Raw genomic sequence first — 137,703 nt, forward strand, 5'->3', positions numbered from 1 at the left:
CTCTTATCTGGAAGGGGACCGAAGACATAATGATAATAACAGATGCAGAACTGTATTTATTGGTGTGGGAAGATGTCCAAAACATTGCTGACTGGAAAAGCCAGGATCTAGCATATGATGTAAAATTATATCTACACGTACAAATTCATACATAATTCCAAGGGCATTCAGCAAAATGCAAATGGTGACTGTCTTTAGAGAGTGGGGTTTCAAGCGATTTCTACTATCATATTTGTGCTTTTCTGCACTGTTTGGATTCTTATAATGAGTATGTATCATATTTATGCTCAGAAGAAAGAAATTAAGCAGGAAAGCATTTTAAAAAAGCATAATAATCATAAGTAGTGGTAATTAGCAATAGGTTTAAGAAGCTGGAAAATATTTTTTTCTCAACAGAATATAACAATTTGACAGAATATTAACTTTTTTTTTAAAGGCACCACAATTTGGTGGTCTTGTGTTTCATCAGTCAGTTGTCCTACCATTTGAACAATATATGTAAATTCATGCTCTCAACAGAATCCACCTAAATATTCAGATAAAAAAATGAGATCTAAAGATGTGATCTGGGAGGGTATAGCTCAGCAGTAGAACACATGCTTAGCTTGCACGAGGTCCTGGGTTCAATCCCCAGTACCTCCATTTAAAAAAATTATACAGATATGATCTAGGCAAAACATCTGAAACTTTAGTTGAAAGAATTCCAAATGGTTAGCTGTTTTCTGCCATTTGCAAACAGTATATAAATGATGAAGTTTTCAGTTGTCATGCAGACACTGTTAGAATTATTGAGATGTGCCTAGAGAGAAGGGGAGGAGGCAAAGACATTTGGTTTTACACCTGCTTTTTAGGGGACATTTGTATGCAAGAGAAATAACAGTGTCGGTAACATCTCAAATACAGAGGACATCAAAATGTACAGGACACTATCAGATGTGTGCTTCAGACATAGGGACCAATAGCACTCCTTTGTTAGAAGATCATGCAGTGTTCAAATACTAGTTTGGTATTCATGAGGTAAGATTTTTAAATGGTCATTACCTTTCATTAGGTGTTTTCAGAAATTTGGTCTGTGAGCTTAGTGTTAATAAAGTGTTATAAAGCTTAGTGGACAACTGGAGTAAAAAATTTTGAACTGAGCAGGCACACAGGCCTCTCCTCCCTGCAGACTTATGATGATCTGCAGTGAATGAGTGTTGGCATTTGGAAACTAAACCACACTAACACATACAGAATATTAGTATTCTGTAAACAATCACGAGTGCAGTCAGCATGTGCTGAAAGTCTGCAGCGTGGGTTCCCAGCCTCCTGTGAAAGTAGTGCAGCTGTTACACGGATGGGTGAGAATCCGCGGTAACGTCAAGGGACAAAAAGTGTTCCCTTTGATTAGTTCTAGTGGATGTCATCTTCAAAATGTGCCTAATTTGGTAATTCCAGAGCATTTCTGAGGGCAGAAGGAAAATATGGATAATGCGATGTAAATAAAAACATTATTATTTTCCTCTCTTTTCGACAAAAACCACTTGAGAAGCAAAAGGACAGCAGGAAGGTGAAAAATAGTGAAGCCACCTCTGGCATCTGTAGAAAATTGCATGTGGGCTGAGAGCTCTGGGCTCGCGGACTGAGAGTGGGTCCCAAACAACCTGGCTTCCCTCTAATAACTGTGGTAGTTATTCTTGGAATAATAATAATAATAATTCTCACATTCTTGGAATGTTTAATGTGTTCCAGATCTTTTGCTAGCTGCTTCACATGCATGAGATCCTTTAACCTTCCCCACCACCCTGCAGAGAAAGAACTGTTATCACTGTCATTTTGCAGGTATGAAAATTGAAGCTTGGAAAAGTTAGATAACTTCTCAAGGTCACACAGTGAAGAATGAGCTGGTATCTGGACTCAGAGAGTCTGATGGCTCCCCAGGGCCTGCTGGGTGAGGAGGGCCTTTGTGGATGGAACCCGCCAGGGCCCTGGTCCTCAATATCCCAAACCAGCTTTCTTTTCAGGAAATTGGGAATCTCTTTATCTTATGCTTTGAAAATACTTTCTGTCAAGCCAAGGTCAGACCATTTTTATCCTGTTGTCTTTGAAATGCCCTCTCTCCACCTGCCTCCCACCGCCACCCCACCCCCACCCCAACTCCCTGATAGCTCTTAAAGCTGATCTACAGAAGTAGATACACATGTACTTGGAGAGCAAGAGGGAAAGGATGGGCCTGAAAGTGCTCAGAACTACAGTTTGAGTGTTGAACCCTCTGGCAGTACTCTACTTCCTCTGCCTGGTGACTTGAATATGGCCAGCAGACATGAATGTTCCTAGGGATTTGAATCACTATCAGAGCTCAGTGTCTCCTTGGTTCAGGTTGTTTTTAAAAATGAGACCAAGCTTCAAGGTGGGGAATGAGTGGTCATCCATTTTCACACTCAGGGCAGCCTTTGTTTTCTCTGCTAACCTAGAGGAAGGTTGCTGGGAGTGTGTGCTTCCAATTTTCCTTCCTGGAGGGAAAATAGGGTGATTTCATCTAGACCTGTTTACTCTCAACTCTTTCTCTTTTTTAATAAAGGATTTGATTATTTACTTTCATCCATTGAAAGGCGAAATCTCCTTGAAACACGATGTTGATCACTTTGATCACTTTGGGTTATATATCTAGACCAGGACATTCTATTATTCATTACTGGTAACAATAAGAACCATCAGAAATACTAGACTTTCTTTGTAGAGAAAATTTCAGATGTCCCCAAGACATCTTCAAAGCGGTGACAATCCTCTTAATGAATTAAAAATCAAAATCCATGCTAGATCACTGAGATTTTTGATAAGAAATTAAAAAATTCTGCTACTGACTATGGTATAATCATTTTCAAATATAACAGATTTTATAATATAGTGTTGAGTAATGGAACTCTTAAAGCTTTCACTTAGGACTATCAGACCTAACATATGCTGAAAAACCTATAGTTTGAATGGGTATGTACAATTGTGATTTGTTATTAAAATGGAAAAAATGACTAAAACATCTTTGCCCAATTGAAGAGGTCTTCCTTCCTTTATCTTATTCAGCTTCTATAATGAAACATGTATTACCAGTTTAGTTTTTGTATCTTGTTCAGATTCTTACTCAAAATAGTAGCCAAGTCATGTATTATCAGGGCTTCTCACGATTTAATTAGCTTAAAAAATCTAACCATTTTAATAAGTACAGATGGATTCTAAGGCTGAGCATCACCAATGTGTCTCCATGAAAGACTCCTGGGAGATAATGAGGAAGGGGAGATTTCTATTAGGATTGAATTAGTGAGCTGGATCTATATCTCTATTGCTGTTTCAAAGCTGCCTGGCTCTTTATGCTTATTGGAAGTCACTCAATTAAACAACAGATTTTTACGGAGTATAAAATACTTTGGGCAGGGTGACACATGAGGATTATCTGCAATACACAGAGAAGGAGAACACATACTCTAATTTTAAGAATTTAAATCAGGATATTAGAAGTACATATGTAAAAATATTATTAAAAATATAAGGTAAGTGTGAAATGTCAGTATGCACATTAAGTGCTGAAGAATTGCAAAGAGTTTGCTTCTGGTTAATCTGGAGAGGCTTCATGGGGGAGGTGGGATCCAATCTGCACTTGAAGGGATGCCTTGATGGACACTATTGTTGCCTAAGCAGCATCCATTCACCCTTCTGCATATTTTTCTGAAAACCTCTCCCATGGAGGACAATACCTTAGGGAAAGCCGACTCCATTTTAAGATCCAAAGGAGAATCCTGATTAGTCTAAGGCTAAACTCATGGTAATCCTGGGCCCTCTTCCTTCCCCTCCCCCACAATTTTTTCAGGGAAATAGACTTACGCCAATCAGTGAATGGCTTTTCTCTAGCAATTGATACTGGTCTAGGGACACAACTTAAATGGGTCCAATCAGTTTAAAATAAAGAAATTTTTTGTTTCATAATGGAGAATAAGATTTCTTTTCTTTCCCATTGTGCAGGAAAAAGATGTTGGTTGCCCTGGTTGTTTCTGGTAGTCATTTCGAGATCATGAGAGGCCCTGGCATGAAGACACGCCTGGCACATGAAGGAAGGCTGAGGCTGGAGAGTAGGGGAGATTCAGAGCTGGAGCCCTGTTTGTACCATGCCTAGAGCTGGATCTGTCTCTAGAGCTCCTGTTACGTGAGAAAATTTGTTCAATGTTTAAGCCTGTGAGAGTCAGGTTTTCTGTACCTCCCAGGCAAAATCATGCAAACCGCTATTAATAGTAGGGTTGGTTATTTTCCTACCATTTATTTCCCTCTTTTCCTGGCAAAGGGAGAAAAGGCTATGGCTCTATTTCATTTTGTTTTTGTATTATTGATTTGGGAGTTTTGTTTGTTTTTGTTTAGGAGTTGGGGGAGGCAGGAATCCCTCCTCTACCATTTTCCCCTGTGCTTCAGTGAGACAATCTATTGGCTCCAAGTGGGTCTGGATGCCATGTTTGATTCAGACATGGACAAAGGAGATGTGAGGAAGAGTCGGGGGGCCTCTGAAAAGAAGCTTCTCTTTCCCAGGGGGAAGACTAGATGGCTCTTTCTCTACTTGCCTGCATGGTAGGTGAGCAGAGGGAGGCTGTGTTGGTTTCCTAGGGCGGCTATAACAAGTCACCACAAACTAGGTGGCTCAAAACAACAGAAACTGATTCTCTTGTAGTTCTGGAGGCTAGATGTCCACAATGAAGGTGTTCACAGGGCCCTGCCCCTTCTGAAGGCTCTAGGGAAGAATCCTTCCTGCATGTTCCTAGCTTCCAGTGGTTGCCAGCAATCCTTGGCAGTCCTTGGCTTGTGGCTACATCACTCAAATTTCTGCCATCATCTTCATACGGCCTTCTCCCTCTGTGTCTCTGTGTCCAAATTTCTTTCCTTTTATAAGGACACCAGCGGGGAGGATATAGCTCAGTGGTAGAGTGCATGCTTAGCATGCATGAGGTCCTGGGTTCAATCCCCAGTACCTTCATTTAAGAAAATTAAAAAAAAAAAAAAAAGACACCAGTCATAGGATAAGGGCCCATTCTAAACCTAGTGTGACCTCAGCTTAACTTGGTTATGTCTGCAGGGACCCTATTTCCAAATAAGGCCACATTCACAAGTTTCAGGTAGACATGGGTTTTGGAGAAACACTATTCAACCCACTATAGGGCCTAGAGCTTTTGTGGCCAGTTTTGCCATCCGGAAGGAAGCCAGCTGGAGAATGAAGTCAACACACAGAGCCATAGAGAGTCAAGGTAATCTCAAAGCAAATGACATCATTAACCTCTGGATAAAACTCTGCCTCAAGTTTATTTTACTTTGGATGTTTCATGTACTTGAGCCAGGAGGCTTCTCTTTTAAGACCCTTTGTGTTGAATTTTCTTTTTGCTCGATTCAAAAAGAATTCTGAGAAATTGATATGAATTGTGGAGAGAAGGGAAAAGGTCATGCTACCTAATAGGGAAGGGCAGGAGAGAAAAACCATGAGGATGAAATAAAAGGAGTGTTGGAATAAAGGTTTGGCTGGAGGAAAATATTTATTAGAGGAGCAGAGGGGCATCAAGTTGTACAGATGGGTTAGTGTAAGTTTTTGGAGGTCTGGAAATGTCAAGCTCGATAATTTGAACTTTCTTCTGTAGGCAGATGGTGTATAAGATGGTTTCTGAACATGGATGTTGAATCAATTAACATGATTTTTTAGGTTAATTAACAGGGAAGTGCAAATTATATTGGAAGGGGACAGAAATCAGATCAGAATTTACTGCTGTGATGGTTCCCAGTTCAATTAGAGCACAGCCATAGCTGCTAATTTCTGGACTGGGATTCATTCCATGCCTACCCTGAACTCACTGCATCCCACTTACCTAACCTGGCCCTCTTCCTGCTTCTAGAACAGACCAGACTCATTTTGCTTTAAGGCTTTGGCATCAGTTCTTTGCTCTGCTCCCAGTGCTGTTTCTTCCTGATCTTTGCATGGCTGGCTCTGCCTTGTCCTCCCAGTCTCAACTCAACTGTTGACTCTTTGAGAAGACTTCCCTGAGCAGTTAACCTAGAAGAGCCTCCTGGCTTTCTCTCTCAGACTTGCTTATTTTGATTTTCAGGAAACTTAGCACCATCTGCTCTTTTTCTCATGTATTTATTTATTAATTTTTATAGCCCCTCTTTTCCCTCCCCAACTACGAAGTCATCTTCATAAGAGTAAGGAGCTTGGTGGATTTTCATTGCTGTATCCCCAGTACCCTGCAGGAGCTCAGTATATACGTGTGGTATAAATGACTAATAAATACATTTGGCTATGATGCTTTAAATTTGCTGAAACATTGAATCAATAGTTGAAATTACTTTTAGATGAGCAAAATTAAATAATTTAGCTAATCAGGAGAGAAAATAGTCCCCAAATTAATTCTGCTCAAAAGCAGGCAAGAGTGAAAGAGTTCAAATATGTAGGTTATTTTTTCCCAATGTTCCAAAAAGATGAGGACAATTTTCAGAACAACTCTCTTGTCTCTTAAGGCTGTTTGCACTAGAAATGCCTTGGGCATAAAGAAAGCTCTGGGGATCTTTGAGGGAATATACTTAAGCTTTTCTGTTTCCATTTTCCCTAGTGGCCGTTTCATTTCAAGGCCAGTGTTTCATAACTAGCTCTAGGTTTCTAGAGCAATTGACGTCTCTCAAATGATTCAGAATGAGACGATTTCATCATAACTAGATAGAGCCCCCTGATTTGTTCTCTGCTAAGTAGAAACCTCTGTATTCTTTGCCTCCACCAAAGTGCCTTTGACCTTAGCATGCTGCTCTTCCACTATTAATAATGATCTTCTTTTTGTTGAAATATGCCACAGTGCATTTACCAGCTCATTATGAGAAATCTTTGCCGCAGAGAATGAAGACCAAACAAGCCTCAGCAAAGTAATGAAGGAGCACGTTCTGTGATGCAGAGAGCTTTCCACGCCAGCCTTTCGCCATTACTCTCCTGGGGTGCTATTATTTATAATACACTCCTGTGACTTTTTCTGGGATTACAATGAATGAGCTTGTGTACATTACCGATCTGCTTCTTTTGACTGTATTAACTGGTAAATTATTTGAAGTGGCCTATTGAGGCCAAAAAAGATCAGTGTTGGCTTGACGGAAGTGGCAAGTCTGGGTGTATTAGCCACTAGATTCAAATTACAAATATAGTAACAGCTCAAAAGAGACACACATCTTAATTTACCGTCAATCAAGGTTGGGAATGAAACTCTAAGGGCCTGGTAAATATATTATATTTACTAAAATGTTTGTAGTGAGTACTGTTTGACACTACTGGGGCCTGGGGCCTTGGTTGGGATTGGGAAAATTTGGTCACCTAGAAATTTTTGTATTCCTCCCTTTTCCCCTCCTCCTCCTTCTATTTCCCTCCTCCTACTTCTCTTTCTTAATAATTGTATTACTTATTAAAGTATTGAATCAGGAATGTCTTTTGAACAAGCACCCCTTTAAAGAAGGCCTCTTTTTTAAAGTAAAAACCTCAAGGAAATAAATGGAGTTATCAAATAGTATTTTTTATAACTATTTGCATAATTTAAAATATTCGACCAGCACGATGCATTTCTAAAGTAGGTAATCTTTTTTTTCTTTTTCCTGTATAGTTCTCCCATAAATAATTCGTGAAAGTTGCAGTGAACCATTTGTTAATTAACTGAGATGCATACTAGGAAGGTTAATGTACCACGAACTAAATATGTATAAGTTTATTAGAAGTTGTGCCTGAATTTTAAATTATCTTAAAATGTGTGCATTTAATTGATTGGTCACATGGGGAAGCTATTCCTTTATTTCAGTGATGGTGCCTCTTCTAAAACATTTTTGGACTGTCTCTTTGGAATGAAGGATTTTACAGTACATGCTAAGTGATCTTGTTAATTTCTTCCTCTACTTGTTTATTCTTTGCCTCCCTTGTCTACTCTTCACTGTCCCTTGCTTGGAAAGTAAGGTAGAAGAGCAGGAAGCCTGCTTTATTCAACTCTGTAGCCCTGGTGCCTACAAAACATCCCCGTACATAGTAGGTGCTCAGTAAACATTAACTGAATGGATGAGTGGTCCAGATACTAGTTATTCTTTGAGATTTCATTGAAATTGATTGAGACCCCTCTTCTGCATCTTGAGGAGATTCCCAGGGTCCTCCTCAGATTGCTAGGAATTTCTGGGGACTCACATTCTAAGGGACACTCTGGCTTCAAATTTCTGCCTGACTCAGTCTCACCCACACTTCTGTCTGGTAGCTGGTGACTTCACTCTGCTGTGCACCAACCCAGATGAGGGATACCTTGACCCCTTTTCTTGGCTTCCCTCTCAAGCTACTCACTTGTTTTGTGTGTGCAAAGCTTTTCCAAAGGTTTGCAGCAACACAGGGGATTTACATCACAGAGAAACAGAAAACCTAACGATGGATACTAGACATCAGTATCCTTTGTAAAACTCTTTGCCCTCATCACCCTTGGGACTTTTTTCTCTTGGTACCTTTCTCCTGAGGCTCCCAAGCCCTGGTCAACTCTCTTCCCCACTAGCGCCCACCCCTTTCCTCTCCTCTCTTCTCTGCTTTCCTCCAAGCCTTGCTTATTTCTTGTGCAGAGAATTTATCATTTACACTATTTCCTCACATTATTCCAACCCTTATCCCAGCCTCTCCCCAAAAAGCTTGTGATATTCTTTTCCAAGATGGTTCTGTCTCGTAGTGTAACTCTGGTCCCAGCTGTCACAATTATTTTTTATGTTATCACACTTTGGAGAATTATCTCATTTAATTGCCACAATAACTGCCCTGTGGCATATATCCTATTATTAGCTCCATTACAGTCAAAGAAAATTAGAATGGTTAGAAGTTGTAAGTAATTTACTGAGGACAGACATCACAAGACAGTGTTAAGTCTTGAACCAAAATCCCAGGCTTGTAAGATGAATAATGTATGTCGTATACACATATACATGTATTAAATGTCTATGTATACATAATGGGTATATATGTGTAAGTACACATATTAAATGAACTGTCAAAACATATACATAATTTGTCTCACAATATAACTTCAGTTTGTCACAATAGTTATTTCTTTCATCCTTAGAAGAGTCAAGTTAAAACAGCCCCTTCAGGTATTTTTAAGGAACCTGGGAGAATCTAATGGCTTCTACAGTTATTATCCTGGTGCCATAATTGAGAGGACCAGATGGCCCTGAAGAGTATAGACTCTGGAATTAAATACATGTGGGCTCAAATCTATCTGTGGCCCTGGCACTACTTAGGTATGTGAACTTAGGCAAACTTAACCCTTCTGAGCCTCATTTTCTGCCTTTGCAAAACAAGAGGAATAGCAGAACCCATCCCACACTGTTGTGGAGAGGATTAAATAAGACTGCATGTGAGATGCTGTGTTCAGTAACCTTGGTGACACGGCACCTCAGACACGTCACGGACAACCTCAGCTAGAGGCTCTGTGAATAAAGTAAAATATCTTGATCAGTATCAACAATAAGAGATCTTTAAGAGAAGTAAATCAAAATCAAAATGAGAAATGTTTAATTTGTAGACTGGAGGAAAAAAATGAGTGGACCTCTCCCCAACCCATCAACTCCTCATATGGGCTGCAGCTTTCTTAGCAGTAACATCCCATCTTGTGACTCTGAGACCCAGACCAAGTGACACCTGGGAATAAAAATCTCCATGAAAAGCAAGTCTGTTTTCATACTTAGGGACTGAGGTCACCAGGATATGGAAAAAACTATTGGCTATTTTAGTAGCAAATCCTAACTTATTTATATTTTCACAGGCAAGTTTCAATAATACTGCAGGATTCACAGCATTTATGTAGGGATGGCTGAGACATTCATAGAGAGTTAATCCTTCTTGCATTAAAAACTCTTCATAAATATTTTCATCATAAGATTATTATACATTTTACTTCTCAGTATCATAGCAAATACTAGAAACAACTATTTAAAATTTTTTATTCCCTATACAACCTAAGAATTACTTGGGAAATGATCTGATAGAAGAGAAGTGAGATTTGAGAGTGAGAAAATTATTTAACAACTTCAGATGTATCCAGAACAACTGGGTTTAAGCCCAGGTACCCAGCTAATTTTTATGTTAACAGGTAAGAAGGTAGATGAGCCCTAGATTATCACCAAACCTATAGTGAATCATGGAGAAGGTGACAATGAGCTGTAAAGAGAAGGAAAACCAAAGAGACAGGAGACTCCACCTTGACCATTGTTGAGTGATCACATTATTAGTTTAGTTTAGTAAATGGGAAAGCGTACGGTAAAAAGTGCTTTGTAAATCAGAAGGGTTTAGTTGGTACTGTTGCTATTCTTTGTGTTATAGTACCTTATTGGTTCTCTATTTTGGCGAGCAGATTAAAAATAAGCAGGCTTGAAGTTTAGTGGGTGTAAGCTGGGAGAAAACTGAGCAGGAATTTTTTAAACCTATGAAGGTTGTCGAAACAATTTATGAGTTAATGGCACCCTTAGAAACAGATTCCTTGATGGTCTGCAAAGTTTGAGACTTTCTGGGATGGCTTCGTGGCAGGCCTTGCTGACGGAGGAAAGCCAACTTTCAGGGTGTGACGACCTCCGTATGTTTAAAATCATCAGACTCACTCAGAATCGAGAGTCATGATGCCTCAAATGCTAAAACAGTAAAGTGGAGCCTCACTTAATCTGTTTTATAGAAAAAGAGTTTATTTTGAAAGAATTTTTAAAAACGTGAATCACCAGACTAAGAATGATGCTCAGGAGACCCTCCGAGGCTGTCGGCTGTGCCCTGTGAGCAGGTGAGATGCTGAAAGCCTGCAGGTATTGGAAAGCCCTGCCCCTCCTACTCAGAGGAACGGATCCACTGTGCTCATGGCCCCATGAACGAATGTAAGACTGTATCATGCACCATCCCTCAGGATGGTACCTTTCCTTCCAAAACTTTTATTGTTTTATTAAGTCAACAAATATTTATTTACTAATGATCATACGCAACACTGAGTTAGGAACTGGAAGAAATGTAAATGAACAGGTTACAAAACCCTTTCTTCAAGAACTTGGTGTCTAATCCAGGGTTCTTGACCTCACACTATGGATATTTCTTTGTGGCGGGGGGAGGTGTGGTTGGGGTGGGAGAGTGGTTGTTCTGTGGACTGCAGGATGTTTAGCATCCCTGGCCTCCTCCCACTATAGATGCCTACACTTCCCTCCCCCCCCCCATTCCAATTGTCACAATCCAAAACAACTGGTATTTTTCCATTGCCCAGGGACAATGTCATTCTGGGGACAAAATCACCTCTGTTTGAGAAGCACTGGTCTAGTACAGATGATGAAACATGTATATAAATAACACAAAGACAGCAAATGACTGACAAGTAATACAGATAAGCTCTCTGAATGTGTACAGTAAGTAAAGACTTCTTTTAGTTGAAGGCTTCCTGGAGGAAGACGCACTTACAAGGAAGTCTTGAAGGATTCCTAGAATTTAGAAATACAATGAAGAGGGCAGTCCAGGCTGAGGGAACAGCAGATATCAAGGAATGGAGGCACAGAGGGAAGAGTCAGCTTTGTAGGGAACCATGTCAGATGGGATATCGGGGCAGTTCTGGAAGGTCACTGACCTCTGATTAAGAAGGGTTTACTCTGTGTTTCAGTTCTGATGGGGACGTTCTTCTAGGGATAAACTATGTGTCAGATGTATTGGAGTTGGGAATAGGACATTGAAAGCTGGACAGTAGGTTTGGCCTGGGTAGTGGGTTATTAAGAGAGTCTAGGAAACAGAGAATGGCAGGGTTAGGAGAACATGAAACTTACAAAAATTTAAAAGGTAAATTTAAGGTTTAGGATTGAAAAAAAAAAAAGAGGGATCAAATATGACTACGTGTTTGGAGCTTGGTGGTATCATGTACAGAAATGGAAAGTGTTGGAGAAAAACAGAGTTAAGATTAGAGGAAGATAGATTAATTTGGGCCACGCTCCATTTGCAATGTCAGTGGGATAGCCCTGTAAATAGACGTAGGAGAGAGGTGGGAATCCACTTCTGGGCTTGGGAGGGAGGTCAGAGCTGGCAGAGGATTTTGGAATCATATGCTTTTGTGGATCGTCCTCCTCTGTCTCCTGCTACTTCTTCTTTCCCCTCTGCATCTGTTGTTGACACATGATGCTTCTCTATACATTAGTTCTTTGAATAACAATGATGATAGTAATAATAGTAGTAACAACAGCTGTCATGCATTAAGTGACTGTTCTGTTTCAGGCAAGGAGCAATTGTCTCCTGATGGTCTCTTTCTTTCCCTCCACCCACATGTTCCATTAGCTGATCTCTATCCCACCAGCTTCCATATTCCTTAGAAAATGCCTTGTTTGTGTTGTTTGTGTTTAAGCCTTATAATCCATGCAAGGGCAAAATTACTATTCCCATTTTCAGATCAGAAAGTAGAGACCCAAAGATACTAAATTGGTTTCTCTGGCCCCAGCTGGTGACATAGACAGTATTCACACAGTAATCATACTTGAGACTACTCTTTCCACTACAACAGGCAAAACAAGTTACCTCCAAATTAGAGGCCAAATCCGGCCCCCAACTCATTTCTTCTATAGCCTGTGAGCTAAGAATGGTTTCTGCATTTTGTTGTTGCTGTTGTTTTGTTTTTTCTTTAATGGAGGTACCAGGGATTGAACCCAGGACCCCGTGCAGGCTAAGCATACACTCTACTGCTGAGCTAAACCCTCCCCCAGTTTTTACATTTTTATATGGTTGGGAGAAGATCAAAAAAGAATATTTTATGACTTAGGAAAATTATAAGGAATTCAAATTTCAGTGTCTACGGATAAAGTTTTCCTGTGACTCAGTTGTGCTCATTTGTTGATGCGCCATTAATGGCTATTTCTGCCCTAGAGTGGCGGGCACACGACTAGATGCAACAGAGACCATACAGCCCACAACGCCAAAAATACTCCACTATTTGGTCCTCTACGGAGAAGGTCTGCTGTCCCCTGCACTGCAGCGTACTGCTCTGGACTCGACATCTAATCTGTGGATTCAATACCACCTCTGTGGACAAGCTCTCATGCTGGGATGAAAAAGAAGGAAAGGAGTAACAGCATCCCTCCCTGCTCCAACTTACAACTTCCTGTTACATAACTATCCAGTCCTGTGAATAAAGTCCCAACAACCCTGTGCAGGGAGGAAACTCATCACCCCTGTCAAAAGTGACAGAATATGAAACGCCATAGATAGTAAATGAAATCAGCCACGTTAAACGTGAAACAGTTTCATCAGTGTGTCTGTATTTCTCCTGAGGTAGTAAAAAAAATATATGAGAAATATTTTTAAGATGCAAAATAAAGCCCTATTAAATCTATGATTATTGAGAATACTGATAAGAGAAAATAAATCTCATTTCCACGAAGTTGGAGAGGGTAACAAGTTCTCCGTGGGTCCCACACAGTACTTGTTACATTGTAGGTCTGCAGTAGAAACAATAAATATCTGTTGAAGAATGAATAAATGAATGGGTGGATGGATGAATAAATGCAAAAAGGAGGGGCTAAAGCAATACAAAAATCAGCATAAGAGAGGAGAATATTTCGAAGGGGAAGCTTTCTAACTGGGATCTTCCTTTTTTAAGGGATGAGGGAGGCTGGCGCCCTGGAGATAAGATGACGGGACAGCTGGGTGGGGAGGAGGCAGGACAAGCAGGAGGCGATAATGAGCTCAATATTCCAAGATGAACATTAATATTTTAGAGCTTCTGAAGCTTGCCTCCCAGATGCTCAGCCTGCCTCTGAACTCAGCTTCTAATTTTTCCATTTTTTTTTATCTTCCTCCACTGAAGACAATTTGTTCACAATTTTCCGCAAATGAGATGACAGCTATGGGGGGCATATTCCAAAGACATCCTTGAAAAACTGCCTCCTCTCAAGTGGTAGGTTTATTCTTAAGACAGTTTAGGGCCAGGTCCATCATCTTTGCTTCAGAGCCACACCATAAATACCAGTTAAAACTCTGGTGGTTTCATTATTGCCCTTCGCTGTCGTTTTAATAACTGCCATTTTCTAACACATTTATGTATTGTTCATTTCTTTTCCTAAAGAGAGAGAGAGAGAGAGAAAATTTCTCCCTGATCTTTGGAACCCCAGTCCTTTCTGTTCATTTGCTTGGACCAATTTCAGTCATATGTGCTTTTTGTATCAATAACTGTTAATAGGGAAATGTCAGATGCTGACTAATCTAAGCTCCTGACCACCACTGGAATCACCATCAGTGAATTACCATGACTGACAGAGGCCAGTAAGGACCATTTGTAACCTTAAATGTTCTGGCTTTGGTTTCAAACAAGATATGGGCTGGAATTCTAGGTCTGCTTCTTGCTAGCTTGTTGGCCATGGACAAGTCAACCAACTGAGCCTCTGGTAAACCATCTATACAGTGAAGAGAATAGTATCTACCTCATGGTATGAGCGGAGGAATACGCTTTTCCTTAGACTCAGGGTGAAAACCCTGTAGCTTCAATTCAGATTCCTCCTCCAGCAATTACCACTGGGATTACCATTTCTGATCTTCAATTTCCCCATCTAAAAATAGGAGGTAAAAATAGTGCCTGTCTCACTGTCTGGTTTTGAGGATTCAATGAAATAAAATGTTTGAGGCTCTTGGCACAGAGCCTGGCAGGTGTGTTATCTTTATTAACAGTCACACCTACAGGTTCTAGATGTTATTTCTACTTTATCTGCCTAGAAATGCGATGCCACTTCCTGTAAGATTCCGTTGTTATCTGATGCTTGGATTCCTGGCAGGGGCCCCCCTGCACCAGGTTGGCTGAATCGCTTCTGAATGGTTCACACCCTCTTTTACATTGTACATCTGACTGTTCAGCTACCCGTGAGGGGTGGGCTGGACTGGTCCCTTCTCTCTCCCATCACTGACCCATCCCATCGAGATTTATACCTTTTCCCCAGTGACACAGGATATGGAAATTCCTGCTTGCTCTGTGGCAGAGTGAACTCATATTTTGCTAATTATCTTGGTAACAAAGAAATGATGAATGACACACATGAGCAACTGCCTGGACCACCAGGGGCTGATATCTTATGCTGGCATCAAATAAAAAAAAAAGTCTTCTACAGTTTTGATTGCTAAGATGCCAACTACCCAGAACTGAACATTTCTGTTTGACACTTGTTTTAAGCTAGAACTGTTTTATTAATATCCCAACCAATACCACTACCGTATTTCTTAGCATCCCATTTCTTCCAGAGATAGTGCTGTTAGGTGTCACACATCCTCAGATGTTTTTAAATTCCCACAGGTTTTACTCCTCCTTAAAGAGGATCCTTCCTCTTCTGGTGTGTCATTGTTATCCACAAATATTAAACAAATCCTATTTTATTTCTTCCATTTGCTTTCTTTGATAACATGAACTTTTTTTTTCCCCCAAGCTACCCAGTTCTATTCTGAAAGGTATAATGAACTCTATGAGTTTTCAAAATGTTCATATTTTAATTTCTGATCCTCTCCTTCTCCTTGGGCCTCAGTGTGGAAGCCTGGAAGGTACATACAATGTGTGTAACCTAGCAGGACCCTGAGGGCCTTTCTGGAGCAGACCCTTCCTCCAGGGTCTCTGCTGCAGCTCCTCTCTAAGGTACCCAGATAATAGTATCTCATGCATATTTCCTGAGTTTTTTCAGATGCTAAAAACCACCACCCAACGGAAGAATTTAACTACTTGATGATTGTGGCGCCCAGACCTTCTGGCGCCTAGGGGTTGGTAGGGTTGACCGCCCTGTTCCCTCAGCATCAACTAATCAGAGAACTGTGCATGAGCTGATCAGTACCCTGCGACTCCCCTCCCTCACCTGGCCTTTAAATATGCTTTGCTGAAACCCTTCGGGGGAGTTACGGGTTTTCTGGGGCTGAGCCACCCCATTCTCCTTGATTGGCACTGCAATAAACCTTGCTCTGCTCCAAACTCTGACATTTCAGTTTGGCCTCACAGTGGGTTGGGCACACAAACTTGCCTTTGGTTACACGTGCAGCACTTTAAAAATCGGGACTACACTTGTAGTGATGAGTGGCTCATGACAATCGCTCTTGGCTGTTCGAAAGATTCCAAGAGGAAGCTGATGGCTAGGCTGTCACCAAAGTCCAGGAGACCTCAAGGCTACAGTGGCAGTTTCATTCTGGCATGTGGATAAGGAGTAAAGGTTGCCAACAGATGGTAACTAGAGTTAGCAGATTATTTTCATTTTCAAAACGGCAGACACAGCACCAGGCCCCTATTGGCAATGTATTACATTACAGTGGGAGAAACTGGAACCCGGTGGTGGCAGGCTTTGGCAACTTAGGGAGAGGAGCAGTGTGCTCTCCACTAAGGGAACATTTGGGAGGGCGGCCTTCTCCTCCCTGGGCCATGAGCACAGATGTGCACTGCTGGCTGAGACCCATGTCTGGGAGGGAAATGGTCCTGCAAAGGCCAGGCTCTGCCTTCAGCCACAGACTGTAGCCAGAAATGGCGCCAGACAAATGTTGAGGGAAAAAAGTCCCCTCCATCCCCAGAAAGATGTCTTAAAGGATCAAAGGACACCTCCTACTTGTGTATATGAAGGAGAAAAAACAAAATCTAGGTGACGGATGCTGCCAAAGTAAGAGAGAGCCAGAGGGAAAACGGGGATTTTATTCACTTGAACACATTGGTGTTACTGTCATCATCTTACACTGTCTTGTGTGCAGCTACCCTCAGGAAGGGCGATGGCAGCCTGGAGTCCAGCATGATTGAGGAGAATCACAGCTGTGCACTTTGATACAGAAAAGAACAAGGGAATTGAGCACGATTAGGGTATTGTATGTGCTTGTGCTCGTGCATGCGCACATGTGGGCGGCTCGCTGCTCAAAAGGGGACAGTGGAGAGGATGCAGCCCAGGTGGGAGGAAAGCAGCATGGCCCCTGTACTTGGCTTTCTTTTTGGCTGTAATGTTAGAACGCTTCTTTCTCCTTGCAGATAGCAATCTATAAAACATTCCAGCCCCCAAGGATCTTTGCTTCAAGGGTCTTGCTGTTTATCTTGCTCACTCCTGACTGTACACAGATTCTTCTGCTCCTGTGTGCACCAAGGCTGAGCTTCTGTGGCTCCTGCCCTCCGGCTGCTGCAGAAGTTATAAGCCCTCGGGAGGGAGTGAAAAGATGAAAGGATGTGCCTGTGAAGTTGTGAGAATCTGGGGCTTATGGGAACCAAGCTTGATTTCCATTGGAGCTTTGCTGGGATCATTTCCCACTGACATATTCAGATGCTGGCGGAGGCTTCCTCTGTTACTCATTCACAGTGTAGCTATTTCAGAAAGTTAATTAACCTATGAAAGTTCCCTCCTTTGGAACTCGAGATAGACTTCAAATTTGCTTTTTAAAAATGGCCTGCATCCTGGGAAATGGGGAAGACAAATCCTCATCCCTCTTTATTTTGGCTCATTTTTTTCCTTCAACTCACTTGATAATTAGTAATGTACCTCTCCACATTTAGATTTATCAATATGTATTTTTCAATTGCCTATTTTGTGCAAATTGCTGCGTTAGGCACTTTGAAGAACACGAAGAAGTGGAAAACCCAGTCTTTGACCTCAAGGAATTTGCAGTCTTAGTGGGATTATGAAAACTGAAATGGAAATTGGCACATTTTAGATTCGGTGAAGTCCCAAATGACTGGGATAAGCAGTAAAGGCTCTAAGAATTTCTGAAGCATGTATTTCCCTTTTTGTCACCTTGGTGTTTGGAGTTAGACAGTTTGGATCAGAACCCTGCATTCATCAACACTGTGCTGTGTGACCCTGGACGAGTCACTTGCCCTTTTAAAGCCTCAGTTTCTTCTCTTGCAGAAAGGCGGGAAATAATTTAAACCTCTCAGGACTGGAGGGGATTAAGCAATTTCATGTATAAGGAGGATTTAGCACTGTGACATAATGGTGCCAAATAAAATCTGTTCTAACTGTTAAACCTTGGCAATTTTATTTGCTCCTCAGTGCTCTGATCTGCCAGTGGCTGAAAGCTCACAGATGCAGGCCAAGTGGCCAGTGCACATTTGTTTTTCAGGCTTTTTAACGCTACCTGGTGCGAAGGATCCAAGACAATATTTAAACTCTGAGCATCACTCACTCCCCAACCCCTCCAAGCTTTAGTCCCTAAAATAAATGTGGGGTTAATGATCAGACAGACGGTTGACCCAAGGCTTCACCTAATGAAGTGCCCCAAACCCTGGGCAGCTGCTGGGAAGGACAGAGTCATGGGGGAGGGGTTGCATTCAAAATCTCAAAAGGAGTGGGGAGGGAATAGCTCAAGGGTAGACCACATGCTTAGTAGGCACGAGGTCCTGGGTTCAACCGCCCAGTACCTCCATTATAAAAAAAAGAAAAATCTAGAAAGGATATTCCATGAAACCAGCACCAATCCTGGCTGACAAGGAGGGAGTGATTCAAGAGAAGGAATATACAGGGATTCTTCTACCTTATTTATAAACGGTTGCCATGTTATGTTGCTTTTCCTTAATTGAGTAGGAAGCCTGTGGCCACAACTTGAGTTAGTGCTGAGGCCTCAGGAGTAAGGCCTGTGAGGACAGAGATTGCAAATGCTGGTCATATACAGAGGCCAAACTTTCCATTTCTGTGTTTTAAAACTTCCCTAAAACACACCACCAGCGTCTTGCTCAGAGCTGGGCTGAGTCAGTAACAGGCTCCGTGGGAAGTTTTTATTTTGCTTTTCACAAGTTTTCTCGCGATGGGGTCGGAGAGTAGATCTTCCTCTCTCCAGTTACCTCAGGACACTCGGCAGCAGCAGGTGGGGAGCGGGACAGCCTTGGAAAGGCGATCTTGTCTGAACTTTCCATGCTGCTCCCTTGAACGCTACTGTGGAAAGGGCGCCCAGTTGGAGCTCTAACAAGCCTGCAGTTAGTTTCCAAAATGCACCCGCTTATGAAATTGTTTCCAGGACGCAGGGTTTCGCCCAGCTCTTCCCAGACTGAGCAGCAAAGCCAGGCGGTGGGACAACAGTGCTCCCACCCTGATTCTGGGGACTTTCATTCTCCCCTGGGGCCCATGACCGTGTTTACTGGAACCTGTGCTAATTTTCAGCACTGCTTCATGAGTATTAGTGAATACTGTAAGGCCTCTCATCTGGAGGCCAGAAGGGCATTTCGTATTTTTGTAGGACACTAGAATACGCCAGCCAACCCAAAATATGCCTCTAGGCGTAAGGATTGTTTTGAGAAACACCAGACTAAGAGAAGCTCTGAAAACAGAATAAAAGTTACCCTTCTGTAAAGCAAATTCACATTTATAAAGAAAATCTCTGTTTGTAAGGGGGTCTCCCTTTCTGGACCAGGAAGAGGATGACAAAGTCAAAAGAGGCTTATCCCTGGAGAAGGCACAGGCTGAAATCTGCATGATGGATTTGACCCTGGTCACTGTGTTTACGTTCCTGGTCACCTTTCCACACCTAAACTCCCCCCAACAGTCCTTTCTTTGATTTAGCTGAAGATGTATTTCAGCCTAAATTCTAAGCCACCTCCTTGACTCACTCATTTCCCTGGCTGTCCCCAGGTACGTGAGATAGATATGTGAATAAACAGCTATTTTTCTCTTGGTAATCTACCTTTTGTTCCAGAGCCCCCAGCCAAGAACCTAGAAAGGTAGAGGAAAAATTAGTTTTTCCTACCCTATGGAATCAAAGTCCTGAGGCACCTTTCACTGAGATGTTTAACATAATTTCCAAACAAGCTTCTACCCAGAGATAAGAGGATCCAAGGATAAGAAATGAAACCCACACCAGACATAGAGGGTGTGTGTACGTATGTGTGTACTCAGAATTATACTAACCTCTTACAAACAGAACAATTATATTACATTGTATGGGAGGGGTGGTTAAAGGTATTAAATTGTTTAACGACAATATTTAAATCATACCACAACTTTTATAACCTTGATTTGGTGCCTTTTTTTTTTTAAATGTAGTATGCTTGTGGCTTCCAAATTTGAGAGCGACGTATGTTTCAATGGCCTGGATATGCACCCAAAAATTGCAGTAAGCTTTAATTATGCTGACTATAAACCCAAAATACATGGTACCCAGTATGACAAGTACGAGGATATTTATGGCAACAAGAGGCCAAATTGATCAAAATTAGAACTATTTTGGAAAATCTGGAAGGAATGTTGTCATAAGTGTGGATCTTTGGAAATTTCTTCTGGAAAGTGCAGCTCACTCTATGACACCCAGTGAGATAAGTCATCTTTTTTCTCAGTATTGATGGACCATTTTAATCTCTTAAAAATTATGTAATTTTACATTTATCTATTCCTTGAGTTACATCTGACACAATGGGTGCAAAAGCAACTTGTACATTGTCTGGTCCTATTAAATGCTAATTACTATTAGCACCAGACTACACCGAATGACACAGCTACGGTATACAGTGTTTGCACAGCCCAAATCTCACAGACTAGATCTTGAGGTGACCGGCAATCTGTGAAGTGCTGATTTTCTTACATAAACCTAACCAAAACATTAATGTAGAGGGCCATTTAAGAACAGCTCCCCAAGATGAGGGCTGGAGTGTTTGCCCCTTAAGGGCACAGAGCTGAGCGTTTGGCTCCGAGAGGTGTTTCGGAAATATTTGAATTGGCCTGAGTTCCCATGTGCAAGGCAGAACTGGGGGCCCTCGATGTGGACTGTTTGTTGTGGTTGCAGTTGCCAACACTGCTTCTCAAAGTTTCAGAGACGTGTCCGCTGAAGGCGATGCTATTCTCATCTTCTGTGTGTGCTGAAGAAAAAGGGCACCCCCGGCAGTGAACGAGCTTAAAAGCAAGTACATGTGTTTGCGTCAAGGGGAGAATGAAAGCGGGGTGCCGAGGGGATGACACCCCCACTGTGACGGACAGCTCTTGGGTACCTTCCAGATAAAGTGCCCCTTAAAATAACAGATCAACCTGAACCATTAGCTCTGCTGAGATGCCTTTCCCCAAAGGAGCAACTTCTCATTGTTAGGGGAAAATGCAATTTTAAAAAGATGCTGAATCCGGTTGGTGCCCCAGTCAGTCCCTAACTGTGACCTATGGTGAGCAGACCTCTGTGGGTCTCCTGAGGTGGTCAGTGAGCTGAAAACAACCTTTCAGAAGATCAGATACCTACTGGTGAACTGTAGGTTTACATATTCTGGGAAAAGATAGATTGTGCCTGTGGCTAATAATAATTACATAACTGAAGAACCCAAAGGAAAAGAAAAGGGAGTTGGTCAATTTATCCCATTATAGACCTAGTGCCTCCTAGTTCGTGTCATTGGATTTCTCCTCTCCTCCACTCTGTCCTGCTCTCCACAGGGTTATTTACCAAAGAGTGAGTCGTGACATGCATGGGGGCCACTTTAACCTTAGAGAGAGAAAAATCTAATCACCCCTCTGAGACAGAAATCACGATCGTGAAAATGAGAGGGAGAAACCCCCCTCTCTGAGAGGCTTCCCGGCAGAGGCAAAGAGCTGCAGTTTTGAGACGATTTCAGCGTCATGTTCCTCCTCCTCTCTCTCACCCTCTCTAACGTTCAAATTTCTAGAGCAACATTTTCTTAACAGTGGTCAAAGAGGACTAATAATCAGGGTAGCAATAAAGAAGAAACAGATAACAGCGACTTGGAGCTAAAAGAAGTGGTAGGACTTAAAAAAAAAATTTAAAGCTGCTGAACAACTCCAGCTCTGCCTCCAATGAGATGTTATCTTGTAGCAGGATTTAAAAAAAATTTTTTTGCATGATTTACAGTTACTAATTATGTACCTTGAGAATTAGACACTAGGACATGTATCTAGTCTCTATTACCATCCTAGAGAGAAACAGAACACCGAATGCAAGTACTGAGTGTATCATTTAGAGTGCTATCTCAGCTGTTCAGAGGAAAGCATAATTTCTAGGGCTGAGGAAGAGGCAACTAAAATCACAGTTTACGTGGGACCCTTTGATCACTGTCTAGGTTAAAGTGAGTCCTCTCCTAGTTTCGTCCTTGCTATTTCTCTTTCTCTGCCAGGCTGGTGGCTTAATGATGGTGTGTGTGTATTCACCCATTGGCATGTTTGTGTCTGTGGCGTGTCTGTCTCATCATTGCCTCCTCGGGGTCACCATCTACAGCCGTACAGATTGTGGACTGTGCAGCATCACTGGTTAGGGCAGCGATGCTGAGAGTGAAAATCAGAACCACTGCTAAGTCTACTACAGACACCTAACATCGAAGGAAAAAGGAGCAACCCCTGTGAGAAGGGGAAGTAGGTTAAGCAGGGACAAAATCCTTAGGTAAGTAGAAAGGGATGAGGTAGAGGGAGTGAGAAATCTTTTTATCTTTAGTGGTAGGTGTGATCTTAAAGAATCAAAGGTAGATGTCTGGGGGCTTAGGTAGGCATGGTTGTTTTTTTAGCCCTGGGTGCTGGCCCAGGAATTTCCATAGTTCCCAAGGTAGCCCTGGAATCAGAACACTGAGGTCTGAGCCCTGGAGGTGGCCCTCCCTCTCCTGGGTCATCCTAGATCCACCTTCCTCCTTGGCTGTGAACTCTCAGTTGTGGCAATGCCACCCCCACCCCTCTGAGAGTGTGAGTTTGGCCAGGGGAAACAAACACACACATCCTTGGCATTAACTTTGCATTTCTGCACTTAAAGTTTCCCCAAACTTTTAATACGCTTATACTATACATTCTACTAGAATTTTTAGGCGAGGAGAGAAAATTCTGATTTGATCCTATTTTAATGGTTCCGGGGATTGTGCCCAGGCACTGGTATTTTGAAAAAAATTCTCGGGGGAGGGTATAACTCAGTGGTAGAGAGAATGCTTAATATGCACAAGGTCCTGGGTTCAATCCCCAATACCTCCACTAAAATAAAACAAATAAGATATCCTAATTACCACCTCCCCCCCAAAAAGAAACAAAAAGCTCTCACTCCATCCTAACATTTATCTCAGGTTGAGAAAGGCTGGATGGAGCCTGGATGAACTGGATTGGAATCCAGATGGCCCTGCTGGGGCTCTTTACTTTCTAGGTGTCCATCTGTGTTGCCAATACACCCCCTACACACACCTCCTTATTCATCCCAGATCTTCACAAAACTCCATCAGGCATCTTTCCACAGGGTCGCTCTTGAGGCTGGAGAGCTCTCTTGGCAACCAGAAAAGTATGCAGCGGGGAAGGCAGCTGATTTAGCCGTGCCGACTACCTCCATGTGACTTGGTGCCCCTTCCCTTGGAGCACACAAGCCTGTCTGCTCCTTCCACGGGGCTCCATCTTAGTTGGTGCCTTCAAGTGAATCCCTGACTTTCAGGACTTTGGAGGATTCAAATGTCTAGATCACAATCTGTACAGCAGCATCACCTCTCTGTGGAATGCTGGATTCGTGCTCAGCATCAAAGCCACAGAGGAACGGCTGGCATCTTGTTGCTCAACCTGGACTCAGAGACAATTAGCAGAGAGTGGAATTGCGCTGATGAGAGGAGCAATCGTACAAGATAGACTCAGTGTTAAAGGTTGGGAGTAGGTGGCTGTTTGTCTTCTGACCAGAATCCTGGTGGTTTAATGACCGAGAAGTATGCACTGAGTTATATATTGAGACTTGTGATTACGTGAGAGATCCTCCAACAGATTAGAACATCTGTGATCAGTCCTGGAAGGTTCCAGAGGCCTCTGCTTCACCCCAGCCCCACAGACGGCCATCTTCAGCCCTCTGTGTCTCTGCTGTGCTTGTGTGCTGTGTCAGAGATAATGACATCAGACAGGCCTGCGGAGACTTCTTCTCCCTCCTCACAAATTTTTAATAAAACTCTTTGAACAACAGAGCTGGGCATCTCTGGAGCCTGAAATTAAAGCAATAAGCTGGAAGATTACTCACTTGTCAGTCTGCACCCAACTGCCTCACCAATACAACATTCCAGGGGAGTTTTTCTAAATCTGCCGACAACGTGAGGCTCTCCATCTGGAGGCTTTTTTCCTTATTTTCATAGGAAGAAAATCCAGCACCGAGGAAGAGAAAAAGAGACACTTCAGTCTCCACCAATGATGACACATGTATCAAGCCCAGACTCGGGTGTTCACAAAAAGTAATTTGGGGAGACCATCGCTCCTGAATAAATAAGTGTCCCCAGGTTAGATTTCCCAAGACAAAAATGTCATCACGGTTGTTGGTTGGGTGACCACTGCTCATCCATCTGCCTTGCAGGAGGCATGGCTGCTGCAGGTTCCCCGACTCTCTGGGCTCCCACGTTCACACTGATCGTGAGGCCCACTGTCTCCCTGGCACTGGGGAACAAACACACGGCCGCAGGGAGCTCACACACCAGGGGGCAAGGCCGACAACAGACATCCACATAAGTCCTCTAATGTTATGTCAGGTAGTGCTAAAAGCCACAAGAAAAAAACAAAATACACATCATGGGGCAGTCCGTTACGGAGGACTGGGGATATATTAGAGATAGGGCATTTTCAAAAGGCCTCTGAGATCTAGGTTGTAAATTAAGTGTCTATGTAGGTTGGCCCCTTTTCCAAAACAAAATCTTGGCATTCATTCTGCAAGTAAAATTATCTGGTTTTCTAAAATAGAGACTGATTTAGCCCTGGCTGAAAATGAAGAATTTAATAGCCCCTCCCATCGCCCCCCAACCAACCTTGACTTCCCTACCCTCCTTGTCCCCGTTTCCCCCCTAGCCCCCTTCCACTTTTGTCCTTCTCTTATCTTTTCTACCTACTCACTGCCAGGAGAAAAACAAATGCAAAACATTCCTATCCCTTTATACACTGGGGGATATTTCTAAAGTCCCAAGCTCTCTTAAGACCAATAGGAAAGCTTGCAGCAGCTAACCTCTGCTGTCCTGCCCCTTCTTGCCGGGTCCCCCATAGTGTAGATCTGACAGTGGGTATTTGCAGGCTCTGGCCCAGGCCTCCTATAATGTACATATAAACATGGGTCTCCTGCTAAAAACACCTAAAGAAAATGGAACACCACCAATCTAAGTTCTGTACTAATATCACCTTATTTTCCACATTAAGGCATGGACTCTAAATGAGGTACCGATGGTGCTGTATGGTTTAGTGTCCTGGCAGGAATCACAGTTCCATGCAAGGGGTTTAAGTGAAGAGAATGTAACAGTTGGGTGATTGTGAGTGGTGGGGTGGGAGAAGGAAACAAACAGTGGATGGGGAAGCGGCCAGACATTAGAGAACAGAAAGCCATTAGCACTTCCAGGGCTGAAGGGCCAGGGGAAGGAGAATTTGCTCCCAGAGCCATTGAGGACATGAGTCCTGGAGGCAGTGACCTGAGGGGTGCTGCCTGTTGGAGGGGAGGCGAGGAGCCAGGGCAGAGCAGAGAGGAAACACCCAAGCAGGCAGTCTCTCCTCCCACACTCTGGCCTCAACCCACCAGAAGTCATCTGTCCAGGAGCCTAGAGAGTTTGGCCCTAAGGTAAGAAGCAAGGACAGAGAAAGGAGTCAGAGGAGAGCAAATGCAGAATGTGGAGCCCCCCTGCTCACTGCTTATGAGATGCCCTGTCTATATGTGTGTCCACAGTGGTAACTACAACCATTGAGCTTTTTTTCTTCCTTCAGTTTTAACAGCCAAATATTGAGCAACGTCACATTTCGTAAATGGTCTCCCTGATCAAAGTGTGAAGGTGACCTCATTCAGTTCCAGGTTTTCATTTAATCTGTTTTCCGTGATTGGTCTGTGAAGAACTTAATCTGGCCGTGTGTGTCCTGGCTGTGGTCTCTCCCCTTCCCAGGCCCTTCTTTTGTACTTGAAGATAAAAAGGTCATTTCAAAAGAATTTAATGATTTCCTTTCTAAGTAAACTCCTAAGAATTTCCCCTTCTATTCCATTTGTATGAAGGGACTGCCTCTAATTTTCTTATTCCTTCTTATTATTTTTTTTTTCATAAAGAAATGTAGAACTTGAAAGTCATCCTAAGGTCATTTTCCTGTAGTAGAAGCCAGGAAGATGAAAGCTCAGTGACTGGGGGGTGGGGGAGCGCTTGTCACAGCCTGGTTCCTGCTGAAGCCTTTCCAATGACTGCATTTTCTGGCTCTGGCTACAATTATTTCATGAGTTATATTATGGGCCATAGTAGTTCCTTTCTGAGCTGAAATAGTTTCCTTGGCCTTGGCTGAGAGTGTTCTTTTTTTTTTCTTATGAAAAAGACAACCCTTGAGAACTCTGCCAAAGACACACATTCACACAAACCTACCTACTAAGTCTGCGTTTAAAAAATGTAATGGTTCAGCTCATGTATATTTGAGAAAAATGGTTGTTGTCTCCATCTTTGCCCATTTTGAAGAAACAGATCTGCCTGTTGCTTCCCTGGAAGAGCCCTTTCCTTTGCTGCATACCATGTATGAACAGAGAGAAACCACCTTTAAACTGATATTGATCCACGGGCTTTACCAACCCAAAGCCCTACAAAGGGCATGTCAGATCATCTTAAAGCTGAATAGCATTACTGATTAGACCTGGGATTTATGTTTCTGTGCCTTGGATAGCGCCTGACGAACACCTCCAGCTCATGGTCTTTGTAGCTCAAGACTAGTTAAGGCGTGCGCGAAAGAAATCTCATTGGTATCAAGTGATGTTTCATTGAGACCCTTGAGGCTTTACTGTGGCATGGGAGTCATGTCACCTCTATCTGTAGCTCTGGAAAGTTCAGGTGTTCAACCTTGAAGAGAGGATCTCCACCCACAAAAATCTCTCCTCAGCCTGTTTCATGTTAAATGCAATCAGTCACCTTTCTCCTCACCCCTGCTAAATTAAGTAAGTTAGCTGGGGGCAGGTAAGAATCCAGTGGAGACATTGTCATATAAGTGCTGCTGAACTGTGGCGTAAGAAGCTATAATGGAGCCATCAACACAGTGGCCAAAAGCAGAGGGAAGAAAGCCCACCCCAAGTACAGCCGCTGAAGTCCCTGCATTCCTGCGTGCTGTTTTATTAACTGTCTGTTTCCAGGTCTGATGTCTGGAACACGAAATGTGCTTGTCTTGCCCAGTCTGGCTTTTTTTGTGCAAATCTAGAACCTCAGATGTGGTCCTAAGGTCAGAGGAACAGTCCTTCTCTGTAACTTGGTGGGTGGGTGGTTTGTCTATCTAGGTTGGTGGCAGGAAATGCTCTCTTTCTTGGATATAAACAGAGGAAGTTCTTGCCAGTTCCCGACCCAGAGGGAAAAGAAAAGAGCATCCCAGCCTGGCATCTTCTGGGGTATGGAGCCCCTCCTGCCATGACTCTGGCTCCTGGTAATACAGAATTTTCAAACTTCAAGAGGCTGAAATTGGGAGAGCCTCCTGAGTTGCTAAGCTGATGAGCAGACACCTGGCAAGCATCGGGATCTCTGTGTTGTTGTCTCTTCGATGATAAACAGAGTCACTAATTGTTAGAGCACTATTTCGAAATTGTTGACATTTAACCTGGAAGTCAGATCCCATCCTTTCCCTGCTACAGTCCTCCCCCCCGCCCCTCCACCGCTTTCCCACTGAAATTAGAATAATAAAAAATCTCAACTTCTTCCTGGCTTTTTCCTGATCCCTCCCTACTGGCCAGTCTCATTCTCTTCTCTTTCCCTCTGTTTTGCAAGGCTCCAGCCATGCACTGGCTTTGTCTCGTCCTTCAAGCATCCTTAACTGTTTTTTTTCATCAGGACCTTTGTACTTCCAGGCCTGTCTTACCTCAAAATGTCCTCTTCTTAGAGGTCTTTTTCTCCTCAGACCATGTTCCCTAAAATTGTGCCTGTGTTGCAAGGACTCTTTTACTCACCATATCACCCTGTTTATTTGCTTCGTACTAATGATGACAATCATGGGTTTTTTTTTTTTGTTTTTTGTTTTGGTCTGTTTCCACCATTAAAAACTCCAAAGGGTAGTACTATTGTCTTGGTCACTGTCATGTCTCCATCAGCAAGAACAGACAATAACATGTAGCAGAACTCAAAATTGTTAAATGAAGTAAATGAATCCTGTTGGTTAATATTAATTTCCAGTATAAATCATTTGTGAAGATGAGAATGATAGGTTCACAGTCCACATTCTCTTAGAGCCTCAGACTACTGAAATGCAAAGAATCACAGCAGTATCGGTCTTTGCTATAAGGCGTCTCCCCTGACATGAGTGGGGGTGCCAGGTGGGCTGGAGTGAACTTGCAGCTTTAGTTTATGAATTAGTGAAATTAACTGACCACCAAAAGAAGAACTCTGGAGAAGTACTCACTCTCCTCTTTTTTCCCCCACTTTGGGTGCAAAGATGGGCAGTGGTAATAGTTCTGACAAAGAATTTTTAATCTGTTTTATTGAAAACGAAGTAATGCTTTTTAAACTTCTGGCATTCCTCTTCTGCCAACTGGATATCATTTCTTCCTTTTGTAATAGAGTCTATAGACATTTCAATTGGTATAAGATCTTATATATTAAATTTTTATGCTTTTCTTTTTCCACACCTCCTGATGCTTTCCTGTAGTTGCTACAGGGTCCACATTCATACAAAGATAATTAGGATTACTGTATTCAAAAATCAGAAGGGAAAGATCTAGTTAACTGCAGATTTCTTTGTTTCTACCCTTCAAACATCCTAAACTGGTTCTTGTGTCAGGACCCAGTTACTAATGGAGTTTTACTTTGAATCAAAAGCAAAGGATCTGAGGGGGATCAGCATCCCACTTAGGGGTTTATGCAACAACAAAATTTGAAAAGAAAAACAGAGTCCGGGTCTAAAGGTGGAGGAGACAACAGATCTTGCCCAATTCAGCCCTTCCTGGGGCACAGAGATGTAGCCCAGATGTGACCTGGAAGGGCCAGACCTGGGGAGTCCAGGGGAGAGGAGAGAGTACAGAGGTGGCAGAGGACAGCCAGTGGCCAGAGAGCCGCGTGGAAGCTAAGCTACAGGTGGGGGTGGCCACCTCTCTTTATTCAGGGAAAGGGCCGATGAGGAGGGTCTCCCTTGTGTAAGGAGGGCAGCTTTCTTCCCCAAGCTGTCTGGAGCTTGGCCCTCAGCAACAAGGCACCCATCTGTACCCTGAGACGTAGCATCTAACTATCCCACCTGAAAGCCACTCTGGGAACACAGGGTGAGGTCCTTGGTGCCCTAGGAGAGGCAGGGTCAGGTGGACCTGACGCAGACCCGACCAGGTGGGGCTGGGGAGAGGGGAGATTCACTCTGTGCACACACATCTCACTAGGCAGGAGACGGTAACTACCAGAGTTAGGGCCCGTGCCTTATGTCACAAGAAGCCCAACCAACATGTCACTTCTAATTTAGAGAACTCCTGAATGTACTTCCTGGGGATTCTGGCCTTGACAAAATAAAATATGGAAAGCAGTTTTTATGATCTCGAGTTCCAGAAGGTAAATAAGCCTGCATCATTGTTGGCCAGCTACTGATGTCATCACTGTCCAAGGGTGAGGAGTGGGACCAGTCCACATCTGACCCTCAAGGGAATAAATACTTTATTCTGCTTAAGAGTCTGTACCCTCCTTAGTCTCTGTAGACTCATAACCCACCTGCCACTTCCCTACTAGGGAAGCCAGCAGGGCACTGAGAAGGGGCAGCAATGAGCATGATAAAGACGTCTTGAAACTTCACCCTGTTGTCTTACTCATCATCCCCACTCAAAAAGGAACTCGCCAGCCCTAATAACCCTCTTGTTGGGAAGCTGCCACAGTGGTTTTCCTTTTTTTCCTCCCTCATGGGGAAAGAGGAAGAGGCTTTTAGTATTTCACCCTAACACTTTTGCAAGTTATTAGGGACATTAATTGTCTAACCACTGGCTGCCTCGTCCTTATAACTCCAGCAAGGGTCATGGTCCTCGGGCTCTTGGGAGACACCCTGAGATGCTGAATGCCCAGTCCTTGGGACTGCGGGGTCTCCAGCAGGCGGGGCTGGAAAGAATAGTGAGTGACCGGGGGACCCACCCTCTGCAGTCTCTGCTCGCTGTTGAGTCTGTTATAAAAAGCCAGCCCGGAGGACACCTGCTTGCCCCTTGGTGGTGGGCACAGCTGCTGTGACAGTGACACACGGTGTGGGGGTGGGGTAGGGAGTAGCACACACATCAGTCCCTCTGCTGTCCTCTTTCTCCTGCCTTTCCCACCCTCCAGAGAATGTCTCTTTTTCCATTTTTTTTTTTCTATTTTATTTCAGGGAAACTTGGGGTTGCGGCAGTTTATTTTGTCCCGCGCTTCCTTGATCTAATGTTCATGGTCTGCAAATACTGCGATGTGCAAGGGGGTCTGGAGCCTGGTTTCCAGATTTTGGAACTAGAGAATCTGCAGTGATCAGTGGTCAGTCTGTCTTCCATTCCAACTTCCCCAGAAAGGGTTAACCTTAAGGCGGGTGTCAGCACAGGCTGGTCTCCCTCTCCTGGCTGATAGGCTGCAGGGCTTACCATATTAGGAGTGTGTGAAGTGAAGATTCAGCTCCCAGCTTACACAGCAGAGCTCTGCTGTCAGTCTGAAACCCGCACTATATTTAGTAACAGGCCCTGGGGAACAGCAGCTCTGAGTGGGAGTGGGTTGCTGGAATGCACTTGCGTAGTGAATCTCTACTCCAGTCCCCAAGGAGGCTTGAAGCTGAAGCCCTAGAAGAGAGCTTGGCTCTTCCTCCCTCCACCTCCTCCAGCTTCATCTTCAGGGCATCTTTTTGAGGTCAGGGAAGAAGTCAGTCCCTTCATCTCTATTGCTTGTTTTTTAACATGGAGGTAAGGGATCATGATTGCTGAATAAACGGTCACCGCAAACGTTGTAAACAGTGAATTCTCTCCATCCAGCTCTCCCTTCTTCTCTCATATCAAGTTAACTAATCACTAATATGAGTGGAATCATGTTACTGCCTTATGATTTCTCTACTTAGGAAATAAAAGGAACTGCCTCCCTTTGGTTTTGCAGGAAATGTATCTTTGGTACTAAAAGGATTTTATTTCACATTATAGAAGCCCCTGGGTCTAAAACTATGTCTTCCTTTATAAAATATAATCATATATATAGAACATAATTATTACATATGAATTGATTTCTTGTAAGTCCATATAAATTTACATAATATAGTAACATTCTCCGAGACTAAAAATAAATGAAAGATAGTCTTATAAGTTGTTAACTCATTTGATGATATGGAAGTAAGTGCCTTGTTTAGTTGACTTATGGTAGCTCCGTTTTAAGGGTCAGTTATCCAGGAACCATCAGTTCCAGGGGCAGGTCTTGTTCTCTGCTAAATTTGCCATTTCAATTGACCGAGACTTTAGACAGATTTGGCCAAGGTCATTTCTGACTGTGAGGCTTGGGAAACATTATAATATGGGATTCTCCTTATTGCCACATATTTACATCTGCTACAACCCCTCTAATTTCCTCAGATTATCTGGTGGTTGGGTGGAGAGTTCTAGATACAATATTGCATAGGCTTGAAGTTTCTGGTTGGGAAATTCATTTGGATATAAAGCCAAAGCCATAGCACGTGTAACCACCATCCACTACAGCTGGAATGCTTTTGCTTCAGAGCTCCAGCTAGGATGAAATAATTGGGCTATTCAGATGGTTCTGGTTGAAACTAACACGTTGTAGTATAATCTAATATGCATGATTTGGTGAGAACTGCCAGCAATCTGGTAAACTGAAGACCTTTGGATACTGCAAAAGGATACTGGGGATCCTTTCAGGAAAAGAAGTTAACTGGGTCAGCAGCACATGCTTTTGTGTGCAGTCACAGGACTGATCATTACTGTTCAGCTAAAGTGCGCACAGCAAATGTAAAATGTAAAACTTCTCCAGAGACGGAGAAAAGGGTTAACCATGCCACTTCAGTGCAAACCCAGAAGGTGCTGGCAAAGCTGGGGTGGGGCAGGTCCTGAGGATAGAGGCAGGGTAAACAGAGGAGGGAAGGAAGGTTAAGACTTGTGTACTGATAGTGAGAGACAGAAGCCCAGGCAGAAGCAGGAGTCAGGATGAGACGCACCAGAGATGACGGTGCCCGTAGAGGCACATGGTGGGGGACATGGTAACAGGAACCTCAGGGAGGCAGTGCTTTGAGGTCGGCTAATTGGGTGCCAGGGTCCTGCCTCTAGAGGACCAGTCAGGCAGACACATCAGCAAGAATCTAGCTTCCAGATAATTACAGTTCATGATAATGATTACGATAACTAATGTTTATTACCCATTATGTGCCAAGCATGGAAAACATTGAGCTAAGCACATTATATGCATTGTCTTGTGTCATTTTTACAGTAACCCTATGAAGTTGATTCTCTTATTTTCATCATTAAACACATGGGGAAACGGAGGCACAGAGGTACTTGGTTAAGAAACTGGAGCAGAGATTCAAATCCTGATCTGACTAGAACCCCCAAACTTAACTACTTCACCATACTAATCCCCTAAAGGCTAGAGATCTTGAAACAAGTTTAGGGCTTGATCTTAAGACAAAAAAAAAAAAAAAAAAAGGAAGCTGTTTCTGGAACTGCTATTTTTAGCTCTACAAGTTGGATCAGATGCTGTTATATATTACAGTTCTTATCATTTGTAAGGCATCGGGCTAAGTGCTGGGCCGACAGAGATAAATTTGACACAGTCCCTCAAGGAATATTGTGATAGACAAATGCGTAAATCACAGCACAACAGGGTAAGTGCTTATAGAGCCAGATATTAAGTACTAGGTGGGGAGTTAAGGATGAAAGGAGCCAGAGAAAGCTTGAAGAGGTGATATTTAAGGAGCCTTGAGGGGAGAGTTACAGCTCCCCATTGACAGGCAATGAAGGCTGTTCTAGGTGGGGAGAGGGAACTGCTTGTCTCATCTGGGACCGATAAGCGGCCCTGTGTAGATGGAGGGATAGGATATGAACCTAGGAAAGTAGGCTGAAGGCATATAATAAAAAGCCTTACATCCCAGAGTAAGGAGGTTAAGGTCCATTGAATTTTGAACTAGAGCTCCAAAGATCTCCTTGTACTAAGGTCAGGACTGAGTCTGCGGGCTAGTGCTAGAAACCTGAGCTTGGGGTAAAGGAGAAATCCTGAATTAAGCAACCAGCATAGCCTGATTAGATCCAGATAAACAGGATCTAAGCCAAAAAATCTGCCCTGCAGGGTCATAACTGTCTTTTGGAATAAATAGATGAGCCATCTTCCTTTGCCCTACAACACCCTTAGCACATTAGTCTGAGCTTCTAATGAAAACTTGTTCTAGGACTCAAAGATTTTCAATTTCCTTTTAACCTGCAAGAAGCTGATTAAATTAAGCACTATTGACATCCAGGCTCTTAAAATAGAAACTCATTTAAAGGGATCAGCAGTCAGAATAACACATACAGTGTCACCCTCTGGTTCCCTTTCTGCCACCCTCCTTTGGTTCAAGAGAGGGGATATTTTTCATGGATGAAGCTCTGTCAACTTGTAGGTTTCCCTGGTGAACCCAACTCTCCACCTTCTTAGTAGGTACTTGAAGAAAAATCACAGAACCAGACTGACTCCTTCAAGTTTAGGATAAAAACCTCAAATGGGCACCTGCCAATGACCAGGAATCCTACTGTGCTTCTGCAGAAAGTGCACTTTCGTCTTCTTCCAGAGAGTTGTTTCCTACCTTCTCCTCTCTCCAACTTCCCACACCTGCCTTCTTCTCAACTAACGCCCTCATCTTATTAAGAATGGAAAACCTGACCTTCCTGCCAGCCTTCTCTACAAACCTGCTCACACCCGTGCCCATCAGAGGTCAGCTCCTGCACTTGTGTGCCCTGGTCTCCATCCCCTTATCTGTTTATGGACCTCCCCCTTCCTTGCTCCCCTCTTCTCCATCATCGATTTCTTAGTCTCTATTTGCTCAGTCCGTAGTGTACAAATGTGCTTTAGTATCTCCCACTTAAAAAAAAATTTTACATTTCCCAATCTCACATCCCCCTCCAAACAGTGTATCATTTCTGAGTGGAGTTTTACAGTAAGATTTCTGGCACAAGTTATCTAAATCTGGAATCTCTACTTCCTTACCTCCTTCTTCCCCTTCAAGTCTTCCCAACCTGGCTTCTTCCCGCATTATTCTACTGACGCTGCTCTCGCATCTGTTGTGCACTGATACAGCTCAAAGGGTTTGGAGAAAAACACACAACCATGCTGACTGACGTGACTTTAAGCTTGTTATTACTACTAACAGGTCCTTAATGCTACCCAGAGGTTCCACTACATTTCTCTAGTTTATCTACACTCCCAGTCTCCGGAGTATTTTATACTTTTTCTTCTCAGACCTCCAATATGTTCCCATTCATACTCTGGTAGATGACCTTGCTTCCTACTTTACTTTCTTGCTTTACGGAAAACTAAAAAAGTTGGAAGAGAACTTTCACAGTGGACACACCTGAATCGACCCAGTACTTGTCCCTGTGTCCAAACTTCTGTCGTGTTAACTAAGGTGTCCATGGTCCTCACCAAGGCCCACTCCACCATTTGTGCCCTAGATCCCATCTTCTCTTACCCACTCATTCAATGTCCTGGTAATTCTGCCCTGTCCTCTTGATTCATCAATGTTTTTCTCTACTAGGTTATTCCCAGCACCCTACAAATGTGTTCCTTCTGTGAAAAACAACAGCAACGTGGTAAGAACAAAAACTTCTCTGGGCCCCAGTACTCCTCCAGCTACCACTCCCATTTCTTTGAACCAGGTTCATTTTGCCCAAAGCACAGCAAGCCAAAAAGGCTGAGATGCAGAGGTGTGCAGCACAGAGAGGGTTTATTCACAAGGCAGCCAAGCAAGGAGACAGGAGAAAATCTTGGATCAGCCTCCCCAGAAGAGGTGAGAGGCTCGGGGTATTTATGAGATAAGGAATGAAGCAGCAGGGCAGTCTGAGGCATGGGGACTGATTGGAAGACGGTGCAGTAATCGTGGTTCTGCACAGGCACAACGAAGCTCCAGGCCTCTGCACGTTCAAACATGGAGACACTCAGCACCATCTGAAGGTGAATTTCTCAGCCCTGTGATGTCAAAGGGTCACTGAGCAGACTCTCACGCATGCCTATTTGGAGGGTGAGTGGTCCTGCCTAGTCTTCACCAGCTCTGCTGAACTACACATAGCTGACTCCAAGTTCTTGGGAAAACAACTCATGCAAACATCTTATTAAGCTACATGCTACTTGGAGGACATGCAAATCTTTAGTAGCAATCAATAATTAAAACAGCCTTGATGAGTGAAGGCAGGTTACAGGTAAAATGGATTTGACTGATGATTACCCACAGTTTCATTTGTGTAGCCAACTGTTTTGAAAGAGCAGGCTACACTTGATATCTCTAGATTCACTCCTCATTTTCTCCTGAATCGACCCCAGTCAGGCTTTTCCCGCCAATATCCCTCGATCCACTCCAAGAAAACACCTCTTAACGAGATCAACCAATAGCTTCTATGTTATCAAATCCAAAGGTTGATGCTCTTGTTTGATGGATCAACAGTGTTTGACTGCCCTTCTCCTGGGAACACTCAGTTCACTTGGCAACCCGGACTTCACACTTGCCTAGTTTTCCACCGACCTCTCTGCACTCTCCTGTCAGCCTCCTTTTCTGGTTCTTCTTTGTTGCCTTAGATGGTGGAAAGGGTCAGGGTTCAGTGTGTAAACCTAGTCTCTTTACTTTCTACACTTGGTCTCTTGGTGGTTTCATCCAGTCTCGAGGTTTTAAATTCCATATGTGTGCTCTGATGACTTCCTATTTCGTATCTTACCCTGGTTCTCTTCCCTGAACTCCAGATCCATTTAAGTGTCCAAATGCCTATTCAGCTTCTCCATGGGGATAATTAACTTTGAAGTGCTTGTTAAAAAGCCCAAAACTGAATTCTTCATTTTCTCTCCCTAAACCCTGCTTCTTCTGCAGGCTTCCTCATCTCAGTAATGACAACTCCATTCTTTAAGTTTCTCAGACCAAAGTCACTCTTGACTTCCTTTTCTTCCTCACATCCCACATCCAGTTCATCAGCAAAACCTGTTGGCTCTACCTTCAAAATATTTCTGAAGTGTAACCACTTCTTACCACCACCTCCACTGTTCATAATCCAGGCCAGCCATCATCACTTATTGCAATAATTACATTATTTCAAGAGCTTCCTAACTGGTTTCTACTCTTTTTAATTTATTTTTTGGCCTCTGCTTCTGTTCTTGCTTCCATATAGTCTGTTGTTAACATAGCAGCCAGAATGATCCATTTCAAACTCCAGTCAGGTCCTATAAATCATCTAATTAAAAACTTGCAATGGGGTTGTTGGTGGGGGGGAGTTGTTCAGTGGTAGATCACATACTTAGCATGCAGGAGGTCCTGGGTTCAACCCCCAACATCTCCCATTTAATTTAAAAAAAAAAGAAGAAAAGAGAAATAGAAAAAAGCTCTTTATGCTTAAAAAACAAACAAACAAAAAAAACACTTCCAACATCTTTCAGAATAAAAGTCAAAGTTCACACTGTGTCGACAGGACCATCCCTGTTCTGACCCCATTCCTTCTCCACTCTCTCCTGATATCCTTCTTGCTTCCTCCTCTTTGACCAGCTGGCCTCCTTGGCTCTTTTTTCACATGCCAGGCACAATCTTGCCTCACGGCCTTTTCAACCATCTTTCCCTCGGCTTGGAAAACTTCTCCCCAGACATCTGCATGCCTCATCCCTCACCCAGGGGTCTTACAGAAATGTTGCTTTGCTCTTTATGCCTTCCCTCACCAGCCTGTCTAGAATTGCCTACCCTGCCACCCCCACAACTTCCGGTCTCCATTCTCAGCTTTATCTTTGGCTTTCACACTCACTACTATTTTACATACTGTATGTTTTATTTATTTATCTTATGATCTGTCTTTCCCACTATAAGGTAAACTCCAAAGGGCAGGGATCTTTAAAATGTTTCACTCACCACTGTACCTTCAGTATCTAGAAGAGTGCCTGGCACCAAACAGGTCTTTGCTCAACTGTTAACAGGATGAGTAAGATAACGACAGAGAAGATCTAACACCTTTTAGTCACGTGGGGGCAGACATGAATATACAGAGAACTGGATTTAATCAGGGCCCGGTTTCTCCCAGCAACCACTTCATTATCCCAGCTTCCCACAATTATCCATATAACTTTGGAAGAATTAACAATTTCTGTCAATTTTTCTAACAAATATGGAATCATAAAGTGCTAACCCTCCATTGAGACTAAAGGTACTTAAAACAATGCCTAAGTGAGGAGGGTACAGCTCAGTGGTAGAGCGCATGCTTAGCATGCACAAGGTCCTGAGTTCAATCCCTAGTATCTCCATTAAAATAAATAAGTAAACCTAATTACCTCCCCCCAAAACAAAAAAGATAAATACAGAGAATATTTTTTTAAAAAAGCAGTGCCTAGAACAGACAGTACTCAATAAATGTTATCAGTCGTTACTCTTCACACTAATTACTGTTACTATGGAAACTCTCTCCCTCTGCCTCCATGATACCACACACGTTTATGGTTTCCTCTTACCTCGCTGGCTCTCCCTCCTCTACCTAACTGCTGAACATCAGAGTGAGCCCCAGAGCTCAGTGCTAGGCCTTCTTCCCTCTGCTGCACTTTGTTTCTAAATAATGTTATCCTTATCCAGTCCCTCAATCTGTAATACCACCGATGTTGATTACTTTCAAATTTGCATCTCCCCCCCCTTTATGCTGATAACTTTCAAATTTGTATCTCTAGCCCAGACCTCTCTCCTCTCACTTTGGATTATATTTCCCACTGCTTTTGTGGTCTTACCGCTTGGGTGTCACACAAGCATGTATTTAAATTAGCATATCTGTGGTGGTTTTGAAAAATGGCCATGCATTTTTGGCAGTCCTTCTTTCCCTCTCATTTGAGTGTGAGCCAGACTTAGTGACTAGCTTCTAACGAACAGAATATGGTGGAAGTGATGGTGTGTGACTTATGAGACCACATAAAAAGGCATCTAGCTTCCTCTCTCTTGTGGAGTCTTCACTTTGGGACACCAGCTGCATGTTCTTAAGACACTCAAGAGGCCCTATGGAGAAGTCCATGTGGTGAGAAACAGGCCTCTTGCTTACAGCCAGTGAGGAAATAAAGATAAAAACCCGCCCCAGTCAAGTCAGATGACTACAGTCCTGGGTGACGTCTGGATGGTAACCTCATGGAAAGCCCAAACTGGAACCACCCAGCTAAGCTGTTTCAGAATAACTGCCTTACAGAATACGTATAGAATACATTCAGGATATGTACTTGCTGTTTTAGGTTGCTGTTTTATGGTAATTTGCTATGTGTTAAAATCTCCAGCTATGATTTGTGGATTTGTCTCTTTCTCCTTTAAGTTTTGTCAGTTTTTTGCTTCATGTACTTTGAAGTCTTCATCTCTTTCTTCCTAACAGTTTCTAAAGCATGCCACAGTGTATCCTGCCTCTGGGCTTTTGCACGTGCCAGCCCCAGATCACAGTGCTCCACTCTGGCTCTTCACAAGCTGGCTTTTTCTTCTCCATCAAGGTCAGTGTAATGGTCAGCTTCCCAGAGATGCCTTCCCCAGTCATTTGTATCTAAAATCGACACCTTCCCCACCATAATTATTCTGTATCCCATTATTCTCCCTATATTCTTCATGACAATGATCACTATCTGTAAGTGTGTCATTGGATCAATTACTTGCTTCTCTTATCTTGACTCCCTCACTAGAATGTAAGCTTCATAAAAGCAGGGAACCAGGCGGGTGGGTATAGCTCAGTGGTAGAGTGTGTGCCTACCATGCATGAGGTCCTGGGTTCAATCCCCAGTACCTCCATTTAAAAATAAATTAAAGTAGGGAACCAGTTGATCGTACCTCCCTATCTCCAGAGTCTGGTAAAGTCCCTACCACATAACAGAAGCTTCAAATATCTTTTTGGGTGAGAGACTGATACAAAGTACATGAGATGGAGTTCTCTCTTCTTGGACCAAGTCATCCTAGGATTTCCATAGCTGTTTGTGGCAAACAGCAAAGAACAGAACTGAGTCCTACAAGCTGGTTTGACTCTACCTGGATGACTTAGCATTGGAGTCTTTGATCTCTGACAGTTTATACAGCATTTAAAGAAATTCTGTGGAATTCTAAGTTATGTGTGTCTGTGTGTCTTAAAATAGATAACATCTCCACTCAACTATAGAACAAGCCCCAGCAGGGGCACTGGCAAAACTGTAACTTCAACTCAGTGTGATAAGACAGGAATGAGTCCCCATTTAGAGGGAAACCCACTAATTTTGTATAACCAGTTCTTATTGAGCAACCTCTAAGATCTTGCTTAGGAAACCAGATTTCAAACATATAGTCTTGTTTCCTAGTTCCTCACACATGTACATCTAGGTTGCTTATATGTATGCAGGTAGGGGATGCTAGGTACACTACAGATTGCCAAAATGCACCTATTTGATTTTCTAATGCATCAAAGTGGCAGCACGACCCAAGATCTTGGGACTTATTCAGTAAGAAAAACTGAGACTAGCCTTTGGTAATTCTTTGGCTTAGACACAGATCAGTGATGCCTAGGGAAAGGAGTCTTATTTTTCCCCTAAAATATTAATCAATTGTCCTCCATTAAAATATATTGATCTAATGAAAAAAATAGAAATTGATCCTAATCTGAACTTTTCTGTGCATAAATCTTTTGACAAGCATGAAAATTAAAAAATCAATTTATATCTAAGTAAAAAGAATGATAACAAATGAACATTAAGGAAAATGGAAAAACAGAATCCTACTGACCAAGTTTTATTTGGGGCTATTTCTTTGTTGTCTTTGGTTTAACAAAGTTTTAAAGCTCTTCTGTTTACAGGGAAAAGAAGAAGTTTTCACCTTCCTGTCTGTATTATACAAAAGGATGTTCTAAATCCTCTGCTCCTCCCCAGGACACAACCCCACCCCAGTCTCCAGGGAAAGGCCCTTTGTCTTAGATTCCAGGCCTTCCCTTCTGCAGTTTCCCTCTGACTTTACCTTGAGACGACTGCTTCCTCTCCCCCAGGCCCTGTGTCCTGCTGCTTCCTTCCTCTCCCTTCCCTGATCCTCCTTCTCACTGAGACCTGCCCTGGAATAAATATAAGCATCCTGAAGTATTACTGATTGTTGTTTTCAGATATTTAGCATTTGATCAGAGAATAAGTCCCCTTTGTGGTTAAAGTCATCAAAATACAATTCAATGTGTGACACTGTATCCATCAGCCCTCTCATGGGGTCAGTGCTTCTCTGGATAGGAGAGTCTCCCAGAATGCATGGACGGTAGGAACTATATCAGCTTTGGAGCAAGCAGGCTTGGGTTGATCCTTCATTCTGCCAGCTAAGTGGTCCTCTGTAGCTCGCTGAACTTCGCTGAACCTCAGCATTCATCCATTGTAAAATAAAAATTGAAGTGTCTATTTCCCAGGGTTGCTGAGAGGATTAGGTCAGATAATATATGGAGAACTTCTAACACAGACCCTGACACACGGTTGGTATTTATAAGAGGAATGTCTTTCTCCCCAACTCTTCCTTATATGAACCAGCAGACACACATTCAGGGCATTTCTTAGGATCCCTGCCAAGCCTTCCATAATTACTCCGAGCTCACTTTAATTGAGAAGCTCAATTAAAACTAGAGTGGCTTCTGCAGTAGGCAAGGGCCTGGGTGAACTGCTGGAGCTGTGGTTGCTGAAGGATTTATTTTGAGAGGCAATGGTGATCCTATCAGCAACTATCAGCACTTGAGAATAAAAAACAGAGCAGGGGAAGGTCCCACCGGGTGCCTCTGACACAGTACTGAGTATCTAGATGGGATCACAGAGCCTGCCTTCTATCAACAACACTCACTGCAAATCTTCTGGGTGCTAGGCACTAGGCAAAAAAGGAGAATAAAACATACTCTTCATGAAGGCAACAATCACAGCACTGTGGAATGTACTGTAACTGAGGGACAAACTCTGGAAGACACAGAGAAGTATTCTAGAATTGAATATTCCAGATAACTGAAACACCCTATATTATAATATGATTTAGTTATCTACTGCAGTGTAACAAACCACCTCAAATGTAGTGATGGAAAACACGATCATGTTACTACGCTCATTGACTCTATGGGTCAGGAATTCAGAGAGGGCACAGCAGGATGGTTTGTCTCTGCCTCCTGACGTCTGGGGCCTCGGCTGGGATGGCTGGAATGACCTAGACAGCTGGGGCCATCGTTATCTGGAAGCTTCTTCATTAATATGTTCGGCACCTGAGCTGAGCTCAGCTGGGACCACAGCACCTACATGTGGCCTTTCCAGGTGACTTGAGCCTGTTATAATGTGAGTTTCAAGAGGGAACAAACTGAGAGTTAACATTCCAAAAGAGCCAGGCAGAGTCATGTGGTTTTTATGACCTACGTGAACAGATAACAGGGTGCGGCCCATTAAGAAGAAGACAAACTGTTCAGTGTGGCTGGCCTTCCATTTATGGCTGGTGATGTACCAGAACAAGAGTCCAGGAAATGTGGCGAGGCCAGATCAAGAGTAACTTCATGTGCCTTACCGGGGAGTGTGTACACTATCTTGTAGGTAATACAGAATTACCATTGGAGAATTTTGAATTTGAGAGTATTTTAGAAATATTAAGATGGCAGCATGAAGGAAGGTGATTTGAAGGAAGTGGGACTGCATAAAGAAAAATCATTTAAGATACCATAGCAATAGTTCAAGAAAGGAGGAAGACCTTAACTAAGGCATTGGCAGTGAGACTTGATGGATAGGGACAGCTTCAAGAATTATGAGGAGGTAGAATCAAAAGAGTGTAATGACTTGTAAAATAGGTGATAGAGAGTGGAAGGAACTTGGATGGTCTCCCAGGTTTCTGTTTTAGATGTTAGGTGGATAGTAATGCTATTTCAAGAAAAAGTGAGTATATCAGAAGTAGAACAGTTTTGTAGAAAAGATGAGTTTGGTTTTGGATGCTTTGAGTTTGATGCATTTAATGGGCCACCCAATAGAAGATGTCCAATAGACAGCTGGATTTATAAATCAGGAAATACTTGGCCTAGAAAAAGAGAATTAAGAGTCATCAGCCTATTGGTGGTGGTTGACAAACTGAGATTCAATCAAATTGTCTAGGAAGAATAGAAAACAGGGAATAGATGGATTCTTCAAGATCTCCAACATTTTCTCAAAGGACAAAGACAGAGATAGTTTCAGGAGACACTAAGAAGAGCTTCAAGCAATGGGACAAGAATGGGAAGAAACTGATGTCATGGAAGCCAAAAGACAAATATAAGAAAGAAAACAGAGCTAGCAGCATCAATGCTACAGAAAATCCAAGTACAATAAAGACTAATAAGCATCCTTTGCAGGTGACAAGGCCACACCCACAGCTGAAGGAGTGAGCCCCCAGGGAAGGAAATGGATAAAGTCACAGCAGGGACCCTGGCCTTAAAGAGACCTGTGATCAGCGCAAATTACCAGGACAGAGATTCAGGACCAAGAAAGATGCTCAATGACACAAGTTGGTGGCAAAGATGAAGAGGGTCTCAGAGGCCAGGTGAGAGCACATATTTCAAACATATGCTCAAGGTTGGGGATTAGTGAAGAGCAAAGGTGAACTGAGGTCCAGCCTCAGAATGGCTTAAATATTTTCTGTCCTGGGAACTAGAACAGACCCAAACCTACAGACAAGAGGCAAATGACAAGCTTTTGGGGAGCCATCTTCTCTACTTAAATTACTTCTTTGCATCCAGATTAGTCGGTGCAATTTGGGTTCAAAGTACCATAAACCCAAGTCAAACTAGCAAAAGTAAAAGGGGGAAAAATATTAGAAGAATTTTGGTGTCTCTCTCACAAATCAAAGGTTGAATAACTGAATCACAGGAAACACTAGTGTGCAGTAGACAGAACATCAGGGAATCTGAAACTGGCGAGTCAAACTCCGCTCTGATCCTTTCCCCATCACTGCTTGGAGTTGACTTCATTCTCTGGATGTAGAACACATTCTCACCAACTGCAATGAAGTTTGATATCTTGTGGTTCTCACTACCGGAGGGGGACAGTTCTAAAAGCATTCCAAGGACTGACTCTGATTGAGTCTGGTGCCCACCTGCAGATGAATCAAGAGGAACTAAGAATCTCATTTCTGGAATGGAGAAAGGCAGGGGAAGGACCTTCCAGGAGATGGGGGAGGGGCTGGGTGGACAAGCCAATTGATCCTCAGTCTACATATTCAACTTCAAAGATCATTTATTATTCTCAGAAGTCCTGGGCTTCCCTCTGCTCTACAGGCTTATTAATAGGGTGACCAGATGTTCTAGTTTGTCTGGACAGTCCCCCACCCCCCTTTTTTTAACACCTGCTATCTTGATGCAATTATTAACAGTACCCTTTTCACTTTCACAAATCTCCTGATTTGGAAGCTAGGTTAGGCGGCTGTCTTATAAATTGGTGCTATGATTCTGACCTGCCCAAAGTATAGGAGGAAAGAGTCTTTAAAGGGTGGTTAAAATTACAGATTATGACCTCTTTTAGGGTAGAGACTATTTACGAGGCACCTCAGTACCCAAGACATAGCTGACACTCAGTAAGTGTTGAATCAAGGAACAAATGTTATAAAAACCTTTCTTCCCTCAAAGGATTTGTAAAGTCTCATTTGACACATTTTCCCAGCCCTCTGTAATATTATGTATAACAGCTAATAGTATTCTAGACTCTCAGAACCAAAAGGAAATATGCAGACTATGTAGTCCAAACCCCTTCCAATTAGATGATAAACTCTGTGAGCACAGCCCTTGTATCTGTCTTGTTTAGTGGAGGCTAAATGCCCAGAAGCTGGCAGGTAGCAGGCATTTGATAAACACTTGATTCTGTGGTTACAATCCTTGCTTTCCTTCAACCACACTTCCATCATGCGTACATCTGATGGTGCTGGAGCACCACCGATACCTGGAGGCTCCTCGTGCTTCATTAAACAGCCCGCTAGTCTCCCAGCAGCTTCTGCATTGGAAAACCCCCTTTTCAACAGTGAGCTGGAATCTGACTTCCTGAGTTTTCAGCTGTGTCCCTGGATCTCTGTTCCCAAGACTAACTCCACTTCTATAACACAATCTTGAGTCTGTCTCCTCCAGATTAAATAACTACAGTTCTCTTTTCACACCTAATCTGGTTTCCAGATCCTTTGCCATCCTGATCTCTCTTTTAGACACATTCAGCTTGTCCAAAATTCTCTGAGGCAGAGTTCAAGGATGTGTTTGGACCATGATTTAAAAAAAAAAAAGTGATAATCTTACTTTCCCTCCTTCTAGAAAATTATGTTTCTATTAACATCAAGCTAAGATTGTTCAGACTTTTTTTGGCCATGACACATTACTGACTCACGTGTAGTTTCTCATTATTTTTAATTAGCTGCAGCTTCATTTGAAGTCTGAATGGAAAGAGAAGCAGCAGGTGTTTTTTTTCTTTTTTTTTTTTTTATACATGTTTCTGCATTTCGGCTAAGTCAGGTCTCTTCTCTCATTTATTAAGCAATCAGATTATTGACTTGTTTTACAGTCTTGCACATATTCCAGTTAAATGTCACAGTGTTGGAAGCAACATGACTCACAAGAGTCTAGTGTTTTGGGGTGATAACTTCGATATCCAGGATTTTGGCGCTCCCATCTTGTCCCTGTCCTCATATTCAATGAATGGAGAACACTTGAGAGGACGTGGCCGTCACTAGATCTGAGCCTGGATCCCATAAAGGACAGTCTCACAGATTTAGTAGCCTGGTAGGCAACTAAGAAGTTACAAGAACACACATCCCACCAGAAAGAAAGAGTTTTGAGAAAACGGAGACTTCCACAGTGAATGAGCTGCCTTCTAATCTATTTCCTGGTTGCTGGTAGGTATAGACAGACAGGATAACCATCTGTCCAGGATGTTTTACTGGGAATTTTTGCATCGGGTGGGACTTCAGACCAGATTCTCTCTCAAGATATTTCCAGCTCACAGATTCCATGCACAGTACACATGTACTATTAATAGCTGTGGTAGATTTTTTTCTCATCCCATGGCTTTAGGACATTACATTTTCACTCACTAAAGATAGATTTTTAAAAAATATATGGACTAGTTATAATACAATCATCTATACTATAGTGTTTGGGGGATATATTTCTAGAAAATTTAAACCACTCTGTGTTTCAGATGTGCTTCATTTAAAGTGGGCTCAAATTTTATCTGAATAAGCAAAAGGGAAGGCTCTTTGTTGCTGGATACACATTGCTGTCATTAGTGTCCACACAATGAGTTAATGGGGGTGTTTATTTGCTGCTAAGCGTACAAACCATCACGCTTCTCATGGAACTTCCTCATCTCTGTCTACGCTCATCCATCAGTCTATCTATCCATCCATCCTGGTAAATGTAAATTATGACACTGTTCTGTACTTAACAGAATAGTGTAACCTTCTCAAATAGCTAACTAACAACTAGCCTAGATAACTGTAGCCCCAAACTGAGATCCATATTGTGAAGCCTAAGAAACTGCTCTGACGCTAGAAGGAAAAAGGAAATTACAGTGTCAAAGCCCCACTAAGGGAAGTGCCAGCTTCTAGCCTGTTATTTATTACGTGTTCTAGTGCAAAACTTAGAACTTTTCTGCATGAGGTTATGTTTGATTAAATCTAACTTTTGAGTCCCCTAGATTATGAGGGTGGTCCAGCTGTCTTTGAGATACTTGAATGGATTCCTATGTTATCCCTTAGAGAAAGGTATTCCAGAAATTTCAGACAGGTGATAAATGAAGCAAGAGTACTATCTGAACGAAGAGAAAGCAGAAATGGCTCTTTCCAAATCTCACTGGGAGACATAGAATAAAAGCATTTTGATTTATATATTTTTTCTTTTTTTTAATTAGGTATATACCTTTCCTGTCCAAAGAAAGCTAAACTTGAAAGAGGATGGACCATTTTGTTTAATTTTGAATTAAATAATCCTCCATGCTGTAATTTTTTTTTCTAACTGTAGAGTTCCATTTTACACAAACAATCGGAAGCATCTCTAATCCAGCTTTGAAATCTAGCTTGTGCTGTTTTCTACTTTTTCCAGTGCGTCTTACTAGCTCACTCCAGTCTGACACTGAGACATGGAGTCAGTCCAGTGGAACCATTTTTTTTACAGGAACCTCGAGGACCCTCAGAGAGCTCCTCACTGTGAGGTGTGAGGGAGATGAATCTTAGAACTCTTGTACTTCTCTGTGGGAAAGTTTTACCTATGTTATGATGATCAAGGGTTTAGTAACATTTCATCTTTCTTAGGAAGTATTTCCTTTTTATGATCAGCCATGAAAATTTAAGGATTCATTCTAAAATAACCTGGAGTTTCCTCTCTATCTGTTAACGTTTTGCTGAGGGCACAGATAATTAGTAACCTACAGTTCTCAGGAGAGGGATATCTTCCTTACTAGTGGCCAAAATAATTTCATGGTATAGTAGCAGGTTAAACAACCTTCTTGGTGGTAGTCTGTATTCTAATTGTACTTCTCAGGTTTGTAGGTTCTGGTTGGAATTAAAGGACAAGGAATACAATGCATTTAATACATTAGCAGCCAGGCAAACCAGCAGCCACAAGTGACACTGATTTCTTTCTGTGTCCTAACACCCAATAGTACATTAGTACAACATAATTACAGTGCTCCATCTGTATGCTCTCTGTCTCCAGGGCTCATTTCTAGCACTTCTCATAGTCCATGGTCACCAAATAAAGGTGTTGAGCAGTGTCTCCTCTGGGCTTGGATGCAGTATTTTGTAAACTGATTTTCATCCACATGGGCATTAGGGCTAAAGCAGCGATATATGGGGGACTTGAAATTCCACCTGAGTATCTAAATTGAGCATGACAAATGAGGATTAATGTGTCTATGGTCTTTGCTCTGGAAAGTCTAGGGGACACTAGTAGACAGCAGGGGTGATTTAATCTTGGCAGTGACTTCTGTTCAGAGCATGGCTAATTTGGAAATAATAGGCTAGAGGAGTTCAACCTCACATGGTTTCTTAAAGGAAGTCTACTTTTTTGAACAGAAAAATAGTCTGTGGATATATACCTCCAAGAGGTAGGTGCCGTGAATGGTTAACTTACTGCAAAAGGTGACTTTTATACCTAGCTGTGAATCAGCCAAGTGGCACAAAGCAGACAGTCTTGGCCTTTTTGTTGTCTAGTTCTTCTCTAGCTAGAAGTTCTGTAGTTTTGTAATGAGACATCCCTCTTCTGCCAATGAATTTGCTTTTGCACAGCCTAACTTAGCCCCTGCATTTCATCTAGATTGTCTCTCTGCTCTCATGAGACTAGGGTACTCAAGACTGCCCAAATGTAGTCCCCTATCCTCCCTTATCCACCCTATCTCCCAACACCTTCCATCCCTTTGTCCCCGCCCCCACTCTGGTACCATGTGGATGTTGGCCAACCTCAGAGATTTGGTTCCCAGAGGATATGTTTACTCTTCCAGTGGGACGGGGACAACATTATAACAGGGCTCCATGAGTTTTTGATCATGCATGAGTCCAAGCAAATATTTTTGAGGACTCATCTCTAATATATGTGTAGTTATAAACTATGTAAACTACTACAGTAGCACTTTTTATACATATGCAAATTAAAATGATTACATGAAAATACATATAATGAAAAGATCTGTTATTTTCTTCTGTACCCCAACAGAGCATCTTGCAAATTCCCTGGAGAGTGTGCACCTCTCTTCAGAGATCACTACACTATAACTCTGGTGTAACTGTGTCCTTAAACTTGACTGTGTACTCTATGAGGGTATATGGCACATGGTTAATTCAGTTTTCTTATCCATCGAAGTTAGCATAGCATCTTGGACATAAAAATGACTTTAGTGATGGTGATTTTGAATGGATGAATGAATTTCCACCTCTTTATCTTTTCCCTCATTCTTGCTCCTCGCAGAAATGTTTTCCCTTCCCTTCCTTTTCACCTGACTGGTCTGCCTGTCATTCAAGGCTAATAAGTCTTTTATCCCTGTGAATTCTTTCCTGTCACTCTATAATCGTGATAGCTTTCTTCTCACCTACAGAAATGACTGGCCTTGCTGCTCACTTGGCATGTCTCATTCAGTGTCTGATGACATATCTCGGATGACACATTTTCATGCACGTATGTTCCCAGATAGAGGCAAAGAAGTAAAGAAGCGTTTGCAATCTAACACAATAACTCACTTGGGCTGTATTTACAAAAAAGGCATTCTATAAATATTCACTGAATAGATGACAAAGTTATCAATTCACACAGCTACACTTTTGACTCAAAATTGTCCTAAGTGTGTCTGACATTTTGTTTTCTCGTAGACATTTTAAAACCGCTATTCTTCCTCCAGAGCTCCCTGACTGGCTCGTAGTCTCACAGGGATCCAATCTGCAAAACCAAGGTCATACATTTAGGGGAAAATTGGAAAACACAACACGTCTCTTAAGCATGAGTGTAAGTAAGAGTTCTGTAGTTCTGGTTCTGTTGCCCTAGGAGCAGCGGGCATGAGGCTCCCTGAGACACAACTGTGCATGTTTCAGACCATCATGACAGGTCAATTCAACACTCTGGAGCCTAACCAAGGAGTCAGTGTACCTGGTTTATTTTAAAACAACTGCTCCTGCATTTCAACATTGTTATGTTCTGTTTAAGATCTAAAATTTTAAGTTCTGAGAACTCCTTCCATTCAGAAGATTCTGATGTATTCTTTGGGCAGTTCCTTGGAACTGAGCCCCCAACCCATGTGATCTATAGATGAGGAATTTCGAGCTGTAAATGTTGGCAGCTAAACCAAAAGAGGCAGAGTTCACGTAAACAAGGCTTCAGCAAAATCTTCAACAAAAACGATCACTGTCTGATTACATGGGCATAGTAATGAGTCCTGGGCTTAACTCAGACACGCTTTCTGCAACCCTATTTCATGCCCATATAGAGCATTTCCCAGGTTAACAAGAATGTTTCTAGTTGCCTATAGCCCAGAAATTATTGCAATTTTATTTTCATGTTTTAAAACTGCATGATGCCTCTCTATCAAAAACCTGGTAGCATTTTTTTTTATTCTATATGGATAGTGCTTAATAAATGCTTATTGGATGACTCAGAAAATAAATGTGTTTATTGGTGAGGGGGTGAGATTCATGTTCTACTAAATCTCCCAATTTCCCCTCAGAATGTATCTTGGCAGAGATTATTAATACATTTCATCTGTTTCAAAAGGCATTGGAAGATTGATTCTTTTATTTTACCCTCACAATAACCCTGAAAGATAAGGTGGGGCAAGTCTTATCCATCAGTAAATAGATGACAAAACTGGGCCCGGATGGGCTTGCAGTTTTCAGTCTTTACCTTGGAGACTCTTTCTATAAAGCTATGTATGTGTGTGGAGGGGAGTAAAAGAGGAGAAAATTAAAAAATAGGTATGGTGTGCTGATGACTTTAAGAAGTTCATGTATGGTGAAAGCAAGATTTCTCAACTTCAGCACTACTGACATTTTGGGCTAGATAACTCTTTGTTAGAGGAGTCTGCCCTCAGCACTGTAGGATGTTTAGTATCATCCCCGGTCTCTACCCACAACATGCCAAGAACATCTCCCTTCCCTCTAGTCATGACATTCAAAAATGTCTCCAGATATAGCCAAATGTCCCCTGAGGAGTAGAATTGCCCCCGTCCTCCACTGAGAACTTCTGAGCTAAAGAGCAATGGCTTAGAATTGTCTAGTCAACAGAAGAGAAGCCAGAGTTGTCAGAACACATAATTTGGTCACAAATTTTGTTCATCAATATTTACTGAGCTCGTATTGTGTGCATAAGTTATCACCAGGCACTAAAGGAGATGCACAGATAATCAGGACATAACCCAGCTCACAAGACATTCACAGTCTGGTTACACAAGAAGAGGTCACATAGACAACTGTGACATGGTTTGTGGACCATATCCTATTTACAAGACACTGGATTGGTTATGTTCCATGTTGGGGTGAGACCCAAGGGGAGATAAAGGCCCACCGGAAAAAAAAATAAGGCCATTTCCTGGGCATAAAGGGTTTTCAAGGTAGTTGGAGAATAAGGGGAAAAAAAGAGGAGAGAACAAGGAAAAAAAGGCGGGGGGGGAGGGGCTAACATTAGTACACAGCTAAATGCGACTACTGAAAAAAAGGTATAATAAAATCTTTAACATGATTCAGAAAACCAGTTCAAGAGGAATTGTCTTCAAAAGCAGGGCTGGAGAGAGAGAGTTATTGCCTCTGGGATTACAAGTAGGCTGTAGGCAAGAAATTCTACACCAGAGGAGAGAAGACATGGGTCATTCAGATTCAAAACGCTGGATTTTCTCGGATTCACTATTTCAACAACCTTTTATTCTATTTCATTTGCATTTGTGATGACCCTAAAGCTGTCTGTTGTTCAGCATTGTAATTTCTCTTCTCTGCTGCCCAGGACATTTATTATTACTTTTTTAATCTTTCACTTCATTTCTCTTCCTTATTACAAAAGCATATAGAAAAGTTAGAAATTATTATCAAATGAAAATAATAAAATACACACAATCCTACCATCTAGAAACAAGCCCTCTTTAGGGTTTACCCTCATCATTAAACTGCTTTATAACCTGTTATTTTTCACTATCTAGTATATTATGATCATTTTTTCCTTCCAATAAATTCATATTTGCAGCATCTTTTTAATGATGACTTGGTATTTGTATTATATAGGTGAATCATAATTTTTAACAAATCTTCTGTTACTGGTCTTTTATGTTGCATTAAACTTCTCTCATCACAGGCAGGGCTGGGATGATTGGGGTGTGTGTGTGTGTGTGTGTGTGTGTGTGTGTGTGTGTGTGTGTGTGTGTGTGTGTGTGTCTACAGTTCCTTAATTACTTCCTTAGAATGATTTCTCAGTAGTTTCCCATATTTTCACCCTGAAGGACTCCTTTTATTATTGTCCCCTGGTGGGTCCCATGTATGAAAAGATAGAAATCTACCAAACTACATTTGGTATGGAAAAAAAATTTTTTTTTAACTAATCAAAGACTTAGATAAACTGCTAATCAAAACATTGGATCAACGTGTGATTTAAATATTTACTACATTAAGATGATACAATTCCAGCCTAAAGCGAAGACCCTTGATGTGCCAACTGGCCTTTGCAGTCTTATCTTGGGGAGCAATATTCTTTCTGTGAGCTTTTCTGAAATCTCAGAATTTGAGACCAATCTTTTTGCAGCTGCCTGGTGTTGGCTGGGGTTGAAGGGGATAAATCATAGAGTCAGTGAGTTGCTTCAGGCTAACAAAATAGGAATACAGGCATGATTGTTTAAGTACATCAAATGTTTACTCTGTTTTGGGTGGCCCGATGGTAAATTCCACATAATTGCTTTTTACTTGGCAATACCTTGTTCTGGGAACAAACTGCTAGAGAACAAGGTTTTAATCTGATATAGTTTTAAAAAAAAAAATGGCCAAAACAGACCATTTCTGAAGGTCTGTAACCAAAAGTAGCCAAAAGTGGGGAGTCTGGAAGTCACCCCCAAGACATGTGTTGATTGATACAGTCAGGCTCTGTCGCTTGCCAGCGGGTGACAGCTGCAGGGCTAACCCATGGAGAAGCTAAGAGCCTCGCTTTTTTCCAAAACAGAATTCACTTTGGCCATTGCTGCTTGTCAGTTACATAGCTTTCTTTAATGGCGGAATGTCCAGAATAGCTCTTTGGACCCAAACAGCAAGGAAAGAACTTCAACACTTACTTGGATGTTCTAAATTTAGTTCATTTTCAGAGCTGTCTGATGCCAGCGGGTTAAATGGTTTGGCTCCCAGACTGAGGTTTGGGTTACAGAATTCGTAGGCGAGCTCTTCCTTGCAGTATTGTGAATTCAGATTAGGCTTCGCAGAGACTGTGCATATGCATGGTAGTGGTGGTGGAAGGGTTCCCAGGACTGTTCCAGTAAAAATTTCAAGCCAGAATTTTCAGTGTGGGTCTTCTCCATGGTGGTGAGTCAGGCTGTGCTGTGGCAAAGAGAGCCAGGGTGGAGAGGTCTGAACTGGAGTTGTGATTAGACTCTTGCCACTACATCTGTTGACACAGAGTGTCTCCCCTGCTAGGGGCATCTTACATCTAGGATGTAGATGTTAATTTGTGAAAATTTGGGGAAACATTTGGAATTGCATTGTAATCTTGCTGTTTCTTAGAGAGTAAAATTCAGTTTAGAGTGGGCTGATTCCTGTTGAAAAAAATCTCAATCCTTGAGGCACCCACAGAACGTCACGTGGGCAGCAGTCACCATAGAGCAGGCTGACTGCGTGGGCTCCGTGGAGGGCACTAGAGAAACTTCCTGGTCGAGGATTGGTTAAGGACAGTAGCAAGGGTGAGAGAGTCAGGTTGGAGAGGGCTTAGGTACCAGCATTCAGATGTCTGCCTGTACTCCTTGGGGTCCCTCCAAGCAATAGCTGCCTAATGCAACAAGCTCGGCACCCTCTTCTACCTTCCCAGGGCCTCTGCCTTTGTCTCAATGCCATACTGAGTATCTATAACTGTTTGTTTAGGAAAAAGAATTTCACTGCAAAAAAACGAAGTAATGAAAGAACAAGTACAGAAATAAACAACAAAGCTTTCAAAACCACTGACACGAAACAGCTTGTGAGTACCTGGAAAGCGTAAAAATTCACACTTAAGTTCAAAGGCTATTAGTTCAAGGGCGAAAGTTGGACCCAGGACCCTCCATCATCCCTCCCCTTCCCCTCCTCCAAATCCTCTTCTTCATCCTTCTCCCTCCCTCATTTCTCCTCTGCCTTCTCCATCTTCATGTTCTATATATTTCTATTTGTTGGGTAAAGGTAGAAACAATGAGCTAAATTTGTATGATATTTATGTAAGATTTGGTCAAATTTGGTCACTGTCCCATCTTAATCCCAGTTCATCTTAGTTTTAGCTGGAGTTTGAATAGAAGGATATTTTGAACTCAAGAGTTTTCATACCAGCTTTCCTATCAACTCATTTTAAGTAAACTGGCTGATTTGAGGATCTCCTTATAATAAAACTTGACTGTAACTTGTGCACATACACCCACTCACACTGGCTTCCCTAATTTTATAGGCATTGGCAGGTTGTTAACTCAGAGTCATTACTGGCTCCCTATTGTGATTTCATCTCAAGGCTATTACCTAGAGATTTTTACAAATTAATCAGAAATATGCTCTTGTTAAAGATGACTGGTCAAGGAAAAATGACAAGATGGTGAGGGGCTGCTTGAGGATACTGAATACTTGGCGATCCTGAGGCAAGCAGGGCCCCTGATAAACAGCTCCTGTGCCATTTCTGGCCTGATCTGTAAGGCATGGGAAAAAGCCATGTCTCATCAAATGCCCTGGCTTAGCTCACATTGTCTGAAGCTGTGATTCTCAAGCAGAGCAGGGCTTTTCCAGCAGAGCCTCGATGACAGTGTCAATAGGCAGCCCTGCCTTCCTCTGAACTGTTTGTTCTGGTCCACATGGGCCTCCCTGACATGATCCCCTTTCCTCTCCCTCTCCTCCCCTTTCCACTGCTGGAAAATCTCATTCTCTAGTTTTTGTTTGGTTCCTCTCTCATTCCCAGTTCCTGTACTTCCTTCTGCCAACAACTACTGTTATAAACTGCATTGTGTTCCACCCTCCCAAATTCATATGTTGAAGCCCTAACCACCAACATGACTGTGTCTGGAGACAGGGCCTTTAAGGATGTGGATTAAGGTTAAATGAGGCTGGAAGACCCTGATTCCACAGAACGCGTGTCCTTATAAGGGAGCGGGACTCCAGAGATCTCTTGCTCTCTGCATGCACACTGAGAAGAGGCCACTGAGGACACAGTGAGAAGGTGGATGTCTACCAGCCCGCAAGAGAGGTCTCACCAGAAAGGAAACTTCCTGGCACTTTGATCTTGGACTTCTAGCCTTCAGAAACTGTGAGAAAATATATTTCTATTATTTACGCCACCCAACCTGTGGTATTCTGTTATGACAGCCTGAGTTGATGAATAATGACTACTTAGCAAAAATTTCACGTGAACCTTCTGAAAGCACTAGAACATCATGAAAGTGCCACTTCTCCACACATCCCACTCCCGTTGGATCAATAAGAACTGCTGTTGTTTCTTCGTGCCAAATGCCTGTGTACCAGTGGGATGTGTGCATGTGTGTCTGTGTTCCCAAACAGTCACATACAAACTCAAATACAGTTGTTTCTACAGCAATAGTTAACATGAACTGAGCACTTTTACACGGGACAAATTCTGCTAAGCACTTTGCTTGCATCATGTCCTAGTCCTCACAATATACCTCTAAGGAACACATTCTCATTTTCTTTATTTAATTGATAATGAAACTGATACATAAAGAGGTCATGTCACATGCCCACGAAACTCAAGCCACGTGATTCCAGCGCTCATGTTCCTAACCACCTTGTTGCAGGGCTTCCCATTTTTCTTTATACCCCTTGTTCCTTTATATATTGCAACATTCCAGAGAGGGGGAAAAAAAAAAGGCAGGAGAGAGCTTTCAAAGGTATACGAAATACAAAACAGCATGTAGATGGGGATGAAGGTAAAATAAGAAGAATGGAACGTGGATCTAGAAATGAAGAGAATATCCATTTGTGTTTAGCTTGAAGGTTCCTGGCAGCCAATGAGAAAGTAGAAAGCTGGTCATCCTCACAAAGTACTGTGTCCTTAAGTTAAACACGTGCCAATTGCTCAGTAGAAACACTTCTTTTGTAATTAAATCCAGTCAAGAATTTCTCCTAACTGTGCCTCCTGATAACAAAACCATCAACTCCCTTAGAGCAGACAAAAGGATGAGTTCCCTGGGACTGTAACAAAGACCCATGTATATACACACACGCACACAGAGGCACATCCTCATACAGTTGCTAATGTCACCTATGCATTTTTCGCCTAGTGACCTTCAGTCAAAAATTATGAAAGGTCAGTGACAACCACTAGGTCATTGTGAGAGTCCACTGATGCCCTGATGGTGTAACAGAACTATGACACTGGTGGAGGAACCAGGATTTAGAGGATGTTTTCCAACCCGGAGCCTGGAACCCAAGAATGGATTATAGACACAGGTACATTTATAACTAAAACAGTGTCTTGGGTTCGGCCAAAAAGTAGCCCTGTTTGGTTATATTACAAAATGGATATTTTTGTTCTCCATGTTCAGATTTGGCCATTTTTATTATCAGATGATAGAAATGGGATCCTATAGCATGATTAGATCCAGTAAATATGCTTAGAGGCTTATAAATAAGAATCTAGGAAAGTTTCTCTGGAAATTGCTGAAGAAAGAACTCTGGGTCAAGAAGAAATTGTTTTTCGAATTGGATATGGGTGAGACAGATGGAACCTAGGTCATACTGCTGGGATGAGGAATGGCACAAGTCAGGATAGCAATCCTCTGTAGTTAGTCACCATGACAACTTCTCTTAGATGTGTGCAATATAAAATCCTAGCACTTCAGGGTAAAAAAAATAAATGTGTATGTGTGTATGTATATCTATATCTATATATGTATATCTATCTATATATATATCTGCTTTTTAAGTATATCACTTTGTTCACTTAGCATGTGCCCTATCATAAGGCATTAAAACATTTAAAACATTTTGCATCAGACTTGGGGAATGAAAAATAATATGTACTTAATAAAAGATAGCTTTTTATTATTTAAAAAGTTTAATACTTGTGTTAAGATGCTTACATCTGATTTGGGCAATAAAAAACCAACTGGCAGGTTCACTTCACATATTTGTTCATTTGTCTTCATTTTCAGGGTCCCTAATGAGTCTTCAGAAGATTGCTATCTGGGACACTGAAAGCACTTATCATTCCCAGGGGTCATAATTCACAGGGTTAATTAACACCAATACAGAGACAACTCTCAAATGCAGATCTCAAGTCTAGACCTTTATTCTGAGTTACTAGATTTGCACACTTATTTGTCTATTTAGATATCTTCCAGAAAATTCAAAATGAACATTAAAATCATGAGCATTAGCCTAGAAATCTTCAAACGCTGCATATCTTATCATACAGCATGATCAAAACCCCAAACCAAGGGGTTACTTTTGACATCTCAGTCTCTCACTTCCCTCCCTCTCTCCATACTGAATCCATCCCTAGGTTCTGTGGATTTTACATTCAAACATTCCTTGAATCCTCCATCTTCACCTTTATCAACATCATAGTACAAGCCACCATCACTTCTCCTCTGGAACCATGACAGTCATCTCTTACCTGGCCTACCCATATGTACTCTTGCCTTTTTCTAATCTATTTCCCAACCCATAACCGGAGTTATATTTTTGAAATTCAAATTATGACTTTTCTTTGAATGCTTAAAATATTTCTATGATTTCCCGATATACTTAGGATAAAAATGAAACCCTTGAACATGGTGGATCCGTCAGAAGGCACACTCAAATTGTTTGACTGAAAATAATGTACAGGTGGGGGAAGATTTAAGGGACTCGACAAGCAAAGATGAGGCAGCCAATGAAAATGACTATGGAATTACACACTGAGGCCAAAGAGGGAAGGAGCTGGACCTATGAGAAAGGTGTAGTTAGGCAGCAACTGGCCACTGTCAGAATCCCAGTACAGCTGGAAGGGTCAGGAAGAGATGCTAGACTCCTTTCCTCCCACACTTTTTGATCTCCTGCTGGTGCCTCTCACTGGCTAAACAAAATGGGAAGCCAGAGGGCAGAGGCCAGGTAATGCAGTCACGGGGAGAGCCTTCCAGAACAGAAAGCAGGAAAGAGAAGGGCAGAATATTGATTTGGGTACAATTATAGGACAGCATTGTTTCCTAGGCAACACTAGGAAATAAAGAGTTAGTCTAAGTCATTTGAAATTGATTTAAAAAATTTTTTTAAAAACTGGTGAGAGATCACTGTCCCCTACCTAATTTTTTAGACAACACACTTACTAAGTTGCTTTGAAAGACCTGAGAAATGATTGGCCTTTCTACGTTTATTTTAGATAGAACCCTAGCTAACGGACTGGTAAAAGAAAGAGGCAGGGATAATTACTTTGCATGGAAATGCAAAACTTTCAGGCTGGTTGCACAGTGAGGTGGCTTAATCATCAGTTGAACGGCAAGAGGCTTTGTTTAGCAATCTCCATCCTCCTCCACTTGCCCTTCCCCCTTTACCTGATCCACTGGTTCAACAGTAGACTAACATATTTGGAAGCACTAGCCTACATAGTCTTTCTTTTGTGGACTGGAAGCCAGGGCTAGTTCTCATTTTTAAACAACTTTGCACTATAACTAGTTCATAGCTTTGTTTTATGCACACCTTGAAATCTTTTGATCTGACCCATTTTACAGAAATTCACTCATCACACATTTTTGTGCACTTGCTATGTTCCATGATCTACAACGGATGCTGGATGGTATGAGGATGACCCAAACTCCTTGACTTCCTGTTTTATGTGAAATTTGAAACAAATATTGACATTTTTCATTATTCAAGTAGAAAGATCACATGTTTATTTTTTTGCTTGCTTCCTTGGGCTGTTTTTTTCCTGCAACAATAAAGTCACCCTGTCTGTGGACAGCATCTGTGGAAAGTAATAACACAGGCAGCTGGCATGACTGCGACCAGTTTCCAGGGTAAACTTGTGGTTTGGGAGGCATCTGTGTTTTATGTGGGCTGTTTATTTCCCGTCTCTAGCAGCGGGCAGTGGCAACAATGGAAATTACTGACTCTAGGACTCTTGACTACTCATTAAATCACTTCCAGTGTGTTGAAGGCATTTTAGTCCGGGGTCGGGAGTAGGTCCTAGCCAGACCACCTCCTGTTGGGCTGTGCCTTCTATTTCCTTTATACTTTCCCACCAAAGGAGGTGAAACACTTTGCATAATTCAGTCAGAGTCAGTAGTTCTTTCTATACCCCTCATAGTTTTACCCACTGTCACGTTTGATACCATAAACATGAGTTTCCATGGAATGTTCTCCAAATAAGCTATTCCTTCATCATTTATTTTCCACACAGAGGATGGAGGGTACAGACCTGAATGACCCCAGATCCCTAGTCATCCACAGCCTGGTGGGGATTCAGAAAACAAGCAGGAATAACTAACAAGCTGAAAGCTGTGATAGAAGGGAGTACCAGACACAGTGGGGAAGCCAGAAGGAGAGTAATTCTCCCTGAGCTTTCAGCGAGGAAGTGACCCTGCATTCAGTTTCATAGGGTAGGCTTAGAGAAATTATGGGAATTCTTCAGGCATCAAAAATAGGAAGAGCCTTCTAGACACAGGAAGTACAATAGTAAAGCCTGGAAGAACGAGAGAGCTGGGGGTGTTCAGGGAACTGTCAGGGGCTTTATAGAGCAGTATTTCCCAAACTGTGTTCCCTGAGACCCTGTTTATAGTTGTTCCTTGGAAAAAGGGGTCCTCAGACAAAAAAGTTTGAGAAACCTGAACCAAACAAACTTAAACAGCTTCCCTTTTTAAATGCTTGGTTTATTAATGACGTGATTTTCTTAATATGCCAACGTGTTTTGTGATTCTTTGAAATGGAGAGAGAGTATTGTGAAAGAAGTCAAACAGGGAAGCCAGTACCCTGAGGTGGCTCTCAGGCCTCGGTTGTCTGCCTAAGCAAACGAAACCTTAAGCCAGAGTCATTCCTGCAAATGCCTCAAGGGTAAGAAAACAACCAGTGTAGATGGCCAAATAGGATTTCCCAAATAATGTAACTGCTGAAGCTAGAGCCAGTCAAATACTTTCCTTGCTTTGCTTCAGTGTCTTCTCTATAAAAACCCTGCCCCTGGCTACTGTTGGTGGAGTGCCTCTTAACTACTACTTCTGATTTGGTACTGCCTGATTCTAACTGACTTTTGCTCAAATAAACTCTTAACAAATTTTATAGGCCTCAGTCTATCTTTTACAGTGTGATGAGTTGTCCAGATTTCTCTGGCCACAGGACCATTTGTTCATGGCCCATCTCTTTCGGAAGTGCTGAGAAGAGCACAAGATGCTTATAGGACAGTAATCAGAAATAGGCTGGTGAGGATAGGTGAGAGGTAGAATGTAAAGCCAGAGCCACGTGAAATATTTATGGGTACAGGAGGGATTTGAAAGATTTGTTTAAAATTATGACCCACATGACCAGATGTGCAGTTTCAGATCTTTGCATTGGAAGCAGAGTCGCTAGGGCAGGAGGACCTGAGATTGGAGCAAGGAGATGATTTGTTCATTATTTAGTCTTTCCTCCCTTCTGAAACCGAGCAGGACCCTGTGGGGCCCTCCTGGGTACAAATGCTTTCCATGTCCCCCATTTCTCATTTGGAGGAATTAGGCATCATTCAACTTCCTTGACTTTCCCTGAGTTCTGAAGGGCAGATTCAAACAGTTGCTAATCAGGGGAGGAACAGTCAAGAAACAATAGTGCAATGTTGGGGCAGGGTCCTGGTTCCTCCTAAAGGAATATACACAACAATACCTTTCACTAGGTAGGACAGGCCACGGGAGAGGGGCTGCCCACGTGGAAGGAAGTGGGCATGTTATCAGTGGCTGCCAGCACTGACCTGGAGCATCCTCTACCAAGGAAAGGCAGTCAAGAAGGGATTTAAAAATGTAAGACCAAGTCCACTGGAATGGAGGTGGGCCAGCTGCCTCATGTAACAACAGCTTCCTTTTGTACAGGGAAGAGTCATGCACTTTCTTTAGTTGGAGAGGGCAGATGCTGAAAACCAACATAACTGGGTGAGAGCAAGGCAACAGAATCAAAACCATGTAACTGCAGAATTCTGAGTAGAATGGTTCATGTTTCACCAAGAGCTGCAAACTTTATCTTTGGGGCGGACAATCCCTGTGGGTTTCTGTTAGGTATGAAAATGGCGAGTGAAGACTCTGGAGTGGAAAAGTTTGAGCTCCCAAGGGCCAAAAGGTTTGAAAAGATAATGCAATGTGCTATTTTAACAATGGACAAAGGTGCATCTTTGCAGACTATGTTTTCTTAACTAGGAGGCAGGGAGGAAATACAGCATCATGGTGAAGAGCCCTGGTGTTTTCCACCAGCTCGACTAGTTCAAATCCTAGCTCTACCTCTTACTAAATGTTGTGACTTTAACAATTAAAAAAAAAAAAGAAAAACCCAACTTTCCCTATGCCTCAATCTGTTCATCTCTAAATTGATGTTGATAAGAGTAGTATATGACTCCTAGAATTGTAGCAGGAATAAAATAAGTGGCATCATAGAGAGCCTGGCTCATAGGATGCCCTCTAAATGTTGGCTTGTTTGTTCCTGTGGCTGGCTAGATCTCTTCTCCATCTGGATTTAGACTGCCCTTTCAATGGATCACAAATTATTGCTTGTCCCTTGGAAGAGATTTGTTTTTGTTCGGGCAATGGCTGATGGAACAGTGGGAGGAAAGACCACGGAGCCCACTGGCGAGAAGAGCTGAGCTGTCACATGAGCTGCGAATCTATAAGGAGAGAAGAAATCAGAGGCCCAGAGTGAGTGAATGGTCAAGGACAAAATAAGCTGAATTTGTAGAACACAGAAGCTTTCCCTGTAGATTGCTCGAATTCACTGGAGAGGCAATCAGGTCAAAGCTTGGACTCCCCAGGATTATGCGAGTTGGAGGATGGAACCTTTGTGACTTAGACCTTATCTGTCACTATGAAGTAATTTTAGGAGCCCTAGTAGTGTTAGGGCTGACATAGTAGCTACACAGAGATGGGGCAGCGACCTCACCTTGCTCCAGATCCTCAGTGGAGGAAAATATGTCACTGGGCCTTGGAGGGAAAGGTATGCTTTGATCTCTGCTTAGAGTACACAGGAAGGAATGTTCCACAGCATGCCTGCCATCTTTCCTCTGCTTCTAAAAAGATGAAGACAGAAGGAAGTCAGGCCAGAAATAAAATTGTGCTCTTTAATTCTGTCATTGGAGATTAAGCAGAGGATGACTAATCAGCTGTCTTCCCTTCTGTTTCCAAACCAAATAAAAAACTTTTGAAATTCTCCAGGAGAGCTCCGGGGCGCTGGATACACGTAATGACATTCTATACACCTAGACTTTGCCACTCAGACCAGGAATGATGAGCTTGTCTGGTGTTTGGAAAAATATCTGGGAACTCTTGAGGCCAAATAGATTCTCAGCTTATCACCTAATTCTTTAGATTGAGTATCTAGACCACAGCGTTTTATGGGACAAAGGTTCCATGTCTCTGTGTGTATACTATCCTTGTAACTTTTTTCACTTTTTCTCCATTAAGTCCAGTTAATGGACTGTTATTTTACTAAAAAGAAAGAAAGAAAAAAGATTTCTGTAGCCTTTAAAAACAATCCTTAAAAGTTCTGCCGTCTTGTTTCTGGATCACTCAGAAAACCAAGTGAAGAAACACAAACTTTTTTTCATGAAACTGGAAACATAGCAGCATGTTTCAGAGGTGCTGTGACCTGTTTTGGTACATGGATGTCTCAGTTTATCAAATGCTGGGCTTCCAAGCTCAGCTCTGACTGATTCCCAGGTTAACAGCAAACCAGTGATATGATTTAGTGTCGTTTTGTCATTTGCACTTTGAGGAGTTCCATCCTCCTAGGTGTGCCTCGGGGGCATTTAGAAACATGCTGACATTGCCAGGCAAAGAGCTGTGGGCATGTGTAAAGTGTTTTCAAAGAACATAATCTGTAATCATCTTCTGTTTTTGCTTCACTTTGTGTCTTCTTGCAGTGTTTTTTCTTTCCCTGTTCTCTGAGATCTTTTCTATTTTATTAGCAATTCAATATTCAAAGGTGAAAATCTCTCAAACACCCAGACAGAAAAGAATATTTTGCTTCAAGTAATTTTACTCTCTGAACTTTCTTACTAGCTGTCTAATGTAGGACAAGATACCCCTTTTCATATTTTCTGAGCCTTCTCTTTATGTGTGAGACTTAGCGAATGATGCTCAACAAATCTTTTCCCATAACTTCTACTGTTTCTGTGAGTCATGTTTGTTTTTTTGGTTATAACCTCACTTTGGGAGTTTTAGATTTATGTTCAAGACCCTGGAAAAATAAAGATTTTCACCATTTAAAAATAAAGCCTACTTCATGCAGAGGGCAAAACTTTTTAACACCAAAGAGATGGCTTCAGAGGACTGATACATAAATGAGTGTGGAAAGGATCTGGATAAAGTTTGCAGCACCATAAAAGATTTAGGAAGAATCTGGTCTGTGTTTCACCACATCCTTCAGACTTGTCTAGCTGTAAGCAACAGAAATCAACTCTGACTAACTTGAGAAAAAAGGAAAAAGACAGAATTCAGTGGACAGAAATGGAAGAATCACAAAAATATAAAGGAATAGCTAAAAACAAAAATATAGGAGAAGGTATGAAGGCTGCTACAGGATTTTGACATTTGAACTCATGCATTGACTTGTTCTCCAAGGAGCTCTTGACTATGCCTGAGCTCCATGGACCTCAGTCTTCATGTCTCTGTCTTCTACATCCCAAATTCCAGGAACTGAGGATCCCATGGTCCTGTTTTGGTAAGTTGTCTAGTTCTAAGGCAATTATGGCAGGACCCTAGAACACAGACTCAGTCTTGGAACCCCACCTGTAGGTGTGATCTTGCTTTAGTTGGGTGTTTAAGAAGCAGATGTCAAGACAGCATTAGACATGCAAGAGATTTACTTGACGAAACACCTGTGAAAGATAAAGAGGCGGGACAGAAGACACTGTTCATGCAGGTCTAATCCCTGTGAGGAAGGGAAGGAAGAAAGCAAGGTCGAATCAGCAGAATCTAAGCCTGCAGCATTAAGATTTGGCAAAGCCAATGGGAGTCCTTGAGCCAAAGTCAAGAATCAGAAAATCCTTGCAACCTTGCAAGAAGTAGCCAGCCTTAGCACCCTTTTCATCCTCAGTTACTAGCTGAGAGCAGCCCACAGGAAGGGTGGCCTTGGGCATGAATGTTGTGATGGACTGGGGCCATTCGCCAGTTACATCCTCACAGCAAGAGATCTGAGTAGTGCACTTCCATGGCTTCCACAGAGCTGTCCCTCAATAAGAGAGAATTACAGAGAACTGGGAGGTCACCCAAAGAGATGTCCTCTGCATTAGCTTTTTGAGAAGAACTCTTGAGAATTGAGTGATGACTGTTTGGGGCTCTTTTGGTACCAAGCCATTAGTCTGATCACACTCAGTAATTCCTACGTTCCTACACTATCCATTCAGCTTTGCATGATCCTGTTTTGTCACATTCTATTTTAAGATCCTAGACAAGTGAAATAGAGTTGAACCAGATGTCCTTCTACAGTATCACAGGAAAGTCATCCTTTGGGTAATAATACCTACAGGAAACGGCCTTAGGTTGTTTGCTTATATAAGTGCCCTCACTCATTGGTTTTCTCCACTTTGTTTGCCAGGAATCACAGCTCTGGAGTTAGCTTTGGCTGCTACTTCAACAGGCAGAGTGTGGCTTTGGTGGCAAAGACACTACTGCTTGCAGGGTGGAAAACAGGACTTGGGAGTAGGAAGGATCAGAAAAGGGGCCTGTTGATAGGAAGAAGAGTCCCCCTCCCCTGCTTTTTTTTGGCTTTCCCACCCACAAAAGTCTCAGGATTCCTTTAAATTACAGTCTTAACTTTGTTCTCTCCTTAGTTGGCCACTAAAAGAGCCAGACAAGCTGTATTTCTGCTGACCATATAGCTACACAGGCCCGAAGGGGACAGTAAGGCAGCTGGCTCGAAATCCCTCTCTACAAGTACCTCTGACAGCACACACATCATCTCAGGGCCCCACTGGGTAGGCATCCCCCCTGCTTTACTCAGAAATATTTTCCTTTGCAATTTCCAGCTTCTCTTTTGTGAACACTACAGTGAGAAGATTTAATGTGTTACTTAATTGGAATGATTCTCCCTTAAAGGCTTCATTTTCAGATATCTATAGAATCTTGTGAAAGAGAAATATGGGTGCAAATAGATTTCTTATTTGACGTATTAGTCATGATAAATGACATAAGCTCCTGCAATAAATGACCCCTAAATCTCAGCGATAACACTCAGTGTGGCTGTTTCTAACTGCGCAGCTTTGCACCAGATGTCACCCAAGCAGTGACTCAGTGATCCAAGCTACTTCCATCTTGTGGCTCCACTGTTTTGAGGTATCAAAGTCACCCTAGCATCATCCAACAGCAGGTAGGAGGAAGACCATGAGAATGGAGGATTACAAGTGGGAGATTTTTCTCAGCCATACTGACAAGTGGCTTACATCATTTCTGCAAATATTGCATTTGCCATAACTCATCACGTGATTAACCAAACTGCAAGTGAGATTGGGAAATGTAATTTGGCGATTAGTATCTGACTAATAGAAACTTGGAGATAAACTGCTGTATCTCCTAGAAACACAGACCTTCCCTCACCTTCCCCCAATGATAAATAATCATTATTTTCCTCATGTCCTTTACCTCCATGTGTCACCTAGGAACAGAACTCGTATTAATTCAAAAAATATTATTGAGGGGGAGAGTATAGTTCAAGTGGTAGAGTGCGTGCTTAGGACGCATGAGGTCCTAGGTTCATTCCCCAGTATCTCCTCCAAATATAAATAAATAAACCCAATTACCTCCCCCCTCATAAAAAAATAATAATTATTTTTGAGCTCCTATTATGTGCCAGATATTATGCTGGGTGATGTAGTTATAAAATCAAAAGTGATCTTTATCTTCAAAGAACTTATGGTCAGGTAGAGAAGTGAGAATGCAATCAACAAGTAAAATGAATACAGTGCTCTGATAAACCCGGGGTTTTCCTCTGAGCAAGAATGAGTGACCTTTAAGTAGGCTCAGGGAGGGTCAGAGGAGAGTTGTGAGAAGAGGTGACACTTTAAATTAGTGTCAAAGAATGAAGAAGAGTAAAGGGCAGTTCAGAGAGAAAGAACACTGTATGTGAAGAGAAAAGATGTAAAACTGTACAATATGTGAACAAGGTTAGTCATATGACAGAGGTGAAGCTGGCTGGATGAGTGAACGTAGGAATGGGGCTAAAGGTAAAGATATTGATCTGATCATGAACATTTAGGACTGAGTTGTGGACTTCCATATGCATGATAACCTAATGAAAAATTTTAAGCATGGGGTAATAGGGTTAAAATTTCATCTGATGACAATTCTTGCCATGAAAAAATGATAGATTAATCATCATATGGATCTTGACATTGTTGTCTTATGTGTACTGAAAATGAAATGCTCCTGTTAATCCCCTGAAGATATGTTTATCCAGCCACAACCCTCTGTGACCTATAGACATGTAAATCCTTTGTGTATTTTCCAACATTGCTGCCATTTAAAAAATTCTGTCATTGTGATTCAGATTTGCCCTCAGCAACACAGCTGTCTAAAAACTAACCACCACCACCCTGCCATTTTAACGCTGCTATGTGCCAGGTTGGCATGTCTCTCATTTATTAAGGCTGTAAAAACGTTTGCTAAGAACATGTTTAGTGCTAGGCAGTTGCCAGGAACTGAATGGGTGGAAGGTGGTGTTTTACACAGAGAAACATAACATGGGATGGTGGGGAAATTTGGGCTTTGAAGTCCAATTCCATCATTTACAATGGGGTGGGAGGGACTCTGGGAAACAAGCAACCTCTCAGAAATTCAACATTTTCTCCATTTTGCAGAGAAGAAAACTATCTGTTTCAGAGTATTGCTGCGAAGGTTTAATGAGGTAACACTTGTAAAACACTTAATCATGCTCAGAAAATGGGGAGTTGGGTGACACAAGGCATAGTTCCCTTGCCCATGCAGACATTACTAATTGATTATCGCACAATTTTCTGCTGAGCCAGACCCAACTTGGGCTGATACTTACAGGAAAGTAATTTTATTACAAGACGGTATCAGGGTCATGCTGCATGAGTGATCAGAAACAGTAAGGATTTCAGAGATGATAAATTACTCTGCGCGCAGTAATCGGAAAAGAAAGGCTTCATACAGGAGGAAGGCATGACCACAAGCCCATGAGATGTTGGTAGGGTTTATTTGAATTCTACACTTAGATCACATTTCCAAAGCTTGACTCAATGGAAACTTAGAGCATTTCTTCCATCTTCCTTGCACCCTGGTTTGCTCTACACTAGCTTATCATATAGAAGTTGCTAGTCATTCTCCATCTTGAGCTAGTTTAGTAGAAATACTTAGCACTACAATAAGCAACAACTGAGATATGGTCCTAAGACCCCATTTATACTGGTTATAGAGATTTGCTTATTTTCTAGAGTAGCTACAGCACACAAAATTTCTCACAAGTCACAATTCAGCAGTTGGTACTCATTGCCTAGAGTGCTATGCTGACAAGGAGTCTGGAATTCTGGGCTCCACAAGAGTTTGGCTGTGATCAATTAGTGATGTTTGACATTAGCAAGAAAATAGAGTAGAAGAAGCATACCAACTAGTCATGTGTCTGTACAGGACATTAGAGACCATCTAAATGTGCTCATTTTTTTTGTTTTTTGTTTGTTTGTTTGTTTGTTTTGATAAACACATTCAGAGAAATTCTCTCTTGAAAGAAGAAATTTCTAAAGACAGAATTGGGTAAGAATCCCCAAACCCCAGTTCCAATGATCTGAATCAAATTCTCTTTTCTTTTGCAAGATACCTTATTTCACAAGCAACACTAGCAAACCCTACAGACATTTCACAAGTAGGTCCTCAAACTGATCTCATATTTTCTGTTTTTATTTTTAAATTTTATTCCCCTGCTTTATTGAGGCATAATTTACTTTTAAGAAAATTCACCCATTTAAAGTATACAGCTTGATGAGTTTGGCAAGTGTATACAGTCATATAACCACCTTCACAGTCAAAATATAGAATCACCCCAGGTAGTAGCCGTATTCCCTTTTATAGTAGATTCCCTTCCCTGAGCTCTGCCACCCAGGAAACCACTGATCTGCTTTCTGTCACTATAGTTTTGCCTTTTATAGAATTTATATAAATGGAATCACAGTATGTAGTCGGTTTTATTTGACTTCTTTCATATAACATAAAGCTCTAGAGATTCCCCATTTTGTTGCATGTCAATACTTCATTCTTTTCACAGCTGAGTAGTACTTCATAGTATTGTACAGACCAGTTTGTCTACTCATTAATCAATTGATGGAAATTTGGTTTTTTTCAGTTCTTGGTTATTATGAGCACAGCTACTATAAACATCAGGCACAAGTTATTGTGTGGTCATATATTTTCATTCATCTTGGGTAAATACTTAATAGTAGGATTGTTCAGTCATGCATATGTTTAACTTTGAGAAATGACTAAACTTGTCCAAGGTGGCTGTACCATTTTGCATTCCCACCAGCAATGTGTAACAGTTCTGATCAGTTCATATCATTGTGAAAACTAGGTATTGTCAGCCTTCTAAGTTTAAACTATTCTACTATGTTGTCTAGCAGTTTCTCATGGTGATTTTAATTTGCAATCTCCCTAATGACTTGTGATATTGAACATCTTTTCACTTGTTTTTTTGGCATATGCATATCTTCTCTTACAGGGAGCTAATTCAAATTATTTTGCCCATTTTAAGTTTTATTCTTTGCCTTCCTATTGAGTTATAAGAGTTCTTTGCATTCTGAATAGAAGCCCTAGGATTTGTAAATCTTTTCTCCTAGTTACTTGCTTTCTAGTTACTTGTATTTTTCAAAAGTCAACGTTAAAAAAGTTTTTGTTGAAGTCCATTTTCATTTAATTTTCTTCTACTTCATTTAATTTTTTCCTATTTTCCATGCTTTTTTTTGATGCTGCCTAAGAAATCCTTGCCTAATCCCATTTTACAAAAAAAGTGTTTTTTAGACATTTTATAGCTTTAGCACTTACATTATGTCTATGATTCATTTTGAGTTAATTTTTGTGTTTGTTGTGGGGAAAGGGTTGAGGTTTCTGTTTTGTGTATGCAGACATCCATTTGCTTTAGCACTATTAGTTGAAATGACTATCATTTTTTCTATTAAGATGTTACCTTGGTTTGTACTAGGACTAGAAACTCAATTTCTTGTGTACCAGGTCTGCACTCATTTCATATCTGTTGTCTTAGCAAAATTGTTTTGAATCTGTTACGAATGGTTCAAGTCATTGAGAGTTTGGAGAACCCCTCTCTGACCATTTTTACAGGACTCCCCTTCTCTCTTCAGTGACTGGTTTCCTCAGATTTGGTCCTTTGAATTCCTAGGACAAAAAGACTGCAATTTTTCCACCAGTGTCCCCACTGTCACTGAATCTCTACCAACTTTACCTGGTCCCAGGCTAAAAGGACAATAATGGAAACTCACTTAATACAACTCCTTTCTTATGATCATGAATTCCCCATAAGAATCAGTTTGTATCACTTCACTCTCTAGTGACTTCAACTACCTATTTTTTACATTATGCCCAGATTTTATAGCTATTATCTGCAGCAGGATCTGTATCCTACTTAGCAATTACCTCATATTTTCTTTATAGCCAGCTTTTAACTAGTAAATTGAGATTTTGCCTGTGTGGGTGGCATCCCTTGGTTGCCCACAGGGATCTCAGCTTCACAGATATTGATTACTTTTAACTAAGTGGCAATGAGGATTTCTATTTAAATTATTAAATTCAGTGCAAACTGATGCAAATTACATGTCCACATATAAGATAATGGTATACTAGCTATGTCTTACATTTAGAATTAACTAAAATTAATTTATAGCTTTTGAAATAAAATAGATTGAACCTAAGGAATAATTCCATTTGTTGTCGATATCTACTTCATTTTAAAGATTCTATTTATATATAAACAGTGCCTGAAAATTACTTCACTTCCATAAAATTCCAAGAGTGAAATATTATTGCTAGGTACATCAGTGCCTTGGGCCAATCTTCCCCTATTATTTTTAACAAGAGCAGGGTAGGAACTTTCTGATGATTATCTGTTGCAGTTATTAGATAAGCTGTTTGGGAGAGCAATTCTAGTGATATAGATCTGGTTAATACAGACACTAACTCCAAAATTTAGCTGTGCATTTCTTCACTTACAAATAAATCTCAACTGGCCTTGGCCAAGTTATCCAAGAGGAATTCTTTTCCTTAGTTTCCTCACAGCATTTGGCACAGTGCTGGGCACATACCAGTTTAGCAAGCATCTACAGTAGTTACTCTTCAGTGGCTTTATCATGTGTCGATAGTTGGCTCAACTGAACAGTTCCCAGAATTCCCTTTCCATTTGGGGTTGGTCACAGATTTAAGTGGGATATTTGGGAGGCAATGTGAGGCAGCCATCATTTTGCAGTTTATGCACATTGTTAGCTGTTTTGCTTCCTCCCCTCGTTGGCATGAAGCAGCTGATGTGCTGACAACTGCCTGCCTCCTCCCTGAGCCTTGTGTAGCTGACTCCTGGACCATCTGTGTGTTTAGTCCCCTGACTAAGGGGCCCCACTGCTGTGGGACAGCCATACAGTCACTGTCAGTGGTAACGAGAACTGAGATAAGTTTCATTCTGTCCTTGTGGGCTCCAGCTCCTATTTGTTGGGTTCCAGACTATCCTTGCTGTCCCTGACTCTACATCCGTCTTCCCTTCCTGACAGCCTGCTCTGTGGCATCCAGCCCGTGTCAGACAGGAAGGAACAGACTTCCAGAGACTGAGGAACCAGATCCTACGGTTATATAAAGTCAAATCTCTATGACAAAACATCAATCTTTGTCTTTCTGTCCACACACATGCATGTAGTGTGCATGCATACACACATACTATTTCTGCTCCTCCAAATGCTCCTATGATACAGACAATAGTTGAGAGTTATTCAACTTGTAATACTCATATTAAGTTAAAAAATCCTCCTTTAATGGCTTGTGACCATGACAGACTATTAATATGGGACCTTGCTCTTAAAAATGCCATGGTCTTATGTTGCTAGAGGCACTTGAAGAACACTAGCCCTTATAATAATAATAAAAATAAGCATAATTAATGCTTCTTGAATATTTCCTATACTGTACATCAGGTACTATTTCAAATATCTCACAAGAACCCTATGACATAGGTTCTGTCATCATCCCTGTCTTACAGCTGAGGAAACCAAAGCCACGGATAAGTAACTTCCTGCAGTCCTACACTGAGCATAGAGGCAGAATTCATACACACCATGCTGGTTCCAAAGCCTGTGTTCTTAAATATGATGCTACGTGGCTTTCTGATGCTGAGATACTGTGAATTTCTACAGCTAGTGGAAACAAGCTAACAACATCACTGAAAAAGAACTGGGTGATTGCTTACTTAGGGATGATGTGGGCATGAGTGGGTGGCAGTTCCTTGAGATGAAGACTGACTTGGACATGCTGATGGCTTTCCAGCCTTCTCACTTAGAAGCTTATGTTCTTTCCTCAATAGTTTTTGGGTATGGCTTCCCCCAACCTCTTTCCGTATTCTTTTTCTTTTCCCACTGCCCTCCTCCACTCCCAGCTTTCTTCTTTTTTGATTTTTGTCTTGACAGCACTCCAGCCTAGAAATATTTTAGGAGCAGCTTGCTACATGATAGTTCCCTAAAAATAATGCAAGTCAAGTTATTGGCAAAATAGTCAGCCTTGGAGGAACACCAATTGTGCAGAGTTTAGAAAGTGGTGTGGTCGCTCTGTCCTAGTTTCTCAAGCAGGATGAATCTCTGAGACTTTGTAGCTGGTGGGGAGCTGGTGATGAGAATCACCTGACTCTCCAGGGGGCTCTGCTTACTTTTGAGTGACAGCTTTGTTGGACAAACCTGCTGGGATGAACGGGCCTTATGGATTTGTAGAAATGATCTGTCTCCTTTGCCAGTTCACTCTCCTCTCCTGCGCTTTAATAGTTTGAGTTCCTCAGGGCTCCATTTTCTCTTCTTATTACTCTATAGTCTCACCCACACCTACTCTATTCCTGTGCTCAGTCTGGCAGTCTAGTGGTTAAGAGTGTGGACTCTGGAGCCAGATGGCCCCGGGTCTGAATTCTGGCTCTGCATGATCTAGCTGGGTGACTTGGGCCTCTATTTTCTCATAGGTAAAATGGGTTTAACAGTTGTACTTGCCTCAGAGGGTTGTTAGGATGATTAAACAATTTAATATTTATAAAGGTGCTTTGATAGTGACTGGTCATTAGTAAGCATTTGAAAGTGTTTATTAAATAAATTTGGAAATATAACTAGTCTAGACTTTCCCACTGTAATCCAGGCCCAACCTGTCAACTCTTTATCTCCACTTGGGTAAGACACGAACACCACTTCCAGAATTGAACCCAATCTCTCCTAAAACGTCTTCTGCCTTCAAAAGTCCCAGAATCACCTCTATTCAGTCTAGAAACATGGGAGTCACTTTCACCCATTGTATTATTGACTCTTCTCCTAAATATCTTTCAAGTCCTTGAATTTCTTTCTATCAACTTTGCCACCACCACTGGTGAGCAAAGTCACCATCATCTGCTTCTGGACCATAAAAATAAACACAGTCTCCTTATACCTGTGCTTATCTCTCTCTAGTCAATTTCCCAAATTGTGAAAAAGGGAACCTTTCAAAATAAAAAAAAATGACAATGACATACATTTTAAAAAACACCTCTTGCATGGATTTCCAATGCTGTTAGTTTATAAAGCTTCATATGCTTATGCAGCTGAGACTCCTTGTACTCTTGCCTCTGCGTACCTCTCCAGTTTCAAACCTCTCTCTCACTTTGGCTTCTTCATATGGGTCTTCTTTTAGCTCATGGAACACATTGTGTTCCCTTCCATCTCAGAGCCTTCAAAGATGTAGTTCCCTCTGCTTAAAACATCACTCCTTTCTCTTCTTGCCATTGGTCGTGTCCCCTCACTTCCCCTACCTAACTCTTCTTTCAAGATGCAAACTTGATGTCACTCCTTCCATCCCAAACCACTCCAATATCCTATTTGGACACTTCGATCACACCCCTGCTTATATTTTGTGTCTCTTACTATGATCATAATTTAATATATTTTTATTTAACTTCTGTCTACCCACTAGATTTTCAACTAGGTAAAGGCTTCCTCTTGTTGAGTGCTGTATTTCTGACATGTGGAATGAGTCCCGTAAATAGCTGTTCAGTGAGTGAACAAATATGTATATGGTTTTATCCATGTCGTCCCACCTTTGATCAGGTCAATGGGCACAGGTAAAAAATACAATGAGCAACTGCCCCATTCTAATCCCAAACCTTTGGGAAAAAAAAAATGTATTCCTGGGTTCATAGATCTCGAACATCTAGAAATGTAATGTCCATGTATTTTTTTAAAAAGCTTTTGTTTCACATTTTCTTGGCACAATTGGAACCATGCTTGACATCCTGAAGACATTTTTTTCGTAAATGCACATTCTCTCTGCTTTTTGCATAACTTACAAAGGAAGGTTCTGTTCCTATACAGTTTTTTTTTTCAAGGTATGCCTTTATCCCCATCTGTTTCAGAACACAAAGAACAATCAAATCTCCTTGTAACCTTTTACTTCAACTTTGTCCCTCAGTGCCCATAATGAGCCACAAATCTTTGAACTAGATCATTCTTTTTATCATTCCTTGGTGGCTAAGTCACTAGAAAAGCACAATAATACCCCAGGAAAAAAGAAAGAATGAGAAGTCCGTCCAAAGGACACATTTACATTTTTAAGGATTTCTAGCTTTTTTGATGAAATGAGCTACAGTAAATGAATCAGAAACTTTCACACCTGTATTTCAGGAGAGCAAGACAAAAAGGAAGCAAAAATGTTTATCGAATATCCAATTATCAGATTCACAGACGTAGAAAACAAACTTACAGTTACCAGTGGGGTAAGGAGGTGGCGGGAAGGGATAAATTGGGAGTTTGAGATTTGCAGATACCAACTACCATATATAAAATAGACAAATAAGTTTCTAGTGTATAGCATAGGGAACTATATTCAATATCTTACAGTAACCTATAATAAAAAAGAATATGAAAATGAATACATGTATATGTATGACTGAAACATTATGCTGTACACCAGAAACTGACACATTGTAAACTGATTATACTTCAATAAAATAAAAAATAAAAATATCCAATTATCAACTAGGAGGCTATGTATAACAATACATATTTTATCTCATATATATAAAATAATGTAATTATATACTTTTTAATATGTTCTAACTTGAAAAAATTAAAACAAAAATTTGAATTTAAATGTTTAGCTCTAATATACAAACACTGGTTTGTTTTTGGTCAAGCAAAATTTCCTCGAATTTTATGTTCCCCTCACTCTCTTGCTTCATGTCTGCAGATTACAGCTGCATTTTCTTCTCTCTGTAAAACAGAATCTGTAAAAATACTGAATCACTGTGCTGTACACCTGAAACTAAATATTGTAAGTCAACTATACTTCAATTAAAAATTAAAATAAAAATTAATTTAAAAGAATTATAGTACCATGCTACCTGAAGTATTCAGAGATAGAATGTTACAGAGTGTTTTTACAGAGTATTTTTCTTGATATATAATTTACTAGCCATTTTTCCCTAGAGAAAAGTACAGAAAAAATTACTATTAATAATGATTATGGTGATAATAATAGGCATTTAATGAATACATACCAAGCAACATACATTGTGCTAAATTCTTTTAATGGATTATCTTTTTCAACCTGTTCAAAAATGCTTTGAAATACATCCCATAGGTGTCCAGGTTTTGTAAATGGAAAAGCTGAGGCTTAGACAGATTAAAAAATTTTTCCCCAGTTACATAGCTGTAAAGTGACTGAGTGGGGGTTTGAACTTAGGCCTGTCTGACAGATGAATAGGTTGTCTTTACTATTATTGCTCCTATGATCACTAGGAACATTAATTTGGTGCTAACTACCTTCCATGTCCCAGACAAATGTGGAATGACTTCTATTCATTATCCCACTTACACAGCACTGCAACCACATAAGGTGGTTACTGGCATTTTTACCGAGTTGCACGAGAGAGGACTTTGAAGTATCTGGATTATTTTATGTCTTCAATACATTTCCCTCACCCATTTATGAAATCTGTGCATTGCTAGATACATATGAATGGGTGCCAGCCACCAAAGGAAATGGCACCTCTGGAGCCAACATGGTAGAATGACTCTGTCTACTGAAGGCAGAAGCATAGGGGCATGAATCTTTTCCAGAGACAAGTCAATTTTTTTGTAAATCTTGAGTATTTTTAATTGGAGCCAGAAAAGAGACAGGTTTATGACCCTGAACTAATAGCCTCTGAAATATTTTTAACAGCTTTAAAAAAATAAAGTGATATTCTTTGCTTTAAAAAGGAAACATTTTTTAAGGTAATAGTAGGACCACTTTACAAATAATAATTACACTAATAATATTATTAGGTTAACTTTTATATTCTCTGGTTTTCTATTTAAAGGTACTGCTGTATAGGCTTATATATGTATATTTTTTAATGAAAGTGATAAAGTTATTTTAATTTGGCTTAATGGAGATTTCTGGTTAGTATTGGGCGCCAGGTGTGGCCCTGGTCCCTGAGAATCACCAACAACTAAGTGTTTAGTCCCCGGTCTAGAAGACTTTACTCCATTTTTAAACACTTTTCATTAGAGGCAAAGATTCTCCCTCTGTCTCCAGTCACCTTGCAAGTTGACTGGCTGCATTATAACTATTTTAAACTTACGTCTTTGGAGAGAGTTTAACCTTCATTTTAGTAGAAGGAGATAATACTTGTTTTCTTTTACTCCAGCTTTCATATATTTCTTCCATAGTTAGAATTCCTATTAATGTTTGAGGTTCTGCCTGTCTCAGCACAGCTTAAGACGTAGTGATACTCTAAGTGTTTAAGAAATTCTTTTCTTCAAAAACCTCTGACAAATAAAGCAAAGCAAAGGTTGGTTTTTTTTTTTTTAAACAACAGACACACAAGGGACTTGACAATGATCTTGGAGTTTATGACGGCTTATCGTACAAATGGGATTTGGCAGTTGTGTTATTTTTCAATCGACATTCAACCAATAGTAAGTAAAACATTTTAAAAAATAAGTAAAGGCCAGAATTACCAAATTTGTAGAATTAAGAGACTACAGATTTATAAGATGCTGATATCCTAAGGGAAACTGAGGTATACCTTTAAAAAAACAATTACTTAATCATGGGCATGTAGCTTTGCGGGGAGAAATGGGATTAACATAATTTGAGGTCTTCCTATGTGTCATTCTGTGCTAGACATAAAACCCCTCTAGGATATTTTCTTCTGGTTTGTATTTTATAAAAGAGGAAACAGAGGCTCAAAGCTATTAGATTGTTTGAAAACATGCAGCCTGTGAGCAGCAGAACAGGAATTCAAACCCAGCTCTGTCTGGCTCCACAGCCTGTGCTCTTTCCATTATATTATCCTACTCCTTTTATGGGATGATTTAGTTGCCAACTGGGGATAAAATAAATGGCCTTTTGAAATTCTTTCCGTTGCCCAGATTCTGTTCTCCCTTACTTGATCGCAGTGTTGGCCATAACATCGCTTAGCAATCTGTGTATACAGGAAGGTTGCGTTAGGAAACAATGCAACCTGATGACTTTAATGTAGTTTTTCAAATTTAAGTTTTCCCCCTTCCTGAGTCATAAAAATCCTTGTAAGAAGGGACCTTAGAGTTCACTGAGTAAGCCAAGTCTAATGTTTAAACTCAGTCTCCCTCTCTCAGCAAATATTCATTTAGTCCTATGTGTTAGGTAGTGGAGATAGCCAGGATTTGTCTGTGTTTGCTGCTCTATCATGGAAGTTTTCCCTTACTGCTCCTGTTCTCTTCTGCATTCTGTAGCTGCTCATTCAGTAGAGTAGGATAGACACTAGGTTGTAAAGGAAAGAGAAAAGGCCAAACTATTTCAAAGATGCTCTTTCTCCCATAACTCATTAAGAATCCCCTGGTGCATAGTTGACATCTAAGGTGGTAACTGGGCACATAAAAGTTGATCTTAGCACTTTGCCCTTAGCCTGCAGTCTTTCTAACAAGTTTCAATGCCTCTCCCCCATGTGACTTCAAGATTGTTAAAGATCTAGAAATATTTTGGACTCTTCTGAGCAGACTAGGCAACAGATGGACCTAACGTGTAATGGTTGGCAAAAACGTGCTGTTAGTAGCTTGATTTGAAGGTGGTTCCGAGGAGCTCAGTAATTTCAGTGGGTGTCTGAGAAAAGATTTGGAAGGGGAGAAAGGAAGTATCTGTACAGAAAGCCCATGATGGATGAAATAACTGAAGAGACGGAGTAGGAAAGCCAGGAAGAATCACGGGAAATAGTGCCTACCCAAAACATTGCCCCTGTTCTCCAACAACCTCATGCAGGAACGGCACTCCATGCCTAAAGCTCCCTGACAATGTTACTTGGCCTCCATCTAGCCATTTTACTGTGTCTTGTGTGTGATGAGCTGTATACTTGCTGTCTCCCTCCATGAGACTGAAATTAAGAGCAGTGAACCACAACTTAGTCATCTTTGAAGACCCCAGGACCTTGTCTGTGCCTCATGTGCAGAGTCAGTGTTCCCAATATGATTAGTGATTGAGCACTTTTTCACTTTGTAAAGGACCAGTACTATGCAATAGATTTTGAGTAATAATTGAAGTTAGGGGAAAAGAGGCATTCCCCCTAATGATTCTGGAAACCCAGGAGTTAACTTCACTTGTATTCTAAGAGAGGTCATCTAGGCTACATCTGCCGAGAGCCACTTTCCTCCTGTCTTACTCAGCAGCTAAGAGGTTGCCAAGAAACCAAGCAGAGGCTTCTGATTTGGGCCAGAAGGCATCAGATCCCCACACTGAGCGGGCATCAATGCCCATTAGCCTCCTGTCCTACACTGCAAATGTAGGCTGACATGAATGATTTCTCAGCCTACAGTTTGTTTTGTGTTCCAGTTTGTCTTGGGGGAAGACAATACTGCAATGTGGTCAAGAGTGTAGATTTTAAAATCAGAGAGGTCTGAGTTAGAATCTTGGATCTGCCACCTGTTAGCTGCATGTCCACAGGCAAGATATATAGCCATTCTCTCTAAGCCTCAGTTGTCTTATCTATAAAATGGGGAAAATGACCTTATCATAGGGTCACTGTGATGATTATAGTAATGTGTTTGATTAAGATTATATATGGTAAGTATTTTGTGATTACAAAGAGTACAATAAATGTTTATTATTATTACCATCTGTGACCTACATTATCAAAAATGCTTCTTTGTGCTCTCATTGTATAAAGATATTTTTGGTCAAACAGCTCTGAAAAGTTTTTATTCATAGCCCTTACTTCCAAGGGGACTAAACAGGGAATGAATGATCATGCTTTGCTCAAATGGCCCTGTCCTCCAACCCTATCCCATTGTCCTGAAACAAACACATTGCCCTCCACTCTCTCCTCTAATGAGCTATTTCCTAAGGAGATCTTCAGTACTTCATGCAAACATAGCTCTGAAGGGTCGACCACAGTGAACCTCCAGGCAGGGCCAGGCATGTCCGAATCCTGGTATGAACACAGCTAAGATCTCTAACACATAAAGAAGAACTTGGCAATGGCTAGATGTTAGCAGGGAATGTAACGGAGACTCTGTAAAAAGAGAAAAAGGAAGAGACAATTCAAGTCCCCAAGAAATGAAGAAAGCAGAAAATTTAACAGAGTAATTTCTAGGAGTCAAAGGTTGTATTTTAATTTACATTTGCCCTGCAGAATATTAGTATACATAAGCCAGAAAACATCTTTTTATTGCATCCCAAGTACAGCCAAACCTTGTTTTATCGTGGTTTGTGGCAACCCTCTGTTGAGCAAGTCTATTGGCACCATTTTTCCAATAGCACTTGGTTATTTTATGTCTTTGTATCACATTTTGGTAATTCTTGCAATATTTCATTATATTTGTTACGGTGACCTGTGATCAGTGATTTTTTTGATATTACTATTGTCATTGCTTGGGGGCACAACAAATCACACCCACATAAGACAGCAAGCTTAATCTGTAAGTGTTGCATGTGTTCTGACTGCTCCACCAACCTGCCATTAACCTATCTCTCCTCCTCTCCTCGGGCCTCCCTGTTTCAAGACTCAGCAATATTAAAATTGGGCCAGTTAATAACCCTACTATGGCCTCTAAGTGTTCAAGTGAAAGGAAGAGTCACATGTTTCTCACTTTAGGTCAAAAGCTAGATGTGATTAGGCTCAGTGAGGAAGGCATATTGAAAGCCAAGGTAGGCCAAAAGCTAGACCTTGAGCCAAACAGCCTGGTTGTGAATGCAAAAGAAAAGTTCCTGAAGGAAATTAAATGTGCTACTCCAGTGAACACAAATGATATAAAAGTGAAAGAGCCTTATTGATGATCTGGGGAAAGTTGTAGTGGTCAACATTCCCTCACAGCAAAACCTAAGCTAGAGAAAGGCCCACACTCTCTTCAATTCTATGAAGCCAAGAGAGTTGAGGAAGCTGCAGAAGAAAAGACTGAAGCCAGCAGAGGTTGGTTCCTGAGATTTAAGGAAAGAAGCCATTTCCATAACATCAAAGGGCAGAGTGAAGCAGCCAGTGCTAATGTAGAAGCTGCAGCAAGTTCTCCAGAAGATTTAGCTCAGATCATGAAGGAAGCTGGCTATAGATTTTCAGTGTAGACAAAGTAGTCTCGTGCTGGAAGGAGATGCCACCTACGACTTTAATAGCTAGAGAGGAGAAGTCAATGCCTGGCTTCAGAGCTTCATAGGACAGGCTGACTCTCTTGTTAGGGGCTAATGGAGCTGGTGACTTTAAGCTAATGCTCATTTATTGTTTTTAAAATCCTAGGGCCCTTAGGAATTATGCTCAGTCTACTCTGCTTGTGCTTTGTCAATGGAACAAAGCCTGGAGGACAGCACATCTGTTGACAACATGGTTACTGAATATTTTAAGCTCACTGTTGAGACCTACTGCTCAGAAGAAGAGATTCTTTTCAAAATATTACTGTTTACTGACAATGTACGTGGTGACCCAAGAGCTCTGATGGAGATGTATAATAAGATTCAGGCTGTTTTCATGCCTGCTAACACAACATCCATCCTGCACCCCTTGTGTCAAGGAGTAATTTTGACTTTCAAATCTTATTAAGAAATGTTTCCTAAGGCTATAGCTACCATAGGTAGTGATTCCTCTGATGGATCAGGGCAGAGTCAATTGAAAACCTTCTAGAAAGGATTCACCATTCTAAACACTGTTAAGAACATTCACGTGTCACAGGAAGAGGTCAAAATATCAACGTTAACAGGAGTTCAGAAGAAGTTGATTCCCACCCTCATGGATGACTTTGAGGAGTTCAAGACTTCAGTGGAGGAAGTAGCAAGTGGAATGTGGTAGAAATAGCAAGAGAACTAGAATTAGAAGTGGAGCCTGAAGATGTGACTGAATTACTGTCATCTCATGATAAAACTTGAACAGATGAGGAGTTGCTTCTTATGAATGAACAAAAAAAAAAAAATTTCCAGAGATGGAATCTACTTCTGGTGAAGATGCTGTGAAGATTATTGAAATGGTAACAAAGGATTTAGAACATAACATTAGCTTAGTTGATAAAGCAGCAGCAAGGTTTAAGACTGATCCCAATTTTGAAAGTTCTACTCTGGGTAAAATGCTATCAAAAAGCATGATACTGCAGAGAAATCATTTGTGAGAGGAATAATCAACTGACATGTCAAACTTCACTGTTGTGTTAGGTTAAGAAATTGCCAGTCACCCCAACCTTCAGCAACCACTACCCTAATCAGCCAGCAGCCATCAACATCGAGACAAGACCCTCTACCAGCAAAAAGATTGATTCACTGAAGGCTTAGATGATAGTTAGCATTTTTTAGCAGTAAGTATTTTTAAAATTAAGGTATGTACTTTTTAAAAACATAATTGCACAGTTAATAGACTACAAGATATTGTAAAGATTACTTTTATATGCACTGGGAAACTAAAAATAAATGTGTGACTCACTTTATTGTGACATTCGCTTTATTGTGGTAGTCTGGAACTGAACCTACAGTATCTCCGAGGTATGTCTAAAAAGATCATGTGTTTGGAAAACACTGGTAGAAAAGCTGGGACCTGTTATATGCCATGGAAATCACATCACAATTCACCAGGCACAATTCCGTTTGAAATTATCCTCCCTTTTATGTCATTCAATGGAAGAAAAAAATTAATCTGCTCAGTAATAAAATGCATAGTCCATTATAGTTATTGTGTTCTTTTTGGAAAAAAAAAAATAACATGACAGCTTTATTCACTCCATGTGGCAAACCAAATTGCTTCAAGTAAAGTACAAATAAGACAAACACTAAAATTGAATTTTTCCTTCCTCTTATACCCAGAGGCATATGCTATGGCTGTAATGCATAAGCTAAAATGGAAATAATAACAACAGTGGAAAACCAAATGAAAATATTAAACTCAGTTAGACAACTGATTCCAAGGGGCAGTAGTCTTCATGACCCATCTGCTTGGAGAAAATTTCTTGTTAATCAGGTCTATAAAAGGGAGTGGCATTGGATTCTATTTTGTTAAAGCCATAAAGTTCATAAACAGTGATGTGTCACTTATCTGTGGAATCTAAATTGTTATTTTTTGTTTTTTTGCCTCCATCCCCTCAGGAAGTTTGCTAACTGAAGCCCCAAGGGAAATGGGCCAAATGGATCCACATGACCAGGTATTAGAGCAAACACCAATGGAGAAATAAATCAGCACTGAATATTTCACATTAGAACATTTGGTGTTCTTTTTAACTGCGATGTCAACTGGGGACTATCTCTTATCACTATGCTGGAGAGGCCCAGTGAATACAGGAATTGAAAATTTAAAACCGGCATACCAAGTTTCAAAAATTTGCTTTAAGTGTATTCTTCTAAAAGATTCTGTACATGTTCAGATAATCGAAAATTCTCGTAGGACTTTCTTTTCCTCGGTCTTGAAAACAGTTCTACTAGGACCAGTTCTATTTTGCTGTCATTGCTTTTATATAACAAGACTCAGTGGAACATGTGACTTAGATTAATATGCAGTTTGTTGATTAATATGCAAGTTGTTGGAAAACAAAAAGTACAGAAGCTAGTTTCTCATTATGCCCCATTGCTATTTACATCATTATTTTAGAGAAGCGATGGAGAGCATAGGCTTTAGATTCTGATGGACACACCACACTGTTCAGAGTCTGGTTCTGCCACTGTGCTAACTTTGGAACCTTGGACAAGTTATTTTACATCTCTAAGCCTCCATGATCTGTTCTGCAAAATGGGTCCAAGGCTTCCTTTCTCACAAGACTGTAAAGATTAAACCAACTCTTGCACAGTACTTGGCTCATAATGAGTATTATACAAAGCAGAGCTAATTTTTTGTTGTTGAAGTATGGTTGATTTAAGATATGGCATTAGTTTCAAGTGTACAGTGAAGTGAATCAGTTACACTTTTTTCAGATTATATTTCATTACAGGTTATTACAAGATAGTAGGTCTAATTCCCTGTGTGATACAGTAAATCCTTGATACTTATCTATTTCATGTATAGTAGTTTGTTATCTGTCAATCCCATACTCCTAATTTGTCCCTCCCTCCCTTCCTTCCTTGCCCCTTGGTCATCATAAGTTTAGTTTCTATGTCTGTGAGTCTGTTTCTGATTTGCATATAGATTTATTTTAAATACTAGCTATTAACATTATTATTAAGCAGATTAATTTAAGATAACGTGGTCAATTCTTTCAGGGGAAAACTGACTGACTTAACACTGGTTATAACCCAACAGATACGGAGCAGCCATTTGCTAAGGAAAAAGCTTTGCTAAGAGGGACTCTTTCAGGCTATTGCTCTGATGGGCACATAATCAGACAGTGGAACTGCTTCTCTAGGAAAGAGGGCCTCAAGCAGAGGGCTTCACAGAGAGCAACTGGAATAGGTTCATGCCACCACAGGTGAGAATGCACCTACGTGCTCACCACAGACTCAGATGAAAGGAGTCAAACAAATATCCACTTTGTGCCTTTCGTGTGCCGGGCACTATACTAAGCCCTTCGCATGTTTAATGACCCTAAAATGGAAGTATTGTACCCATTTTGAAATGACTTCAAAAGTATGTTTCTATGGGTATTTTGCTATTTTTCTATACTGAAGTGGCACTGGGCAAAAAGGTAGACATCCAAGCTGTACTGTTAAGTTCCATTCATTTATTTTATATTTACATATAATTAAGAAATATATACACTATCACCTGGATATCAAATTTTATAAGTATGGGTTCCAAACAGATTATTCTGTATAATTTTCACCAGGATTCCAAGTAGATATTTAATGGGCTGGAGGAAGCATTAATTTAAGTGTAAGTCAGTTTGAATGTTCTAGGTAATTCACTGAAGTAATGGGAAATTTCAGAGGAATTCGAGGGATGATAGTTTGTGCTTCAGAACTGAGTTCTTAAGAACCCATCTGAAGGGATTCATGGGATGCTAATCCCATGTTGGTAAAACATTCAATATCAAAGCAAGGGAGATTATTCCCTCCCCTCACAAAATGCTCAATACTGTTCCTCCATGGTTATTGTAAGGATTAAACCACCTAATAAATATGTATAGAAGCGTAAGGACTGGCACATTGTGTTTGATAAATTAGTTTCCTCTGAAGTTGTGGAATCAAAGTAAACTGAAGCATTAATTTTAGGAGCTGAAAACTGGATTTGATGTACAGAAGGGAAGGTAAGATAGAGCTGTAGTTAAGCTCGTGGACCATGGAATCATGTAAGCAGATTCAAATCATCTTTCTACCTTTTAATGGTGTGTTTTCTTATGACTCAGTTTCCTCATCTATAAAATGGAAATCATAATTAGAATATCCATTTTGTGCACCTATCAGGATTAAAGGGGATGATGTGTGTAATACACTTGGTGCACTACTAAGTGGATATAAAGTACTCAGCACATTACGTGGTACACAGTAAATGCTCAGTAATGTTACCTGCCATTATAATGAATGTAACTCCCATGCTTTCAGGATATATTTCACACCAATAAATGTTTTTCAAAGTATGGAGAATAAAGGCACTGGGCATAATGTGATCTTCACAGCACATGGTGCTTTAAGAGAACCATCTCTCCATAGTGTTTGGTGGAACATTAGTCCCTCAGGATGTTATAAAATAAAAATGTCTCACATTCAGATAGCTTAAGGAGACAAAATATTCTATCCCACTTTGCATATTAAAGATCTAACAAATTTCTTCTTTAAAAAAAAAATCACCTTAACTTTGTTTAATCTAGCATTTCCTCCAAAATCCTTGTCCATATAATATTTATAATCTGTAGCACCAACATGCGATGGAACATTCTCTGAGAAACCCTGATCTGTGTCTTTAGGATTAAGCGCATAGTTCTATTTTATGAGAGTTGTTGAGTTTATTGATTGTTAGTTAAGCTTTAATTTCAGGCCTCTAATTGTCTAAATCACCTAAAAGAGTGAATATGGGCGTTTCTACAGAAAAGCACATACAGTTTTAATAATTTCAGAAAAAAAAATGTATGTAATGACTCCAATGCTATACTACTGGACACTTCAGGGAAATTTTCAACTGAAAAAAAGAATATCAGATTAAAGCAGATCGTGATAGAAGAAAATGTTTGCTATTAAAAGGGACGCTGAATTGTTCCAGTGAATTGTGTGTGGTGGAGATAACTAGTCTCCAAAGATGGTTCCTAATCTTCTAGTGGCTCCTAACTTCATCTTCTAGTATTCACTCCCTTCCACATTATGTCTGGACTGGCCCTGCCTATCAACCAACAGAATGTGGAGTTCTGCACCTCAGTCTAAGGAAGGCCTGGCAGCTCCTGTGCTTTGGGGAGCCCTGAGTCTCCATGGGGATTCTGCTGGAAAAGCCACACAGAGAGCAGGAGAGACCCTCAGACTGAGCAGAGGGATAAAGAGATGCCCAGCTATCTGAGTATCCCAGCTCAGACGGAGAAAAGATAGATGGAAAGCACTGACCTTTGAATCATGCTTGTCAAGGTTCTAGACAGGCCAGAGAACCAACGTGGACCCTACAGACCAGTCAAATCCTCAGGTAATTGTATCCCTGACCCAAATCCCATGAAGCAGAACTGCCCCGCTGAACCTAGTCAACCCAAAATTATGGGATCATAAAATGGCTGTTATTTAAAGCCAGTAAATTTTGTAGTGTTGTTGTTGCTGTTGTTTTTAATGCAGTAATAGATGATCACAGTAATAGAGGGATAGTGTAGAGGGGTGCAAAGAAAAGTATCCAGATGGCCTGTTCTTCATTTTATATTGTTCTTCTAAACACAAGTCGAGTGTAGTGTTTAAAATTTTTTCTCAGGTTCCCTCTGACAATTCTATGCTGACTGAATTCACAAGAGCTTAAAAGGGCAAAAGTACCACAAAAATAGCTTGTCAAAATACTGCAGAAAAATGGCTTCTATAGCCACTCATGTTTTGTGTCAGAATTTTTTGTCTTTAGAGAAAATTGCTAAAAAGATCAAGAAATACTTTTCAGTTCAAGTTGTTTTAAAAATAATAAACAAAAGCAAAGAAGCTGTCTTACCTGTGTAACAAGGAAAAATTACTACTTGATCATTCTCGTAGGCTTACTTCCAAGTCAGCTCCTGAACTAGCCTTTTTTCCCTCCAGGTTGATGATTGTCATTATAAAGTGACCAAAATGGGAAGTGCAACATACTTCACAGGTGGCTTTTCACAGTGAGAGGCTGGAGGAAGGGGAGCCGAGAACAAGGTATCACAAGTTGGGAGTGTGGGTTAGATGGGACAAGAAACCAGAGTAGAAGAGGTTTGATTTTTTTTGTTTTTTCTAATTGCTGTGGGTGTGGAGCTCTGATGTGCAGGAATGATAAGCAAGATAGGCCTTCTGGGAAATTTCTGAGAGCAAATGCAGGATACAAAACTCTCGTACTTTCCCAATAGTGAAGATAATAAATTCTCAAGTTAGGCAGGCCGACTTGTGTTTCCTTTGAATGTGACTCCGTGAAGAGACCGAGCCACATCCCTTGGGATTTACTAGGATTACACATGAAAGGTCATTATCAACTCAATTACTAATGATGTGAGACACTATTTTAGGTACTGTGTGAGGAGAGAAGAGAATAAAATTGATAAATTCTTAAGGTAATCCAGCAGGAAAAGCTAAGAAATATTTAATTATGTTAACAGACTATCACAGCAGAATGTCACAGCTAAATTAAGACTAGGAACGAGAACTCAGCGATTCCTGAAACTGGAGGGTTTATGACCTCTCTGATACTCAGTCTGCATGAATGAACATGCATCAATTTGCGCTTTCTAGGAAAAGAATAAAGGAATGTTTGTCTTTCTTGTTAGCCTGCTTGGAAGGACTCCTGATGGAGAAGGGCTGAGGTCGGTGGAAGGGGCAGAATAATTTTCTCCTCTGTCTTGGCTCCTGGACAGGTTTTGAATCTGCTCAGTGAAGTTTTAGTCAAAATTAAAGAAGTTGGTTTCATCAAGACTTTTCCAAAATACTCAGCCCAAGTAGTGTCACTTAGGGGCCCAAAAGGCAAAGTATGGCCCAGGGATGGGGAAGGTGTTTGCATGGTGTCTCAAAGACAGGGCACTTGGTAAGACAAAACCCTGAAACATTGGGAATGCTGTCTTTGGGAGCTACAGGAACTCATGCCTTTGGCCTGGACATCGCTGGTGGCAGTGGGCATCACTAACCTCGGCAGTAAAAAGGAGTTCTTAAGTGGCTTCATGGGAAGAAGACAAGAGGGATCCAAGAAAGAAAAAGGAAAATCACGTCACACTGGGACCAGAGGTGCCAACTTGGTCACAGTACATGTGAGATACTTGGGAACTCCAAGACTCCACGGTGATGGGTAGGAGGGAGGAGAGCAGAGGGGGGAGTTGATTTGCCTGTACCAGCAGCTCCGGGCAAAAGCAGAAAACCAATTTCATGAATATTAAAATGACTTCATTTGGATCCACTTTTCGGTGGAGCCCGAGGATGTTCAGGTTACATAAGGTACAAAGTCACAAGAAAAAAACCTAGAGGTTTTCTGAGCTGTGGAAGCCAAGGACAAAGGTAGACTAATCCAGACAAAAAAGAAAGTTTATACCTGGTCATAGTACGGTTATGTTTCATCATGTCCTACAGGGGTGTGGAAAATGCCAAAGGGAATGGGCCTGTTTTTGTGTTAATTGACTTCAAGTTTCAATAGGTGACCTCTTTTAACTCACTAGCACCATGTATTTGGAAAAATGCTCACTCTGGGGTGGGATGGGAAGCACTGTTCATTGTGCTGAACAGCTTCCCTGGTGATACAGATTCTGATTTACCGTCCAGCCTTAAACACTTGTCAGTGCACCCCATGAAAATCCAGGCCAATTCAGTTTGAAACAGAGCCCAGAAAAGTTCTTGCACAATAAACATTTAAGAGGGTTTCTTTGGGCAAAAATCGTTATGTGGTGAATTCTGTTCTCGAAGACACCCCTTCCTCCCAAGATTTTGTGGTGGTGACTCCCCTGGGCCACTGTTCCTCTGGAACAAATCCTAAAGTGACAGGAAAGTCAAATCACCTTCTTAGGGAAATCAATGCACAAATATGCTTAGGGCATTGATCAGAGAGCCACTAGACTCTCAAAAGTGAGAAATATCTAAACTGAAGTTCTTGTGGCAATATAACTCTATTTCTATGTGTACAATCTCATTAAAATTGTATAATAAAGTATCAAAATGCCACACAATAAAACCATGTAATATACTTATGATGCTGCAAGTGCTTTAAAATGTGGACACCTGGATGAGAACCTTATCCCACACATCTGTCAGTTTCCTTTGCCATTTCACATCTTTCATTTCATTCTATTTTCCTCTTCCTATTTTCTCTGGTTCTGCCTGAGTTACCTGACACGTGGTTCTGTGTCTCACAGAGCCACAGACCTGAAAAGCTGCCGCAAACACCTGCCTTCCCTGTTAGGACACCCAGGTTATAACTTCCGCTCTTGGCTGTCACAGCACGTCCTGTTCTTTGAGATATCTCCCTCCCTGCTACCTTTGTTTCTGTCCTATCATACTTTTTGAGATGGCTTTCAAAGCTGCCTTTATTTTTCCATTTTGGTTGTAAAATTGCCCAGACCGATAAAGACAACTTCATTTTCAGAACCCTCAGGATAAGATCTGGTTTATTCATAGTTGCCACCTAAATAGTAGATAACCCTTTCTTGACTCTTACGTTCAGCAAGTGTTTAAAGGGCTATCTTGAAAAAGGATTAGATGGGAAAAGAACTGGGATATACCTTAATGTATCACATCTGTGCCTCTGTATACATATATTTTATCCTAGGTCACACTTCCTTTTCCTGTTACATCCTCCTGGCTGGGAATGAAGGAATGATATCATGGATTAAAGTGCCATTTCTGGAAATTCATTTCTTACTGGCATTAAGCAAGCCAAGAAGATGGGATCTCAAAAGATTTAATGAGTAACACACACAGTATTTATGTTGCCAGTAATGCAACAATTGGTCTGCACTAATCAACAGTTAGCACATTAGTGGATTATGTTGACGAATTATTTGGAAGGGGACTTCCTGAATCTTAATGATAATTTTAAACATCATATACAATGAGGTTTATTTTAATGATGGCCCTAGTATCTCACTACTAGGCAAGAAGGGACCCTCAGCCTAAACCTAGTCAAGGAGAGAGGCAGCAGGGAGAAGGCAGGGTAACAGGGTAACAGGTTAGGTTAGGCTCTGTGGCCAGACGGATCTGGATGGCAACTCGGCTCTGAAACATACTGCCCATGGGACCACGGGAATGTTATTTAACTCTCTACGCCTCAGTTTCTTTATCTGTAAAAATAAAGAGTATATCTATCATGAAGATTATGTAAAATGATGCATCCAAAGTACTAAACACAGTGTCTGGTAGAGAATCCACTTTTACTAAGTGGCAGTGAAGTAGGCATTTGCCATTATTTTGGGCCGTCCATTAACTTCACTACCTTACTATATTTGGGGAGTTCCTTGTTTTATAGGCCTAACTGGGATACACAGCCAGTGTATGAGTATAGAACCTGCCAGAAAACAGCAGACCCTTTCTTTCCCAGCCTCCCTCGTGGCTGGGGTGGCTACATGAGCCAGGCTCCATCAAACACATACACAGATGGGCAGAAGGGGAGAATGTGCCTTGATGGTCAAGAGTGGCAGCTAACAGCTCATGCAGTCAATGACAGCAGCAAGGGTAAGCTGTGCTGTGGAGATTTCCAGAGTTATGTCTCTGGTAGGAGCACTGGCCCTGGCCCCCTGGTTCCTGCACCATTCTGAACCTGGCTCTCCAGCCTTCCCATCACTTCTGTGAGCTACCTAATGTCAATTCACTCAACTCCTTTTCTCCTTAAGTCAGGAAAAATTGGTTCACACTGCTTAGCTTTAAGAACTCTTATTAGGAAGGCTATTAGTATGTCAATTTTTAAGCTATATACCTTAAGTGAATTCATCCAGAAATATATTGAAAGGACTGTTATTTTATTCTACTTCACAAATACCATGAGGACAGGAAGTGGGTCTGCCCTGTACACCCTGTATTCTGAATGCCTAAAAAATCATCTGGTTATGTGGTAAATGCTTAATAAATACTGACTGAATAAACAGTGAATTATGAGCACAGAAAGAGCAGTTACAATGACCTGCTATATTCTCTTTCCCAAACAGTAACAAACTACATATAAAGTAATCGCAAGCTGGCAGCCCTGCTTCAGGAGAAGATAAAACGTGGGAGGATGCTTGACTCCTTCATTCACAAGGATAAGCATTTTCTAGAGAGGAAGGGGAGACAGGAATGTCTATAAAATTTTGGTAATGTCGAATTAGAAAACTCAAAATACTCTTCTTCTCATGATTACTGGCTAATGATATATATATATATATATATATATATATATATATATATATATATATATATGTATATATATATATATATGAAAAGAATTCTTTTAAATCAAATGACAAACAAGATGGTGAGGAATTATCAGAAGGAAATGGGACTTGGAGAGATGAGCACAGCACTCAGAGCTATTTTTGCCCTGATGACATTTGTTGAGCCACTAGAAGCAGCTGAGAAACTAAATTATACTGGTGGTTTTCCAGTGCTAAGGGGGAAAAAAAGAACTCTAAGGCCCACCAAAGGTGGGAACCATGTAACTCGCTCTTTGGTTTTGGACTGGGACCTTGAACAACACCCCAGGAGTCAAAGTAAGTTGGAAGTAAGTCCTCTCAGTGACTGCATCCCAGCTTTCAGCACGGAGTGTTCAAGGAAATCACAAGCTTTTAAATTGAATGAAAGGGAAGTAAAGAGGAAAATTGCTGCTTTGGACTTAATTCTAGCAGAGGAACACTTGTGAGATAGAAATGAAAGAATCCTTGTGTTTGAGAACAGAGCCTGGCCTGGAGTGGGTGTGAGTGGGGGTCCTGAGGAGGCAGGCAGGAGGGCCATTTGCTGGGGTCTCCCAGTCATGAATGACCTCAGGTGTAGATTTTGGATGTTCTGTCTACATGAGGTTACAGACATTGTAATGTGCATGCACAATCGGGTGTTTGTTGCAGAAACTGGTAATTTGCAAAATATTAGCATATAAAAAGTACTAACATTTTCATGGCCCCATTTTGGCCTTAGCAATTCACTTTTTAAATACACTTAGAAAAAAATGGAAGAAACCAAGGCCTACTAGGTGGGGAAGGCGGGCCTCCAGGTATCTTACCTCACCTAAGTGAGCCATAATCCAAAGGGCTTGGCAACCCCTGATTACCCTAGGTGAGACTTCTTCCTCATTTACTGTCTTGGAGATGGCTGTCATCTGCCAGCTGCCCAAGAGAGAAGTCTGCAAATCTTCCAGACTCCTCACTTTCCGATTTCCAGGCTTCATCATAGTCCCTAATGTGCACCCTGCTTCTTTGTCCTGGAAGAGACTCCGTTTTTCACTTTTGCCTGCAGCACTTCCCATCCCGGACCCCACAGTGCCAAAGTAACGCCTACTCAGCTCCGAGACCAACCCCATTAGGGAACCCTGGCTGACCAGCTGGCACCTCCATCAGCCCAGGTGGGCTGGCACAGCCCACACTCTTAGCCTCCAGTTTTCATTTGACTCAAAAAAGATATGCACTGCTTTTAAGATTTGGATACATCTTGCCATGGGGCCCTCCAGACAAGTAAAACCAATGTTCACTTCCTCCGAGTCTGCGAGAAGGCCTGGTTTCCCAAAGCTCTGACCACACTGGCTACTATTATTAAAAGCCATAACAAGACTCTGAAGAGTCATTAGTAAGTTGTGTTTTAATTTCCAGATTTTAGACAACTAACTAGTGATACCTAACCTCTTTTTTCTTTCTCAAATTTTTATTGAAAAGTTTTTCTGGCTTTTTCTTACTGATTTGTATACAGCTCCATGTAGAGTAAGGTCATTAAGGTGGTGTTTATGGTATAGATTGCAAATGCTTTTCCCAGGGTTGACACCTTAATCTCTGTGTTTGATGGTATCTTATTCATTTATTGGTTTGCTTACTTATTGTCTATCTCTACCCACTAGAATACCAGTTCCATACTGAAAACCTTCATTTATCTTGGTCATTGCTACATCTCTGGCACCTACTAAAAAACATGGCAAATAGCAGGTGATCAATAAATACCTACTGAATGAATAACATCCATGAATATCCATTTTAGCCAGACTATGTGGTAGTGCTAAGGATGTACAGGCAAAAGAAACTATTCCTGACTTCACAATGCTCACAGGCATTGTGGTTCTGCGCAGACATAACTAAGCTCCAGGCCTCTGCATGTTCAAACACGGAGGCGCTTAGCACCATCTGAGGGTGGAGTTCTCTACCCTGTGATGTCAAAGGTCACTGAGCAGACACTCATGCATGCCCAGTTGGAGGGTCAACTATCCAGTCTTAACCAGTTCAGCTTGAATTAGACACATCTGACTCCAAGTTCTTGAAAAACATCTGAGGCAAACATCTTATTGTTTAGACTAAGTGCAGCTTGGAGGACATGCAAGTCTTTTGTAGGAATAATTAAAACAACCTTGCTTAGTGAAGGCAGGTGAAATGGATTTGACTAATGGTTACCCATGGTTTCACTACCTCCAGACTCCTTGTTATGTGAGCAAAACTAATCCATGATTTTTGTAACGGTTTATGCAACTCACAGCTGAATGCAATCATAGCTGATTTCTCTATACCCTCTATAAAATATAAAATCAACTGTACATAAAATACTAAAGAATCTGTGTTCAGCTATAGATGGCTGGAAGACTCACGGCCTAATTAAGTGATCTGCTCATACTCACAGGCTCTCAGCACATGAGGTTCAAATTTGTGTTGCTGCAAAATGATAAATTTCTATATGCAATTGAGCTTTGTGGTCACCTTTGAATGTTCAGTCTTCTAACGCTGAGAGTCTGGATTTTACCTGAGTAGAGGGACTATGTCCTACAATTCAGAAAATAGGAGGAATTTTAACTCTATGATCAGAATCTCTAAACGGTTTATAACTTTCTAATGACTGTAACACTAAGCTCTAGAATACACATATTTTACCAAGTAACTCATCTAATTCAGGATGCATGATGTGCTTTTATAGATTTAGTTGATTTATCCATTACACTCATAAGGAAAAGAATGGGCAAAATATCATCGGAAAGGGATTCTAACCAAAGGCTTCTTGGACATCATTTTGAACCTGGGAGTCTCTTACATAGCTTCTATCCCGTATTTTGGCTGTGGGACCCTTTGAAACTGAAATCTTGATATGTTATAGCTTTCTGGGGAAGAGATTTCAGCGTTTCTCAAAGCTTTTTCTATAATATACCAGACCTGAGAAGTACTTTTGAACAAAAGGGTGCAGTTGAAAAATACTTTCTTGACCATCCTTCATGTTAACTTAAAGGCACTAAGACATCTCATAGTTAAAAAAAAAAAAAAACCCGTTAGTATATATTTTAGCCCAGCATAGCTCAGAGAGCCTTTTTCTTGTACAGTGATTGCTTCCATAGGCCACTTAGAAAACCACTGGAATCCACAATGGCAGTTTTCAAAATTCAAACAGTCTTCCTTGAATGTTTTTTTTCCCCCAGCCTTAAATTGTTTTACTCACTATTAGGAAAACATCATGGACAACATGAGCCCAAGCAGCACTAACATGCTTTGCAAATTCAGTCACATCAAATAACTTCATTTCCTCTTCCTTAACTAAGATTGTTCACAGAGAATCTCCACGACTCCTTCTACTGCAGAAAATCCTGTGCCTCTGTTCTGTCCTGGGTAGAACAGGTTTTGTCTATTTAATGGTATCTCTTTGGATGCCATCCACGACTTAGCTGACAAACACCACTGTTGTCTCTCTCCCAAAGTGGGAATACACTTTTGTAATAAATCACCTCTTCATCTCTGCAGAAGTATTTGACTCTCCTATTTCCAGAGCCAATGAAAGCTAGACTTAACACATGTGAACTCCATTAGCATGGTCTGTAGGGCTTTAGAAAACATCTGGGAACATGGGGCAGACTGAAGAATAGAGATCAGCTTACTCTCAACATCCACTACAAACACATCAAACAGAAAAGGACACAGACTCCTTCACAAATAATACCACCCAGAGTCAGCCTACAGAGAGTTGTTAGCAGGCTACATCATTCAGTGGTAGCTTTTCCTTAAAGCTTTTGAAATTGCAAGCATACTGGTTTCCTAGAGTGGCAGGGTATGCAGTCAAGCCTTTTTAATTAAGTTTGTTGGGTTGGTCTTTTACTTAAACCACATTTTTAAGCAGATTCCTTTTATTTCAATAATTTAACACTTTCTGAGTACCCACTTTTTGCAAAGCACCACATCAAATTCTGATGGTGTGGGAGATTGTGTTTCTAAGCTGACCACAAAATTAACTTCTATCCCACATGGCCTTCTAGAATGCAACTTTAACATTCCTATCGGGAAGTGCGGTCTATATTCCCTCCTCCTTGCAATTGGATGGGCTTCTGTGACTCTACTGATCAGAGAATGGTGGAAGTAATCAAAGTTGTGAGGCTAGGTCGTAACAGGTGAGACAGCCTTGACCTTGCCCACTGGAATTTTCTCTTGTGAAGCTTTTAGCTGCCATGTCAGCAGTTTTGCTGCCATGCTGGGAAGAAGCCCAAAACAGCTCATGTGGAGAGACCCCAAGGAGAAGCCCTGAGACTACATGAAGTTTGATGGATGCCAGCCAGCCCCTAGCTGCTCCAGTCCCCACTCCCACTGTCCCAGCTCCAGCTACCATCTGACTACAGCAGCATGCTAGACCCCCAAGCCAGAGCTGCTGTACTAAGTGCTCCCCACACTTATAAGGCCATAAAGTGTAACGAAATGATTGTTGTCTTAAGTCACTAAGTGTAGGGATGAGATTGTTACACAGCAATAAAACTGGAACAGAGGCGTACACAGATGATAGTTCATGGTCTTTAGGTTTAAAGGAGCTTGAAATCCAGGTGGGAAGACCAAACACACATAAGGAGAATAAAAGAGTGAATGAAGGGAAGAGGCAGACCAAAAAGGCGGGCAATTGGCTAAATATGGGAACAAACTGACTCATTTTCAAACTGGTGTGGAGGAGCCACTTCCAAATCTCAGACCTGTCGCACATTATTGTTCAGAGTCCCAACAGGGCTTAAACACTGGAGTTGACAAGGAATGGGGCAATTTTTAAACCCAGCTTCTGATTTACAGTTGGTGGCAGAGATTTCCACAAATCTGAAGTAATGGGAATTCATATTAAGCATTTTTATAGGACTAAAAATAAGCATATTCGTGAATTATTTGATCACAGAATTCTACTGGATCACTTAAATTAAAAAACATCTGACAGTCAATTAACTATATGCATGCTTACTCTGGGCAGAGAAGCACTATAGTAAACATAATGACAGAAAAAACATAGGGCATAATCCATGACATGAAGTGGTTTAAAACCTTTTGGGCGTTTTAAGCAGAATCACAGTCACATTAACAAAGATGCACAAGTAGTTAGCCACAGTAAGGAAGAGAAGCTAAGTACACAGCAATACAAATTAGATACAAATTAAAGACAGAATTTTAGGATGCTTGTCTCGTCTTACAGTCTTTGCTTCAGTATACCCTTGTCCTAAACACTTTATGATTCTGACCTAATCTTGGTAACAAAAATCCAAGCTCAACTAGGTTAGGGCTCCCGTTCTACATGTATGTCAGGGTCTTTGTCCTAAAGACAATAATGAAACAAGCACATTTCCTGCACCATATTTTGCCTAGGTCTTCAACTATCTAAAGCAGCATTTCTGAAAAAACAAAAAATATACCATAAGATGTCTTGCAAAGAAGAAAAAAAAAAGAATTGGAGTTCATGTTATTTGCTTACAATGAACATTCATATATTAAAGGCTCTGAGAAGTCCTGAAGTTAAAGCTACATAATATTTGATTAGTCAAGGGTTTCCCAAACTTTTTTGAACACAGGAGCTTCCCCTTCCTTCCTTGCCCACTTCTTCCTTTTTCCTCCTACCTTCCCTTTTTTGGGTCACTGTTTCATGGAATACTTATTAAAACATTTTAGGCACTGCTGCTTTAGTGACAAGAGAAAATGGAGTGAGTTTTACCCTCTCTTGTGTGTCTCCTTAACTATATAGCCTCAGGCAGCTTAGCCAACTTTTCTGAGTTGTTCATCTATAAAAGAGGAATAGGTACAATAAATTCTACCTTATAGAGTTGTTGTGAGGTGATAAAACAGCTTTTGTTTCCCTTTCCTTAGAGAATTAACTTTCCCCTTAAAGATGGGACCAGAACAGACCTCCCAGGCTTTCAGTAGTGCTGACCTTTGTCTCAGATACTGAACAAATCACAAATTGTGCTCCTAGGTAGGGATTCTGGGCCCAAAAGGAAATAAGACTTGGCCAAAATTTTCTCCTTGCTGGAGTCCTCTGGCTTTAATCCAGCAATCATGGGCTAAGTTAGAAAGGCAGAAGCATGTAGTGATTAAGCCCTTAGTTCCTAGATACAGAATATCTTGGTTCAAATCCCATTTCTACCATTTATTACCTGTATGGCCTAGGAAACTTAACTCTCTCCATCTATATAGAATGGGAACAATAGTAGTAGTACTGACACCATAGGATTGCTATGAGCATTAAATAATTCATACTTGGAACAGTGTCTAGAATCACGTTGACTATTAAAACAGGTTTATAAATATAAAAGTAGGTATAAAATTGAATAACTGGCCTTACTTTAGATCTTAAATAGCGAAATAGTTGAGGCAAAATTATTTTGGTGCTATACTGTGCTTTCTTCTTTAGAACTGTCAGTCTTCCACTTTGCTACTACCTTGGGCCTGACCTCAGAAATGACACTGCCACTATGATCCTTTTGAGTCATCTATAACTCGTCATGCTCTTTAAGGCTCTCAAGCCTTGGGAGGTTCAAAACAATTAGATAAATTTTCTATATTACTCAGACTCTGTTAACCCTCATAGAACACGCTGATCTTTTTAATGCATAATGATTGGGTTTAATAAGAGGAAATCTGGCTGAGAGTGGTTATTACCATGAATATGCAGGCATAAAAAGTTGGTGGGGTGCAGAATGGGCACCATGATAATTTTACCGGGTTGAAATGGGGGCAAAGCTCAGCATGTGGAGTGAGCTGGAAGAATGCTCTTAGCACAGTGGTTATTAATATCTGCTAAAGAACCTGACCTTTGTTGCTGTAAACAAGACCAGATAATTACATGTTCTAAGAGCAACTTTGAGATGAAAATTGAGGCATTTGTCAAAGGGAACAGGAAAGTAATTTGTACTAAACTGAAATACGGAGCTTTCGTCTTCATATCTGACAGGCTTGGCCCTTGTCACAAAAGATTTGTTGCTTTAGGTAATAATAATTAGCATTCTCTTCCATGAAGCCTCTTAGCCTCTCATTTTCTAGAGGAGGAGGCTGAAAGGAACGTGATATGTATAAACAGTCTTTGGGAAGGACACACTTTTTTCCACTCTTTTTGGGTGCGTTTGCTGTTCTTACCTCAGTCATTTTTCCAAGATAATAGGCACTTTGGGGTCATTGAGTCACAGGCAAGTAAGGTGACCACCCTGGAGACATGATCCCCCCCGCCCCCCACCGCTGACTCACAAGCAGAAGAACAAAGGAAGCAGCACCAAGCCCAATTTGTTTATGGTTACAGCCTCCCCATGGTACCTGATTACCCCTGTCTGCTCCTGAAGGTAACATATTTTTTCAGGGAGGCAGTTCATCAGAATTATCAAAGTTTAAAGGAATTATTTTAATCCAAAATTGGATTCTCCACCCCCAACCTTTTAGTTGCACAAAGATGTAGAGGCTGATGTGAAAATGGTGTGATGTAAATAAGACAAGAAGAAAAGGACTCATTTCCAAGTCAAATTTCATTTTTGTTCTTCAGGGTTAATATTCTGTCCCTTGTCATCTTTCTTTTCATTCTTATCCTTTCAGGTTAAGTGAAAGTTTGCACTAAATCAATAACATAACTGACTTTCATTCAGGTCAGTCGGTCAGCAGAGGGTTCTCTGTTAACTGTTGACAGTCTCAAAGAAACACACCTTAGTGGCTTGTGCTATGGTGCCTGTCGTTAAAGAGACCACGCCCAAGCTCTAACACGGTTGCTGTCTGCCATGCACTAGATTTTGTGCTGCATGGGTGGTGTGACGGGGTATAGGATAAGATTCCTAACTGGGATCAAAAAAGAAAGTTAAATAGCATTCTAAGTTTTAACTAGTGTATCCAGGCCCTGAACTAGACGTGCCTCTAAGTCATACACATTAACTAGCAAATGACCTATACTGACAATAATTATTATTAAAGTAGAAGGTGAAAGTAAGTCCTTCAGGCTGAATTTTCCAGATGATTTAGGAAGTGAAATTTGAGCAGGTTCAGAAGGAAGGTAAGCGGCCACTTTTAGGGCAGGTAGAAGCTGGCAGTGGGTAGGCATGTTTTGTAAAGAAAATGACCACTGGACCAGAAGTTCAGTGAAAGAGTGGGCAGGGATAAGACAGGAGAGCAGGCTGAGGTCAGATTGTGGAGGCCTCAACATCTCCAACAGAAGCATTTGGGTGTCTAATTTCAGATGATGGACAGCCACTGAAAGCTTATTAATACTGCAAAACAAACCTAGTGTTAAGAATGAAACAAGGTCTTTAATTATTCAATTTAATCACAAATGGGAACTTGATTTCTTCCAGGTATGGACTTTCAAGGCAAGTTTGACAGATTCCTCCCAGTCGGGCAGGCACAGAAAGGGGCTGCTGTGGCAGAGGAGAAAGCCTGTGGTTTGGGTGCCCACGGACCTGGCTTCTAATTACTTCTCAGCTACCTTCTTGCTGTTTGACTTTGGGCATTTCCTTAACTCCTCTGAGCCTCTGTTTTCTCATCTGTAAAATGGAGATATATCTACCTCTTAGCATGCTTAGCATTCATTAGAAATGAGTTCTTGGAACACAGCTTGCACTCAACGAATGGCAGCTGATTTTTATTTTGTGATTATTACATCAGCAGTTGTCTCATGCACAAGCTTAAAAATTGTGGTTGAATCAATTCTGATTAACCATGGAGGGTTTTTTCTTTTTTGGCCCCAAAATGCTTATGAAAAATGTCTTCTTGGTAGTGAGCAAAGTCATCTTTATATCTTATCTGAATGTTAACACCTTCTAGGTGGAGAGAGGTGCCCTGTTGGGAAGTGCTTTGCCCCCAACAGAGGAAAGTAGCAGCCAGGAACCCAAGGTTTTCACTGACACCCTGGCTCCTAGTTTGTTGATTCTGTGTTAGTCATGGAGACCCCCATGGGGAGGAGAGCACCTCCAAGAGCTGAATCTGCCCTCACTCTCATCTCTGAAGATGCAGCATTGAATGGTAGAAAGCAGCTGAATGTTGGATCACACAGACCTGGTTTCAGATCCTGACTCTGCAGCTTATGAGCTGGGTGTCCCTGCACAAGTTGCTTAGACTTTGAGCCTCACAAGTTTCATCTTTAAAATAAGGATGATCACCCTTCGCAGGGTTATTGTGAAATCAAATGAGCTAATGGAGGTGAAGGTTCTAATTTCAAAAAATCCCTAAATATACTGCAGCAATTTTTCATCTCTTTTCTCCCTCCATCCTGCCTTCACCTCTTTTGTCTTTCAGAAGAGACCATGGTACGACGTAGTCCATGAGAGCAGGAAATGAGGAATTCTTGTTCCCTTCTTACCCCCTACCTCAGTTGTAGTCAAACCGTTTCTCCCCTTCTATCAAGAGGGGGACAGTCAAAGCAGGCACTGGGCAGGTCACCCTGGAGTAAACCCTTAAGTGACACCTCAATTGACATAAGACTAAGCAGAGTTAAACACCTTATTAAGTCTCCTTTGGAACTTGAAGAAAGGTAAGGAGAAGTGTGTCAATGAGAGGATATGAGAAGAAAAACCTCAAACATGGGAGGAGAAAATAAAGAATTTTAGGGCAATAGTTTAAAATTTTATTCGTTTATTATAAAATGGGATTTTCTTAAGCCAACTGCTCTTTATGAGAAAGTTACCATATTATGAGTAATAGACCAGTCACACTCTTTATTCGGATACTACCACCAAAGGGAAATCTGACAGCTATCTATTCTGGGGCCTTGTAAGAAAAACTCATTTTGTTACCCAGAGTCAGCTGCTAAAATATATATATGTATATATATATACACACTCACACACAGCAGCAGGATCTTTGCCTCCTGTTGTTACTCAAACACAGCCCAGTTCTCCAGGCTGACTGAGGACAAAGTTATAACCTGACCATGAGCACAGACTGATGCCTTAATTGGTTATTAACACATGGTCACTGCTATTTTTAGAGATTACTGGTGTTTGGATAACTACCTCAAAAACAGTCTGGATTTCATGTCTGTGTTCTATCACACATAAAACCAGGGGCAGTTGATGGGTAATAAGTCGGACCACGATGCCACTTCTGGAAAGCCCCAGTTGCATTTGTTATTTATCTGGAAAGTTTCCTGGGAACTCCATTCATCTTGAATGTTAATAGTTCATCCACCAGAAAACTGCCTTGACTGTAACTCAGTGTCAAAATTGAACATCTCTTCGAGCATGTGCTCCACAAAATGACAGTGAGGTTGGAAATACACTAGTTAAATTTGGTTAGAAAATGAATCTGATAATGTATTTATCAAATTTGGCAAGACTTCAGGTGTTGTTAAAGGAAAGGAAGTATACAGTGTTGAGGAATTGAAATGAGCACTCCTTTCTTAATTCAACATAATTTGTTAATTAATAAGCTGATGGAGTCTCAGTCTGGAAGTTCACTCACCACATGATTAATAGGTGTGTTTATTACTGATGAACTAAAAGGACTTGGGAGCTATTCAGTTCAATTTATAGAAGGATAGTCAGCAGGCATGAGATCAATAAAGAGAGAGTTTTGAGTGTTAGATTTACAACCTGAGAACCAAGTATCTCTCCATCCCTGAACAGTCTCCCACTCTGAATTAGGAACAACCTGTTTCAAGTCATTGGGTGCCCATGTGGAAAAAAAAATTAGCTATGGAAACAATTTGTCCCTGTGGAATTTCCCTAGTGGTACCCAGTTGAGCTTCCTCCCCTATGTGAATGCTTTGGGATGTCACAGAGGCAACAGTACCAAAGCCTAGGGAAGATTGGATAGTTAAAAACAAATACCTTGTTTTGAATCCAGCCACCCTCTCCCAGACGCAGCTGGGTCTGAAAATAGCAGCTGATAGAGCTTCCTTCTCAGTCTGGCCCTAACCCTGCCCAGATGGAGGACTCCTCTGTTTCCACTAGAATGAGCCAGGAACAAAAACTCTATCCATCTGAGAATGCTTGGAATAACTTCAGTGTTGGGGAAGACAAAAAGAAAACACCTCATGGCTTCCCTGATAAGGATTTAGGTGTAAGGATGAGAAATGGTACCCACCAGAGATCACCACCATTGTGTCCCTCAGGCACCAAATATTTGCTAAGAAACAAAGCACACCCCACCCTGAGCCCTCAAATACCACATGTGGTTAGAACATTTGCCACAGGGGAGAATTTCTCGATTAACCTAAAGGAAAACCACCGTGCCCCAGATCTCAGACGATGGCGACAAGGCTTTAAATAATAGAATTGATCATGTTTGCATTAATATTTAGAAGATGAACTGCTAATTTTTTTTTTGCCACAAATGCCATGGTATTTAGTAATTTGGTTGAGAATACAAAGTAACCAGTGGTAGTTTATTATCTTGTTTTATTAAGAAAATATGTTCAAGATGTGGGATGTATTAGCTCACTCCTCCAGACTTGATCTCGATGGCGTGGAGTAGAGCCAAGGAAATAAGCAAGAAGCCATCTAAGTGATGCATGAGCATCTGAAATAGATGTCATAAGCTGCATGCTCTCCTGTGTTCTGAACTCACAGCAGAAGGTCTTAGAGCAGCCTCCAGGATCTATTTACTTTTGTTTTAGATGTAATTCTAATAGCATACTGAAAGCCAGTGATTGCAAAGAGAGAAGGATGTTTTTGGGTTCACGCAACTGAAAGCAGCAAACAGTGATAGAGAACCAACGATGATAGAGGAAACCAATCCACCAAAATGGCAGGAAAAATTCCTCAACACTTTCAGTATGGGGACATCCTGTGTGGGGCAAAATAAAAAGTGAAAGCAAAACAGAAGACTTGGTGTTCACATTAATAACCTTCTGACACCAGAAAATACGGTATCTGTGTGAGGAATACAAGTGATGTATTTTAAAACAGTTCCAACAGAAAAGGATAAATTATGTTAAATTCTATTGTCTTGAAAATTCACTCACTTGCATGCAATGTTAAATTCTCAGAACTGGTTTGCCTACATAACAGAAGCAGTGGAGTGTCACAGAAAAGAGTGAATAGTTACCAGACTGCCTGGGTTCAAATACTAGCCATGCCACCTACTGTGACTTTGGGCAACTCAGCGCCCCTAAATCTGTTCCTTGACAGTGAAATAGATGATGGTAAAGATTTAATTAGTTAACGTGTGTAAAGCATTAGAAAAGTGCTTGGCATCTAGTAAGCGCTAGGTGAGAATTCTCTGGAAAGAAATTCACATTTACCAAGGACCTACTGTGTGCCAGGTATTGGGTGGGGCTGTCATCTTTAATTTTATAAGCTGTTACTACAGAAATGAAACACCAGAATCTAGCCTTAAATATTCCTCAAGCCCAAAGTAACTGGCAATCAAGAATTAACTCTAGGAAGAGAGCTCACATGGCCTATTAAATCCAGCGTTCATTTAACTAATTTCTGCCATAGTAACAAACTTGGGTTTCTTAAAATTTCACATCCATTTAGTTTAGCTGCTATTCTCTGTGAAACAGTGTCTTAATTTTGCATGTATAGTCATCATCTTTTCTGCAATGATCTTAGCTCAGTTACTATTTTAGACCTCAAAGATCCAATTATCTGGGAATATGAGGACAGGCATTGTCAACAGTTTTTACCTTGCAAACAGTTGCAAAGTTCTGAGCTGGGGTGAAGAGTCTGACATGGGCAATGTGAAGGAGGCAGACTGTAGGAGAGATGGCTATCAGGAAGTGCAGGGATGAGGGACAGAAAGGCATCTAGACGGACTCAGGTTTCTGGAGAGGGGGATTTGATCCATTAACTAAGACAGGGAATCACGGAAAGAGGAGAGAAAAGGAATGCTTATCGTTGGCAATATTCATGAGAAAATGCCTTTCTGGTACAGGAGCTCATATCATACACAACTGAGTAACAGGAGCTTGGAGACAGAAAAGAGACGGAAATAGTAAAGTTGTACCACTTACTAGCCGAGTGATTAAAAGGGAAAATTGATTAACCTCTCTGTGCCTCCATTTCCTCATTTATAACATGGGAAGAATAATGGCTATCTCACAGAGTTGCTTTAAGAATTCAACAAGATAATGCATACGAAGAATTAGCGCTGCCCCCTGCCCCGCTCATCTTAAGTCCACCCATGTTAGCTTTAACTTTAATGACAAAAAAGCTGCAATGGTTTGTAGCTAAAAAAAGTAACCTTCCCAAAGATACGTAGCCTGAGAAGCCCGAGTTGGTATCTGAGCCCAGAACTGCCTCTTCGCATCTAGCAGAGATTCAGAGAGGGAGCTGCACCCACACAGGTCTCAGCGGGCTGCAGCTTCACCAGACCCAGAAAAGTGAAGACCCTCTACCCACCAACTCTTTCCACTCTGAAATTCCAGGGTCAGTGATAGCCTTTGCCCGAGGGTCTCAGGAAGGTCAAATTCACAGTAGAGAATCACAGAAGTGCATGAGAGTGAAGGAAGCCTAAACAGCAAGCATAAGCCTTCATTTTTTTTCAGGAGACGTAGAAATTAAGATGGGAAAGATAGAAAACACTTACAGACTGGGAGGAGGAAACTGGCAGGAACTATGACTAACAGAAGAAAACAAGACCCCAGTCTGAAGAAAGCAGGCCGGGGTGAGACAGAAGTAGAGTCACTTCTCCCACCAAGAGCTGGAAGGAGGTGAGGACAGGAGAAGCCCTTGTATGTTTGAGTAGGGCTTTGAGAAATGCCTAGAAATTCTCTAATTTCTCAGTAAAGCTGGAGGTCCATTTTCCCTAAAGCACAGCAAAGAAAATGTTGAGACCCCGAGGTTGGCAGCAATGAAGAGAGAGGTGGTTTTTTGTTTTTTATTTTTTATTTTTGCAAATCACCCAAACAAGAGGATGAGAAAAGTCTCCAACCCACCCAACTCACCTCCTGGGAGGCAAGGGGCTGGGGTGTTTATAGGATGAGGAATGAAGCAGCAGGGCAGTCTGAGGTATGGGGAGCGTGAGGAGCATGGGGAGCGTAGGGAAAGGTGATTGGAAGAAGGTGCAGTAATCGTGGTTCTGTGCAGGCAGAACTAAGCTCCAGGCCTCTGCACGTTCAAACACGGAGGTGCTTAGCACCATTTGAGGATGTAGTTTTTGGTCCTCTGACGTTGAAAGGCCACCAACCGTGCTCTTGCGCATGCCCAAGTTGAAGCGTGGATGGTCCTATCCAGTCCTAACCATCTCAGCTCCAACTAGACAAAGCTGACTCCAAGTTCTCAGAAAACGACCTGGGCAAACGTATTGTTTAGGCTATGTCCTGCCTGAAGGACATGCAAGACTTTTGTAGCAACAATTGAAAGGACTTTGATGAGTGAAGGCAGGTTAAAGGTGAAATGGATTTGACTGATAATTACACGGAGTTTCAAAAGGGGACAATTTGAGCACATTGCTTAAAGGTCTGAAATAACTATTGGGAGGCAACAGGGAGGAAGCTGAACTAGAACCTGTACAAGGATGTAAAACCTGAGATTCAAAAACCAAGTTATAGAGGCCTCTGCCAGCACTGTTGTATGACTTCCTCCGGGGTTGCTGAGCACCTGTCTGAGAAAATAGCAGAGAAAGCCAAGTCCTCATTGTGTTTTGTTATATTTCTAAAAAATACCCATGATCTAAGAAGCTTTAAGAGCCTTAAACTAATATCCATCCATTATGCGGGATGATTCACTATGTAGACAGTATGGATCAGTTTCCTGATGAAAGCAACATTTCCACCAATTTTGTACACGAGTGAAATCTCAGAAATTCTCCATCATGCATCTCTGGGCTCTAAGAGTTATTCTTCTTCCAAATTAAAATGCAGCTAAATTCATAATTATACCCCTGTCCAAAACATGTATTCTTGAAGAGAAGTAACTGAGTTATCTCAGAAGAGAATATTGATTACATTGAGATTAGAGTAATAAAAAATTTTTGCCAGAAATTCCCTAAATTAGTGAGGTCCAGAACTAGGTCACTGTCACTCACGAGAAAGCTCTCAGAAACCAAGATAAGAAAGAGAAAAACATGAGTTCAGCTCCAGGGTCAAGAAGTCATGGCCAGAAGCATCCTTCAGTGGGGGAGATCAGCAACTGACAGCTGCCTCTAGAGAAAGCAGGGCTCACGATATTGCATAGGTTAAGGGAAAAAAATACGAAAAAATTGTGACAGGAAGTCTGTGCACCTGAATGAGGTGTTGAAACAGATGACTGATTTGAAACAAGTTAGGAGGGTGGGGAGCAGAGTTTATGCTGGTAGCTTTCATTCATTTTCTCTCCATGGCTCTAAGTGGATCCCTGCACGAACCCTGCCACTACTTACCAACTTAAGTCTCTTTCTTTGATTCTCTAGTCATGCCAGTTTCTCTCCTTTCCACTGCATTTTAGTCAGAATATACAAAATCTCCATGCTTACTCATTAATCCACACAGCACTGTAAAGGCAAGAAGCATCTTGGAGGTGTTTGCATTTAAATGGACTGTAGGTGGGCCGGGTTCCCCTGCTTCTGATCCCAGAGAAGAGGCAGTGGCTCATCTTTTCCCCTTCTTTTTTAATTTAGCAAACCCACTTGGCTACCAGCAAGGAGATGACAGATTGCAGACTGTCATCATTTAATCTTAAGACTAAAATTCAATTTTCCTCTCTCGGGCTCAGAATTGGGAACAGGGGGAAATAAAACACCCCCAAAGACACAAGGTGACCTGTCTCAGTGGGGTGACCTAGCGCACGCGCCAGCTAATGATGCCGTCTGTCAGCTGGGCCCCGGGAGCCAGAGCCCGAGGGAGAGACCAGCCCTGACAGATGGTGGCGGGTTTGGTGATTATAGAGCTCAGTTGGACCAAGGCTCTATTTCATTCCCTGCATCAAGGTCCCTTCTGAACTGGGGCTGTTTACTTAAAACGTATTCACTCCTGTTTCTGTTCATCAGATTCCTAGGATAAAAATGAACACAGGCAGCTCTTGGATTTCTGCCGCTAACTATTCAGTTCTGCTTTGTGTTAAGGAAACTCATAATCCATTTTACCCTCTAATTAGTCATTATATGTGAGAAATCAAATCGGAAGTGGCAACAGAGTGGACGCTAGGGAAAGAAATTCAAATAGGCGTCACCTTTGGTTAATGCTGTTTCTCTGCATGGGAAATTCAGACTTTTGTATTATCCTGCTAAAAAAAGAAATGGCAACCAAATTTGGCAAGCTGGGGTTTGCAAGCACAAAAGAATGTCAAACTAGGAACTTGGTTCATTCTCAGCCTTCCTTCTAGGAATAATGGAAAAGTAGTCAGGATGTTACGCTCCCAGAGTTACTGACATTCACACCCAGTCACATATAAACATTTATGACTAGAGGTGAAAACGCCCATGGAGCATGGACAGAAGGGGCAGAAGAAATAGAAGCAGCACTTGAAAAAGATCCCCGCCTTCTCCCACCTGAAACCCCGAGGAGGGAAAATGTTACTCCAGGCGGCAGCTGTGAATTACATGCCCAAGAACTTCCTCGGGCCCCTGCAGACCAGGTCTCATGCTGTTTGGAAAAGTGACAGGGGTTATATTTTTACTCCCAGCTGTTGCATTATGACTTAGTGGGCAAAAATTGTGGACGTTTCTCAAGCTTCCCAGCACTGACTTATTTAGAACTCCTGCGGAAAGGAGCTCTGGGTTGCGTGAAGGGGCTGATGGAGGAAGGGCCATGTGGCAGGTGCTCTCGGCAGACATATATTCTGGAACAAGTTGTGTGAGGTATGCCATGAGACATAGCCTCATTATCCAAGGCGAGGCTCTGTAATCCTGTTGGCCAGCTGTCTTGAGAGCCTCACATGGCTGCTCCTTTTGACACAGCCTTAGAACAACAGCCCCTCCATTTTCTAATGATTGCAGAAGGAAAGGCAGGAGTAAAGGAGAAGCTGCCCTCCAACTTCCTTTCCTAATTTTAGTCTAGGATAGGGTCTGGTAGATTACAAATGCTCAACAAAATAGCGTGGTTTAGAGAAGAGAACACTGGATAGGGAATCTGAAATGCGTATTTTGTTCTTAGCTCTGCCAGTAACTGGGAGACTCTGAAAGAGTTTACCTCTGTGGACTTCAACTGCTTCAATGACAAAATAAGAGAATTGCAATTAATGTCTACAGGGACCTGGGGTCAGTGTACCTTTTCTGAGCCTTTCATTGATCGATAACAGCAGATTAGGAGTTAATAATCCATTTCCAAGCACTATACGTTCTTTTAAGAATTAATGGGTCAGGCACCTGTAATTCTGACAATCTGCCCAGATTGGGGAACAATAAACTGGGTGTCTACTAGGATGAGATGATCCCATATCTCCTGAGAATACAAGGTACATACTTTCCCAGTGCAACTGCAGATGGAAAGCCAGGATTAGTGCAAATTCTTCTTTTCTCTCAGCATCAATAGTATAGTAAGGACCTAGCTAGCACCGTCCAGTAGAATGATCTGCAAGGAGGGAAGGGTTCAGTATCTGTGGTGTCACCATAGCAGCTACTCTCTGAAACTTCACTGATCACTTAAGTTGCTGCTAATGTGACCAAGGAACTGAATTTATAACTTGGTTTCATTTTAATTAATTTAAATTTAAATAACCACATGTGACTAGTAGCTACCATAATGGATAATACAAATTCTACCACATTCCACTGCAATATGCTAACAAGTGGTGTGCTGAGGTGAAGTTAAAAAAGAGGCCTTTATTCTACTCCCGTTTCTACATTTCTGGGTAGTCTGGGGCAAGGGACAACATCTGTGACTCAGTCTCCTTTTATCTCAAATACAATGGTACTATCAACTTCACAGTATTGCTCAGTAGATGTCTTTACAGTAAGCACTCGAAACACCTTTGAGGGAGACAAAATGAGTTAAAAACATGCTGGGATCCCCACTTACAAAAAAAGTGGTAGTTTGACATCTATCTCACTGACTTTTTTTTGTCCTTTTTTTTTTCGTATTTTATTTACTTACTTATTTTCTTGTTGGGTTCATTAGGTTTATTTATTTTTTAGTAGAGGCACTGTGGATTGAACCCAGGACCTTGTGTATGCTAGGCATACATGCTATAGTCTCCCCTCTTTGTTTCTTTTTTTTTTTTTTTCTTTTTATCTCAGACCCTAAGAAGGATTCGTTCTGGAAATGCCTGGGTTCAAATCCAAGAACTATCCTACAATAGCTGTAACTATGGGCTTAAAACAAACTCTCTAAGCTACACCTTCCTCATCATGAGACTGTAATAGTACCTGCCTCAGAGGAGTATGTGAGATAATTTATATACAACTAGAAATACTACTTTCTGTAGATTAATATTTTCTATTTTATTTTGGGAAACATAGTCAATTAAAGGTAACTACTGCTTTCAGTCATTCATTCAATCCATTTTTTTCCTCAACTTTTAAATAGAGGATCTTTTTTTCTTCCTCTAAAGCTTTACTGAGGTATACTTTATATATTGTAAAACTTACCCATTTTAAGTGTACAATTCATTCATTTTAACTAATATTACTAAATGCTGCCAATCCCGAGCCTTGTTCTAGGCACTATGGTGAATAAGGCAAATGAGGTCTCTGCTTTCAAAGAGCTTCCAATCTAGAAGGGAAGAGAGATAATAGACAAAGTATATAACCTAGGGGATAGGAAGGAATAGAGTAGAGCAAGACAGTAATGATGGGCTGTCCCATTTTAGATATGGTGTCCAGAAACGTTCTCTCTGAGGAGGGAATATTTGAATAAGGTGAAGAGGTGAACAATGTGAATATCTGGAGGAAGAGTATTCAGGCAGGGAGTAGCAAGTACAAAAGCCCTGGGGCAGAAATATGCTTATGCTCCCTCTGTTTGAGGGAAATTTAGGTCAGGGGTGTCACTGAAGCAGAATGAGTCAGCGGGAGAATCAGGAGAAGAAAGACTCAAGATGCAGAGAAGCCAGGAGCCAGGTCATACAAAATCTTAGTTTCCAAAGGAAGACTTCTGATTCTGTTCTTGATGACATGGGAAGCCATTGAAAGGATTTGAGCAGGGAAATGACACAATCAGGTTTACATTTTAAAAGAGTCTTTCAAATAATTATTTGGAACATAGATTCCAAAAGGTAAAGAACAGGGAGACCAGTGAGGAGGTCAGTGACCCAGCTGAGAGGCAGCAGAGGCTCAGACCAGCATGGAACTGTTGAGAAGGGATGATATCCTGATTATATTCTGATGACAAGATTTCCTGATAACTGCCCATGGGGTTTGAAAGAAAGAGAAGGATCAAGAATGACTCTGAGGATATTGACCTGAGTTACCCGACCCCATCCTGGTGGGGGCTTTGCAAATACGGGGAGTGCTGGAGGAGCTAGCTTGATGGGTGGAGAGGGTGTTAAGCAAGAGCTCTGGGTCTTGACATTTTTACTTTTGATGCTTATTAAAAGTTCAAGTGGAAATGACAAGAGTTGTCCTTTGTATATACGATGTTGGGAAACAAAAGTTTTGTAATGGAGAATTTAAAAGACAGCCAAAAGATTCCTAAAGCTCGGACCATCAGAGCTAAGAGCTGCAACTAAAGTGTATCCCATGGGATTCTGTATAACAAAAGAGCTGCAAAACCTTCAGTCTATTTGCCTGAAAATAAGCTAGACAATGAGTAAGGCAGAAAATATATGTGGTAAAAATGAGACTGTCCTACCTAAATGTAAGACCGGATACTATAAACTCCTACAGGAAAACATTGGCAGAACACTCTTTGACATAAATTGCAGCAATATATTTTTTGGCTCCATATCCTTAAAGTAAAGGAAATAAATGCAAAAATAAACAAATGGGACCTAATTAAATTTAAAAGCTTTTGCACAGCCAAGGAAACCATCGACAAAACAAAAAGACAACCTACTGAATGGGAGAAGATATTTGCAAATGATATGACCGATAAGGGATTAATATCCAACATATATAAACAGCTCATACAACTCAACATCAAAAACATAAACAACCTGATTAAAAACAGACAGAAGAACTAAATAGACATTTTTTCAAAGAGGAAATGCAGATGGCCAACAGGCACAAGAAAAGATGCTCAGATTCACTAATCATCAGGGAAATGCAAATCAAAACCACAATGAGATTTCACCTCATAACTGTCAGAATGGTTATAATCAAAAAGAACACAAATAACATATATTGGTGAGGATGTGGAGAAAAGGAAATCCTCCTACACTGTTGGTGGAAATGCAAACTGGTGCAGCCACTGTGGAAAACAGTATGGAGGTTTCCCAAAAAACTAAAAATAGACTTAAAATATGATCCAGCAATTCCACTTCTGGGCATATATCCAAAAGAAACAAAAACACTAATTTGAAAAGATACATGCATCCCAATGTTCATAGCAGCATTATTTACAATTGCCAAAATATGGAAGCAGCCTAAATGTCCATCCACAGATGAATGGATAAAGAAGATGTGGTGTATATGCACAATGGAATACTACTTAGCCATAAAAAAGAATGAAAATTTGCCATTTGCAGCAACATAGATGGTCTTGGAGGATATTATGCTAAGTGAAACATGTCAGACAGAGAAAGACAAATACTGCATGATCTCACTTATATGTGGATCTAAAAAAATACAACAAACTAGTTCATGTAACAAAAAAGATGTAGACTTACAGATATAGAGGACAAACTAGTGGTTACCAGTGGGGAGTGAGGGGAGGGGCAATATGGAGTGGGAGGAGTGGGAAGTACAAACTACTGGGTGTAAGATAGGCTCAAGGATGTATTGTAAAATATGGGGAATATAGCCAATATTTTGTAATAACTGTAAATGGAAAGTAAGCTTTAAACATCATATAAATTTAAAAATAATTTTTTAAATCAGTTTGTCCTATCTACTTAGTGTGAGGATTTGGGAGGGGTGTCTTAGAAAGAGTTCTGATGACCTAATAAATTGGTAAGGAAATAAACCAAGCATCTGATATCTTGAAGGCAAGAATAGAGAGAGATTTGTTTGAAAACAAATACCCCCTTGCTGTTTCACTGCAAGAAAACAAACTAGATGGTTCACAGCAGGCAGGCTACAGGATTATTTTTCATTTAACACCAAGAAGCACTTCTTGAATTTTTTAAAGCCTTCTTCCTACAAGATCCAAAGGCGACTGGTAAAACTGGGTGTCTTTTGAGAAGGATTAAGTATATTGCAGTATTTGTTCATTTCTCAATTTAGTAGTTAAGTCTTCAGAACAGGTCTGTATTTCAGAGTAGAACTTCAATGGTTTTCAACTGCCGGGAGGTTATTTACCTGGGATGTCAGAGCTACAATTTTTCTTACTCCTTATCCTTTCAGAAATCAGCTTCCACGGATCTTAACCAGGAGATCTGACAAATGCCTCCACTGAGTGGATGAGTTTAATAATGAGATCTATACAGTATACAAACGTTCAATAGGACATCTGGATTTCTTAAGTACAGTTATCACTATATGAAGCAGTCCACAGTATACAAGTAAGAGAACTCTACAGGATGCATTTAGAATGCATACAGAATTTTTTTGATGCATCTCCTGGGGATGGTGGGGTGGTGAGGGGAGGTTCAAGCTTCTTCCCTCTAGTAGTTGTGTAGTTGGGGAAATAACTCTTGAAACCTAACTCTGTAAATTAACATAAAGATGCTGTTCCAATCAGTCAACAAATATGCTCTAACTTATGCACTGGATGAAGCATTAGTTGACACTTGAGAACAAAAAAAATTTGTATAACCAATCTGTATATTTCTGTGATCCATCTAAGCAGTATGTTTCTGTATACTTGTGTGATTCCATCTTTAAATGGAAACCAGCATTCTATTTAAACATTAGAATAACATATATCCTAATAAAATAGGAAAGTAGATTGTAAATAATTATGCTAAAGCAAGCTATGGCTTTTACAGGAATATGGTTAGATGATCAGCCTTTCCTTTTTCCTTTTTACCCCTCATTTATATTTCCAAAATATTTAACCAGAAAATTGGTGGATTTTAGCCTCTGTAGCTCATTTCATTCATTAGCCCTCAATATTTTGATCTTTCATTTCCAGATTTATCTGAGATAGATAAGATCCACTCATCACATTACTCTGCCTAGGAAATGTAATAAAACATAATATGACATATTTACATAATACGACATATTTACATAATACTTCAAGCACAAAGTAATATTCTGCCATGTAGCCTTGAAAACCCAGATCAGTCCACTCCCCAAAGAAAACATTGTAGTCAATTTTATATATGTGTGTATACTTATATATTAAAAATATATAAAATAAAAGCATTTGTATAATATGTAATAATCTGTATCTATTAAAACATTTTCCCTTGCTTTACATGTATATATGGAGATACATATATAGTATATACATATTCATATATAGACATAATCAACCAGTAGAGTTTTATGTGGAATAATTTCTCTAAATTGATTTATATAAATGGTATAATATTGGATATTTTCTACAATTTGTGTTTTACTCTCCAAAACATGACGCTGAGATCTTTCACTGTGATTACATATGAACGAACTGCATTCTTTTATCTACTTCATGACATTCCGTATTTGGATATGCCATAATTTGTTTCATGATTCTATCAAGAATGAACATTGTTTCTGATATTTCATTATTAAAGTGATCATGAAATGAATTTCCTTGTGTAAACCTCCCTGTGCCCATGTACAGGTACTTCTCAGGGTAAATGTGTACAGTTCATGTGTGCACATATTCACACATGGTTCTTTTTTTGTGTGAATTGAAATTTACTTTTGTGAATGAATAATCAGTTATCCCAACATCATTACTGAGCTGTTCATCCCTTCCCAACTGAGTTAAAACTCTATCGTTCTTACACTAAAATTATATAGCTATATATATGTGCATCCATCTGGACCCTCTAGTCTGTTCCATGGTTCTATTTACCTAATTTTATGCCAAAATCACATTGTTTTCATTATTATACTTTATAATATCATATTCTGAAAATCCTCTTGGCAATTTTGCACACATACTCTTCTATGAGAAATACTAGTGGAAATCTTGATTGGGAATGCTTTGTATTGAAGATAAATTTGGGGAAAACTTTCATCTTTATTGGGTCTTTACAATTCATAAGTCTTTCTCCACTTATCCAAATTTTCTTTTACTTCCTTCAGTATACATTTATACTCTATAAAGCATTTATTCTCTATAAAGTTCCTGTATATGTGTTAAGTTTATTCTTGACTACTTTTTAGTTGCTGTGGCTATAATGGATCAAAATTGTTTTTTAAAAATTACCTTTTCTAATGGTTCTTGCTGGTGGATAGAACACCCCTATGTTCACTGCAGCACTATTCACAATAGCCAACACGTGGAAACAATATAAATGTCCATCTGCAGATGAATGCATAAAGAAAATGTGATAGATGCATACAATGGAATACTCTTCAGCCTTTAAAAATAAGGAAATTCTGCAATATGCAATAATATGGATGAACCTTGAAGACACTATGCTAAGTGAAATAAGCCAATCACAGAAAGACAAATACTGCACGATTCCACTTACACGAGGTATTTAAAGCAAGCAGTCAGATTCTGAGAAGCAAAGGATGGAATAGCGGTGACCAGGGGCTGAGGGGAGGGGAAAATGAGTTACCAATCAACAGGCATGAAGTTTCAGTCAAGCAAAACGAATAAGCTCTAGAGATCTGCTGTGCAGAACGGTACTTACAGTAAATGGTAATGTATTGTACACTTAAAAATTTGTTAAGGGGGTAGATCTCATGTTAAGTCTTTTTACAATAAAACAATAAAAAAGAAAAGCTATTGCTTTTTTGTACGTTGATTGCAAACCTGCCTTTTTGATGAACTATTTGTAAGTTGTAATAGAACGTAAGTTGATTGTTTTAGATTTTTAAAGGTAGACAATCATATCACCTGCCAAATTCCATCTTTTCCTTTCCAATAATTATGCCTCATTTCCTTTGCCTTATTTTGTTGGCCACAGCCATCATCAGGACAATGTTGGATAGTATCCTGAGAGATGACACTGCTGTTTAAACTAAACTGACTCTAATATTTTCCTCTTCACCAAGTATGATGTTTGCCAAAGCTGTTTGCTGTAGATATCCTACATTAAGTTAAGGAAATTTCCTTATGTTTCTAGTTCCTAAAAGTCTTTTTGTCCCCCTTCCTTCTCATGAATGGGTTTTATATTCAACTGAATTTTTTATTCAGCTTTCCTGATATAATCACCTGGTTTTCCTTGTTTACTTCAGTGAGTTACCTTGATAGATGTAATAATGTGGAAACATCTTTACATGACCTGACACTAATTTGTTAATGTCCTGCTGGATTCAATTTATTGAGTATTTTGTAGGATTTCTGCACTTGTGTTTATGTTCCTGAAACAAATGAAGTTGTTTTCTGCCTCAGTGCCTTGGCCTGTTGGTCCTTCAGCTAAGATTTTCTTCTCCCCATTCTTTGAGTGTTTGGTCCCTCTCTCTGTTCAAAGGTCATCTTGTCTGCTGTCACTCCCTGTCTTTACTGTTTAATATTTCTCATATTCCTAACCTTCACTTACATATCCTGTTTCATTTTCCTCAGGGCACACATCACTATTTAAACCATTTCCTCCCTCCCTCCCTTACTTCTTTTCTTCCTTCCTTCCTCTTCCCTCTTTTCCAAAAGAACATAAGCTCCACGAGGGCAGCACGTCTTTAGTCAGTTCACTATCTTGAGTTCCTCTGTCTGTGCACTGCAAACACCGCATACGCCTGGGCTGCAGTAGCGCCGAGGGGCAGACATGGTAGGTGTGGGCTTTGATAATAAGCTGCGTGGTCTTGAGCAATCTACTTGAACTTGCTCAGTTCCAGTTCTCCTCCAGGTAAAATGGGAATAAACATGACACAGTCTCCGGAAGGATTAAAGGAGTCAACATATTTTAACATGACTTTCAACAGCTGCGACATAGCTGGAAACCATGAGCCATTAGTTTCCTCAATTCACCCTTTTCCCGGAAGACTGGAATGATGACACAGAAGGGAACAGAGAACAGTGCCTAGGAAAATGCTGTGTGCAGGCAGGCACATACTCCGGCACAGAACTGCTGCATGTGATGAGGCACAGCGTTCTGGTGCTGTTAGCGTACCTCTATGCACTCATTTGAAACGGCTTTACGTTTGGGGTGGGGGCAGGAAGGGAGAACATTTTTACACTGAAACTCCTATGATACAATGGCAGTATTAAGTCTCTGAATTCTTGATTCTTTTACCAAAGTTTATGCTTTTGAATATGCCTCTTCTTTTAAAGTATTTGTTAAAAGCTATTTCACGAGTATTTTCTAACTCCATTTTTAAAGATAGAGTTGGAAAGGAGTAGTAAAATTCTGTACTGATTTATTGGATGATCTCAAAATTTAGAACTTGAACATACATATCAGAACAACATGGAAATTTATGATTATGACTGACAATCCCAGGTGCTCTTATAAATGTTCCATTCGGGTGCCAATTATATTTTTTTGAGCTTCTGAAGAATCAACTTCAAAGCTGTCTTGAAAGGTCTGAGCATCCCCAGGTTGCCAAGATGCAGTAGATGTTTTGATCTAGGTTACTGTTTTCCTTCTTACCATCCACCTGCTGAGCTTAAGGAGATTATATATATATATATGGCACTAACCCACAGCTGGTGAGGAACTCACCCTATAATTATAGTAAATTATCCAAAATTAAATAAAAACCTAGAGTATCTGGGTTAAAAAAAATGCAGCTCCATCAAGTGACACTGCCATCACACCTTTCTTAATGTGGCACCGGATGGCACTGACAACTTTTTCTTGCAATTCTCAGTTCATTTTTCAGTTGACCAAATAGACAACAGAATATTTTTAGGTGTTTTCACACTTCCCAAAGGCACAGCTATGCCTTATTTGACAATAATGAATATTTACCATGTGTCAGCTTTCACCAAAATGTGCAAAAAATAATATTACCATGTGATCCCACCGACCTTTCTGCAATTTGACAACTTTGTGCTAAGCTACTTATATATATCATATTTCAAAAGCACAAATTGCACATTCTCTCATTAAAAGAGATGAACCTAGCATTAAAATCCCAAATGGCCCTGAATGGAGGCCTCTTTAAATAAAAAAATTCACTAGCTAATATAGGTCAAGAAACCAGTTTGCTCAGGCAGTGAAACATTTATAGCATTTCTCCCCTGTATAAATCGTTGTATGTTGAAAAAGGTGATGATTCTGGCTGAAGGCTTTCCCACATTCATTACTTTTATAAGGTTTCTCTCCAGTGTGAATGTGAATTACATCATGGGAAAGTTAGTTTCACGACTCCTTTGGAATAGTTGTGGTCTTGAATATGGAAAGTCAATTAATCTATTGCTTAATGCATAATGATCAAGAAATAATATATGAAAGTTCTTTGTGAACACTTAAGTGTTATACAAAGGTAAGGCATTATTATATAGAATGTTACCTTAGACTGTGAATTCAAGGAAAGAATCATGCCTTATTATTATTATTTTTGTACCAGCTTCAGTGCCTGGCAAAACATAGAAATCTTAAATGTTTTCCAATGAACAAATAAACACTGGAAGTAGCAAGGTGATAGCTAAAGCTTCAAGAATGTTTAGGAATAACAATTAAAACAAAGGAAGTATTTGTGTCCTACAATCTTGGCCACTGAAACTGTAGCTTGGTGGATGGCGGGGGGACTGGGTTAGACAGAGCCTGACCCAGAGACCAGGAAGCCCCACAGGGTTGGCAAAGAGAGGAGATGGAAGGATTAGAGCACAGACAGAGGTCCTCAAGAGATCCAGCAGGAGGTTGTGGGGCTTCAGTCAGGCAATCTGAACATGGAGGAAGTTTCCCTACCTCTAAAATGAGTAGGAGAGTGAAACTGAATCCCAGTCCCCAGAGAACTCACTGACAATCAGCCAACGAACACAGGGACCTAAGCACAGAGGCACCAGATAGAAAACCAGTTGTTAGAATTACAACCTAATGGAGCTGATTTAATACAAATTTGGCACATGAGCTACAGGGTAGAGGTTTATTACGAACGTGTCCCTGACCTAGAAGAGCCAGAAATAATGGCAACCAAGAATTGCTCATTCTTAGTAATAAAGCCATGAGAACCCTGGGGCATGTCAAGGGTGCATGTAGGGTGAGCAGAGACAACTTGTCTGGTCCTTGGTCTTCCAATCTATGGATCTTACCTGAATGATCACTGTCATCCAGAAAATGGGAGACAGAGAGGTGAATCTCCAACTACTGTATTACTAAAAAGTATTAAGGACCAGTAGATTCTATACCTCTTATTCACCTATTGTTACTCAAATGCCTGATATTTCTGGAATTCCAAATCTCAGCAATCACATTCAAATGCCACCCCTTTTCCTAACACCACATATAAAACAGTGATAATTTTTTTTTAAATTGAAACCAACACTTGGCCTCCTAAGACAACTGAATATATTCATTACCATGCAGGGACTATTTTTTAAATGACTTTCCCATGTCATCTGATTTATGACACATAAAAAGAAAGCAGTTCTTTGAGCCAATTGGGAGAGGGATTACATATGGCATGTGCAGCAACTGTTCCCCTTTGCCTGTTTTGTACATGCGTCCAATAGAAGCAGCTGCATCGTTTGTCATCTGGTATGTTACAAGAAAGGGCTTTGTCTGGGAACAACGACACAGAATAGACATTCTCACTTTGGAAATGACTTTCTCCCTTTGGCTTTGATGTGTGTGTTGATGAATGATTTTGGATTGCCGCAGGATTTCCCCTCTGATGGGAGACCATTGCTTGTTGACAACATTCAATGTCATTGATAGCGTCCCTCAATGCCAATGCCTTTTGTGTGCTCCCTCGTGGTCATGGAGACTGAGATGTCTGCCAAATGAATGTGCAACTGGTCACACTTGCAACGCTAGCACACGCTTAACCCCTGTGGAGCTCTGCTCTCAGGGAATACTTCCATTCTTAACTGTTCATCAGAATTTAATTACTAGCAAGCACTTCACCCTGAAAGTTGCCACTACCAGTTCATTGTAAGAATACAAGAAGCCCCAGCATTATCCAAAAGGCCACTCTACTCAAAGTACCTAAAATAGCTGCAAAGTTTTCACAGGAGTATTCATAGTAAGAGACAAGAGTGCTCAGTAGCCAAGTTACAAGTGGTATTGTGAAGCCAGCCTCTGGTTCTTGGCAAACAAAACAAAAGCAGCAGGTCTCTTTGTGATAGCAGCGTGGCAGTGAACGCATGACTCCTTCTCTCCTGCTAGAAGCAAATGTTTAGTGCCATGGCTGTAGAACCCTTTTCACGTGTCAAGTTATAAATTCTGATGGGAGAATGAAAGCATCACTTCCTAACACATTAGGAAGTGCCTGAGGGACCCAGACAGGACAGACTCTCTTTTAGCCTTATTGCTTATCTCTGGCTTGATTGTCTACGGACTTCCTCCTGCATACCTTATAGTCTCTCATTTCCAAACATCTGCTTCCTGTGACTTCAGCTAAATTAAACGCCTGCCCTGCCCCACCCAGAGCCTCCATCTTTCTAAACTGTATCAGCCCTTTGCTTTGCGTCTCCGTTGTCCCCAGCTCCCTCTGAATACTACCCAAGAGAACACCCAAAGTGCTCTCTTTCCTTAATGAAGACCTCAAACTTTTATCTTCTGGCACCTCCCAGGTAGAGATGTGCATGGCCATTTGTCCACATGTACAACTAGTTATTGGGAGAGCTAGCCTGGGAGGTGAAAAGGACACTGGGTTAAGAATGAAGTAGCCTGAGCTTCTGTTCAGCCCCATTTGTGACCTCAGACAACTGATTTAATGTCACCATGCTTCAGTCTGCTCATCTTGAAAATAAGATGCTAGGATCAGATAATTTCATTTTTTGCCTTTCTGACTTAGGTGATGTCATGAATCAGGTTTATTAAGAACAGAGAATGTGCTTATCTTTTTTACTGTTGTTGCTACAACACGTGATATTTAGTATCAGTCATTCACATAGAAAGTGCTTAAAAAAACAGCACTTACTGAGTGGCAGGTACTATTCCCATTCACTTATATCTTCCACTATCTACCCACACCCTCTTCTCCAGTATTCCATAAATGCTGATGTAGGAAAGAGGTAAAATAACATTGTGCCACCACACAGAAGAAGATTCTGCATGAATGAGTTTTGAAATGAACTTTAAGAGAAGTAAAGGTGTGGAACTAACCTCCAGATGGGTGTCCTACCACCACCTAAAATCTACAAAGCTAACAACGTCATTTCCTTTCATTCAAAATGGAGACTTTCCACACACATAACCTACCTTTTTAATCCATATTTTATCCTTCTTTTCATTTGTCTTTTATCCAACTTTTCATTTTTATATCTATCTAGATAGAATGCGCATATTTTCAGTGGACCTGAGCTTTGGAGTTCTTCTCTTTTATTTCTAAAATATTCTGAAGTTTTCTTTTTTCTGAGAAACTTTTAGTGAACTTCATACACCACAACTAGGTTGATAAGGCCTTTTATGATCTGACCCCTCCACATTTTCAGCCTCATCTCATGCCACCTTCCCTCCTCACCCTTTATGTTCCAGTCATCACAGACTACAGTCTGGTTTTGAATAACTGTCATTTCAGTGCCATCGTGTTCCTGCACCCTAGTCTAGAAAATACCTCTCACTCTCTATTCTTGGATAACTCCTAGCCATTTTTCAAGTTCCAACTTAGATGCTTCTTTCTCCAGGAAGCTGCCTTCTGCCAGCAAATCACCCATCAGAGCCCTCTTGGGTGCTTGCATTGCCCCTGAATTCCGATCCCATTCCACTGCAGTTGCTGTTCTGTCCCTCCATGTCATCCACTGGAAGGTAAGTCTTGTGAGGCCGAGTGCTGGGCTGGGTGTGGGATAGGGTGGGGGTAACCAATCTTACAGTCTCCTTCAAATCTCATGGCAGTGGCTGGCACAGAGAAGGCACCTGATGACTATTAATTAATTAATTGATTAATTAGCTCATGCAACCCCTCTTTCAATTTAACTTCAATAAGATAGCATGATGCAGTGTGGCCCTAGCACCTTTCCCTGCATCAAGGAGTTTAGCCCTGACAAGCTTATGCTAGCATCTATCAAAGGACTCAGGGGCTTTTCGCCTCTTTATTATGCTCCTTTAGGATCAAGGTCTTTCACATGTTTACAACTCAAAAGATGTGCTGTTAAAGTGAGGAGAACATTGTGATACAATGTACATAAAGACTGACAGATTGGCAGATTCACTCCTCTACCAGCATGCAGCCTCTGTGAGACCAAGGATTTTTGTTCCTTTAGTTCACTGCTGGATCATCACATCCAGGCCCATTCTTGGCTCAAAGTACGTGATGCACTGTAGCGGTGAAGTGCTGTGCAGCCCGAATTCCTTCTCCCCCTTCAGGACAGAGTACTGGTGGCTGACTACTCACAGCTGAGCCTCATACCGAGGATTGACTGCCTTCACTGAAGAGAGCTGAGTGGCCCAAGGTTTCATCCCCTTTTCAGAGGCATGAAGACCCAGCCCTCTTGCCTCAAGGTGGGACAACTCCGAAGGGTCATCCAGCTCCAGTTTCCTGTGGGACTGACTAAAGCTCTGTTGTGACTAAGTCACAGTTTCTCTCCTCCCTCCTGCAACTGAGCAAGACCCTGCGGAGCCTTCCTGGGACAGACCCCTCTCCCATATTCTCTGCTGAAGCTCCTCTCTTCATACCCAGATAACAGTGTCTCATGCCTATTTCCTGAGTTTTTCAGATGCTGAAAACTACCACCAAGTGGAAGAAATCAACTAGTTGATGATCATGAGTATGCAGCCCCCATACCTTCTGGCGCCTAAGGACTGAGCACCATCAACCAGAGAACTGTGCACAGCTGATCACATACCCTAAGCTGCCCCTCCCTCAGATGGCCTTTAAAAATGTTCAGCTGATCCCCTTCAGGGAGTTTGGGGGCTTGGGGGGCACCAGCCACCCGTTATCCTTGCTCTGCACAGCAATAAACCGTTCTTTGCTCCAAACTCCAATGTTTGGGTATTTTTTTGCCTCACTGTGCATGGGGCACACAAACTTATGTTTGGTAACACTCTGTCCAGTCTTACATCCGTCCCTGCCCACAGATGTTGATCCCAAAGCCTCTTGTCACTGAACTATCCATCTGAAAGTCTTTTCATGGGGAACCTAAGACACTAATGGATGAGTAAATAAGTAGATTAACAAATATTTATCGAGAACCTTCTATATGTCTGGCACTGTCACGGGACCTGAGGATAGAGATGTGAACAAGACAAACAACATCTCTAGTCAGGTAACTTTCATTCTAAAGAGGGGACGTGGATGAATGTAGTTTCAGATAGTGATGAGGACAATGAGTAAAGCAAAGAGAAGTGATAGAGAGGGATTAAAGGTACAGGGGCTTCTTCAAATGGGTTGGTCTCAAAAGGTCTCTGATTGTTACTTGACTTGAAACTTGTGCAAAGAGCCAGACATATAAAGATCTAGTGAGAGTACTTCAGGTAGAAGTCACAGCTAGTACAAAGGTTCTAAGGCAAAAATGAGGTTGGCACAGTTGAGGAACATAAAGATCAGAATGCCTGCAGCAGAAGACTAGCAGGATGGTGCTGGAGAGGCAGGTAGGAAATCAATCACACAGGGCCTTGTAGACTAGTAAGGATTCTGTATAAAATATCAGGCACAACTTCATTACACAACCGGACTTTCAATTCATGGTTTTATAACTGTCATCTGTCTCACTTTGGAATTCTTCCTTGTTTCCCTCACTAGTTCAGAGAGATTTTGGTTTGTTTTGTTTTGTTTTGTTTTAGGGCTTTCATTCTTTAAAAAAAAAAAAAAGGGCTGTTTATTCTTTACCTTGAATTAAGGCTAGAATATAGTCAGGTATCCTCTTAACATGTTATATCTCTACTTATTGTGCCTTCTGACACCCCTTACATATTTCATCAGAAAAATCAACACATGGCTGAACCCCCAACTGAGGACAGAGTGAAAGCTTCCCCTGGGATCATGTGTGGCTGGACTGGGGTGGGTGCTGGCTACTTTTCATGCCAGGGTGGTTGAGAATGAGCCCCAGCCCACTAAGGGCCACCTCTATAATTAGGTACCAAGGTTATTTCAAATAGAAGTAATGGAGTAGAAAGGAGCTAGAGAAGGATAATTTTATCAAGAACCAGAAATTAAACTATTACCACAATTAAGTACTAAATTAATTCTGAGCTTATGATTACCCAAGACAAAAAGAACAGTGTCATGGGACTTCTTTGTCTCATAGAAGGAAACATGAGTTTTTAAGGAGAGAACAACTTTTTTATACAGGTTCTAAAATCAAGGACAAATTATTCATAAGGATCCTAATCACTGAGACTTTGAGAAATCCAATGGCCAGTATCAGTTTTATAAAAACATTTCACATATATTTCATATGGCCATTTCTTATAACAACTCTTGATTAAAAGTAGTTGAGAACATGGTATATAACCATGGTTAAGTGAGGACATCTGGATGAGGCAATGGGCTTATAAAATCCAAATGTATCACAGTTGTTGACAAGAATGTAATCAGATGGATGGTTAGTATTCTCTTTGGCAGTCTGCAAATATCATTCATTTTTATCAAGGTTTTGACAGTCGGTTAAGGCTGGGATTTCTGAGAAGTGCAGATGATTCATCTTGTCTGACAACAGATCTGTAAGATTTTAAGATACCAAATGATGAAATCACACCTGAAAGTACAATACTCCACTGCACCATCTCACGATAATCTTTCTTAATAACCATCCCACTCTCCTGGACATATATTCAGAGAATCACAACAGTTCATATACTTGGCGTTCTCTGCTCCCATGGGCTTATTACCCTCCATTCAGTTCCTCTAAAGAAAACTCTTACTTTTAGTCCCTGAACTTCTAACCTATTCCATGTTCTGCAGTTAATATGTATCGCATTGCTTTTATACTGCTGCCTAATCTTATCTACTGTCAAATAATCATTGTATTACCAGCAGAATAAATGAGGATTTACAATAGAACCTACAGCCTACAGAGGGATGAGAGAGATTTTTCAGTACTGCAATAAAATCACATTAAAACTCTGTGCTAAATCCTCCCCTCTTTAAAAATGTTTATGTTACTATAGCACTGTCCAATAGGAATATTATGAGCTACATATGCAATTGAAAAATTTCTAGTAGCTGTATTTTAAAAAATAAAAGAAACCAATGAAATTAATTTTAATAATATAGTCCACTTAACCTAATAGATCCAAAGGACCATCATTTCAATATGTAACTGAAATTTAAAAACATTATTAATAAGATAATTCAATATCCAGTGTGTATTCTGCATTTACAACACATCTTAATGTATTCTTAACGTGACTAGTGGCTACCATATTGAATAGTATAATTCTACAATATGACACGTCTCTCAGGAAGCTCTTCTGGTGAACCTCAGTCTATAGTATTGAAAAATATTAGGAATACAGAGCTATTACAGAGGAGTCAATATTTAAATTCTAAGTAATACCTAGCATGCAATTACTTAGAGAAGTAATGTATTCATTGGTTATATTGTTCAATCAACAAGTATTTATTGAATCCTTAAAATATGCTGTGCAAGTTAAGAGGTTTCTTGGTGCCTTGAGGGGTATGGTCAACAGTTACTTCCTGATTGTTTTACAAAATAACAATCAGCTTTGCCTCTTCTGAGTATTTTGATACGGTACAATTTAGTCTCCTTTGTTCTTCTCTGCTGAAAGAGGAAAGGAAGGCTCTGAAGGAACTGGAGCCTACAGAATGTCAGTTTAGAAAGCAGGCATCTGAGAGCAGGCAAAGGAGTGAGTCCATAAGCGGAAATAATAATAATTCCATAAGTGCAATCCTAGGAGAGGAGGCATTGATGCCTTGTTTGAACAGTGCCTGGGGCTGAAACCAAGCACAACAAATAACTTTTATAACATGCTACTATTTTTAATTGTCACAGAAATTGTACATGACTTGAAAATTACAAAAAAACACAAAACAACAAAAAAAAGAAATTGCCCATAATTCAATAATTTACATGTATCTCTTTCCATTCCACATTTTGATGCATTTCCTTTCACCCACTCTTTCTACCCATGCCTCCAGTACCCTACCACTTAACGTCCCAGGTCTCACAAGTCTGAGGCATGAGAAAATGTCAGTCTTGTTTTTCTATCTAACTTGTTATGATGTCAGCCACCCCTCTATCCCTACCGGCTTAGCTCCCAGGAACTAGCTGCCTCGAGGGGGTCTCCTGGCAGGGTTTCCGGGCAAGTCTGCTGTCTCAGGAACATGCTCCCAGACCCTCCAGTTTGGCATTTCACCTTGCCACCTCGCTGTGCCCACTGCCCACCATCCTCATGATGTCACTGCTCTCCAGAACCACCCGTCTGCAGTGATTACGTCCTCCCTCTAGCCCAGCTGAGGGTTCCCCCCTTCAGTTGCTAACAGATATGGTGACTGAGTCCAAACAACCCAAGTCACCATCAGCCTTCTTTCTTCCCTGCAGCTGGGGCTACACAATTCCCCCCAACCAGACGTCTCTGGTCAGTTCCACACCTCCTAACTTGACCCCAAATGGAGCTTTTCAGATCCAGAACTAGCCTCTTCCCAAGACGGCTAACAGAGGAACACCTGTTCCACATGGAAATATCACTTTCATACAAGGGGGTGACCCGCGGCCTTACAGCCTCAACAGGATAACCAATCACAGAGAGACGATCGCCGCGGCCCAGAAGCACTCTTCTGGCCTGGGCTGGAGTCTTCTCTTGTTTTTTCTCTTCTTCCCCCCTCTTCCTTCCTACCTTCTTTCCTTTTTTTCCAGTTTTGCTTATCTAGAATGGTATCAAAGTATTTTCCTGTTATAAAAGTACAATACATTCCCATCATAAAAATAAGAATATCCAAGTAAACAAAAATGAAGAAAACAAAAAGCCTCAAACTTACCACTTCAGAGTTCACAGTTCTGCCATTCTAACACACTGATATATCTTAAGAAGAATCTAATGCTAAGGTAACCTCAAGTTTAATCAGCTTAATTACTATAAACCAGTAATCCCCAAAGTATAGGGAGGCATTTATTTACATAAAAGTTTATTTGCTAAAATAACTTATTTTGCTGCTTTATTAAAGGAACTAAAAAAGTTATTTATCACTATGTTAAACTACCAAAATTATGACTAGAAAATTACCTAAAAGTAGAAAAAGAATTTGAATTTGAACCCCTAAGTTATTCATTACTACCAGTAACATCGTATCCACACCTAGGAAACGTGGAGCTCTGCTAGGACTTTTCAGCTATTACTGTTTCCTTTTCCCTCCTTGTATGAGCTAATAAAAGTAATGCAAAATGGGGAATCCAAAAAATCTAGATTCTAGAATTAGTTTCCTTACTACCTGGTGACTGTTTCCTTGATGTCAAATGGGGATGAGGAAATCTGTCTTAGACAGTTTTGTGAAGACAAAACAAGATGTCTGCCGGGCAATAATTCTGAAATGCTAGATCAATTGTATGAAATATGGTATTATTCTTAGAAAAAAATTAACTTTCAAGGATTTTTTTTTAACATAGTTGTTACTTCTATCAGAAATTTTTTTTTTTTTTTGGTGAAAAATGACACCAAAAGGAAAGAATCGCTTGGCATTGGTCTACTCTTATATTTTAAAATGTTGAGATCCAGGTGCTTGAGGTTGAAGATGTGGGAGTGATAAGCTCTGTCTTCTCCACAGGCATCGTTAATTCCAGCCTTCTAATTTTAAGCTAAGACCATTAGCTTAGTTTTAGCTATCATGTTTTAAAAATGTACAAAGCTGTTTTTGTAAATAACCTAGACAGAATGCCACACTCACACTTCCATCACTGCCAGTAATTAATCTCAGAGATGTTGCTTAGGACTTCAGTTACAAAACTTCTAGCAAAACTAGCAAAAGAAAATTTTGCTTCACACCATTTGGAATGAAATGGGTTTTTATAAGCTTTGCAGAGAACTTGACTGATGGCTTCCTTCGTAGAAGGCAGTGGGATGTTCACAATGTAATGAGCATACAAGACAAAGTCCTTTGCAACACCACTGAATTTTGAAGAACAACTTAATTCTTTCATATGATGTACAGGACACACATGCTGCCAACTTAGCAAAGGAGTATGTGCTTAGCAGATTCACAAGCGCCCTTTCTACCACTGCCCTGGCTCCAGGGGGTCACGGTGTCAGTAGGCGTGTACTTGGAGGCACCTGGTGGGGGAATCAGGTGTGGGCACCTCAGACTGTCCACTCGTTCCAAGGGTCTCTAACCATTTTCTTACTCCCTCACTGTGTTCACTACTCAGGGCGCTATTCGTACCACCCAGTGCCTTCCCGTGACAGATTATGAAGTTAAGTGGCATAATGGTGGACATGGTCCAATTTAAAGGATGCCAAAAGACCCTTGCTTTTTCCCTTTCTTTCTGTCTGTCTCTCTCTGTTTCTCTGTCTGCCCCTCCCCTCATGTGCGCTCATACACACAAATTTGTCCAGACAGAATATATCACTTGGAGTACACAAGTGAAGATCCTTGATTTATATACATATTTAAGGGAAGTCCTTAACTCATCATTAGTTATCATAACCAGATTGTGAATGAGTTTACCAGACTACCTATCCAGTTAACTTGAATGAGTTGGAACTACATCCAAGAACATTGAGACTGGGAGAGAAGAGAAGATGGAAGAGAAAATCGGTATGAAGTATGGGGTACTCCCAAGGAGAGAGTCGTGGGAGATGCTACACGGCCGTGCCATGGGGCCTGCAGCAATCTCAGGACACTGGGCATCTTGAAGTGGGAGAAGGGCAAAGCGTTCAATTCCCAGCATTTAACAACCACCAACAGACAAAGCAGGAGTTTAAGCAGCCTCACTGTGAAGGGAACATCAGAAGTGTCAGAGATTCCAGGTAACCTAGATTTTACTCACCTTGTGTTTTCTCTATGAAAGAAACATGAATACTATATTCATTGTGAATTGATAATCAATGACTCAGAAATTCAGTATTTTAAAAGAGATTCTCAGAGAAGCAAAGAAGAGACACAGAACCCAAACCACAGAGAAAATTCTGAAATTCTTCTAGAAGAGCCCTAAAGTTTGGGAGATGGGTAGAAAGAGAACAAGGACAGGAGAGGGAAGGGTACACAAATTAAACTGTGTATCTTTCTTCTATCTTCAGGACTATTAATTCAAGTGAGAGAAAGTAATAAGGACTATCAGAGGCCAAAATAAACATGAAGAGAGAAAGAAAGTCAACAAGTCAAATACGCAGTCTGGGGATGTTGTGGCTGAGGGTCATATTCCACTCTGACTTTATGAGTGATGTGTGTGAGTTGATGGGAACCACCTAGACCCCAGATGTTTTTCAGGATCAGCTGACAGTAGCTCTTCCTTTTTTCACCCATAGCTGTTAAGTCACCACCCACTGTCTCATCCTTGCTTAGTACTCCCTCCATCCACCTGCATACACACACACACACACACACACACACACACACACACACTCACAGAGGCACAGATGCATAACCCTGGCTGCTTGCTTCATTTTGCTGCTCTTCTTGGCCAACTCTGTTCCTGGAAACCTAGCTGTTCACAGGAGGGAATACAAACTAAGTGGGGCCTTCCTGCCTTCCATGGGAAAAATCACAGGGTCCCAAGTCAGGGCAGATTTCTGGGGCCTCAAACACCAAGAGCTCTGAGCTACCTTCAAATGCACTTCAGCAGAACTTCCAGATAACAAAACTCTTGAATAGAAACTCAGCCTATCAAAACCAAAACAAAAATGCATGCGATGAACGTGAAGCAACAGCAGGACAAATCAGGCAGAAGAACACCGCTCACCTCCTCTCCTCCCCCACATACCCGCCTTGCTTTCAGAGTAAGGTTCTATTACCATGGGGACTGTGCTAAGAATACATGAGAGAAAGCACAAGAAGGCTGTCACGGGGGGTAAATTATCTGGCAGATCTGCATGGCAGGCAGTGTTGCTTATAAAATGTGGTTGAAGCTTGTACCCGGGTAGGCAATGCACAATGAAGAGTTTTGAGATTTTTACTCTATCCATTAGCTGCAGGTCTAATTCATATGAAAGTAATTTGCCCAGTAACTCCTGTATCCAGATCAATTCCATTTGAGAAAACTCAGCCACAATATATAAAAACTTGCTGAGACACCAGAAAAATCTCTTGTAAGTCTTCGTCACCCTCATGCCTGTTCCACTGCCTGGCATTCAGTCACTCTTAGTCATTATTTGGTGCTTGCCGTGTGTGTAAGAGGCTGTGCCAGACACTTTGGGGGCATGAATCAGATATGCCTCTGTTCTCAAGAAGTTCACAATCCAGGAGGGAGCCAAGGAGATGCACAAGTAAATATGGTAGTGAAACCCTAGATAATCGTCAGTCCAGTCCATTTCACCTGCCTTTATCAATGAACATCTTTTTAATTGTTGCTACAATAGACTTGCATGTTCTCTAAGCAGCATGTAGCCTAACCAGTAAGATGTCTGCCCAGGTTGTTTTCCAGGAACTCGAAGTCAACTGTGTCTAGTGAAGCTGAGCTAGTTAAGTCTGGATAGGGCCAATGACCCTCCAACTGGGCATGCGTGAATGTCCCCTTGGTGATGCGTTGACACCAGAGGGCCAAGAACTCCACCCTCAGATCATGTTAAGCACCTCCATTTTTTAATGTGCAGGGGGCTTAGTCACCTTTCTCCATGCTCCCCATGCCCCCTCAAGCCTCACATCACCCTGCTGCTTTACTCTTCGTTTCATAAATGCCCCAAGCCCTTTGCATTTTGGGGTGGCAGATCTGAGACCTGTTACCCCATCTCTTTGCTTGGCTGCCTTGTGAATAAACCCTCCCTTTGCTGCAGACCTCAGGTCTCAGCATTTTGGCTTGCTGCATGTTTAGTAACAGTATCAAGCAGAAAGCAACATGAGGCCCAGGAGAGGCAGAGAGACGGTCCTAAGGGAATTCACAGGGGGACCCCTACCAAGTAGAACTGACAGGAAGGCTTCCAGGAGGAGGCAGGAGGAGCCCTGAGGGCAATGGAGGCCTGCATTCCACTCAGAGGGAAGAGAATAAGTGAAGTGAAGCACACACCAAGGTACAAGTGCCCATGGAAATGCAGCTCCACTTGGCAAGAGCAAATGGCGCTTGGAAGGTTCAAGAAACAGCATGTGGCTGTAGTTTGGGAACAGATTTGAAGGGCCTTGAAAGATATGTGAGGATATTTGGACTTTATTTTGAGGGCAATGGACACCAGTGAGGGTCCAGAAGCCCAAGGTAAAGGCTGGGCCTTAAGAGTTTAGCAAAGATGTCGATGTAGGGAAGGAGAGACCATTCCAAGGTTGTTGCAGGAATCCAGGCAAGAGGGGTGAGGACCTGCCTCAGGAGGAGTAGGGTGACAGGAAGAGAGCAAGTGATAGAGGAAACAAACAAACATCACGGACACACAGCTGAAGAGGTCAGCGTGGAGGCTTCTCTTCAAGCATCGTGGTCCTCTCTGCACATTAAAGCCAGCAGCAGTGGGTGGGTCACTCGCGAGGACTGGCAGCACCTGGGAATTTTCCCTTCCAAACAGGCTGCTGTATATATGCTTGGAGTAGCTGAGGATGAGTAAAGCAGAAGGGTGGTTCTCCTCTCACAACAGAAAGATTTAGGGATGAAGGAAAATAAAGCTGCTTTGAAAGCAAAAAAAAAAAAAAAAAAAATTTTATGGGGTGCCTCATCTCACAAGTGTTTGACAATGCGCATGTTTCAGAACTTTTGTGTCTTTCAGAAACATTGCTTCAGTGGATTTCACCAGAGGGAACAAGGCTCCTTTTCAATGGGCTTACTAATCATACCTGTAAAATATCGATACTGCCAGGGCCTGGAGGCTGGGAGAGCCTCAAAGATCAGATTAAACCCACTCAGTTCTCCAGGTCTAACACCACAAGCCATGATGTAGATGCTTGCTTTAAGCATCATTTGAGCATACCATGAACATCAGAAGTCACATGTCCAAAAGAGCGTTTGTGGCATCTAAACAAGTTATCATACTGCAACCGAGAAAACCCAGTCTCTGTGCCAAATGAAGGATCTTGGAATCTCTTTGGTGGAAGGAAAAAGAAGTTACCTCTTGGATATCCCCTCAACTAGATGCACAGAGCAAGGCAGGTTTTTGTTTTGCTCTCCTGGGCAGATCAGTTACCACTTTAAAAACAAAACAACCTGGAGAAAAATAGTCAGGAGGTGTCAAATCAGATGTTCAATTTCCACAAAAAGTACAAGGGGGAACATTTTGAAGTCCCTGTTTTGCAGCCACAATTCACATTCTTAGCACTTTTATATTCCTGTAGGTTTTTGGTCACATGAAGCAAATATAGAATTTGACAAGCTCTACACGAACAGCCTCCCAGGGTGACAGCTTTTAAATAATGTTGTCTACGTAGAGAGTGAACTGATGACAGTCTAGAAGCCCTATGGCATAATGTGGCATGTGCACACTGAAGATGTCACTATTGTGACTAAATCCAGTTTTTATGCCACTATTTACTTATTACTGAATGCTATTTTATTTATAGTAAAACAGTAATATTTATATACTACTATATATATACAAAATATATACCATATATATCACTATGTTAAAGATATAGTAATATTTATATATAGTAATACGCTAAGAGTTTATGTACATCATCACATTTACTCCTCACAGCTACTCTCTGAGGAAGTAGTGTCACCTCTGTCTTACAGAAGAGAAAGCGAGGCTCAGAGAAGTGAAGAATACAGGTCAGAGCTGGGATCTGGGGCCTCCACTTACTTGCCCTGAACAACAAGCAGCTTTGCTCCTGCTCTTCCCTGACACCACATTCTTCTGCTCTTTTCCTGTCTTACCTTCTTGTTCCTTTTCTAACCTGTCCTTTAAATGTAGGTTGTTATGGGTTGGATTGTGCCCCCCTCTCCAAAATTCAGATTTTTAACTCCTAACCCCCCAGAACTTCAGTATGTGAGCTGACTTGGAAATGGGGTTTTTATAGAAATAATGAAGTTAAAATAAGGTCATGAGTGTGGGCCCTAATTCAACATGACTGGTGCCCTCCCTCTTGCAAAGGAGAAGTTCGGACACACAGATGTCCACAGGGAGGACGTGATGTGAAGATGAAGGGAGAGATCAGGGTGGTGCTTCCACAATCCAAGGAGCCCCTAGGACGACCAGCACACCCCCAGAAGTGAGAGGAGAGGCCTGGAACGGATCCTTCCCTTGAGGCCCTCGGAAGGAAACAACCCTGCCAACACCCTGATCTCGGATGTCTAGACTCCAGAGCTGTGAGACAATGTATTTCTGTTAAGCCACATACTTTACGGTACTTTGTTACTGTAACTTCTCCCTCACCCACCAAATAATGAATTTGGTACAGTTTCCTGGACACCTCAAGCATTTTATGCCTGCTCCTTTGTTGTAGTATTTCTCCTTCCTGACACACCTCCGTCACTGTTCCAGTTCAGTTATCGCCTCCTACAGGAAACCTTTCCTAATTTTCTCTTGTGCTCATTAACCAAGAAGAGCTCATCACATGTTCCTCTGTGCTGTAACTATTCCTGGTACCTGTTCCTATGGTTTCACTAATCACAACGGCATCGTAACCTGGGTGTGTATGTGCTTACCTGTGGTGTCCCCTACTGGACTGTCATCACTGGGAGGGTAAGTGCCCACCTTCTTCCTCTCTATTTAAGATGGTGCCAGGAGTTGGTCCTCCTGGTAAGCCTGAAAAAGTTTCTCCAGCTGTCTCCCCTCAATCACAATCTAGGGGACTGTAAAATGAACACACAGCGAGAGGTGACAGAATGGTGTCCTGATTAAATGTATGGACACAGCTAGTGAGAGAGAATGTGTCCTTCCAATGGGGATTGAAGTGGGAAAGAAGCATCTGAGGGAAGAATAAAAAAGAAGAAAAAAGGGGTGGCAGGACCTATCCAAGAACTGATAGGGAATGTTAGTTACCAGGCCTCAAACCTTTGTAGTCACACTGGGAAAGCATTCTTAAGAGATGGATGCTTCAGAGTCTCTTAGCTCTTTGCCATTAAACCCTCATTTCATCTAAGTGCCTGTGTCTGGCTTCATGCTTACCAAACAATGTTCTCATTCCTTTCTGGAACTCATACAGACCAAGAGTATGTATTGTATGAACCCCATGTGTTTCTAGTCCTTGAGCCATGATCTCCCATGGCAAGCAGATTAAGTGACTTTGGATTCTGTTTGGCTCCCAAGTACTCTGATGACAAGCATAGCAGGCTGGGATCCTGCAAGCATGAAAACTCCTGGTCTGCTTGGCAGAGACACTTACTAGTCAATTTGAATGAATGAACAGGCATTCTTGTAGCTACCCGAGTCTTCCATGGGTTTTGGTTAGGGTGAGCCAGGGAGTTGGATCACTCTTGGTTTGTATTTATTAGGCAAATAATAATACTAGCTGCTGAAACAGAAACCCCTAAACACTAGTGGTGTAACAATATAGGTGTATTTCATCACATCAACAAGAGAAAGGACAAAAACCACATGATCATCTCAATAGATGCAGAAAAAGCATTTGATAAAATTCAACACCCATTTACGATAAAAACTCTCACCAAAGTGGGTATAGAGGGAACATATCTCAACATAATAAAAGCTATATATTACAAACCTACAGCCAGCATAGTATTCAACAGTAAAAAACTCAAAAGCTTCCCACCAAAATCTGGGACAAGACAAGGATGCCCACTATCACCACTCCTATTCAACATAGTCCTGGAAGTCCTAGCCATAGCAATCAGGCAAGAGAGAGAAACAAAAGGGATCCAAATTGGAAAAGAAGAGGTAAAACTGTCACTATATGCAGATGACATGATACTACATATAGAAAACCCTAAAAGGTCCACACAAAAGCTACTAGAGCTGATCAAAGATTTCAGCAAGGTAGCAGGTTACAAGATTAATGTTCAAAAATCAGTTGCATTTCTTTACACTAATGATGAATCAACAGAAAAAGAAAGTAAAGAAACAATCCCCTTTAAAATAGCACCCAAAGTAATAAAATACCTAGGAATAAATGTAACCAAGGAGGTGAAAGACTTATACACAGAAAACTATAAACCACTGATGAAGGAAATTAAAGACTTAAAAAAATGGAAAGATATCCCATGCTCCTGGACTGGAAGAATCAATATTGTTAAAATGGTCATACTGCCCAAGGCAATCTACAGATTTAATGCAATCCCTATCAAATTACCCAGGAAATATTTCACAGAACTAGAACAAATCATAGTAAAATTTATATGGAACCACAAAAGACCTAGAATTGCCAAAGCATCACTGAAGAAAAAGAAAGAGGCTGGAGGAATAACTCTCCCAGACTTCAGACAATACTACAGAGCAACTGTAATCAAGACAGCATGGTACTGGTTAAAAAACAGACATATGGACCAATGGAACAGAACAGAGAGCCCAGAAATGAACTCACAAACTTTTGGTCAACTAATCTTCGACAAAGGAGGCAAGAATATACAATAGAATAAAGTCAGTCTCTTCAGCAAATGGTGTTGGGAAAACTGGACAGCAGCATGTAAAGCAATGAAGCTAGGAACACTCCCTTACACCATACACAAAAATAAACTCAAAATGGATCAAAGACTTAAACATTAAGACAAGATACAATAAACCTCCTAGAAGAAAATACAGGCAAAACATTATCTCACATACATCTCAAAAATGTTCTCCTAGGGCAGTCTACCCAAGCAATAGAAATAAAAGCAAGAATAAACAAATGGGACCTAATGAAACTTACAAGCTTCTGCACAGCAAAGGGAACCATAAGTAAAACAAAAAGACAACCTACGGAATGCGAGAAAATTTTTGCTAATGATGAAACTGACAAAGACTTGATCTCCAGAATATATAAGCAGCTCATACAACATACTAAGAAAAAACAAACAACCCAATCCAAAAATGGGCAGAAGACCTAAACAAGCAATTCTCCAAGGGAGACATACAAATGATCAATAGGCACATGAAAAAATTCTCAGTATCACTAATTATCAGAGAAATGCAAATCAAAACTACAATGAAGTATCACCTCACACCAGTCAGAATGGCCATCATTCAAAAGTCCACAAATGACAAATACCGGAGAGGCTGTGGAGAAAAGGAAACCCTCCTACACTGCTGTGGGAATGCAGTTTGGTACAGCCACTGTGAAAACAGTATGGAGATTCCTCAAAAGACTAGGAATAGACTGACCATATGACCCAGTTATACTGCTCCTGGGCATATACCCAGAAGTAACCCTACTTAAAAAAGACACCTGAACCCCAGTGTCCATAGCAGCACTGTTTACAGTAGGCAAGACATGGAAACAGCCTGAATGTCCATCAACAGATGACTGGATAAAGAGGTGGTATATTTATACAATGGAATACTATTCAGCCACAAAAAGGACAACATAATGCCATTTGCAGCAACATGGGTGTCCCTGGAGAATGTCATTCTGAGTGAATTAAGCCAGAAAGAGAAAAAAAATACCATATGAGATTGTTCATATGTAGAATCTAAAAAAAAAGAACATAAATACAAAATAGAAGCAGACTCATAGACATAGAATACAAGCATGTGGTTGCCAGGGGGGAGTAGGGTGGGAGGGGATAGACTGGGAGCTTGAAATTTGTAGATACTGACAGGCATATGTAGAATAGAAAAACTAGATTATATTGTATAGCACAGGGAAATATATAAAAGGTCTTGTGGTATCTCACAGCAAAAAAAAAATGTGACAATTAATACATGTATGTTCATGTATAACTGAAAAATTGTGCTCTATACTGGAATTTGACACAACACTGTAAAATGACTATAACTCAACTAAAAAATGTTAAAAAAAAAACAAAAACAACAATATAAGTGTATTTCTCACTCGTGGCCTCACATCCATTGCATGTTGGGGCGGATGAGGACTTTGCCCCACACAGTTATTCAGTCTCAGCTCCTCCTTGTATCTTCTTTACAAAGCTGGCAGTTGTGGAAAGAAAGCAATTTTGCTTTTATGCAGAAGATAAAAGGGGCCTGAAGGACATTTATAGGTGTCTAGTCTGGAGGTGGCCACACTGCAAACACTGGTGCCACTGGCCAGAATTTGGTCATATAGCCAATCTAGTGCAATGGAGGCTGGAAAATGTGGTCCAGCCAGATGCTTAAGAAGAGAAGGACTCGGGAACTGGCCAGCCCAAGTAGTCTCTGCCACACAGAAGCACAACACAGTGAGATTCTAGACCTTTCCTTGGCCAATCCCATGACCATTTCCAGACTCTACACCCTTCTTTACACTGATGGCTACACCTGCATCAAAAAGGGATCGGTGCAGGTTTGTGGAATCGATGAATGAATGCAACCTTAGCCCTTTTCGCTCTCCAACTCTCTTGGAAATCCTGTGGCTTTAGTCATTACCTCTAGGCGGATGGGCTCCCAATGTCTTCATCTCTCCTTTCTCCTGAGCTCCAGCCTTACATTTCCCACTCTTTGTGGGACACCATTACATATCAACCACGCCTTCCATTCAACAAGCCACACCTGGGTTCGGCCATCTCTTCAGTCCTGGACTCTCCTTTTCTTTGCCCAAGACTAGACAGAACACTTGTCTGACTAACTTTCCAGCCTTTGAAGCATTTAGCACAACACGTTACATGCTGTTGGCTATCGAGAAACATCATTATTTATTTAAATGAATTTTTCTATTGTAGAGATGCCTATTAAATCACACTGCACTCAAATGTACAAAAATATATAGTTTCCCTATTTTTCTATAGCTTATTGGATCTTCCTCATAAACATTTACCCCTCTGAAAAACCAATCTGCTTGTAAACTCTGTTACGTTAAATAATCGGAAGTCTCTAGGTAACCAAGCCTCGCATCTTTAGGGGGATATTCAGTCTTCAGATGTCCCCTTCCTCTGGTCCCTCCCTGTGTCAGTGGCTGTGGCCTGCTGAATCCTGGCTCTGGCAGTCTGTCCAGGAGCCCTCTGGCTATAGGGTCTGTCTGTTTATTCTCACCACAGCAACACCTGAGCAAACTTACCCGCAGTGCTGTTAACTGACTCTGGCAGGTGCCTCCACAGGGTCCCAGAACTTCAGGGCACCCAAAGGGAGCAGAGAGAGAACTCAAGACTAGACTCCCTCACTGGATCCTGCCCCAGCTGCCCCGTTTTCTCTGATGGGGCCCATTAGTGTTGATGAGTGGGGAGGAGGGACATCTGTGAGACGGCTCCTCCCACAGTCCCCAACTGGAAAGGAGGAAAATTCCACTCTGCTCTCTGTTTAGCCTTTAATCTAGCACTCTCAGCTCCCTTTCAGGAACCTCCTATTGGGGCAGCTGTAATAGGCGACTCAGAGCCTGCTTCCCCTGTTCCTGCTGTGGTCCACCAGGGGCCCATGCTTCTCTCCGGGCGACCAAGAGTCCCCAGAACCAATTCTGCCACTTCACCTGGGGCACCGGCTTACCAGCATTCCCCTGTGTGTACAGTGGAATGACTTCTGAATATCATGATGTGCAAGAGAGAAAATGAAAAACACATTTTAAAGTATTTTAAAATGTAATAAACACTTAAGTATCAGGCACTATTCTAAGAGCTTTCCAAATACAAATTCATTTTATTCTATGCTGACCTGAGTACCCTGAGGTGTGTACTATTATTGTTTGCATTTTACTGACAAAGAAGCAGAGGCATGCAGCAGATAAACAACTTGGCCCAAGGGTACAGCTTAGGTTCAAATAAGACAGCTCTAAAATCCATATTTTTAATCACTATGCTAAGGTGCCTATCACATTCATTTTATATTTTGCAAAATATTACTCCTAGTTGACCTTTTAACTAAAAGGACATTTAATTGCTTGTCACATTTTCCCAGATGCAGTAAATCTAAAATGTCAACTGAAGACTTCTCTATAGCATAGGACAAAAATTCACAAGACCAAATCCCAGTGTCCATGATCTACGATAACTTGAAAACCAAAACCACATAAAATGTGATGTAGAAGCTTCACAAAGATCACAGTCTCTGAGATCCTCATTAGCTTTGGAGACTGAAGGAGTGGAGCTCATTTCCTCTTCTCTGGATTTGCCTCCCCGCCCCTCAGTCCAGCACTTCTGCACGCGTGTGAACTGAAGCCCGCAATCCTGCACACACATGCACACACTCACATGCTCATTGGCAGCAGAAGCCCATTGGAATCCTGCAAATCCATTCCAGAATCCTTTGGGCCATTAATCATCACTAACAGGGCCATTTTGAAGTATGATACACAATTTTGAGATATCATTCAGACAGTAAAGTATAACTTTTTTGAATCACCATTTCACATTTTAGAGACGACTGGGAGTTCTATCCCTGTAGGAACATCACTCTTGTACACTTGCATTTCCTCTCTTAAATAGAAGAGAAGGGAGAATTCCATTCAAAACTCCTTCTGCTCAAGAACTCAAGTCCAACTGGAGGAAACAATGTAGGATAGCCATACAAAGACCCTAGCTTATAATGTCTACCATTTATTCCGTAGCCCTTTTCTTCCAGGTAACTCATTACTGCTGTTCCTAATGAAGACATTACAAAGATAAAAGGGCTTGGCTGCCACTTTGCATCACACAGCTGTGTAGCATCAAATGGAATGAAATGCTTCTGAGACTGACAGCTGGAGAAAGCCCCGTCACCACAGTCACAGTGTCAAGTGTGCTCTGACACTTCTGTGTGTGTTTCCTTTGCACCTAGGAAATTCTTTTCCAACATGGACCGAAATAATGAAAGAAAACTAGCTTTGGTCGGCACAGAGGATTAGCTGCACTGCTGAGAAAACTGTAGGGATAGTTGGCGTGGAATTGGGGTTTAAGGTTTTCTTCCCCCTGAGGATTCTGCACAAAGCATTTTTCTATGAAGGGTTTAAACAGAGTTACTTTTCCTTACATTGGTCATGGAAGAGAATTAGGACGTTAACTGTTGATCCAATTTATGCTGTTATTTGATCCCATAAGAGCTGTACAGGACTCGGTTACTCATGGAAAATAGCTCCTGCCAGATCAAACACTCTCAAGGCCACTGTCGCAGGATTCTGACTTTACACGCTCGGTTCTGCCTCCATTCATTTTGCCTCTTAGATTGTCATGAACTCCCTGAGCAAGGAGACCGTCCACCACGCAACCTAATCTCTTGCTGTGAGAATTAGTAGTCACACCATGTAGGTTCCTGTAAGGACTTTCCTTATGAAGATCTTCCCAAGCAGAATCAAGGCAGTACCTGTATCTTTTCCCATCCTTGTCCTATTCATTCACATCTTGAAAAAAAATGGAAAGCTTAACTCTGTATGGGGGGAAAATTGATACTAAATGGTATTTGGTATATCTGCAACTTTTTGTTTGTGGAAAAGGGTGTGTGTATATATGCATGTTTGGAGTCCTTATATCTGGCAAACAACTTTCTTTGTGAAATGCTTTGCAGACTACTTATCATGGTTCTTATCTCAGGTTACAATTTTCTATGGGGCTGGATAGGTGCTTTAACTCTACTAGGTACTGAATCATGTTTCCTGAACCATGTTTCCTGGAACATGAATAGCCACGAATACTAGAAATTTTATGATGAAAGGACCCATTTTCAAAGTTTGAAGCGCACTTTATTTTCAGCCCTCTCTTGTAAGAGGCATAAAATTCTTAAGTGCTGAAAACACCTGTCATACTTACCATAAAGAATCATGTTTAACTTTAACTTAGTGTATCTCTAATTTATTTG

General features: G+C 41.1%; 1 long non-coding RNA gene and 1 other non-coding gene across 4 annotated transcripts; both read left to right on the top strand.

The window, feature by feature from the left end:
- Positions 1-38,380: 38,380 nt before the first annotated feature.
- LOC116667668 lies at positions 38,381-119,861 on the top strand. 3 transcript variants are annotated; one of them, XR_004324626.1, is made up of 5 exons: positions 38,381-38,492; positions 79,638-79,777; positions 80,559-80,614; positions 118,584-118,704; positions 119,160-119,861. It is a non-coding gene; the product is annotated as an uncharacterized LOC116667668 (long non-coding RNA). The 3 variants fall into 3 exon arrangements; XR_004324624.1 differs by lacking the exon at positions 38,381-38,492 and having other exon boundaries at positions 79,404-79,777; XR_004324625.1 differs by lacking the exon at positions 38,381-38,492 and having other exon boundaries at positions 79,404-79,777; positions 119,263-119,861.
- Positions 38,713-38,784, top strand: TRNAG-ACC. Its single transcript has one exon. It is a non-coding gene; the product is annotated as a tRNA-Gly (tRNA).
- Positions 119,862-137,703: the final 17,842 nt, after the last annotated feature.

Source organism: Camelus ferus, chromosome 12, assembly GCF_009834535.1.
Source record: "Camelus ferus isolate YT-003-E chromosome 12, BCGSAC_Cfer_1.0, whole genome shotgun sequence".
Lineage (NCBI taxonomy): Eukaryota > Metazoa > Chordata > Mammalia > Artiodactyla > Camelidae > Camelus > Camelus ferus.